Raw genomic sequence first — 144,179 nt, 5'->3', positions numbered from 1 at the left:
ACAACACTTGTAAATCAAAAATAATAGTGCAGTCGATATATTGTAGACCTGTGTAAACTTCAACATCTGCTTCGGGCTGCCTTTAACAGCTTGAACAAATCCTTCCAAGCGCTGGGATGCTGCTATTGCTAAGACATATTTCAACAGCTTTCATACAGGAGGATATTCAGCATTTTTGTAATCTCGACCAAGGAACATGAAAAATAGAGTTGAACTATGAAAGCTCAAGTCTCTTTGCCAGTGAATAAAACTTATTTTGAACATAATGAGGGATCCTGACGAGAACAATAGCCTCAATAGCTGCATTTGATGTTTCTGAAAATTCTCTTTTTCTTTTTTTTTCCTTTTGGGAGATGATGGAAAAAATATGTCGCTCTCTTGGGAACAGACAAAAAGGACCCAGCGAAGCTGTACAGTGATGTTCTTAAAATTGAGTGCTCCGCTTCAAAGTGGCCCCTCGAAGAGCTTTCAGCACGTGTTGCCACATTGTCTGATGTGCTGAAAACAGTGATCACACTGAGCGAAAGTCATTAAGATTTCCTACTGCACTCAAAAACATGCAATAAAGTCGCACGCGGGGCTTCACGTAACCAAACAAAACGGGCGCATTTTTTTTAACTGCAGCGATAGTGTATCAAAGATTTTGCTCCATATGATCACATCTGCAAAGCATCAGCCCATAATGACGTTTATGAAGTCTTATTTTTACTCTTGAAAGAGTTTCAAAGGCAGACGCAGTCGGCTGGTGGTTTCCGTGAGACTTGAACTTTCCAGGACTTGAGTGCAAAATACATTTCAAGTTAAGATTTGAACTTGATTGATACACTGACGTGGGGACGTAATCTCAACATTTTCACTGTTGAGAGCTCTGTTATCTTTTATCATGAGTGAGCTCTAGAGCTATTTATAATGGTTATATGTGGATTTCAAAAGGAATGGAGGAAAAACGTTGATGCAAGGCAACCGGACTGTTCTGGGAGTCACACAGAGTTTATTTAGAATTCATTTGCATGGACACTTTCTTAGCTCTCACCCAGGGCGATTCTAGGATCGGACCTTTATGGGAGCTCAGCTCAGAAAGTCATGCAATTAATGCATTAGTTCAACAACAATACTTAATGAATAACTTTTAATTATGTGAGTTTTACGTGGTATAAAACATCTTGAACCCCTCCTGCTTGGGCTTGACTGTCAGCATGCTGCTCTATCTCTGTCTCTGCATTTGTCTCTCTGCTGTCTCACTTCCCAGCAACTCTTCCTGTATATGTCTTGTTTAAAAAGTCCACTGACATTAGTTTTAAGTATGCCCCTGGAGAGCACACATAGCGTCCATGAAAATCCATGTCATTTTTTAATTATTTTGTGATTTTCTTTATTATTGTTGTTTTCTACTTCACTCTCTGCCCATTTGATCACCTAGTTTCTCCTGCTCATGTATTGTATCCTCTCTGTTTCCTCTCACTCAGCAGCCTCCTAGGTGCCTCTTTGCACGCTTGTCATTGCAAAGACGGACATATTTTGTTCAACTAGGAAATGACAAATAATGTGATGATAAAAAAGGCAAAAATAAGGAGTAATAAGGAGTATCTGTGATGCAGGTTAAGGTTGGGGCACAATCCTGGCACAAACACTGCCTGATTATGTGAAATCATTGCAGAGTCCACAATGCAATGGTAACAGCAGCTCCCTTGGCTTTATAACAGTGAATTTGACTTTGTCTTTGTGTCCCCTGGGATCTATATACTCTCTCTGTCTCTCTCTTTTGCTGTCTTCATCCTTCTTTCTATCCCTTTCTCTCGCTCTCAGTCGTTGCGCTGTCATTCACAAGATAATCAAACAGAATTTACTGCCCAATAAAGTGCATAAACGGTTCCATATAATTTTACAACAATTACACAATTGATCATTGGGCTGCTGATCATCCACATAAGCGGCAACGACACTTTTGACTCTCACCCACATGAATGTGGCTGTTTTTGTGCAAGCCGACACGACAAACTTGACATTTCCAATAAGTCACGGTGCTTAAATGAGTGAACTGTAGGCAAACAATGGAGCCCATTAGCAAATGGTCTTGAACCGACCGCCGCATAAAGTTTTTGACACAATCTCGAGAATAAATCAGCAAAAGCAGACACTTTTATGTAACAGTAATACTCCCAATTGACAACGCTCTGGGGTGGTGAATGCACCATATGCTTTAAATCACCTGTCTGTGAAACACAAACTGAACATTTTCTGGACATTTCTGAATATATATTTTTGTTTTTGCAGCCTTTGTCTCTCATTACGACATTAAACTTAACACGGCTTGGTGTAAAAAAAAAAAAAAAGGTAAACTGTGTCCATGAGCATTAAAGATGCGGCTATTTTTGAGCCATCCAAATTGTGAGGTTGTTTCCCTATGTCGCCAGCACTTGAGCACTTCTACAAATACAACAGCCGAATGTTGCAGTCAAGCCGTTGTCAGACAAGTTCACACAATGTTGACGGTGAATCAGCGCCAGATGAGCCTTACTGTATTTCACAGAACAACAGTTTTAAATATCACTCTCAAGTAAACAGTGATAGATTTAAACAAATGAAGTTCCAAACTGTCAAAAAAAATCATCTTTTCAGATGTCTTGCGAAGGAGAAAATATATTTAATGCTTGCGTCTGACCTCAGTGATACACAAAATACTCAATAGCAATACATTTGAATATAGGGCAACTTTAATATGTGACTTTCAGGGGCTTTCAGCTTTTACACCACCAGAAACTTCATCGCGTGAGCATTTTCTCGGTTGTTTTCAATCCTTGTTTTGCATTCAAAGAATTCATCGCGGCATTTGAGGGTGACACCACGAACAAGAACAAGTCCTGCGTGAGCAGTAATACAAAATACATTCTTTTATTCATTCATCATTGTAAATACACAAGACAAATCAATGCAACGTATTCACACAAAGAATATTTAGTGGGATATAAATCTGGACACCATTTACACACCATTTACACAAAGCATTTTTGGAAATGAATGTTCGCTCCTTCCTGAACCATTCTTTCAATGCGTCCAGTTCACAAAGCTATCTATGCCTTTTCCACCCTTTAGCTATACGCACAGCTTTTATCACTGGCAGTCTATCCACCTGTGCTTCTTTTCCTCAGACATTACTCTCATCACCTACATCATTTCGATGCACCGTTTAGGATCCATATGTTATTATATGTACATGATATACATCCGTTCTTAAATACATTTTCATTGTTTTCAGTCTATTTACAATATAAGAGCTTATTGATATTTTTAAATGGTTATAAAATATGTGTATTCTAAAAAAAAAAAATAAAAAAAAAAAAAGCAATAGACTGTATATTGACTTTGTAGGTAATGAGTGGTTGTTTAAAAGCCTGGCACCGGACCGTAAGCATTGCCTCACATCCAGTACAGAAAATATTTCATGAGAAGAAAGTATGCAGTCGTATTTGAAAAACTGAAAAATAAACAGGGCTGCGTGCCATCAACAAAACCTTGATCCAAACTTCAATTCTCTTTGAAAACATCAGGTCTATGGAGCGTTTTTTTTTTTTTTTTCTCCGAAAGTTTAATCAATCACCATTCCTACTGGCTTTACAAATGGAAAAATAAAAATAAAAATTGCAATTCCGCATTCCGTATCCTTGAGTCCTGTTCGTGTGATTGTAAAAGCAGAACCATTCTCTGGTCTGGTATCAGAACCGCCAAGTCTGCAGCAGAGCTGTACCTCTCTGCAAACTGTTGTAACCCACGCAGTTGTATCACAATAGATTACAGCTGCATGAGACAGATCAAACAAGGGCTCCACAACGAACACAATACTTTATCGTTCCTTCTTGTGGCTAAAGAACGAGGCAAGGGGCCCCCAGATGAATCTCATCATTCCAATCTAAATGTTCTTTCACTCTTTGGTTTACGAGTGTTACATGTAGGCGTCACACGTAAGTGGGTGATGAGTGTATGCAGTTGGTACTTTGTGTAATATGACGTGTATTTATGGCGTCTGGACATTGTTGCTGGTTGTAATTGTTTTTATAGCAAAGGGTGAGTTCTTATTAACTTATTTCAGACTTTGTCAAAGAATGTAGTGTTTAGCAAAGATATGGCGTGTCTGTGAATAATCTCTGTCTTAATATTATAAGTTGCGGCTTGATGAAGAACCACTATGTCTGTTGGTTCTGTCTAGAAAAAGTCCAGCATCTATCATAGCGTGCACTGGCTAACTTTGTGGCTCCCTGATTAACAGAAGAACGCAAAAAGAACAGGCTGTGAGGTGTATGTGTGCATGTTTGAGTGCGGGTGCAGGGACGGACCACTCACAGCAAACACATTAAAGCATTCCCATTTGCTCTCCACTTGCCGAATAGCGAGCTCGAACCCACGCAGTCTGTTCTGTCTCTTGTTAGTCTCTGTCTTTTACTCCTTTTCAATACAGCCACAACCCATCCTTTAAAAAAAAAAAAAAAACTTTCCCTGGCAGATGGAGACGGAGGCCTCTACGCCGACAGCAGCTGCCTCAGCTTCAGATCTTCTGGCACATGTGGAGTCTGGATTTGGACGAGGAGGTGGCGTCTTTCCACACCTTGCAGGAGAGGCCCTTGGCGCAGTCGCAGCGCTGGAAGATTTCCAAGCCGTGAGAGCCTTTCTTCCTCTGCTTGGTGCACACCTCTCCCTGCCTCAGCACCGGTTTGCAGATCTTGGTCCAGAAGTGGCGGGCGCAGCAGTAGCCCTCCGAGCAGTCAGACGAACGCAGGCAGGGGTCACCCTCATGCCCTGAGAAGAAGAAGCGCACGAAAAACGGCAGTGATCAGTGGTGAGCCGGCAAACAACAAACGCATATGTATGTTTGTCAAATGTACACGCAGAAAAACAGAAACAAATGCTTCATCAGCGGCATAAAAGACGAGCATGAAACTGTAAACCACACAGCATCTTCGAGCGACGGAACTGCGCCGTGATTGTTCGTGAAGCTCTCATGTTTTCCACTTGTTCAGTTTATTCAGCCCTCTCTTTACGTTTCACTCCAGACTGCGTCGTATGCGGCCGAGTGGGAGACCAAAGAAACGTACGAAGCTTTGAGCATAAATCAAGCAAACAATTTGATTACTGTGTTTATTAACCGTATCATCCAATCTGTTTCAGTCTCCACATTCTTGGCAGGAGGTTAGCGCCGCTCCAGTGAATGTATAATTATTACAACTCAGACATGCAGGTTCTCTGTGAAACTCTTTTGGATATCGCTCCTTGCCAAAAGTTGCATTGCCACCAAAACAGTCATGCTTGTATCGCTGACAAAACCACACTTTGCCGACTAGTTATTTCAGCATGAAGGTTCAACCATCTTCTTATTCATTAATTGCTTTAACATCATTTTCCAGGTGGATTTCTCTTAAGCACTGACTTGCAGAGGGCCTGTATAAAGTAATGACGTGAGTCGAATACAGATAAAAGCAAATTGTCTCGTTTACTTTACAACAACGTTAAGTAGTGCTGTTATTTTCACATTGATTTTAGCTTTATGGCCTGCTTCTACATCTTGAGGGTGCATTTAGAGTCATTTAAGCACTTCATTAAGCTTATTACTTTATGTATAAGCACTTACATAACTATAAATTGGCTGACATGTACACAAAGCAAAGGGGTCAGTGAGTTATTAAGCTATAACGGTGCCAAACCTGCATTCTGCGGTTTTCACTTGTGTATCACACAATGTGTCAGTGAAAGTCTTTGTAAGGCGTCATGTAGGTGCCGTAACAGCAAAGGCATTGTGGTTTCTTCAAGGCTCCCCGTGCTCCGCTTTGGGCACTGACACACGAGCAGCGGGGCAATTATCAACATACTTTGCGGACTGGCGTTGCCCGTGAACGCTTAGGGATGGGCAGGGAGTGAACAACAGAGAGATTCAGAGTTGGTTCGGAGAGGAAGAGACAGCCGAAATTGTGGGAGAAGAGACAAAGGTGATTGTCATCTTACCTTTGAGAGAAGGCTTTGCGTGAGCTTTCCCAGTCTTCCTCCAGGTGTGGTCTTTGGTGGAGAGTTTGTTGGTTTCGTCCAACGGTGAGATGTGAGGCGAGAGCACACTCTCGGAGATAGGGACGCAAATATCTGCAGACGGACAAAGAAGAGTTAAATATAAAAGTTGGGAAAATACCGACCATGCAGACTGTTAAGTTTGGCTTGTTAATAGTTCACCTCAGTAGCTTATTGGCTGCTAAATGAGGCTTCTCAGGGCATGTACGTGTGAAAGCGGAGGTCTATATGTCAGCTACAGTACAAAGGACAATTTCAGAGAAGCGCACACACACATTTATGCCATTCACACTGTTTGGGCTGAAGCACCATGTGACCATGATTCCTAACGTCTGGGCCTCAGTTTAAAACAGTTCAGACATAGTCCAGGATTGTGCCTGAAAGCATGTGTTCAGCATTATTTAAATGTATTGGCTCTATCGCAGAGACTCTGGGCTAGATACTGTTTGTTCAGTGACCTAGAACAAGTCACTTTTTCCAGAATATCTGCATGAGACAAGAAATCAAATTTCTGCAGGGCACCCTGAAGTCGAGATGAAAGGCGTAATGCGCCGGAGCTGCACGTACAGTTACTGCAGCGGTTCCCAGGGCAGCACATGGCGTCTCGATGGCAACGCTTCTTCTTCCTGCGGCAGGTGAGGCAGCGGGAGGGAGCCTGTTGAGGGCTGTGGCAGTAGCTGCCCACGCTGCACTCCTTGTCATTGCTGCACGGATACACCTGCTGGGAAAATATGTGCATTTACTCAAACTGATTCATGAAAGGAACTACATTGCACAAGCGCACATTTATATTAACAAATGCCTTGTTAAAGTGGATGATCTTAACTATTAAATCAGCACCGCAGACACATCTAACATGTTCTAATACGCCCAGAAGCTGTAGCAGTATGTGGCGCTCGACACATCATGCATTACGAGGGGTGGCATTTTCAATAGACTCAACACAGCTGTTGTTTGTCAGTTAGGTGCAATGTTGGTGCCATTGTGGTCGCAGCTGCTTCACGCTGTTACTCAGATTACGTCAAATGAGCATTCAATCAAGTGCTGTCGAGATCTGCTGAGTTTTTGTGGCATTCTGATTTTGTTTTTTTCTCCACTTGATTACTCTTGACCACCCTCCTTCCATGTGCACGTTTAAGTGCAGCGTAATCCCGAACACATGTGTGGTGTCACTCTGTCATTCACACACATCACACCGCTCGCTGGAGAGACGTCACGGTCGACCGCTCCATGAGCCGTACCGAGCTCGTCCAACTCTGCTCGACATCTAAAGTCATAAAATAGTTCCTTTTTACTGGGCAATGAAACATCTTGACATGGTAAACTAATCTTTTATCTCCTCCCATTTGTTAATTCAACTGGACGTGTGTTTTATTGTGTTGATTTTGTGTCTCTCAGATACCCTTCCACCAAATATTTTCCAAATGATCCAAGTGCCGTGTCCCAGAGGGCACGGCCATTTAAAAGAAAGAGTTTATGTTTTTGGTCACAACGCTTCAATACTCAATAAATGGCTGACTTTTATACACCACAAATCCAACAAATGCAACACAGGCAGTAAAAAATGTAAACTGCAAGCAGTTAACAAGCCAAATAAAATCAGGTTCGACGTCTTTGCAGAACCTCCTGAAATAAACAACCTGACTCTCGCAAATCTGCACCAGGTTTTAAATCACTATGCAAAATTATTACAGTACTAAACTGATACACAAAGTTTTGTTTGGGCCAAGTGCAGACCTCAAGAACGCTTCAGCTAAAGCCCAAGTTTAATGCGTTTATCGAGTTTGTTACTTCAAGAGGTTTGTGTTTTATCAAAGTCAATCTTATCGTTCCAAGTTTTTGAATATGGATCGGGAAAAATTATGAGTAAACAAAGGAGTTACAAGAAATGTTAGACTTCTGTAATGCTAATGGAAACCAGACCATATGAACTTTGAATGATCCAGCTAAGACTTCCTTTGTTGTTAAAAGCTGTTTCCTGACTGTTTATTCAAGTTTAACAACTGCAACGTTTTTGTTCTGCTCCGAGAGAAATTTAATTGTTCTCAGTCAGAACTACTGTACTATTGTTTCTGAAAAGAAATGTCGCTGCAAAAAATGTTCAAAAACAGCTTTTGATGTTTCAGGAGCTATAGCTAAATGCCGTTCGTCTTTCGCTGTATTAAGTTGGTGTCAAAAGTATGAAGCAGATCTAAGGGCTTCAGCCAATTAACCCGAGACTATCTGGTCGGGTTAATTAGTCTGACACAACCGGGGGAAAGTGGAGAAATATGTTGGTGTTTGTTCTGGGTGAAATAACAACAGGCTGTGGTCCTTCTGAGCCCGGTTTTAGTGGACAACATGTTGTAGGGATTAACTTGTCTGTCACTGGTTTGGCCTTTTTTTTTTCCTGGGCCAAACAATAGAGCTATTACAGTTTCCAAAACAGCAAAAACCACTTCAGTTTCTCTCAATTTTCTCAAAGTGTTCAGAGGCTTAATGAGTCCACAGACATAACTGAGGGTAATTTCAGCAGCCAGTCATACTCCTTTATAGTTAATTGCTTTTGCTTTAGTTGTTCATGCTTTTACGCTGAAAGGTTGAGACATATTAAGACGCCCAGAAAAGTACAGACGTTTAGGCCTTCTCCACAAGTGCACCGAAATGACCACACAAAGAAAAACCACCACCGTAACAGACACTGTCGTCTGTAGCAGTGAGAAGCACAATTAAAGCCAAGCTCACTTTTTCCATAACAAGACTGTACACCGATGGGACATTTTACTGGAATCAGTGTCTTGATATAATTCCTTACACATGCAAGTCTTAGGCTTGGAGCAAGAGCAAAGGAGTTTGGCATAAATTATGTCGCAAATCAAATGAACTTTGCAGACAAATTAAATAATGTCACGAATTTGCGCTGAACTCATTGGGAGAGTTGGTCGTTTTTGAGCGTTTGCAGGATACGGCTCGGGTTCACATCGTCTGGGTGAGACACAAGAAGGTCCAGGCCACTGTGTCTCTGCCAGATTTTAAGCCGACGCCTTTATGTATACAGATTAGCAAATAGGAAATGTAACAGCGTAAATTCGGTTCGCTGTAGACTGACATTAGAACAAAATGTTTGGTTGGCACGCCACCGCACCGGCACCGCATTCACGTTAAGCTGGCACAGCAATGACAGATCCGATTTAGTGTGGTTTACCACTGACAAACATGGAACAGTCAACACGTGACCGAACATGAAAGAGGTTTAAATCGGAGCAAAATCATTACAACCACAATAAATATCAAACTCCGCAGAGGTCAGCGGAGAGGGGCCGCCGCAGCCAAAAGAACAGGCCTCACTCCAAACAAAAATGTGCACCACATGTTCAAATGAGCTATCAACAATATCTATATTTCAGCACATTAGAAGTTGTTACTCGTGTCCTTGAGCTTTAGAAAACGAACAAGATTGGACTTGTTGGACGGTTGCCACGCCGACTTTCTCAGGGTGGAAACACATGGAGGCAATGATACAGACGTAGAAAAATGAGCAGAAATATTGAACCGAGTGCTCATCCATCATTATGACAGATTCCCACAACGCAGATGATTAACATGTTGGTGGAAGTAACAAAGTCCTGATGTTTTATGCATTCGTAAAAATGCAGAAAAGTCCTAATTACTGCACAGTTAAGGAACTGTTGTCAGAGCTTATTTTGGCTTAATGACTGGAAGCAGGCGAAAACGGCACGGCCTTGATCTCATCGATTATTAAAAAAAATGAATCTTCTTACCAGCAACCCTACGGCTTATTAATAAACATAATATAAATGTGGAACAAAAAGTTGTCTGAGGAGCTCATAATAATTTTGTGAAGAACTGTCTGTGACCGAGTGGAAAGCCATGCAGAACCACAATCTGACATTTTACATTCCTGTTTGTGAACAGATTAAACAAAGCAGATGCAAAGTGTGAAGTAGCTTCAGAAGTGCTGTAAGGTGTTTGGTGAGAGCAAGGCTAAGCTTCACACTAAGCAAAACGTATCCCTTCAACGCACCCTCCCGCAAGAAAGCAGATAAGACTCAAACTCCTCTTAACAGGTTCTTTGGTTTGGTCAAACTGCAGTTTCCGAGGTCAAGACAGAAGTCAGCTCATCTGGGGTTATCTGCTCCATCTCAGCAGCTCATTCACAGAAACACTTTAACGTGCTAGAAACACTGCCTGAAGAGAAATTCAACAAACTGCAGCAGGAGTTTTTTTTTTTTCTTTCCCCTCCCCGACATGAAAAATGTGCAGTTATCTAAATATGATGACAAATGCGTCCAGCCGCATGCAGTAGTGCTTGATGCTACCTGCTCTGATTCCCATCTGTCTTTCTGGCCGGCAGGTTTGGATCAAATGCAGCGCGTCGCACATATGCAGGAGAGGCCGGGGCAGAAGATGGATCGGGCTCACCTCTTCCATCACGGCTCAAGCTCCGAGACAGCCCTTTGAAACCCAATGATACAGAGCTGACCCCTAAATCACTGCTGATAATCTGGCCTTATCTTGTCGTGTTTTGAAACGCCTCATTTGCAACTCCTGAGGGACAGGGCTTCATTTGGATGCATCTTATTCATCTCATATCTTTTTTCTGTTGCTCCCTTATTTTTCCCCTTCGCACATAAAAGCGTAGCCTTGGATCCTGCACAGGAAGTGGGTTAAGAACAGTGTACTCGGCAGCCTCTCTTGGTATGCTGGTGAGACGATAAAGGAAGAGACAGACAGAGGGCCATAAGGGAAGCCCCCGGCCCTGTCTCGTGTTGCTCTCGTGCTGGTGAAGCAATGCGGCTTTGAAGAGGAACCTTAAATGTGCGGGAGCAACAATCTACAAGGGATTTACTGCAGGATATAAAGGGCTTTGAACCCTCTCCGCTAGATCCCTTATTTACCTTAGCACAGTCATTCCAAAGTGCTGATATAATTCGATGGAAGTGCCCTGAAATGCATTAAAATAGCACCGAGCATGTCTCCTCTACTCTGGTTGAGTCTGAGCGGGGCGCAGCATGACAACTTAAACCACAGAACAAAACTGTAATTTCAGCAAGTACGCAAAATCTTTACATCCAAAAGCCAAAATCCTCTTGTGTGACACAATAATAAGGCTAATAAGGTGACATTATTGTATGTGAGAGATGAGGTCTGGGTGGCTGGATGGGTCAACCAAACCTCAGACTTACTGACTTCTTTACATTTTTGTACCTATGTATTGCTACTGTCAGTACAATTGTTATTCATTATAGTAAGGTTCCTCCAACTTTTATACAGTCATTTACAGTTTTAAATGACGATTTTGCCGAAAAAAGAAACAAAACAATGCAGCTGAAAGACCTCGTCTTACACGTCCCCATTTCTTTTCTGCCCTCCGTGTTGTGATTGCACATGACCTTCAGAGCTAAAGCTCGTAACTTGAAGCCATGAATGGTGTTAATGAGAGACAGGGGCCTTAAAGAGTCAAATAAACGATGTCACTGAATAAACAAACTTCATATGCCCTGAAAGCACAGACAGCCGGTATCAGATAACATAGGGATGACTGCGCACAAGTCACTCGTTCAGACCATGTCTTCAAACGCAGCTTGGCGTCTTTCATCACTCAAAACACATGTGTTTATAGCCGTGTCCCTAGAATCCAGAGTCTCCAAAAACTAAGACCTTCCTTAGGTTAAGTATACATTCTGGGTTGACACCGAGAAAGGCGGACAGCGTCTGCTCTCTTAAAAGACTAACAAGGGAAAAGGAGGAAACGCTCTTGATGGCGGGAGGTGTGTTGCTCTAAAAAGGTGTAATTCTGTGGAATGAGAGGTGCACGGGCCTCCTCTCATTAACACGTCCAATTACAGTAACGGTGGTCTCCACGTGGGGACCCTAATGGTTCCAGTGGAAGGGCCTCACAGCACCCAAGGGACCCGCAGACTGGGAAAAGCCGCAGGACAGAAGACCGAAGCACAAATTGAGCCGAGCGCTAACGAGCAGTCACACCTCTCCCGGCCTTTTCTCTCTCTTTCTCAGCTCATTAGGATCACTGAACAGTCATTTTAGGTTGGACGGAGCCCTGCTTTTATAGACAGAGCCCCCAGAGATGGCTTGTTAAAGTAATCTCCGTGTTGAATGTAAAAAAAAGCAACTAGTTAAGGCTGACTGACCGGCTGCTGATGTTTTACAGACACGTAGCGGCTGAATGCCGCCACACTGTTGGCTCCCTTGTGGGTTCAGAGGTTACAGCGGTGAGCCCTGCCTGCCCATGCTATCCATTTCTGTTGGTTCCCATCCAACAGTGCCACCCACGAGCGCTGGCTGTGAAGGTCTTAGAGGTTTTTGGTTTTGTCGGTTTCACTCCAGTCAGGCTGATGTGAAAAGGGCGAGACAATGGGGAAACGCTCAGCAGTTTGCCCTGTCTGAATTGCCAAACCATACCCTGGTCTGTGTATGATTTACGCTACCCTTATCGCCCAACGCTGTCAGCAGCTACAGGAAATAAAAGCACATTATGTTGTCGAATGCTTCCTATAACCCGAGGCCTTGACCAGCGTTTCTAATCTGATGGATACAACACCAAATTACAGCCTCGTTTCCTGCTGCAGCCGTTTATCTTCCCAGGGTGGCTGGACTGTGGCCCTCAGTAATTTGCCACATTTAAATGAAAGCCAGCGTCGCCTTGTCATTTTCTGAATATGCGAATAAGTGCGAGAGAGTTTCATGCCTCGCACCGTACACAAATGTCAGTCATTTTTTTGTATTTGACTGACAGAAAGTGAGTTTAAAGAATGGCCAGGGTGGTAAATGTTGGAGATTTTCACTCACACAACCGGCAAGCTCAAAATCACACACTGTAAACTCTCCAGAGGTGTGATAATCTGTCAGCTACTCCTCACCGATCGAAGCGAACTCAGCCACATGACAGCCTGACCAAGAATCTGTATGTGCATGGTATCTGCACCAATATTTCCCATAAGGATGATGCCAGAAGAGAAATTTAAGTCCATTCGTGCCCATTTTCCAAATTTTCACCCAAGCTTTAATCTGCAGTAACAGATTTCAGAAATCTGTTTTTGGCTCTGTGCAAACCTTTTCATGGCATTTAATTTTGCAGTTAAAGCGATGAGTAAAAAGTCTCATCAGCGCGGCTGTGTTCGTTCATAAACCCAATCTATGGCACGCCTTTCACAGCCATTAAAGCCTCGTGAAGAGATCAGACTTGTTTTCTTTGATTTACTATGCTCATAAATAGCCAGTGAATGATGAGATGCAGAAAGACAGAGTGCCTTGTTTGCCATCGTCAAGCCGCATATCTGGCCGGGGCTGAACTGCGGCTGTTAATTTACAACTCTGGAAAACCTCTGGGCAGCCAGAACACACACGCACGCACACGTATGCGGCCATAAATGCCATTACCTCTCTTCATTTGGACACTGTGACACTTGCATAACAGTACGGTGGTCTCAGCGCACACTTATTGTTTCCCCCCGGTCCACTCTTCCAAACCACTCAAGATTATTGCAATGGCAAAGATGTAAGCAGGCGTTCAAATTGAGGTCTGGCAGGGTAGCTTGAGGTTGGATCCCCACACTCCACAGAGAAGAGAATGTGGCTTTTCCATAATTCTCCTGTCTGAGCTGTGTGTCTCGGTTATACGTCGCTAACACTACTGCAATCGATATCACGGGCAGTTGAACAGTCCAGAGGCAAATGTACATGGGTGAGGATAGAAACTGGGCAAAAAACAAAATGCTTAGAGTGAGGACAAGAGCAATCAGCTACAGTATCTTAGTGAGATGATGGACAGGCTGTCTGCAGTGGGAGACTGAGATGTGGCAGTGCCATCTGCTGCTCAGAAAGATACTGTGAGCAATCAACAGCAACTGAGATCACCATAATGAGAAAATAAATGTGCCATTAAACTCCAATCTGAGGTGAATCCTCACAGTAAATCAACATTTATTTTTGGGAGAGGGGAGGCATGAACGTGTGGCTTTTGTTCTGAGACTCGCTCACTTATTCATCTGTTATCCAAACTCGTTTTAGAACAGACAAAAAACAAACTAAAGCATCCGCACAGAGACATTATTTGGAGGAGGGTGAATTTTTCCTCACTTGATAATAAGCCTCTTATAATGTTCACAGCTTTTTTGATCCGGCCTTTGCTGTCAAAGTGTAGTAATGTGGCACTTTGTTGAAACAGCAGGAATTGATAACTCTTTGAGTGGGTATTAAGTGGTTGGTAAGAGTATCCCTCAGAGGCCCCGCAGAATCTCATAATCCCAGCAAGCGTCTGGACCGCTTTAATGACACTAAAGAGCCAGACAGAAAATTACCCCAAGTGTTAACTTTTTCTCACATTTCTGCTGGCATTAATGATTTACTGTGGAAGTGCGCTGCACCCGACTGTGGCGTCAGGTTTGAAAGGCAATTAGGATTTATGAGGGGTCCAATCCTCGCAATTTCCAATAACGATCCACACATGAGAGCCCCTTTTAAGACACACATTATATACTATATCACTACATTTTAATTTAACATGCGGAAATGCCCCCTCAGTACTCCTCAGTCACCAATTTTTCTAAACCGTGAATCATTGCTTAAATTCCTCCATTGGCACTCAATGCGCCTGTCGTGCGTAAAAACCTGGCACGAGTCCTAGTTTATATTTTCCCAAACTAGTAAGTAACTGAAATTACCTGCGTAAGGATGTTGTGTTTCTTGGTGACAGCAGCGGAGCGGTTGGTTGCCGGCGTTGGCGCCTCTTCCGACAGAACAGGCTTGATGGAATTCGGCTTGGGGCGCGCCTCCGATACCTGGGATGTCCCTGTCCTCAGTGTAGAGACGAGAAACATCACAACGCAACATCTATTCCAAGTCGAGATGAGCATCCTCAAAAAATAAAAAAAATAAATACAGAAATGTCACAAAAAAGGCAGAACCTCTTGTATAGGTTTGAGTTTGTGTCGCAGGAAGAAAAAAAAATCAGTTTTTCAGTTAGAAGTGTGCGCCCTGGCAGTGTCCATGCGCCACGCTTGCCAGACTGCAGTTCAGGAGAGTCGTGATGAAGCCAAGTTTCTGCTCCTGAAAAATCAGATATTCAGAGGAATGACTGCCATCGACACGGTTATTTGAGTAACACCGAGAGCCCAGAGTGGAGGGGAAACAGTGATGGAGCGGATCTGTTAAAATGCTGATGCTCTGAGGGTCAGAGAGAAACTTGACAAGAGGTTTCCACTGTGTCCCTGTCTGGCTGTGAGTGAGCACTTAGTCCAGCAGCTTGCTGTTTTATGATCTCGGATACTTTCTTTTTATAGGATTCTAATGAGTTTGCTTCCTCCGCCCCTATTCACAACTGACAAAGAATGAAACTGATCTGTGCGCGGCACCGCTGCTTTCGCATTGTCGTCTCGACACCGGCACCAGGAGCCCCGTTGGGAAATAGCTATAAAATTATACACTGTGTATTTTAACTGAGCGCTTGACCCTTTTTACTGCGAGGCGGTTGGGCACATAGGAAATGGGGGGGGGGGGGGGGGAGTTAAAGTTAAAGTTGCTCCTGGCTCCTCTATAGTTTTTTTTTTTTTTTTTTTTTTTTTTTTTTTAAGTGTTAGTGAGGTGGAACATTTTCCATTGTCCCGCGAGTCAGTTTACGTCTCTGGGATATCGTTACCTGTGCTTAAAATAAAATAAAAATAATAATAGTCACTTATCTTCAAACGGGCTGAAACGGGAAAACGCGTTCACGGTTCATTGAGCCATCATTCCGGTATAACTTAGAATTAGAAGGGGAAAAAAAAGAAAATCTGATAAGCATTTTCCTCTATGAGACAGACTGCCCTCATGATGCAGGGATGAAAATAAACGATAAGCACGAATTATAGACGCCTTTGTTTGATTCTCAGTGTCCTTCAAACTTATATCTTGGGTAGATAGAATACAATGAACCCTTTGAGTTTCAGGCAGGTAAAACCCATAAGTCACTCAGTCATGCCAGCAGAGTATCCACTAGTGAGACATATACATTTTTCTGATCGTTTCGTGTCCATGTGTATTTCTGCAACTATTAAAAAGGAAAACTCCACCGTGATCATCTGGCGCAACAACCATGACTCCCTCCCTCCCTCCCTGACAATGGAAAATATGAAGCACAAATAGGAACCACTGCACATGTAAATGGAGCTCAAAAGCCATCTTATCAATATTAAAAAAAAAAAAAAAGGAAATAGGCAGCCAGTCATCAAAACCATCTTTCCCACAACGGCTCTATGACTCTCCCCCTAATAATGCTTTAGTCTTCACACAAGTTGGGACCATCTATTCAAAGCTGGAAGCTCGGCTGGGCTGGGATGAAACCAGTATACCGGTAAAGGCTTCTGACCTCAAAAGCGATCCATCACAGACTCCAATTCAAAGTGTCAAGTTCTTTTGTTGGAGACAATGGGCAACCAACTGAACTGGGGAGTGGGAGGAAGTATTAGACTTGTCTGGCGTAACTGTAGATGCTTGGAGGTGATACTATTTTAGCCGCCGCTGTCACCTGAGTGCACAGAGACTTACCCTGAAAGGCCGCCACAAGACAGTTTGCTTTTAGCAGAAATTCATTTAGCAGGAACTCATCCATTTTCAGAGGAGTCTCCATGCTTGAGACAAAGTTTTGATGTTTAATAACAGAGGAAGTCCCCCCGAGCGAGTGTCTCTATCATAGTGAAGTTTAATGTTCTCTGTGGAAGATTATGCAAAACTTAAAACAATGGCTCAAAGAAAAAAAAAAGATTTATTCCATAAACACTGGGTGGTGCCCAGCTGGATTTTGTCTGCCTTTAATATTGCTGATGAAACTGCTGAAAAAGTCCCTAAAGAGAGAGGGTGAAAGTGGCTCACAGTGAATCAGAGGACCAGGAGGAGGAGGAGGACGGCTTTGGACTGTCTATGGCGTTTCAAACACATTCATCACTTTAATACATGCGAGTAGAAAAGAGGAGACACTTAAAATGACAGACTGCTGAAACTCCAGAGGAACTCCAGTGCATGTTGATGCGCTGGTGCTGATAAGTGCGGAAATGTCTGGAGGAACCACAGCAGATGAGATGTGACAAGCCTGAGTAACTTACCATAAAGTATCTTGATGAAGGGAAGGGAAGCTCCTGCTGCATTAGATAAAGGTCCTGCACGTGGTATCTGTGTGATGACGTTTTTTTTAGGGGAGGATGAGAGCACCCACCTCAGGCTTTGTCACTTCTCTTCACGCTGGAAATTAACAAAGAGCTTTCAGGACGATTAGTGTCAAAAGTGTGAACGCTGAATCGGGCTTCGCTGAAACAAAGAGCACCTGGGCCAAGATCTGTGATTGTTTTCTTGGCTCGCTCACTTGGAAAGAGTTTCTAGCAGGATTATCTTGACGTGCTATCATCACCCCCGCCTCCACACGCTAATCACATTTTGACTACTATTTTGCCGTGTTGGAGAATTCAAGCCATCTGTAGAATAATATCAGAGAAAGTATCAATATCTGGCAGCGGGAGTAAAGCACGGCTGATTTTTGCAATCAGAAATCAGGGCTAAGATTAGTTGGATCAAGGTAGCCTCCTTTGACTGGAGATATTACAGATGATTAAAAGCCCTTTCCAGTGAAATCACAGTCATGTTTGTGATGAGAGAAACAGACACATGATGCGGGTGGTCATGTTTCAGTACAGTACATGGCTACTAGACAGTGTAGTGTTGCACAGACAAGCTGTTTATGTCTTTTATTCTTTAGACTAGACTGATTAAGACAGCCTACAGCACACGCCGATGATTTCGCACTGTGTCATTAAACGTGGCACACTTGTGCCAAGGAATGCACCAGCATAGGCATGGAAGAATGAGAGCGCTTGCAGTAATCTATCAGAAAGACATTAGCATGGCACCTTAAAGACTAACCAAAGTTGAGGTTACACATGAGAAGATGACAGAAGTTGTTGGTCAGGTTGTTTAAGTCATGAGAACACTAGTTGTTGCCAGTAAAGATAAAACCAGATGTTGCCTTTTAGAAAAAATTATTAATAATCCTGTGATTTCTGCATTTTTTGGAAACCCCAACTTGGATTCAATCGGGAGAGACTTCCTTCAGAGTGCACAGTCTGGCCACTTCTCCCAGTCGTGCCACAGTCCTATGTGATGGGGAGAGGGCGAGGCTGCGCTTGGTGTAGAGACCTCCATGGCCTAGACGCTAACGGTGGTGAGTTGAATAGAGAATCTGGACGCTGGGTTTGAAGGCCAGAGGTGAACAGGGTGGAGGGTGGTCGCGACAATTATAAACTGAAATGACAGCTGACAACAGCAGAGGAGAATGTATATTTAACGATTGACAGCAATGACATGATTGGTTGAATGAAACCAAAAATCTGAAAGGTGAAGCTGTGAACTCATATGGTCAGCTGTTTAGAGTAGCAGGAAGAGAGTGCGTTGTGAATGAGTGAAGATGAGGGTAGTCTGAACGTACGATGAGCTTCATATGATAAGTAACTGCAAATTGAATCTTCTTATGAGTTAAGTACAACCAAACTGTAAGAAGAGCATGAGTGGTGAGCACCAGTAAATGAGAGCAGCAGTTTATTGAGACATTTACATATTGTTTTCCATATTGTTTGAAGTCAGGCGTCAGATTAAAATTCTTGGGTTGCTTTCAAGGTCAATTCGGGTTTAGTCCTTCCTGTAACTTGAAGACGGTGTAAAATGCTTTCACTGTGGCACACTCAGTCTGGTTCTTATTAATGGATCACACTCTCCTCCTGGTTGACCACCCGCATCAGTTCAACACGTCAGTCGCTCTGCTCCGAGTCTGGCTTTCATTCAGGGTCAGTCAAAAATCAGGGTGTTTACGCCCCGCGTGGAGTATGGGGTTCCCCGCGGCTGAGACATAGCAACGTGTCGGTCGTGCTTTGACAGTGAGGTGGAGCTGAGTGAGAGGCTGTCGCTGGCTTTGATGTGACTCACACAGAACATGCATGTGGACTACGCCCAGACTAGATGATGAACACATTATTCAAGGCACTGTCTCCCCAGTTTTTAAACGATCCAGGTCTGGCAGATGTGAGCTGGCCGCCCGATGACGCGGGTCATACAGCAGGTGGCTAACCATTAGGAGGAGCGGGCCAAGAGGAAGCAGCTCTGGTTCCAGGAAATTAAGTGTTTGGACGTCACAAGAAAAACACATTTGCTGGCAGTTGTTTTGATTTCAAGTGACTGTTGTGTTCTCGTTTTTATTACCGGATATCCATGATGACATTCATGATGGATTATCTGGACATCTCTTCTCATCAAGAGTATTTTCAGACGAGCACTTTGGTTTGCAAATTCCACGAGTTAATTTGTTGTTGCTTTAAAAAAAAAAAAAAAAAAACTAAATCAAATGTGTGTGTTGAGCTGAACAATTCTTTTCAACTCCGTCCAGATAAATAAAACACGTCCTATGCTTATGTTTGCAATAAAGAGCGGGCTTGGGGACCGATACAAGAATTAGATAGAAATTAAGAAAACGGGATCAAAGTCTCTTCTAACTTGTTTTGGAGTCAAACAAGCTTGGCCTTGATAAACCCATAAAGATAGGAATGATTTATCCCTTTCTTAACATCAATTTGACTTAAAGACTAGGTTCATACTTCTCATCTGTCAGTCAGTTTTAAATCAACACTACTAGCAACAATACTGGCCATGAAAAGATCACTTCCAATAATGTGACTTCAGCAAAGGAAATATGGGACAAAACACAGTCCTCATTAAAATGTAGTCATATTGAGTTTGGCCTCATTAAGAGTTGGGTGAGTATCATATGGGATGCAGTACGTTGAAACAAAGCAAAACTAAAGCACTGTCTCACAGTGCAAACCTGAAGCAGGTGAGTAAATCAAAAGACTTTCCGAAGTGTGAAGACCTAAAAGAAAACTACAAAAATCTGTGAACTGTAAAAACCAAGAAGCCAGATTTTACTGTCCACTAAGCTGCGTAGTGGTAACACGGAGAGGAAACTTCATGATGAAACGGCTGTAACTCTCAGACTCTGAATTACTGCTGCCAGTGCCTGTTTCAGTGTTCATGTGGGAGTAAGAGAACTGTTTTAAGACAGATTAGTCACTTTTTCTTTTTTTTTTTTACCGCAGATGAACCACAACATTAAAACCACCTGCCTGACCAGCTCTGACCTGTTAGGGCATTGACACCAGACCTTCTGCGGTGTCTGGTCCCCAGGTGTTGGCAGTGGATCTTTAGGTCCTGTAATTCGCAGGATGGGCCTCTGTGGATGAGCGCTGTTTGGGAGAATCCCACAGATGCATGATCACATTGAGGTCTGGGGAGTTTGGAAGGCAGGTCTCTTTGTCTTGGGCGTTTTCTCGTGCTTTTTGAGCAATTCTTTAGGCGCGGTACGGTACATTGTCCTCCAGGCCTGGAGGCTGGTGAGGTTGCATCTGCAAGAACTTCCAGAACCTGAGGTTTCCCGGCAGAACATTTAATAGCATCAGTGGTGTAGGAGCTGTAGTCTTAGTTGTAAATTTAATTTGCTAATTATGAGTACATTTATTTGATTAACTTAAGTGTTTGTTTTGTTTAGATTCGATTTTTGATGATACTCTTTGTTAGTTATTTGTTTAGGATATTTGCATAGTTAAATGCATATTTGGGTAACTGTGGGCACCTGAGTTTATTTAAGGAAGTAGGCACCTTGAGGACCAGCATGCACCTGGGTGGGCCTATGGTTTTTTACCAGTGCAAGGAGGAACCAGCAGCCACGATTTTCTTTGTTCTTTTGTTTGTTTTATTATTTTTGAAATAAATCAACACCAAATGCAAGATCTGGTATGGACATTCACCTTCTTTTGCCTGTGTTAAACCACATTCCCATGGTGCATCAGTGGCCCTTTGATTATGTTTGATTTAAAGTTTATTTTGGTTTTTTTTTTCTGGACAAATGACCACTACAAGTGGCTTTAATGTTTTGGCTGATCACTACGTGTCATTAGGAAAAGACTAGAAGTCAAAGCAACACTCAACATGGACTGACGAATGTGAAATATAAATACATCCAAAAGCTAAAATAACAAGAGACGAACGAATGAGAGATTTGCTGAGTTGCAGTTTGTGAGCAGGTCAAAAATGTATTGAGTAGCTAAACCATTAAGTCCCCTAAAGATTATTAGTAGAATTAAATTATACACACGGCACATTGACCATAATGCATGATGTTGTAACCTCAGTGACACAAAACCTATTCAAAGTACTTAATTCCATCAGTGCTGCATTGGCAGACGTAATTATTCTGTCGTTAGTGCAGTATAAATTCTGATTAGGTAATCTCTGCCATATGTGTGTGTCTTTAGCCAATGAATGAAAGTTATTTTTGAGACTAACCCAACTTGCCTGAGACGGCTCTTCATTCTTGTGACTATTGTAGTTTTTAGCCAGCGGAACTAAAGCCGCTCAATAACTTCCTCAGACTTCAAATGATTCATTGTTCTAACCGTGGCCAGTCTACACGCTGTCCGCGTCCTGCGGCTCTGATCTGGATCGTTAGCAACATCACTTTAATCAAAAGTCCAACGCTGCTTTCATAACTTCTTTCAAATGCACATTCCAGGAAGATGGACTGGAGGCTGCGCCGAGCAGCGGGCACAGCTCTGTTTAATAGAGGACATGTTGCCGGCCCGGATAATTGTTCCTATCCTCTCATTTCCCTGGAAGATGGATTAGGCCATTTCCGAAGAGTCGGGCCTTCAGTTGAGAGCATGAATGCACCCTGTTACCGCCTTTAACTGACTCAGATTGTTTAATCGATAACAGTGACCCTTCTCTGGCTGAATGCTGACCACATGAAAGCTTGAAGGGTTCTGGTAATCAAGAGCCCAAAAGGCCATTCCTGCCTCTAAATCAAACGGTGCTCTCTTTGCCTTGGGCTGTGGGATGTGGCATCGCACAGAGGCGCACTGTCACCGCCTCTGCCTCTGCCTCTGCCTCTGCCTCTGCTGTTATTTGAAATCCTCCTTAAAGATATGACCGCCTGTGCTCCTGAACTTTCACTGCACACGAGAGATCTGAGATTAAAAGGAAGCTCTGGCACTGCACGATCTCGTCTTGTGGCCGAACACCGTTTCAAATATATATACGTCGTTTAGAGCAAAGGTATACATAGAGCAATACGTAACGCCAAGGTCGCTGTCATATAACGAGGAGGCGGAGTAAGGATTAAATATAGTTGTCTACGCTGAGGTTGACACATCTGAAAAGAAAATTTCAACCTGTGGTTCAGACGACTATGAACCGTGAATAACAGGCTCCAGGTAAACACTGAGCAGAGCCCTGTGCACTGGGGCCAGAGTTTGGCAGCTTGTGGCCAACTCTCCAAATGAGATTTATGATGTGCTTGACCAATGTAGGCTATAAATACCATGTTCTCATGATAAACTGTGATTTTCCAAATATTCCATTGAATCAATATGGTAAACCAGAAAATTAGATAATACCATCTGTGGGATTTTAATAGCATACTTAGACCTCAGCAGTGCATGGACAGCACAGATAAATGAAAGCTTAATTATTCCCGCTGAAATCCGCATGAGGAGTGTTGATTAGGTTTGACAGTAATAGTGTTTTAATTGAAGCCAGCCTGCGCCACATGCATGTGAGCCTGGTAGTATACATGCTATGTCTGGCTCATGCATGCTATCAGCAGTTTACCATAAGGTGCTGCTTTAAATGTCTGCGGTAATTACAGTTGCGTACCATTTTTTGGCCTGTAAATTGCAGGCCTGTCTGTGTGCGTCCAGTGACCAAGTAGCCAAAAGCTGTTTCAGCACTTTAACTCATTTTATTGCAAGAGTGATGCAATGTGCTGTATAAGTGGAGACGCTCCACACAGGTCTTAGGTTTAAAACTAACTATGCATTAGTTCTCTTTAGGTTGATTACAACAGCTTCTGACCTTCATATGTTCGGGAGTTGTGTCATTCGGTGTCACATGCAGCACAATCCGCCAAAAACGGTTTTAACCAGAAACATAAGAAACAAGCCAAACAAAGAATCCTGAATAGAAATCGATGGGAAAAGTCTGTGACACCACAGATGGTGGTTGTATAACACATTTCCTGCTCCTCCCCACCAAACAAAGATCCAACCTTCTACTTTATGACAACTAAACCAGAAAAATCAGGACAGTTTTATTAACTGTTTTGCTGTTGTTTTTATGTCAGTTTGAAGTTTTAGATGTTTAGTGGTGGAACAAGTGCGGGTGGGTAGTGTATCCATAATATTAGTTAGCTTAGTTTGCATTTCTTGCTCTGGTGGGAGGAGATTGGACTGTTCATGGTCACGCCACAGCACTGAACTCTGGACTGATCCATAAATGAAGCTGGTGTTGTAAAACTTGTGTATGGTTAGTAGAATGTTTATTTTTCTCCCCTCAGATTCATTACATGCAGTTTTTATGTCCAAATAATACCTGCCTCCTTGTTCCATTAGATAGGGATTAGCGGCCTCAAATAACTACCCCAGGGTGTTACCAAGATGGCAAAACCTGCCTGTATGGATGTTTTAACATTGGGTTACATTTCAGATCCAGTTGCATGTGGCTAAAACATCAGGATTAATATAAGATAAACTTTAATTATCTCAGTGAAATATACAGATCTGTGTTTACATGGTAAAAATCTAAGACCAGGGCTTGATTGACTATCAACATGTTACATGTTCTTCCTGTTATCATTGAGAAGCGTCCATCAGTACTACAGGATCTGTTACCGTGGAAACCGTGGTGATTCACGAAGCTTAAAGCCAGTCTTTTATCTGTGGAAAGTTGTTTCCCGGCAACAGCCTTAGTCTGGTGTATTTTGTCCATTTGCTCTCTGTCCACGCCTTCACCCAGGGGCTCACTTCCACAGGCCATTGCTACTCGCCACCTGACTGCCAGATGCCCTCATACTTTACTAGCTACTCACGGATTATCAAGGTCAAAGTTTAGCTCAAGGATTCTTTGCAATTTCTGTTTAGACTGACTGTCTGTCCCTCTAAGTCTTTGTATCCGTACTCCCTTGAAATCACTAAACTGTTCTTGCCTGTCTTGGTCATCTGTGTGTGGGTAATTACTTTGCTTTTTTTTTTTTTTTTTTTAAATCATCTTCCTTCCTTGTTGGACCAAATGTCCCTGTTAATAAAATTTCCAGATGCAAAAGGCAGCAGGCTTTAAACCAATGGTCAACATTTCTTTCAGCCACAAATTCTCATTGTAATGTTAACCACCTCACCACTGTGTTACTGTGGCTCTATATGATCTCTTCCTAAACATAAACAAGTTGTTTTTGTGCCTAAAAACTGACCATAAATAAGTGTATATGGGCCTCATTGAAAGGTTTAGTTTAGTTTGAAACTAAATTCTGCATTATTGGTGTCAACACTATTGAAATAATCGACGAATTAGTTATCCAAAGCTAGAAAACGTGTTATTTTGTGAGCGCATGTTATTCGGGGGCTCTACGAACTCTGAGTTCCCCTCTGGCTTTAATCTAACTTCAGATCTGCCCATCCTAAAAGGTACTTCTTTGTTGTTCTTGCTCAAGCAGCTGCTGCGGTGACATCATTTTTCTGTGATCACTCGCTATCAGTGTTTCTGCGTAGTACTGGATTGAATGACTGCCACACAATGCTCCATTGTCCCCAAACCTGTGATGTTGGTGCACAGGGAAGTCATGGAGGTGGACCTCTTTGTGCATTTCAAGCTCGGGCTTCTCTCAGTCTAATTCCCTCTCAGATCTTTTTATCCCTGCACATTTGTGACCACTCAGCTGGTCTAGTCCTCTGTGCCTTGTTTGTTTTAATAGTGTAGGATTTCATTCACTTAAATTACACTAAAGTACTAAAGTATTAATGTATTTGTTCATTGTTTTTTTGATTTGACAGGTTTTTTTTTTTACACTTGCTTCTGAGTTTTTTTAGTTCTCTATTTCAAAAGTCATGAATTTTGGATGATTGTCCATCAGTTCCACACACCAATTTATTTTATTTTAATTTGCTAAGACTGAAAAACTCAGTATTAACAATTGCATTTGTAACATATCTGAGTGTGGATTAGTTAATAATGCGGGTTTTGTTTTTCAAGAGCACCCTGTCACTCTCAGTTAGACATATTTTCTTTTTATATATATATATATATATATATATATATATATATATACATTGTAATCCATGCAATACACAAAAGGATTAGACCAGATCTGGCATCAGCTCTGATCGCCTGGTCATAATCATCAAAACTAACTAACCTCTGCCGACTCGTCAAGTTACAATTTGCTTCCATGTCTGCCCAGGCTCGTACAATATGCAGTATGTAGTAAAGCTGGAAGAAGTTTAATGAAGTTTCATTATGACAACAAAGCTGCCCGCTGACTTTTTTGATACATAAAAAACACTTCTATCCTTTCTGACTTTTGTGTGAAATTATGCCGCCACTACCACGCGAGTTCTTGGGATGTTTGTGCCATCCGCAAACCCACTGCGAACAAGTCTTTCCAGGTCTCTACTTAGAAGCTGCACACAAACACTGACTCAGAATAAACAGTTGGCCACAGCAATGCTGTAATTTAGTAGTTGAGCATTAAGAAGATGATATTGAAGTAAGGGTGAGCCAACCTAGGTGGACTTGTAGTCAATTGGGCACAAACACAGATATGAGAGCTGGTGAAAGTTCTGTCACAGTCCTTTCATGAGGTGTTGACAATGCAAAGAGGCACAAATTAATTCCAGAGGACCCTCGAGGTGTCTGAATAGAAAAACAGAAGACACTTTCCAAATCAATACTCCCAATACCACAGTCCCCACAATGCCACAAACATCTGTGACTTCTCCTTTTAATTTCAGATGCTTTCCGGTTCAGTCATAGGTCACTGCAATGTGTCGGCCAGTGCGAATATTTCTGGTTTGGATAAGTGAGAGGATATTGTTTGGTCAGAGCCCAAACTCTCAGACCTTAGCACCGCAGAGAGATCACTCATCTCCGGACATCCAGGATCCTTGGTCGCTCATTCAGCACCAACAAGACACTCATTCAGTGAGGTAAATAGTTTAGTTTAGTATCTGGGTGCAGCATCCTGGTTAATGACACGCACTCACTCATGTTCTAGGGACATAAATCACTTACATCCTATAGACCACGAACATTTTGTTCCTCCCACTCAGGGCAGCTAGAAGATGTAACCGTTGGACAGTTTTGTGCCAAACATTGTTTGAGGATAATTCCAGTGTATTATAACTCAGAACTTTATTACAATATCGTTTTTCTCACAATAATTACTGGGATACAAAAACTTGGCATCTGTCCGCCGTGTAAGTGGCCAACTTTGTAAAGTTTGTAAGCAGGCCAACAGATTTTTTTAAAGGCTGTTATATGTTGTGATTTTTGAGTTGACACAAGTTTCTGAAATATATGACCATTAAAATAAAGGATGGTCAAATCCTGGCTGTAGCTATCACCTACTCTGTTGTGAGGATTAAAAGCTGCGTCCACCGTCCGACTCAGTCTCAAAAACTAATCTTCTTTCTTGAACAATTTTCACATTTAACTACATCTTACTGTTCTTCAAACATATAAACTCACAAGACCTGCTGTTTTTTTTTTTTTTTTTAAAACTAGTTTCGCCACGTGCACACCACTTGCAAAACCTCAGGGCATGATGGGAAATGTCTGAAATTTAGAAGCTCTCAGAAATGGGATTTATGGCACTTTGAAGGGAGCCGGATCTTTTGGATCCGCTCCTTTCAAAGAGATGTTCAAAAGGCTCATTTTGATATTTATTCATTTTTAAGATGCCAGCCTGGGGATAACTTATTTTATTCTTGGAATAAGTACTGTGATAGGGTAAGATTTGGATCAAAAGCATTCAGACTTAGACATATTTTGTGGGAAATCTAAGTGTCTATATCTAAAACATAGATTCTTGACAAATTCAGTAAACATCATTGCGCTGACCAGGAATCAAACTCCGGTCCACTGCTATGCTCACCACTCTACCACCTCCGTCACCAACACCGTCTCAAAGAAAACAGCGAGCTTCTGTGTGCATCTATGTGAAACCCAGTGAACGGCTCGCAACTGTGACTCGGTTCCCACCGTTCACTTTAAATAGCCTGTCAATAGATTTGATTCATTCGCAACCGTCACATCTCTAGAAGCTCTACAGGAATGTTTTTGAAGGTCTTCTCTGTCAAAAAACATATAGTCATATCAGTCATGTGCTGAATATACATTCATGAATATGCATTCATATTACAGAGCTGGAGTATTTTGTGTGTGTTTTGTTTTTTGTATTTATGTTTGACTATTAAATTTACTTTTTGTAATTAAGTTTGAATGAATATATACGGTGGCTGTAATGATGCAGCCTTAATGTAGAATAGTGACTGAGACATCACCTGTGCAGCATCTCAATAGGCTTCTCCGTCATAGATTAAAAACCTGAGCGCAATATTTTATTCATTCGGTTTCAGATCTAACAGCATGTTTCTCTGCGACTTCCTGTACAGACGGGCCGCTGGAAACTGTCCGACTCTACTTGAGGTTTTTGTCTCTGCCCCCCTGCTGCTGTCTGCTCTCGTCTGTTTTCCAGGCAAGTTTCAGTTCATCTTGAGCGAGTCTGCTATCATTCCTCACATTAAAGGATCTGCCAAGATCTCGTGTTTCTTTTTGTCTTTGATAGATTTAGAGAAATAAGAAGTCTGGAGATTTATTTGAATCATGTACAGTCATCTAACCTCATGTAATGTAGCTGTTATCGGAGATCATAGGAGATAACTTGGTTACAATGTTGTTCTTAGCAATAGAGATGACATTCAAAACTATGACAGAAGACTCTGGCCTTGTTCCCCTCTGGATGTCAGAAATTAATTTTAAGAAAGCAATATGAAAAGTCAGCACACAGGTGATACAGCAGAAGACAAATTGGTGGTGTCTGGCTTTCTGTGCTCGGTGAGTGTAGCCACATAGAGGACTGTATAGTGGCATAGCTATGAGTTATGGCCCCCCTGAAGGACTATTATCTCCCCACTCTTAATAAAATAATCCTTGTGGAATTTTTCTCCAGCTGTAGACCTCTCAAATTGTCACAACCTTTCATCCCTCCAGCATCAGCAATATCCCAGAGGCACAGGGCTTAACCCCCTTGTACAACCTCTGGACGCCTCCTAAGCTGCAGTGGTGTGTCCAACATCCATAAATCACGGAACAACTGGGGGGAAAAAGTGTTTTTATTACTGTCATCTGTCCTGGTCCTGTTTTAGTGGTTTGATGTGATGGGACCAGATGTATGTAGGTGCTAACACTGACCTGGTGAAACATGTTTTGTCCTTGTCCTGAAAAAAAAAAAAAGGCTGAGAGAAGATGAATTCATGTGGCATGTTTTCAGTTTCTCTCTAGTGAAGTTTAACTAAAGCAACTAGCATGTGTTAACCTGGCAACATATGAAAAAAACTTTCAAGAAAACCGTCTTTTCAAGCATATTTATCGTATACACAATCCAGGACACTTCAGGGACGACAAAAAGAAGACGTTTCTGAGCCACCCATTCACTTAGCTTGTCTTGGCAGCGTATGAGCTCATCACTCAGAAATGATTCTTTACGACCATGTGGGAAGGGGTACCCTCCTCTGCTTACAATACACAATCACTGGCTCCTTTGTGCTTGATCGACCAACGCTTCTGTACATCTCAAGTACAGTTGCTCCTTTTCCTCTGCTCAGTTGCCAGTAATTAGGTGCTGTGCACGCGGTGGATAGCTTAAGATATTGCCTTCATCAGTTGCGAGCCATCCTTGACGAATGACGTACGCATAAATATACTCATCCGCACATGCGTAAAAATGATGGAAGCTGCCGTCTTGTGATTCTGTTGTTTGTATGGACTTTGGGGTTTGCACTTCCATTTGGGATTATTTTCTTCTTATTCTTTCCCTTTTTTCGTCTCTTTAATTGGAAGTGTGTTTTGGGGAACAAACCACAAGTGCTTCAAATTCCTCCGGAAAGGTTTTCCTCCTCAGATGTCTGCACTAACACTAACTTTCTGCTTGAGCCTTGCTTGTTTGCCCTGCTCGCTCTACCTGTTTGTGTGTTCCATTTGAAAATCAAACAGTTTACAAGAGCAAATATATTGCGTGTGTCAATAAAACTTTCAGTGAGAACAATCCTGATCTTGTAATCTTGCTCATAGCAAATTTAGCTTTAATGTAATAACAACTGGGAGAACACATTAGCTCTATATTAAAGTGATTAGGAGGAATCATAAATCATAAACAGAGAAACCAGCCGTTTCACTTTGTCTTCTTAGATGTCTGTCCATCTTTGGTCAGGCTCAGACACAAGCGATTTAAGTGTATTTATTTTTAAAGCTGTACAAGGCCGATGCTGCTAGCTTGGATCATATACACTGTTTGACAACTTGGAGCAGAATTTGTTTTGCGCTTTCTCTACAACGGACGTACGAGAATGCTCCTTTAAGTTTTCGTTTGGACTCTGTGTGTAAACTGTGTGCAACAAGGTTCCTGTTTTCACATGTGAAAGCCAAAGCCGAAGCACTTGTTGCTCCCAGCAAGCCACTGGTTCCAAACAACGTGTCACAAACCGAAAAGGCCGAACGAAAAAATTAAAAGATGAAAAGGGCTCTTGATGCCGCCTTAGCTAACAAGAGCCACGTGCGAGCGGGGAGGGGGACCTATGACAACAATGACTACACAAACTCTGTGTTTATCTCTGTCTTGCAAATGCAGTATGCGCTGTAATAGATGCCAGGTGGTTTTGGACAACTCTCACGTAGAAGAGCAATAAAATGTTACAGTCCTGGTAGTAGACCTGGACCGACGTGACAAGCATGTGGTGGAGATGCTGCACCGATGCAAGTTTGGTTAAAAATGTATCCGCCTGTAACTGCCTGAACTGACACTACAGCATGATGAGTGATGTGAAGCGCAGCCATGTGGGACAAGGATATTTACACAGCAGATGTTTGACTTCGTGGAGGTCTGCTACTTGAAAAGACCATTGATTTACACTGTCTGCCTCCAAAACATTAAAAAGCACAGAGTCAAACCAAATTAAATGATGATGGTTGAGTTGGCAGTGAGTGCCACACAGCCCAGTCAAAGACAATTAATTCAAATTCTCCTTTTCAGAGAGCATGTCATGGGCGCTCTTTAGTCTCCTATGATATTTGGTCAGATCTCAGTTGGCCCTAATTGTGGTTCAGAACCACATTTGTCACGGTGGTTTTCACAACACTCAAATGCTAAAGGGGAAATAAAGAGTTTTGTTGACCCATTGCCTCCACTGGAAGTTGCTGGGGCAGATGTGATGCATATTGGGCATGTTTTGTTCCTCATTCACCGTGCACATGCCATGGAGGTTGACATTCTGCGTCTGTGGTCAGGCACAAAGGCAGGATCCATTCCTCGGGCAACAGCCAGGGACAAAATGTCCCCGCTCTTGCATGAAAATGACACTCAAAACATTTTTTTTTTTTACAACATAATGGCTGGCGGCCATGTGAAACTGGAACACTTCACCTATTACATTAAGCCCTCCAGCAAACATGTGCATTGCCTGTAAGCAGAATAATCACACAAAAGTACATGGGAGAAATTGGAGACTGAAATTCAAATGAGAAACTACTTTCAATCAATACAACTCAATTTAAGCTTGAAAACAGTAAAATATTTGTGAAATACCGTTAAGAAAGGATCCGGTGTCATAGAGACTGATTTTCAAATTAACTGAACACAGCCTTACAGAAGAAGCAGATTACAGATCGGATGAATTACGAGATGAGATGGTGTGTCAGTGTTGTGTTGAGCATGTTGTACAAAGGTCAGTGACAACAGAGGAGTTATGGAAACTTTTTTTCCAAGAAACATTTGTGTTGTGTTCGGCCTAGAACACTGCCACCTGCATGACTAGTTTTAAGTCGGTCAGAACATCAAACAAGACAGAACACAACTCAGCTTGGATTGATTCAAATCATGCAAGACAGATGACGATGACAGATATGGATAGACTAGAATACACCGATCAGGCATAACATTATAACCACCTTCCTAATATTTTGTAGTTCTTCCTTGTGCCTCCAAAACAGTTGGGACTCATCAGAGAACGAACATGGGCCTTCTGAGGGTGTCCTGTGGTATCTGGCAACAGAGTGTTGTTAGTGGGGGCCTTTGGGTCCTATGGGTTGAGGAGAGGAGCCTCTGTGGATCATCCCACAGATACTTGATCAATTCGGGATCTAGTGGATTTGGAGGCCAGGTCAACACCTTGAGCTGATTTTCATGTTTTTTGAGTTGTTCCTAAGCCTTTTTTTTTGTCACAAGATGGTCAATATTATTTTCTTCACCTGTCGGCGAAGTGTTGTGGCTGATCATTGTATTTAGACAGGCACTATCTTCACTCAGGTGTTTGGGGAATAATAATAGTTTTTGCATGTAACAGAGAGGCTTTCTATTTGGTTAGAATCAGTTAACATTGTCAACGGGTCTGTTTTAACACAAATTTTAAAATGTAGTTTTGTTGCCTTAACCCAAGCAAACTCTGACTAAATACGTCAGCACTGACTACTGACATAAGTGTTTGAGCCATTCTTCCACCACTACCACTTTGTACTACTTATCCAAACTTTCTAAAGCCTTTCTGCTAGAGCTGTAGATGCTGCATGACTTTTCTCGCAGGTGCAAACAGATTATCACAGCGGTAGTAAATGCATCTTTTGGGCTCTGCATGGGCTTGGTTGTCTTAGGAAGCCACACCAAAGACGGCGTGAATAAAAGACATAGCCCGGAAAGGCTTGCAAGGTGTTATTACCTTTTATGCTGAAGCTCACCATGGTGTTTATGCTTTTTTATTTCTTAAATTGAAATCAACACTTATGGCTAAGGAACCAAGTCTTAACAAGACACTACTAGTGTGATCTCATTCTTGGTGTTGCTTATGTAATTAACTTAAAACTAGAAAACCAAGTAGTAGCACTTATATATCGTTTAACGTGTTCCGTCGTTTATCGTTTCGTTTATCATCAAAACAAGTACGCACATCGAAAAAGCTTTGTTGCAGGTGATTCATCCATCCAAAAAGGACTGTTTTAGAGTCTCTCAGCTCATTGTTTATGTTTTACAACCTACATTATTCTCATCTGCATTGACTGCCTGGTTAACAAACACAGGATTTACTTTCATTAGGTGTCTGATGTCTGGCGTCAATCAGTGATAGCAAAAGTACAAACTGTAATTCAGCACGCTTTAAGGAATTGTGTAACATTGGTTAGCATTCAGACAAATAACCTCAAAATTACAGTTGCTGATGTCTTTCAGCGCTTTGATACATGTGGAGAGAATGTGTTACGCCTAGAGCGGTGGGAGGCATCAGTAATACCCTTCAGTGGGGGAAAAGTTTTCTGTATCTGCAGACTTGGCACACTATCACGTTTATACGCATGTGGGTAATGGTGCCTCATTGTGTGTGACCCATATTCATTTGCCTGGGGCATCAAACTGTGTTTCTGGGTTGGATCACCTGTAGCATACAGAACAATAATGTAACGTGAGATGTGGAGATTAAAAGTGCCTAAAGATGATCTTGATTGATATGTTGTGCTGCGACAATAATACAAACAATGCAAAATAATCTAAAATGAAGCAACAGTTTGGGGCGCATAAAAAATAATTATACATCCCTCTGGATCAACATAAAAGAGCAGCGTGGGGGGGAATAGCAAGCTCTTTCTTGTGTGCCGTGGCCGTGCTTGTTGCTGAACATAACTCATCATGTTTTCGCATAAATTTCAAGGGTTTTAAATTTTTCTTTGGACCTTTGTACGTTCTTACCCACTTGGTAGACCCAAAGATGGGTTGTCACCAAGTTAAAAACAAGTCTATTTTTATTTTTATTTTTTCATTTATAAGGAGCTGACAGTTTAGACAATTGTAATCACTATATTTCATTAGCAGTGTTTGCTTACTCTGTTCACTGGATGTCATCACTTTGAGTCCTTAATTTATCATTTGAAACGAAAAGGATTAGAAAAACAATAAGTTAAAGTACATGCGCTCATGTTTACGTAGTCAGGCAGTTTAATAAAAAGTTGTAGCTGCTGTAATGGCTGTAATAAAAAAATAAGACCACTTTGGACATATATTTGCACTATTTGCCTAAAAATGATTCTTCTCCTGACCACATGACGGTGGCGGTGTTTTATTTTGCCACATTTCGATCACAGTATTTTTGTTTTTGATTACATTTTTTTGTCAGTTTAGTAGCAATGACAGTGAGTGAATGTCAGTGTTGCCAGATGTGAAATGAAGAAATATCGTACTGTCGCTTTAAAAGTCAGAAGAATCATATTTTGTTCCAAACTATCCTGTGTACCTGAACAACTTGAAAAAAATCACATGCTAGGACAGTGCGTTTAAAATCAGAGCTAATCTATGTGCATCGAACTGCAATAACCTAAGGAATAAACACGGAGGCTTGCCCATTTGAATGAAACAACTGCTTTGTTCATTGTCAGTCAAATAGCAAACTATTACGTATATTTGCCTTTTTATATCATATAGGCCCCGAAACTATTGTATAAATACTATAAATATTGTATGTCTGGCAACACTGGCTGATGTGCACATCTATCTCAAGTTTAGCTCACATAGTGGATATATTGTGCAAAAAACACTCGCTTTCTTTCCTTTCTCCATTGATCCAAAAAGCTGTGTCTGAAGTGCCAGCCATATTGGTTCTCCTGCCGTGTTTACACCTCCGCCAACCCATGGCGTGGTAGGAAAGGCACCATTTAGAAACAGGACTAAAACCAGTGATATATAGATGTGGTAGAAGGAGAAGGAACCTTTAACACCTCTGAAGTGAAAAGGCATTATAAGGGGTGCATGACAGTTACTTGGCCAGCCACAGCCTCCCAGATTGCCAGGTAACTTCACAGTGACCTCTTCATCCACATATACAATAAACTCTCTGTTGCTAAGAGTTGTTCACATGGTTGCTTGGGAAGCCCTCTTATACACTTCCTATCTACATAAAAATATTGCTAGCGTATGGACAAAGCTAGCCCTTCTTATTGTCACCTCTTTCTTTCAGAAGAGGAAATACAGACAACACCACCATTCGAGATGGGTTCACCTGACTTTCCAGGCCCGATATCATTGAAGTTGGTGATAGGAAGCACAGTTGGCACAGTGTGTTTCCCTGCGGTAGCTGTTTGCGTGCTGGACCTGCGTTACGTGTGTCAATCAGCTGTATCAGTTGCTCGGTGTCTGAATCGCATTGTCTAAAAGTTGAGTTTGTTTTAAGTTGATACACACCCACTTTGCTTCCCTAAAGGTTTTCTTTTTTTCTCATCGTCATTACAACTCACTGAAGTTCCCTGAACTTTCCATGGTCTCTCGTTGACACATCTCTGCTAGTTACTTCCCTTGTGTACGTCTCTTTGTTACCCAGATAGAATATCCAGAGGTGGCACCTGTATTTCTTCAATTACATCTGAGACAAGACAGGGCACTACTTTGGCCTAAATCAGGGCTGAATTTCCCACTGGAGTGTAGTGGGGAAAAAACAAGCTTTTTAAATATGCTGTTACAGTTAGAAACACACTCTGTGTGTGTGTGTGCATGTGTGTGTGTATCTGTGGTACATGGTATGTACACGCACAGACAGGCTGAACGCCTACTGGAGGTCCATATCCCTGGGCGAATGAGGAGTAATATTATAATGTTGAGGTTTAGGCTGTGATTCCACCGAAGAAGATCAAACTGAGCCTCAGGGCAGAGGCTGGATAAATGTTTGAAGAGGAGTAAACAAAATTACAGTTGAAAATATTAACATATTCTAAGGTGCTGTACAATTATTTTGAGAGGTGGTTTATTACAAGAGCTTTTTTTTCGATCATCAGAAACCACAGAAGATATGGAAAACATATTTCTTTAGACTGAGCTTGGCTTAGTTTCATGAATGGAAAACTATTAGATGCAGGTTTCTCATGATTGTTGTTTAAACACTCTTTCAGTGTCCAGATTGGATTTACACTGCCTGGCCAAAAAAAAGGTCACACACTCTAATATTTCACCTTTAGCTTTGATTACAGCACGCATTTGCTGTGGCCTTGTTTCAATAAGCTTCTGCAATGTCACAAGATTTAGTTCCATCCAGTGTTGCGTTAATTTTTCACCAAGATCTTGTATTGATGATGGGAGAGTCTGACCCAGAGATTCTCAGTGGGGTTCAGGTCTGGACTCTGTGGTGGCCACACAATTTGAGCCCCATGAATCCTGGCATTGTCATCTTGGAATATGTCGCCCACAGGCTTGTACAGTAGACACTAGGCATGATGGGTGCATCACTTCATCTGCTTCTCTTCTTACCCTGATGCCCCCATCACTCTGGAACAGGGTAAATCTGGACTCATCAGACCACATGACCTTCTTCCATTGCTCCAGAGTCCAATCTTTATGCTCCCTAGCAAATTGAAGCCTTTTTTCTGGTTAGCCTCACTGATTAGTGGTTTTCTTAAGGCTACACAGCTGTTCAGTCCCAATCCCTTGAGTTCCCTTCACATTGTACGGGTGGAAGTGCTCTTACTTTCACTCTTAAACATAGCCCTGAGTTCTAATGTTGTTTTTCTTGGATTTGATTTCACCAAACGTTTAAGTGATCGACGATCAATCAGGATTTTTTTCTGAGCACATTTCTTCCTAGAAGACGATGGTTCCCCACTATCCTTCCAGTTTTTAATAATGCGTTGGACAGTTCTTAACCCAATTTTAGTAGTTTCTACAATCTCCTTAGATGTTTTCTCTGCTTGATGCATCCCAATGATTTGACCCTTCTCAAACAGACTAACATCTTTTCCACAACCACAGGATGTGTCTTTAGACATGGTTGTTTAAGAAATGAGAATCAGTTGGGGTTAAATAACTTGTTACCAGCTGAAAGATAATCACCCATGCAGTAATTATCCAATAGGAGTCTGGTACCTATTTGCTTAGTTAAATCCAGGCGACGACTTTTTTTTTTTTGGCCAGGCAGTGTATAACCCTGATGTAAAGCTGCAGTAAAAAGTAAAATGATAATATGACCTTTATGGCGACAAATCCACAGAGGTACGTCACCACAACTCTGCAGTGTGCATTAACTTACTTCAGCTCATTGTTTTAGTTTTCCTACCAGAATGACGTTTATCTGCACTGACTAGCTGGTGAGCAAACACAAGATTTACTTCTATCAGGTGGCAGGTGATTCAAATGCTTACATTGCTCCATATCTGATGGGCATGTAAACAGAAAGCTGTTAGCTGACACACCTGCCGCAGTCAATTGATATGTCAGTGATGTGCAGAAGCTTGTTCTGCCCCCCCTCAAATGGCCAACTCCTTTAATGAATACAGCTTTAACCATGTCAACAGATTAGTGCTAATGTGACATCTGGCTCGATCAGTATATCACATTACCTTTATTTTTCCGAGAAACTAAATTGAAACAGAGGTGCGTTTAAATGTTTTAAAGAAAACTGCTATGCTCAGGGTTCAGCGATGAAAAGACAACAAGATTTTCTCCCCAGTATTCATGTGGTAACAGGCAACAGCAAAATTGATCTGTGTGAACAATGTTAAATTCTGGCCCAGGAAACGTCAAGAGCATTTATACTGAACAGCAGTGTTCACTTGCAGAAGACAGTGAACAAACCATCCTGAGGTGGATCATTACACGTTGGCATCTGAACATACCACATCATAGAGTAATGAGCTCCCTCAGGACACACATTTGATACTGTTGGTGGGCGCATAGTTCCCTCTCTCTGTTTTGAAGATGTTTTCCAATAAGAAATCAAGTGTTGCGCAATTCACTGCAAGGCTGGGGCTTATTCCTGAATCTCACATTCGGTTTTGTTCTGAGTCAAAGTAAAGCTTTTAAAGGTACTGGCGAAGATTTTCTCTGTCAACAGTCGTTTTATTTTGAAGCCTTGCTTTTGGCCAGTGTTTGGCTTTCCAGAGAACTTTATTAGATACTTTATTAGATAGGCCAAAAAAGCGCTGTTCAGTTCTGAACTCACACTGAACATTTTATCTCAAACTAATGTGTTTGGAATTTAGGTTTTAAGGTTTTGGAAGTATGACATTCCCTAGATTACCATTCCTGACTTTTGGCTGTAATCCCAGGAACAGTGGTCCGGTTCTAGTCATATTTTTTACATTAGGTCAGCGCACGTCCCAGTTTGTGGCTCTGTAGTAAGTGAATGGGAAATGTGTGGGAAATAATTTCACATGCAGTTCGCAGCATAAAGCAGCCACTGTCCCTCTCTGGGTCCACTTTTTTTATCAGATTGTCATCACCTGTTAAAACAAGCAATGAAGCGACACACCAGTGTACATTGCAATTTTACACTCAAGAGAAACGATGGAGGAGCTGCTTTTACATCTAAGTCCACTGAGGTGTGTATCTGGGAGCCAGACAGATAGCTGGAGCATGAGTGAACAATGTGACCTCCAGCAGATAAGAAATATAAAACAGATCTACACTGTGTATTGTTTGCTCATTTGCCACTCTCATTGCTTTTTGTTTGAGCTCTGGGCCCATCTGCAGATGTTGAATTAAACACAGAAACACCAGAGTGTTCTAATTTCTTATTTTCCAACAGAAATTTCCACTACAATTTTGGCGTTGTCTGCAAAATTTATTAACTAGTCCAGTTGCACAGAGGTCGAGCATGGAGTGAAAAGAGAGCTTACTGATGACCAGCTGAGGCCTGAGGACAGCTGTTGCCAGACAGCGGTTCTGACTACTGCTAGAAAGAAAACAGTTGCTAAATCTGTCTCCAACTTCCCCCGTGGAGTTGATACAGCTGTTTCAGAAGCATTTCGTTCAGGGCTTATCGTTATATAACAGACATGATAGAGTAATCTATAGACTGCAATTTATCTTTACTGATGAACCAGAAAAAAAGGAATCAACCTGGGAGAACGACAAATCCAACCAGAAGAAAAGGGACTGTTTGTTTCACCCCACAGTTATATACACTTATACACCGAAAGGGCATGGACAACCATTCAGTACTATTGTCCTCTAGGGATGATTTGGTGCTTGCTACCATGCTAAAGTGTTGCCTTCATTTTGTCAGTGTTGTCTAACCTTGCGTATTATCACTAACTATGCTCATTATTAGTGTGCCTCACAGGGTAAAGTGCTCCAATGACTGGAGAGTGTCAGTAGGGGAGATATTCACTGGGGATTTCACACAGATTGATGCGACTGTCATAGAACAGCATGTCGTCTCTCATCTGAATGGTCTGCTGCATGAAGACAAAAGCAGAGGAACTTCTAAAGGATGGGGCTGGCGGTTTAAGTGCTGATTAAAGTTCCGGTAATCAAAACACACAAATCCAAAAGAGACTGGTAAAGACCAAAAACCAAAGATAAACCACAGGGAAAAAATTCAAAGAGGTAACGGCACGGAGAAAATATAACAGACGGCTTGACAGGTTTAACAGAACAGAGGCAGCTAAACAGGGGTAACGTCACAGATGACTTGACCGGGAACAAAGGGAAAGGCACGGCTATATATACACATGGAGACAGAGGGGTTAAGGAGACACAGGTGAAACTCGTGGGGGCGGAGCGCACAAGGAGAAACCAATCCAGCAATCAAAGGGGGGGAAACACAAGAAGTGCAGCAAGACAACACACATCAAGGATGAAGCTTACAAAATAAAAACAGGAAACACAAAGAAAAAAAACAGAAAAACATCAAAAGACCATACCATGACAGAAAAGGATTTTACCGCTTCAATGTGACATGTAGTCCGTATGCTCGTTCATATTTTGTTCAGACATTTCTACGGTTTTACATTTACCTTTTCATTCTTACATTTTATGATTAAATTGGTTGTGATAGAAACTTTTCACACGATCAGTACACAGGGTTCAGAAGATGCTTTAACATGCTTTAAGTCTATTGAGGTACACGGGTCAACCACAACATTATGACCACTGACAGGAGACGTAAATCACCATCTTCTGATAATTCAATGTTCTGCTGGGAAACTTTTGGAACTGGCATTCATGTGGATGTTACTTAGATATGTACCACCCACCTAGACAAGACCAGAAACCCCCACCCCATAGCAATGACACTCCTTGATGGCAGAAGCCATCCCCAGCAGGATGCAGCCTGACACAGACACACAAACGGTTTAGGAACAATTCAACTGGCCTCCAAGTTCACTAGCTCCCAAACTGATCAAGTGTCTGTGGGACGATCCACAGAGGCCCCTCCCCTCAACCCATAGGTCCCAAAGGCCCCCACTAACAACATTATGTTACCAGACACCACAGGACACCCTCAGAAGGACCATGTCCATTCTCTGATGAGTCACAACTCTTGGAGGCACAAGGGAGACCTACACAATATTAGGAAGGTGGTCATAATGTTGTGCCTGATTGGTGTATATGTCATATGTTCTTTAGTATCCTTGGGTTCTTTCAGGGTTCTGCGTCTGGCAGTCAGACAGATAGCTGAAAGGAGTGAACAATGTGACCTCCAGCAGATAAGAATTATAAAACAGATCTACACTGTGTATTCTTTGCTCCTGGCCCACTATGCGTGAGTCAATTTTTAGTTGATAACAGAACATGTTTACTTTCTTGTGACATTTATAGGCTAAATAAACTTGGTCCCATTTGGTGTAACAGTGTCTCGAACATTTAATTCTTTTCAGTTTTGGTGGTTAGTCTTAAATATAATAGATGCTCACTATCTACAGTATAAACGTCTCTTCCTGCTCTGTCTTTTTCTTCTGTGATACCACTTGGGCAAAAGTCCTTTATTTTTATCTATCTAAACATTGGAGATAAAACAATGGCATATCAGTACCCAGTTACAAATACATAAAAAACATTCAATCAGCTACAGTTTTGGTTATTTTTGTTGGCACATGCTGGAAATCATGTTGAGGATCAGAAAATTAAAGGTCTCTTGAAACCTCGTTTCCTCAAAAAGCATGGCCTAACACCACTGGGAGGGTTAGATCTCACATCATTAAAGGTTTTATGGTTATAAATAGAGAATTTTTGGAATTTCTGTCACCATATTTATGGATAACCACACTGAGGTTCCACTGCGGGAGGTTTAATTGCCAGAGACAGGGGTTCAACATCTTCCAGGAAGTTACAGTGGAGGAATCCTAATTACAAAATGTTGTCATGGCATGCACGCAGCACTTGGAATTCAAACATGTTTGTTTCCCGTTGAGGGGAAGCTACAAAAGACATTTTTTCTTGGTCTTGTGGCAAGTTTGGGGTTAATTTTGTGGCCCTTGTGCTATTCAGGGACTGAAATAAGTCACGCAGCCTGTTTTTAGTCCTGATTGCTGCTGCTGTTTTCCAGAGTCCATAATGAACAGTTCCCTGCAGTCACAACTCAGGTCCTGCTCATTTATTTGTTTCTGCTTAGACACATAAGGCTAAAACCTAAAGGAAGGCAGAGGAGGAAACAGAGAGGGATCTGTTTCAAGTAAAGAACACCCTTTTTTCATTGAGCATCCGGACTGAAGTGATCCACTGCTAAGTGCCTGAGCACTGGTAGCCGAGCAGCAAAGCTCACTGTGGATGAAAAACATGAAGGCTGCATTTAATCAGCCCATTTATCCTCTCACCGGTGCTCCCACACACTGTAGGCCTCTGTGTTGATGCTTGTGTACACGCCGGCTTCTCCTGTTCCACGCATTGTTTCCAGAGGGAGGGATAAGGCCCAGAGTAATTACTGCAATTTGTGATCAAAGCAAGAACAATGTCCAAGACAAATACAACCGTGGCATCGGGTAGCAGTACATCTGATGATACGAGGGAACTTGAGATTGCCTGAGTGAGCCGTGCCAAGGAGAGGCTGAAACCGCATCGCCACACTTGTTTGTGAGCACAAGCGTCTGGAAGTCAATCACAGGTACTCATTATGTCTTCACGTACGAGTCGACCTCATGAACTCAGAGTGAACTGCAGCGCATACTGTAATTCATCACTCACCGAACATGATAGGGGTCAACAGCACATGTGCTGGGTTGTGCAAACCTGCTGATAGGAGAATAGTAAATGTGAGTATATGGAGATGGTATAAAACATACCATGCAAAACACTGCATCATACTTTTTCCATCAGTTGTTTTAAGAGATAACAGTTTTGTTTCACAAAATCATTAAATGGTCTCAAAGCATTTTGAGGAAATTTTACTGCCCTACATATTACAGAGTCTGCAGTAAAGAGGTGACAGTAAATTAAAAGAGAAACATGGGGAACAATATGCGGTAAAGGTACCCAGCTAAAACCTGGAGACCAGTAAATCTAGATTCTGTACATTGGTACACATCTGTCTAGTTAGCAGTGGCCCGTGTTGTGTTTTTCAGCACAACATTCAATATATATCAGTCGTGACACATCAAACACAAATGTAAATGTGTGGAAAAAGCAGGGAAAACCATCTCTATGAGAGAAAACATTAGCATTCTAGGTATGCTGACAATACAGAGGGGGAAAATAATAAAATCCCTTTTCCCAGACCGCACAGTTGAAGTAATCACAGGTCTACTAGCTTAGCAAATCAAATCATATGTTGAGAATTAGTTGGCTGCCCTTTAAATCTACAGTATAAATGTTTATAGCCGATAACTTTTTGCTCCACGTTTACTCTGATCCAAGTATAAAACTAATGATTTTGTTGAGAAATAAGATCATCCAGTCATTTGCAGTGGTGTTTACCCTTACAGTTTATGGTAAATGAATAAAGACACGGGCGAGTTCATTTCCATGCTAAAACGGGGAAAATATAATGACACCCTGATGACAGTATACGGTAAATATATTTCCAGAATTAGAGTAGGCTGTATGTTTTGGCTTGGCAGGAAGCGTCTGTCCTCAGGGATGCTTCCTTTTGTGACAAAATAGGATAAAAACATTGCACACACAACAGCGCTGTAAACAACACGCAGGGAGAATGTAAATGTGGAAATAAACACGGTCTAAGGTTTGTGCAGCTGAGGAAAACAAAAGCATTTGGGGTCTGGGCTGCGAGATAGTCTACCGGTGCAGAGCGTGAAGGCCTCTAATCGGCTGACATATCACATGGTATGGTGGGTGTGGTGGGCAGGCTCACTCAGCACAGCGTGATGCCGTCTTGTCTTGCCAAGGCTAATTTATTTAGTTCTGATTTCCTCAGGCTCATAAAGTGTTGCCAAAATAAATGGTTCGTTATGTGGTACACAGTTGAGCCTTTTATTAAGGACAGGTCACCATTCATTTAAGGAGTGGTGTGACTTCCTGTAGTCTCTCAGCCTTTACCTACATTCTGTCCTCCATTTACTAATATGGACTTAACATAACAGTACAGAAACTTATTTTTTTGGCTTGATTTTAAACAATTATTGCAGATTGGTAAGCTTTTGGAAGTAGAAGTTAAAGGAAAGTTAACACCACACCATGCTCTGGAAGTCCTGCTGCCATAGACTGTAGAAAAATATGGATGACACGTCCCCACTTCCCTCCATTGGTCGAACTAACGCTACTATCCTGGGGATATGGGCAGTGCCATCTTGCGAGTTTGGAGCCAGAGTCTGAGCAGGACTGTTGGAGAGTGTAGCCACGTTATCGGTGACCCGCCCATAGTTCTGCAAGACTCACTGGCATTTAAGTTTCGTTAATACTGCACTGAAATGTTTATGTGTATACACTGTACTTATGTATTTATACATTTTTTTGATACTCTCACTGTCCCAGGGACCGCTTCATAGTGTGGTTGTTGTGGCAAATGTTAGTCATCATGATGTCACATCCTATTTCTATAGCGTCAAATATCTAAGTAAACTTATCAGAAAAATGGACACTTAACATATATCATCATTATATTAACTACCTAAAATGACAGAAACCATCATTAAAAAACGTATTTGACGTGTGCTTTAGTGTTTTAGTTTGGCCCAAGTCCCATCCACTAACATTGAGGAGGTGGAGCTTATGACCCATACTGCAGCCAGTCACCAGGGGGAGCTCTACTTGCTTTGGCTTCACTTTTGAGGAGCTGTCATGACGTCCATCTTTTATACAGTCTATGGATGGTGCAGCGACCCCTGCTGTCTCTGTAATCACATACTGATTTCCATATCCAGATGCTGCAGTGCACTAGACAACTCAGCCATAGCGAAGTGCATTTAAATATCATTTTGATCTGTGATTCATCTGCTCAGCAGCTCCTTCTCTTTTGATCTCTTCTTGTCTCACTTATTTTCCGGACAAACAACTTTTGCAAAAGTTATTTTAAGTCATCCTTCTACCACATGAATCGGATAAAGCAGTTTTCTCAGCACTGTAATTAAATGCTCTTTATAGCATGGACACTATTTGTGCATGTGCTATGTGTTGGATTTTAGAGCTCAGCTTTTTTCACTGCATTCACAGCATAACCAATTGTGCAGGAAGTAGAGAGACAGCAGATAAACCTGAGGGCCGTGAATGATTCATCTGAGAGAAAAGAAGACACAAAGCCCCGATACACAAATCTGTTTTCAGATTTTGGACTTTTTCACTAATATTAGATTTTTGGTGAAGCATTGGATCATTTGAGCATTTAATGAAATGAAACCATGTGAGAAGGTTATAAGGGGAAACACACTATTTGGTGAAGCTGCTAACTGTTCGTAATCCGAAATGTGACCCTGTCCGCACGCTGCCTTTTTGTAATGTATCACAAGACAAAAAATTTGGAAAGCACTGGTTTAACCTTTTTCCAACCTATTTTCCAAAGTGTAAAATCTTCAAAACTTCAGCTAAGTACAATCGGGGAAACTATCGGGTCCTATGAGTTGAGGGGAGGGGCCTCTGTGGATCATCCCACAGATACTTGATCAGTTTGGGATCTAGTGAACTTGGAGGCCAGGTCAATACTTTGTGCCGTTTTTCATGTTTTTTCAATTGTTCCTTAACCATTTTTGTGTGTGTGTACTTGTGTCAGGCTGCATCCTGCTGGGGATGGCTGCTGCCATCAAGGAGTGTCATTGCCTGGTCTGGGTGGTACATGTCTAAGTAACATCCACATGAATGCCAAGTCCAAAAGTTTCCCAGAAAAACATTGTATCGTCACAAGATGAACAATGTGATTTACTTTTCGTGTCAGTGGTTTTAATGTTGTGGCTTATTGGTCTATATACATACAGGGATATGCTATATATATGTGAATAGTCATATTGTAGTGGAGGAAAAATGTTTTGGTGTACAGCAAAAACCTGCTGAATGTTACAAGCTGACATTAAACCACTGGCGTCCAAATATGAATTGGCATGGATAATTAAATGAAAATGTTATATTGAAAGGGTTTGACAGAGTTAAGTGAGTTTAAAACGCATCCAAAAACCACCTAAAAGGCGAAACATTTCTCCAACCTTCAATCCAGTCAAAACTTAGCCAATGTTTGTTAAAATTTAAACACTCAACACCCAAAGACAGAAACCAGAGTAACTGAGATGACAGTCTGTGGCAGAGCCAAGAGACAAAACCTTGAACTGCTTCATGGGACACAGGCTGAAACGAGACAGAAATATAGAAATGTGTCCCTTCAGTAAACTATCTCAAGTCAATCTGTTAAGTATCAACCACGTAACAGTGTGTGGCTGAGTGCCAATGTATATCCAAGCACATGAAATCCTGGGTTAAAAATAACATTAATGCCAGTATATTACCAGAAATGTTTATTAAGTTAGTCAAATATAAATACATGCTTTTATATATTTCAGTGGCTGTTTTCATGCACTGTAAAAGTTAGCGCCAATAAACCTGACAAAAAAGTTTCCATGACCTCAACTGTAGTGGTTCACTTCAGTCGTTAAACCCAAGTCACACAACCCTAAAACCAGTTAACTAACTCCGAGTCACTGTACATGTGTTGCCTGTGTATTAATGTGTCATATTTGATTCATGCATTTCTGAGACCTCTACACCACACAAATAATCAATACTTACTTGAAAAACCTGCTATATATAATTTGAGAGCATTCATCTATGTTCTGCTGGTAATTGCTTTTGGCAGCCATTTCCAATTTTTTGCTGAAAAAAAAAAATATTCTGAAATACATATTAAACTATATTTCTTCATTGAATCAACCCACCATGACTTCATACATTATACTAAAATCATGTTGTGGATCAAATGTGATAAAGCAGGTACACGTGGTCACTTACCTCAGTCGTCACTGTGTTTTATTTAATGACGCAATCCGCATTATGTCTTTCTTTGGCCGTTTTTTCTAATTTAATCAAAATGACCGTTAAAAATATTAAAATGACGTCTTTAAATATGAGTTCATTTGTTGAGTGGATGTTTTAGATATTTATATGTGATTTTTATTGCTATGTAACCTAATGTTGCAGAGGTTCGCTTGCTAATTATTGTGTTTTGTCATCCACGGAGTTCACCAACACAACTGAATGACTATTTAAACCTATGTAACATGTAAAAGAAGAAATTCAGAGTGCCTAAAGAAATGTTTCAAACTGACTTTTGTCATCGGGCAAGAAGCGGTGTACACCCTGGACATGTTGTCAGTCCATCGCAGGGCTAACACAGAGACACAGACAACCATTTACACTCACATTTAGAATCGGCCAATTTAGAATCACCAGTGAACCTAATGAGCATGTCTTTGGATGGTGGGAGGAAGCTGGAGTACCCGGAGAAAACCCACGCATACACAGGGAGAACATGCAAACTCCACACAGAAAGGAACATTCGGCCCATGGATTCAAACCAGGAACCTTCTCGCTGTGAGGCATCAGTGCTAACCACCACGCCACTGTGCCACTTGCCATAAATACTCAACTCTATATATATATATATGTATATATATATACATATATATATATATAAATTCTGACAAATATTTCATGTCTCAGGCTTCACAGGGTTAAGCAAATCCATGGCCGTGTCAACTCCTTCGTACAAAAGTTCAGAGTTTCCTTAAGTTGCATGCTTCCACTGAAGCAACGTTCAGTTGAATGTAGAGCGTTGCTGTAGATGGAAAAGGGACATTACAACCGAAAAGGCAAGAAGGAGAAAACAACTGAAACAAAACTTGAAAGCCCTCAACGCAAAATATGTAAGATGCATTTTGCATTCAGGGAATTACGTGGTGCAGGCTAGAAGTACAGACACATGAAGACAGACCTACAAACACCCACAGTGTGGCATCATTATGTGTTTTATTTGTGCACGCTGCTGGTTTCCATTTATATGAGATAAAATAGTGCTGACAATGACATGGATTTTTTTTTCATTCATTCATTCATCTTCTGTAACCACTTATTCCTGTTAAGGGTCGCGGGGTCTGCTGGAGCCTATCCCAGCTGTCATCGGGCAAGAAGCGGGGTACACCCTGGACAGGTTGCCAGTCTATCGCAGGGCTAACACAGAGAGACAGACAACTATTCACACTCACATTCACACCTACGGCCAATTTAGAATCACCAATTAACCTAATGAGCATGTCTTTGGATGGTGGGAGGAAGCTGGAGTACCCGGAGAGAATCCACGCAGACACAGGGAGAACATACAAACTCCACACAGAAAGGCCCAGTCGGCCCATGGATTCGAACCCGGGACCTTCTCGCTGTGAGGCATCAGTGCTAACCACCACACCACTGTGCCGCCCGGATTTTTTATTTCTTTATTTCTTTTCATATTTTTCATATTTCCTATAATTTGGGAAACAAAAATCAGATCTCGATCTTTGTTTGCATACTTATATCTGGCCATGTAATTTACTCGTGTGTGTCTGTCATTTCGGCAAACAGATCTGAGTCTTCGGTTAACTTCCAGTTGATTGTTGGTCAATCAAACCGTTTAGCCACAGTGCATTCAAATGACGCTTCTGTTTTTCTTTGTCACCCCAGTCCTGAAACCTCAGCCACATGTTGTTCAAATGTATTGCTTTTAGTGTTTACTTATCACTTCCTTGTGCTCCTCTGAAATCATCTTCACTCATGTCTTCTCTTGCTCTCAGTAATTTATATCTATATATATCTTTATCCTCTCTGGCGGTGACAGGTACAGATATACTATTTCCTCTTTATCTGCTGCAGCTTGTAGGTGGGGGGCCCTGCTGGGATGGGTCATAAAGACTGTTGAGGATGCAGTGGGCACACGCACAGCCCACCCTTTGTGCCTGACAGTGTACGTGTTTTGCGAGGCCTGGAATCCTTCTTCTCCAGGGTCCTCCAAGGTTGCAAAACAGATGCTTTTTCTTTGATGTGCTCACGAATCATCATCTGATGCATGATCTGCCTCCGTCTGCACGATCTCTTCATGCTGAGCTCTGGCTCCGGGGGTAACGTTCCCCAGGCAGTCCGGCCTCAATCTGACATTGACGTGAGGCTCATAAAGCGGGAGGATTTATCAGGCTCTGGTAATCGTGTAGTAATGAGTGTCTCCTGATTCCTCTGTCACTGACATGTGTGAGGTAGTACAGCGTTATTTGATGGTAGCGTGACTAATGATTTGTGGGTATTCACTGGCTGCTGTCATGTGCTGTTCATAAACTTCAAAGAACTGATAGAGAGCTCGACAAACATTTATTCGTCTGTACCTCTGGGACAGTTATATGAATAGATTGACAAAGTGAAGTTATGACCTTGACAGTATCTTAAGAATCATTTGCATGAACTAAACTATGTAGAACAAAATGTAGTGATCCTTTGGACGGGTGTGTTGTGGACTCCATGGCTCTCTGGAACCACCCTTCCTAATATTGTGTAGGTCTCCCTTGTGCCTCCAAAACAGTTCTAACACATCAGAGAATGGACATGGGTCTTCTGAGGGTGTCCTGTGGTGTCTGGACACTAGCATGTTGTTAGTGGGGGCCTTTGGGTCCTATGGGTTGAGGGGAGGGGCCTCTGTGGATCACCCCACAGATACTTGATCAGTTTGGGATCTAGTGAATCTGGAGGCCAGGTCAACAGTTGTTTTTTGAGTTGTTCCTAAACCATTTTTGTACTGCCATCAAGGAGTGTCATTGTTATGGGGTGAGGGTGCCTGGTCTGGTCTAGGTGGGTGGTACATGTCTAAGTAACATCCACACGAATCCCAGGTCCGAAAGTTTCCCAGCAGAACATTGAATTGTCCCGAGATGATCAATGATTCTCCTGTCAGTGGTTTTAGTGTTGTGGCTGATTGGTGTACATGACTGTCATCGAGAATTGTTACACAGCAAATAAAACGGCACACCAAGAGCCTAGTGTGTGTGTGTGAACTGGGTATCATAAAGTGAATCTGCCTGATTTGAATCGAGCAGATGTTGCGTTACTCTTCAAAACTAATTCAATAACTTCTAAGATAACAGACAACGGATTCATTTATTCCAACAAAAACTTTATAGAGTCAGTGTATTCCAGAAACAAATTGCTTCTTAACATCATAACAATTCACGTACAGTATGTCAACCATGTGTGTGTGTGTGTGTGTGATGTGTGTGAGACAGCTCTTTCCGCCGGCATCGTCACAAAATCATTACTTGTGATGAGCGCCGACTCACTCGGAGCCATCTCCGAGGAACATGGCTCTCCTTGAATTTTAACCATGTCCCGTATAACCGTATTGCGCTTTTCAAAGTAAAGCCTGTTTTTATCACGAGTGGCTTTGAATGGAACTCAAACCAGATGGAAGGAAATTGGAGATAAATGCAGCTGGAGTCCATGTAAAAGCAGAACCGTTTGGTGGTACGGGATGAGACGGAGGTGATGTCACGATGCATACGTATAACATATAGAGGAAGAAGACCTATACTGGTCACATTTGCATACTTTACAGCATCCCTTGCACTTGATGCAGCTTCTTGTTTGGATTTCAGATCTCTGAATACATAAGAGGTAAAACCGTTAAGTACCATCTCATTTATCTGGATAAGCAGTGATAACTACACCTGGCTACCGTATCACTTCTTGGTTCAATCTGAAAAGCTCAAAGAGCTTTTTAGTGGGGCTGCTGGAGCATATCCCAGATGACACTTGGCAAGATGTGGAGTACACCAAACCATCATTCCCACACACCCAGTGCACACCTACGGCTAATTTAGCATGACCAGTTAACCTAACAAGCATGGGTGTGGAATGTGAGAGGAAACCGGAGCACCTGGAGAAAACCCAAGCAGGCACAAAGAGAGCATGAAAACTCCAGACCAAAAGGCTCCAGCCGGACGGCAAGTTCAAAAGGACCTTCGAGTAGTGCTACCCACTGCACCACCGTAACCAACCCCAATTACTACAGAGTTAAAGCATCAATGACCTTCAAAACGGACAGACAATTAAATACTGGAGAAATTATTCTGCAATAGAGTAAGACATGTTTAACCGAGCGGCTCTGCTTATAGACTGTGTAACTTATATTATTTACTGTCTGCATATCTATGAACGTGTTAAAATTACATATTATATAACATACACCGATCAGGCATAACATTATGACCATCTTCTTAATATTGTGTAGGTCTGCTTTGTGCCTCCAAAACAGTTGTGACTCATCATAGAATGGGCATGGGCCTTCTGAGGGTGTCCTGTGGTGTCTGGTAACGGGATGTTGTTAGTGGGGGCGTTTGGGTCCTATGGGTTGAGGGGAGGGGCCTCTGTGGACCAGGCTTGTTCCAGTGCATCCCACAGATACTTGATCAGTTTGGGATCTAGTGAACTTGGAGGCCAGGTCAACACCTTGTGCTGTTTTTCATGTTTTTTGAGTCGTTCCTAAATCCTTTCTGAGTGTGTGTCTGTGTCAGGCTGCATCCTGCTGAGGATCGCTGCTGCCATCAAGGAGTGTCATTGCTATGGGGTGGGGGTGCCTGGTCTGGTCTAGGTGGGAGGTACATGTCTAAGTAACATCCACATAATGCTTTCCCAGCAGAAGACTGAATTGTGACAAGATGATCAATGTTGCTCTCGTCACCTGTCAGTGGTTTTAACGCTGTGGTTGATCGGTGTATATAAATGATCTCTATAGCGTGTGCCCAATAATGTTTGCATGACTTCTAGACACTAGTAGTGAATTCTAGTAGCAATCTGTAAAAGCTGCTGTAAGGCATAAAAAATGCCTCTGATGAAAGTTTTTTTTTGTAACTATGTCTAAATGCACGATAGCTATTCAAGTTGAATCGGTGAGCGGAGGCATAAGTCGTGTAAACAGTAGTCAGGGCCGGACAAATTCTCCTGACACCTTTCGCCTCTCTCTCTGGCAGTGTGCCACACAGCAACATGCCCCAAGAGGGATGAAAAGTTTCAAAGCAAGATCTGATTATAGGGCAAACGAGCTGAGAACGCACCCAGGACTGACATTCACCGTGCACGCTACAACTAAGATAACATCAAGAGGTTACGGATACGAGTAGTAACTGACACCTACGTTACACGGAGAGCACTGATCTCGCCTTCAGTTAAAAGGACAAAAGAAATCATGAGGCAAACCTCTCCGAAATCATTTAATCATTCCGCGCGTGTGAATAAAAACTGCTCTTCTTTTGAAGTTAGACACTGGGGTCCCAGCTTGATTGAGACTGAACAAGATCTGGCGAAAGGTACAAAAAAAAAAAATTTGCTGCTGGCAGGCCTCTTCATTACATCTTGGAGTTGGATTAAATGAAGTATCCAGGGTATTTCTGACAGAGCTACTCTTCTCGATCGGGAGTTAACCCTGCGAGTGCCACTTTCACTACATCTGTGAGCCAGCTGCGTCTCTTTGTATACAGTGTATATAGTGTGCTTAAGTCTGATTGGGGTCACTAGAGGGTCTGTCGCATTCAATATACAGCTGATTGACCAACTGGGAGGTCACAAAAGTTCCAACAGGCGGTGCAGCGAAATTGAAGAAATTTAATTTTGAAGAGTGCATTGTTCCTTTTAGATGAAACAAGTTTGTCACAAAGACAGGAATCTACAGTAAGATCACAGGCGGCTAAAAGACGACATCTCATCAGCGCAACTTTGTAAAGCACAGTCAGTTCAGAGTGGAATTCTTAGAGGATATGTTATGAATTTAAAACTCTTTGGTGTGCTTCAAAAGAAAAAATAACACACATACCGTGCAGTGTGTGTGTGTGTGTGTGTGTGACAAAGATTAGAGAAAAGCAAAGTAAACAAATCGTTTTTTTTTTTTTTGATAAAAATGGTTTATTGGACAAGGGAGATTACAAATCTGATTCCTCAGTAACCTTCAACTATTTGATTATACAGGCCGACTCTTTAAAACAAATTACCACATGGAAAATATTAGCAGATCATAAGAAGGAAGGAAAAAAAAAATAATACAAATGATGAAAAAGTAACAAACTACCAAGAGGTTGAAGCACAGAAGCTACATGCACAACACAGTTAAAAAAAAAGAGACAATGTTAGGAGAGAATAAATATAAAAGGCTGTTTGAAATGTTTATGAGGGTTGCATATCTCAATAAAAACATCTTACATGCTGATCTGTTTTGCAGAAATTTCTTGACCGTTTCAGTGCAATAATACGTCAGGTGGGACAAAAAGCAGGTTGGTGTGTGTCCTAATGCAAACAAGACATCGTGTGAGTTGATTTCTCTGAAGACCAAGGCACTCAGCTTTCACTCCAAATACTTCGGTACCACGGCCACTTGCACAAACACGGCATAAAGCAACTTGTGTTGGGGTTCAGACACGGCCGTTTCAATCTGGATTTCACTTAAACTCAACGTTCATTCCTGAATATTAAAGCGCTGCTCAACAGTACTTTCCATACAGGTCACCATGAGTCGTCTTGAACTTTATATTTTTAAATAATTTTGTAACCAGTCATCTGAATACACTGTCATAATGTTAGTGAGAACATCTACGTTGGAAAACTTTACCCTACAGTTCACCTTTGCTATTATATTTCACAGAGTAGAGTTAAATGAAGCACGTACAGCTAAAACAGAACCATTAAAAACAACTGAGATCAGTCCAGTGACTGACAGTTCAGCGTAAAAGTGACACAGACACAAGCCAGAGCGAGGGTTTTTGACAGAGGTGAGTGAGTGGTCCCCACATTCATCATTTTAAACATCAGTAGAAACCACTGTGTTCCCATGTTTTTTTTTCTTTCATCTTGGACTCAACCTTTAGGCCTTCTCCAGTGACTTATAGTATTCTTTCAACACAGCCCAGGCCTTCGGCGCCATGAAGCCATCAGGAGGGTTCTCCCCCTCGCGAGCCATCTTGCGCATGCGCGTCCCTGAGATGAAATCATAATCTTGATGGCTGAAATCAAAAGAGAGGGATGAAGAGTGAGAGAGGAAGAGGGGTTTTTGGAGACAGACATATTTCGGTCAATGAGCAGATGTTTATCAGCAGCACAGCCGACCAGAGCCAAGAATCAGCTGGATCAAGGAGCAGGCCAGTTAACATTTCTGCAAACCAAAATGAAGCTCTTACACACTATCTTATGACACACTCCACCCTGAGAAATGGGACACGATGATTGTTTGCGTGTGAGAATATGTTACTCAACAACATTTCATATGCTGACCACCATTTCTCACGATTAAACACTTCTCCGAAATCACTCGAAGGCAAGAGAGTCAGCGTCATAATTCAGCATGCCACGGCAGATGTGCGTGGAAAGTGAGGCCAGTACAACCGACTGGTAACTCAAACATCTACATGTTGACAATCAGCCACAACATTAAAACCATCTGTCTATAGCTGTGTAGGTCTCCCGTTTGCCTCCAAAACAGTCCTGACTCATCAGAGAATGGACACAATGGACCATTCTGTCCAATGGTGTCTGGCACAAGGACGTTGGTAGTGGACCTTTAGGTCCTGTTGGTTAAGGGGAGGAGTCTCTGTGGATCAGGCTTGTTTCAGCGCATCCCACAGATACATGATCAGTTTGGGATCTTTTTGTTTGGAGGTCAGGTCAGGTGCTATTTGTCATGTTTTTGAGTTGATCCTCAGCAGTCTCCGTGGTGTGGCAGGCCACATTGTCCTGCTGGGTTAGGCCACTGTGTGCTCTTGCTATAGGGTGAGGGTGCCTGTTCAACACCTCTTAGGTACTTGTCCAAAAATACAAAGTTCATAATGATGATTTCCTTAGTGGGACATCAGCTGTAAGAAATTAAGCATTTTTCATCGTTTAAATGAGTCCTTCATATCCCAAGTGGAGGCAGTGGAAGCAATTTGTACAAACAACATTTGAACAAACACTAGCATGCCACGTTTTCAGCTAACGTCCAGGCAGCTTACTTACGTATTCAGCAGCAAATGAGAAATGTAATTTATTTGTTTACTTCACTCTATTCACCAGCTGGGCAATAATGTCATCTATCATTTAGTGCAGAGTTGCTAGTCATGCCTGCCGAGGCCAAAACCAACGATATGAGAGCAGCCAGAGTCAACAACTGAAATTCACTATAAAGCTCCGTAAAGAGGATTTTGGTGATAAGATAATAAAAATATTCATTACTGCTGCTTTAAGTCAGAACATGTACTTGTCAGTGGACATGTACTTTGTACATTTAAGAAATCCAAGACAGATTTAAGCTTACATGATTCATTTGTTTTGGATATTTAAACCAGTTCTTTAAGGTGATGCACATAACTCCACACATATATCTGAATTAATTGGTATTGGAATCCAAGTACGGTGTTTTTAATGACACTTTACACTCACTGGAAGACAACAGAAGCCATTTTAAAAAAGAAAAACGAGGACTTAATCTATAGGCAGAAAATGGTTTGGGGCCTTTGTGTATTAATGTCTGTGACATCCTAACCTTTGTTGTTAAATGCAACCTTGTCTGATTCTAATAGATTTTTAGACTAATACATGATAAACGCACATTAAAACTACTTTATGAACTGACACGTTGCTACTTCAAACAGGTTTAAAACACTAAACTAAAAAGCTGCCTGCATATAGGTGTCCGGATACTTATGATCTATTTCAGCTATTCTGACATCTTCCTCCTCCTCTTTTCATGACAGACTGCTTTTCACTGAGTTCACCTGGTTCAGAAAAGGTATGAACACATTAAAGTGAAGCAAGCAGCCAAGGACAATCACCATCTGAGACCAAGCTGAGCGGAGCTCTGGCTCAAGTTCATCACGTCTTCACCATCCTTATTTTGCCCTCGTTTATAAATTACTGTAAGGGATAATCAAGACCATTTTAAACATCTTGTTAGCAGACATATACACGTCTCTGCCCTGAGCTCACATCCACAGTGTCAGAATCATGCTATTGAAGGAGTAAAATGTCTAATTGTTATCACATGAAAGAGCTCATCTCGTGGCTTTGAAACGTTAAGAATCTGTGAGGAAGAAGATCTCAAAGTTCCCTTGGCGCAAGGTGAAGCAGCTCCAGGCAAATTCTTCCGAGGACAGTTTTATACAGTGTCAAATTAGAAACAGCCTGCTGTGATCGGAGCCATCGTGCTTCAGAGAGAGACTGAGGGTTATCGTGATTAAGCTGAGCATCCATATTCCTCCTGAAATCTGGCAAGGCCGGCCTGACTGAGAGAATGGAATGCAATAGATCTAACTGAGTGACGACTACAGACTGAAATCCAGTGCTGTTGAATTTGCTCCTTAAAAATAGCCTTCAAATAATAAATGAAATGAGATTAAATATAAAAAAGGTGTGGTGCATTCTGCTGGAGGGAGTGACTTAGTGACTATGTAATACAACAGAGATTTTCCTCTTAAAAACCGATAATGTGTTTAAAACACAAAGTAAACAGTTTGCTATGTCACTTCAAAGCCAAGGAAAGCTAAACAAATGCTATTTCTAGCAGCACTTCTAGCAGTTTTCTCACAGCAGAACGAGATGTCCCTGATCAACAGTTCACTTTGGGCTTAACAGCGTATGCATCATGGAAAACAAAGCAAATTTTTTCATTAGTTTGGCCATATTTAGTTTTAGCATTGCTGGCTCAACATAGCTACAGTTGCATAAGCTGATGGAGGAGGCTGCATCAAACCTCCAGGAAACTGCATGATTTTTGTTAGTCGTCATGTGCAGTGTCCACACACAGACTTTAATTAATAGCAGGTTTCTGTAATTCTGAGCAACATCAAAGCTCACACTAATCCACAAAACCTTTTAACTGAGCAAGAAAGAAAAACAATTGCTGCTATTCTTGGCATGGCATTTTCTGCAGATAGAAGAGAAGAAAGAAAGAAAATAACTGATGAAAGGGAATTTCTTTGTAAATAAGACAAGCCTAATGAGTAATTAATTTAGAGAATATACCATAACTTCTGTTTAGACTGCTCGTGTAATTGGGCTAAATGTGAGGTATTACTCTGGACTGAGTATACGAATAAGCCTTTTAATTAAGTGTGACTGAGCATAATAAATAAACTTAAAAAGTATGGGAAACCAAATGGGGGCAAGGTTTATATAACATAAACATGTACTTACTTTTTGGGCTCATAAAAGTCCATTGCTCTTTTGACCTTGTTGTAAGCAGCGACCTTAAAGGGTACAATCTCAAGTGTGATGAGGCCTGGCGCCATGGTGAGGACTTTGGCTCCATGAGTGGGCTCGTACAGGTCCTTTCCAGTGTCGGGGTGGGGCATGCCCGCAGGGTCACGGCCCACAATATAGAAGTTGGCCCCAGCCACCATTCGTGCTCTGCAATGCCACTGGACCTGTGGACAAGGAGTACAAAGAAAAAAATGTTTATTAAGCAGAAATTAAGGGAAGATATTAAGTTATGCTGCAACGGTTAATAATAATGTCAACATGCTAATGTTAACATTGATAACATGGTGACAGCTGTGGCTGGAACTCCCAGTTGTATGTGTGTGTACTTGTGTGAGCGAATGGGTCGACGTGTCGCTGTAACTGTAAAGTGCTTTCAGTACCAATAGGTAGAAAATGGCTTTATAAATACAAGGCAGTTTACCACCTCAAAGGAGCCCCGAATAAAATTTAGCATGCTACCTATGAGCCATAACTTTACTATTTTAACTTTTTAGCCGACCTAAACTACCTCCACATAAGTTCAGCCGGCCAGCCTTGAACAATTGCTCTCTTTAGGGACCATAAGCACTGAGGCTCTTTTTCTGTTCCTCATTATCAATAATTGTTTAATCCACACATCAATCCTTGACAATTACTAATACTACTGCCATTAGGTCTGTGCCCATGTAGCCTGCACACTTCAGCATCTGTGATTTTTAGATTAGACTTACAAAAGTGGTTTCAGCTCAAGGCAGACCTCGCTAAAGAACATTCTGTAAACATTAACGCTGGAGAGGAAGTTCTATTATTTGAGTGGCATGCAGACCAAGGGTGTATGTTGTATTTAATGGGGGAACAAGGGCTGAGCTATGATACTAACGCTGGGAGTGCGCCTAGCTCTCAAAACCTCCCATTCAGTTACAAACTGAATAAATTCACTGCCTGACATCCACCAGCCTACAATCTGCTCTCAATAATTTGCACCATAGCTTTCCCATTATCATAAGTGAATGATTAAAAGATTCCCAGCTACACAGCTACGCTCAGTCACACAGAGAGGTTTGTGTATGGCATGGAAACACTGAACAGAGTGTCTCAAGACAATTGTAAATCCCCTTTCCTGACATTTTTTACTCTCAGAAATTTGCAGACAAAGTGTGTGACAATCCTCTTCCCTGTGTGCCTGTCGTCGTTATTCAGTGCTTCAGCCACACTGTTCTCTGTCACTTTTGAAGAAAACACAATGCCTTTGTTTCAAGAAACCTCAAACATGCAACTGCAAATACAACATTCTTGATAATCATTACCTCAGTTGGCCCTGCATACATCATGGGTGAGGGAAAAATAGCAACAATAGTGGTGTCTGGATTCAGGACGCCCTCTTCCAGCACAGCAGCGTGTTGCTTCATTCTCCAAGGCAGCGGCACGTCATCGTCTTTGGTCCAACCGCCCAGTGGATGGAGCAGCAGAACGGGCCGGCGATAGCCTCGCTCGATGAGGCGCTTGTGGGTGTCCTGCATCAGAAGAGCGTGGCCGTTGTGGACTGGGTTGCGGAGCTGGAAGGCAAATACGGCATCTAAATGGAGAGAAATGAGAAGAAAGGTTTGTTGAACTGCAACCAAGCACATCTGCATACATTTGTACAAGACAAACAAAGTGCCACAAAGTACCCAGAGATAATCAAACTGCTAAGTGCCTAACCTCTGGAACCACATACAATCTGTCTCATTGGTAAAGAGCTGAATCAAGCCTCCCTATCACAACTTGCAAATGTTTTCTTAACAAAGAAGAGAAGAACTGAAGTGAGGGTACTACCATAGTTCTCCTGTCCTTACAAAGGGTAAATGTTGGAAGTTTAAAATTACATTGGTGTCTCGGTTTTTGGATCAAGATTTTAATTTTGGCTTTACAATAAACTACAGTAAACTTGTTGTTATAGATACCTGCATTCATTTCTTTAAACTTCTGTTTGAGCTCAGTGGGTGTCAGTCGGTACTGGTCGAGTCCATCATTCCAGTAGATCCTGTCCAGAACCTGCAGGTCTCCACCAACCAGCCAGTCCCCACTTTCCATCACCATCTGAAATAGGAGGGGAAAAATGAACATGACATTGAACACAACTCAGACCTAATCCAGACTTAAGACAGTATGGTCCTTTAAAAATTCACCGTGCTGGAACCAGGCCAGCGTGAATTCTAATAAAACCCCAGAGTTATTACCCGGTTGAAACAGGGACACAGCAGCATAAATCAACGTCTCAGTGTGTCGTTAAACAGCCAACAAAACCCTGGTATGCCTTCCCTTCTGCATTTGGTCACAACTGCTACCTTAATTTCAATAACAGCGCACAGACAAAATCAGATTGTATTCCACAATAAAAACCTGGTGATGAGCTCATGACCACATTGGAGAGAAATTTTCCCCTCATGAGATTCATCCAACAATGTCACCAGAGTGCTCAAGATCCAGGCAAAGGCTGCTATTGTTTCAGGCAGTATCTTTTGCCTGCCTCCTGTGGCACTTACGAGACTGTAGCTAGAGTTACTGAAAACACTGGCCTGTGCGATGTTAACGTGATACAAAGTGACAAATTACTACAGGGTAGGTCGTAAAAGAAGAGGCTCAGCTCCAGCACTGAAACTGAGAGAACTTAAAAAGCCAGTAAATGAAATCAAAAGGATAGTCGGGGAGTACACAAAAAAGAAAAATACTAATTTATGTCACTTATGTTGTTGACATGTAATTTATCAAATGAATACCATTGGATAGCCATACTTTACAAACGGATTGATTTCTGTTTGATCTGGCAAACTATACATAAAAATCTGAGTGTTGTCAGGAGCGGAGGTGTCTATGAGATGCGATCAACAACCATTTGGCTGCGGCTGTTATGAGAAAATTCTTTTAGGGTCATGTTGTGCTTCGTTTTCCACACTCTACTTCATCCAACCACTCCACTGCGGGTCTGATAGCAGTTATGAAAGATGCTTGAGACTGTTATTCTTTATAAACATCAACAGCATAGACAAGTCGCCACAGATTTTCCCAACGTAAGTGAATGGAAAATATACAAATTAACCAAAGGAACAGGCCTACGCCTACATATGCGCTCCACTGAATCAAGTGTCCCACGACTTCACATGTGGAAAGGGGCCTAGCCAAATAAACAGCCACTACACCATAGCTTCCGATGAAGGGGGCTCCTGTCTGACTGACAGACAGGTAAACAGGAAAAAGTGGATTAACTACATGTTATGTGGGGCAGGTCATTTCTAGCCGAAAAGAGACGGGATAATAATGTTGTAGCTATCAGTGCAGCGACGTGTTGACAGACTGGCTCCGGTGCAGGGAGTTAAACATACACTTATCTATACATACACACACTTTAATGAGTGAGACACTAATCAGAACAGCCTGAACACACACGCAAAGTTCAAGCTTATATACAGTCTATGGGTTGATGTGGATAAAGACGAACAATAGTAAAAATAAAGAGCAAGCGGCATGTTTAAAGCCAGAATTGAGACATCAGGTGTTGACAATGAAGAAAATGGTAGAATTCATAAAACAAGTACAATGCCTGGCCAAAGAAAAAAGGCCACACACCACATTTTGCTGGGCCGCCTTGAGCTTTGATTACAGCACGCATTAACTGCGGCCTTGTTTTGATAAGCTTCTGCAATGTCACAAGATTTATTTCCATCCAGATTTATTTCCATTCGTTTTTCACCAAGATCTTGTATTGATGATGGGAGAGTCAGACCACTGCCAAAGCCTTCTCCAGCACATCCCAAAGATTCTCAATGGGGTTAACATCTGGACTCTGTGGTGGCCAATCCATGTGTGAAAATGATGTCTCATGCTAGCCGAACCGCTCTTTCACAATTTGAGCCAGACGAATCCTGGCATTGCCATCTTGGAATATGTCCGTGCCATCAGGGAAGAAAAAAATTCACTGATGGAATAACCTGGTCGTTCAGTATATTCAGGTAGTCAGCTGACCTCTTTCTTTGGACACATAATGTTGCTGAACCTAGACCTGAGCAACTGCAGCAACCCCAGATCATAGCACTGCCCCCACAGGCTTGTACAGTAGACACTGTCCTTCCAGTTTTTAATAATGCGTTGGACAGTTCTTAACCTAGTTTTAGTAGTTTCTGCTATCTCCTTAGATATTTTCTCTAAGCTTTTGGCTAGACAGTGTAGTTTCTAATGTAACTGGAAACACATTACCACATTTGACCAAAAAATGATTTCCACTAAAATAAAAAAAAAAAGACTGCCAACTTTGCTGAAATGCTGAGACAGCTGTTATCTTGTGCTCAAGTGATTTAACCAGATTTTCAGCAGCAAAAAGTTTTAACATGACTCTGCAAGTCTGACACTAGAGAGTGATAATCATCATTTATCACAAAGGTTACTTTTAGGGTTGTGGCAAAACGTTTTCCAATATATCAACTGCACTAATCCAGAAAACAAGGAGAATATAAAATGAGTCAGACATGCAACTTTTCACAGCCACTTTGCACTATTAGTTCACACAGATGAAATATAAAAAGGCAATCTCACATCTATCTTTGTCAGCGACGCCAGACAGTTCCGTTCTATTCCAACAACAATCCAATGCCACTTTCCGCAGGGTGTGCAGTATCATTTCAGGACATTATCTCTCCGCAGTCTACCTGAACCCCACAGCGGTCGATAGCAGACAGATGGAAACAATTCAAGGGTATATTTGGAAAAGGGCTGGGTGAGCGGAAAGGTGGAAGCTGGCAGTTGAGAAGTACAATCTCAAACACATTATGGTGGAGGCTGAGCAAGAGACTCCCAATCCAAATATAACACCTGCAAAACGAGGTTGGACCAGGAAGATCAAGTGATTACACTGGGCATCCTGACAGACTGTGAGAAAAGCTCCACTCCTTCACCTATTCAGTCTTTCCATAAGCAATGTGAAAGGCCAGCTGGGATCTGTGTTCTATCAGCACCGAATCCTGGGAGGCAGTTTGCTTTCACATGCTACGAGTGTTTATCACATAGCACTCCGAGACAGACAGTCTGGAGCTCTGCAGATGCTGTTCAGGATTTTGCCAAGACGGAGTTCTATACAACTACATATTTAAACAACCTGAGAGTTGTGTCTGTGCTAAATGTTATGCGAGTTACTCAATATGGTTAATCACCTTAATAGGGTTCAGTTAAAAACATAGACGTACACTAATAAGTCACAACATTAAAACCACTAACAGGAGAAGTAAATAACATTGACCATCCTGTCACAATTCAATGTTCTGCTGGTAAACTTTTGGACCTGCCATTCGTGTAGATGTTACTTAGACATGTACCACCTACCTAAACCAGACCAGACACCCCCACCCCATAGCAATGAGACTCCTTGATAGCAGCAGCCATCCCCAGCAGGATGCAGCCTGACACAGGAACATATACAAAACTGGTTTAGGAACAACTCAAAAAAAAACATGAAAAACAGGTCAAGGTGTTGACCTGGCCTCCAAATTCACTAGATCCCAAACTGATCTGTGGGACGCACTGGAACAAGCCTGATCCACAGAGGCTCCTCCCCTCAACCCAAAGACCCCCACTAACAACATAGGACACCCTCAGAAGGTCCATGTCCATTCTCTGATGAGTCACACCTGTTCTGGAGGCACAAGGGAGACCTACACAATATTAGGAAGGTGGTCATAATGTTATGCCTGATCAGTGTATATCAGCTGTTTTGAGTTACAACAGTCCCAAACCTACGACTCTTCCCACTGATGGGGGCTCTGTTGGTGTTTGTTGATGAGATATTATTTGTGGCTGTGGGATATTCAGCCTGTCACTGCTAATGCTAGCAGGACAGCTGTTGGTAAATGTAAGGCTGATCTCTTGTCAACACAAGAAGAAAGAATTAGAGGGAACACTTTAGTCCATGTGACGTCAGTACCAGCTGTAAGAGACAGTGTTTATTTTTTTAAATATGCATTTAAGAGGAGTCCAGGTAGAGCCCTTTTTTCATTTTCCCATTAAAGAACAGTAGCAGTAGTCTGGAAATGGAAACTGGAAATGTGTTTAAAATTTACCCTACTGTGCACTTTCCACATTTTACATTTCATAAATTAAATAACAATGTTGCTAGCTTGTTGACTGTGGAAGAAATCGAGTTTAATCCAATCAATTCTGGCCGCTCTTGTCCCAGGCCTTTCACCTGCCTCCTGTGGCATTCATGACAGGTAGTTACTGGAAACACTGGTCTGTGTGATGTTAATGTGACACAAAGTGACAATTCTGTAGAAGAATAGGCGAAGAAAGAGAAGCACAGCTCCAGCACTGAAACTGGGAGGACTCAAAAAAAGGCCACGGATGAAACTGATAAAAAAGACAAATCCATTCATGTTACTTATATTGATGACATGTAATGTATCATGTGAAAACTCTTTGATATCCATACTTTACAAATATACTCATTTTTAGTTTGATCTGGAAAACTCTTCATGAAAATAAGATTTATGTCAGTAGCAGAGGTGTCTCAGCAATATGATCAATAAACACATAGCTACGATGAAAGAAATGTTCAGGACCACGTTGTGATTTGTTTTCCACGCTGTAATTAATCCAATCTGTCTACTGCTGGCCTATGAGGAGTCATGACAGATGCTTAACGGTCTTATTCTTTGGACAGATCAACAGCACAGACAAGTCACAACTGATATTTGTACTACAAGTGAATGGAAAATACAACATCTATGTGGATATATCCAAAAAGGAGGCATACACACACAATATGTGTTCTGATTTAATAGTTTGTAACGAAAGTGCCCCAGCCACCCCAGCTATAGAGTATTTACACTCCTACCATCTGACCCACACACGAACCAGCAGGTTCAGGGACAGTTTTTACCCACAAGCCATCAGGCTACTGAACAGCTAAATTGATAAAAGTTAACACACATGCACATTTTCACTTTATTCTGTTTCTATATACTTACTTTATTTAGCCAAATATCTTCTTTTATTATCTCTTTCATGTTTTTTTATTTATTGTATTTTGCTTCTACCCTTACCAGGACTAAACGGGTATAGAAGATGAATGAATGAATGAATGAATGAATGAATGAATGTATTTTGCTTCAGTGAAGTTGAGTAGGCTTAATGCACCAAGAATGTCATTACTGGTAATGATGTTACATTGTATTTAACAATAAAGAATCTTGAATCTCACATCAATTTCACATATGAAAGAATCAACCCAGGGTTGGGAAGGAAATCATTGTTATTAGCCCGCCCTTCTATGGCGAGTAAAATTGCGAGCACATCTCTCTTCGGCACTGACCTTGATGTAAGGGTGGTCCTTGCAGGTGGTGCCCCACTGCCGAGCACAGCGCTCTTCTTTTCGGTGCTCATAAAACTCAGGGTTACGAAGGATGGCCACTCGTCTGCCTTCGTAAACAAGAGCCACAGCGGTCACGCCATCCAAACGCTCTTTATCGGCTGTTGACAACGGCAGCACCACAGGCACTGACAGGTTGATTACACCACCTATAGAGCGAGAAGGTGCATTTATGCAGAAAGAAATTACATCTACTCAATATTATTGATATTTTTTGCTGAACATTTGCCAAAAATCTCAAACACTGAGCACACATTACGATGTACCAAAACCCAACGTGACATCCAGCAGAGTCCAAAATGCATTAAAATCTCTAACCTTTCTGACAAATATCAGCACTGTGAAGCACTGGGTGCCTTTTTATTTATATCATGCTCATACAAGGGCATGCAATACAAAGTGACAATTCTGTAGAAGAATAGGCAGTAAGAGAAGCACTGAAACTGGGAGGACTCAGAAAAGGCCACAAATGAAACTGATAAAAAAAGACAAATCCATCCATGTCACTTATACTGATGACATGTAATGTATCATGTCAAAACTCTTTCATATCCATACTTTATGAATTGACTATTTGTGAAGTGTCCTGTGCTATTCCACTCATGGTCAGTTGGTGGCAATAAGATACCAATGAATGAACCAATGTACCAACAAAGGCAGTGAAGAACATGACTGCCATTTTTTTTTATCAGTTCTTTAAATAATTAGGAAACAAAAATTCTATTTTAGGCATACATTTGATGTGTTCTGGTCAGCAGCAATGTATGTAGAGTAGTGGGACCCCTAACACAAAAAAATACTCAGAGCTCCAATTGCCAACAAAAGTATTGAATTATAGGTCTGAATACCTTTGAACTTTGAAACTGTAAATTACACAGCAAATTAAAAATAATTTTACTAAAAAATGTGCAATGGAGAGACACTAAGATGAGACATCAAACAAAAGACACGAAAGATTAAAATGTCCAAAGGTCTGGTATACGCAACAACACAACATAACCATTCCTGTAACATATCATGTGGTAAGCCTTCAGGCTAAATGTGGAATATATGGCTAAACCTCAGGCTACAGTGAATCTTCACAGCTGCAATTTAAGAAGCTCCAGAAGGAAAATGCCCTTACACTACAATGAAGTTTGACCCTTTCTCATTTCTCCACATAACCTGTGCGGTGACGGCGTTCTTGTGGCGCGCTCGTTTTGCCATCCAGGTTGATGAAAACGTCGTGACCAGCACGCTTTTCACATCACATCAAATCAAATCCTGTGGAGACAGGAGGGGGCGCTGGCTGCCGCTGCACCCACCTCCCACTGGACCCTTCTCTGGTCCCCTCTGTCACAGCACAGAGCTTACAGCTGGTTCCAATAAAAACCTCACACAAGAATGCCAAATGTCCGAACAAGGCAGACAGATTCTTGAATTTGGATTCCTGCAAATTCTGCCGAACTATGTGATCAGTGAAACCTTCAGTTTTATGCTTCCCTAACAGTTTCAGCATTATAGTGTCGCTATCAATCCTTTTACTGTCAAATCTCCTGGAGGGAAGTGAAAGTGGAGAAATGGTGGTGTGTGGTGTCAATCCATAAAGTAGCTTCTTTCTCTACGTCCAGATTTATTTGTCATATTTTGTTCTACACTGTTCAAACAGCTGTTACACACACAAAATGTATAAACTGAATACATGTTATGTTAATGGTCATTCATTTTATGCATATTCCATTGTAGTGTTTGTGTTTCCAACTAAATATTTTATATCACAACGCAGAATTGAGGTTTAAGTAGTCACATCTTTCATTATTTCAAACTGCATGAGAAATTGCTGTACTCACGCCGAGAGACTCTACACCAAGTGCGTATTAATTTTCAGACGCTGCCATAAAAAGAAGGAATTCCTTAGTAGCAAATGAAACCCTTCATTCTTCAAAGCCTGCATGTTGATCAAACTTCCTCCATGTTTTATCGATGCCATTCTGCCACCACAGTTAAATCATATGTCATGGTATTGCAGCTTGCAGGGACACATGCAGGAAGTACTTGTTCATCTAATTTAATGCTCAATTTAATCCAAGTTGTGTTCTGGGGTATAATGAAAAAAGAAATACAAGGAGTAGCGGCTAAGAGAGGGTTCAGCAGAGAAAATTAAAACAGCACTGAAAATGTTGACACAACATTTTTGAGTTAACTATTTTGATAGTCTAATAAAGAAGGCTGATCTTACTCAGTTTATTGTATATTTGCAGGATGGTTGCTCCAGAAATTGTTGTAAAAATGCAATAATAAGTGCAACTCAGTACTGACAATGTCCCAATAGAAGGACATTTTTCTCAGAATCCATTTTGTGATCACTTAACTCCCCCTAGTGCCGAATGAACTGAAATGTTAGGATTATTTTCTATCTGTTAAAACAACTGATTTCATACAAAATCTTACCATCCAGCAGACAGTCAAAATGAAGACACTGCAAATACTCTCTCTCCCTCATAAAGCCATTCAGCGGAGTGGCCCAGCCTTCAGCCAGCACCTGCACCCACTGCATGTCCACCTGAGCATTAGATAGTCACATACAACAGGTTACATTTTGACCAGTAACTTAACATATATACGGTTCAAAACAGTGATTCTATCAGTGACTAGATAAATGACTACCAAGTAGTTCATATACAGCACAATCAAAGATTATCAATAGTTACCTTGCTTCATTTATCATTAAAATCTAGATTAACATCAAGATACTACAGTCACCTTCCCAATCTGCAAAGCAGGAAGAGTCTCTGCATCAGCCTTAGCCAGGTCCAGCTTATTCTCCTGAACGTAGAGCTCTTTCACTTCATATGAAGCATCAACAGGAACTATATCCTGTGGAAACATCAGAAAGTCAAATTAATATTTACAAATCATTAAAAACATCCTGCATCATGAAGGGGTCAGCAAAGGTTTACAAATCTCTAAAGGAACCTTAATTTATATGATAAAGGTACAGATGCGGTGGCATCAACATTCATACAAGTATGATGCTTACCTGCCCCCTAGTGGTCATTGGAAAACTTACAGCAGTGTGTTATGTATCAAGTCTGAACTTCAACACTGTGGCTTAATCTATGATTGTGGTGTTAAAGAGGACTGCTCTAATAACAAAAAGGAAATAAATGAAATAAAACAATATAACACCCCTCACCCTCTCCTGAAGCAGGTCAATAAGCTGTTGTATGCACTCATTCACACTGCAGGAGTCAGTCTTCAGCACCAGCTCTGGAGCCTCTGGCTTCTCATACTCAGAGTCAATGCCAGTGAAACCTGACAAGGAGAAAATTTAATGCAGCTCTGTTTACTATTCAAAATATTCTACTCCTGCCGATAACCAGTCTGCACTCAATTCCATTATATTCGCCAACCATGTCAACTATCTAATCGAGATGTAACCACATATAAATTTGGACGTCAACAGAAAATAAATAGAAATTATTATGTGACACAGTGTTGTAGAAAACAGCTTGGCATAAAAGGAACACACAAGGGCCAAGACTCTCCTCCAGAAATTACACAAAACACAGGTTACTTAGTGAAGACATAGAAAACTAAGCGCTGAACCACAATGTGATAAGAAGCACTTCCTCTAGCAGTGACGTGTCACTTTGTTACTATCATTTCTGTGTGATTGCAAGTGAGAATGAGTAACAACTGAACAAGGAGGAAATGATGGTGCTTTTATGTGACGAGAGTATGCTAGTAGCTGGTTTTATGGAGGCACTGCCGTTTGTTCATTCACGAGCTCCAACGTGCAACAGGATGTCGTTTATTATCTAATATAAAAGTTTTATATTAGATAAGTCAACACAGAGTTTAAATATGCAGTTCAGATAAATAAATCACAATCCACCTCTTATCTCCCCTGCTCTGGCTCTTTTGTACAGCCCCTTTACGTCCCTCCGCTCACATACGTCCAGTGGGGCATCCACAAAAACCTCAAAGAAAGGCAGCCCAGCAGCCTCATGGATCTTCCTGGCATTAAGGCGATCCTGAAGGACAATAATACGAAGAGAATTACAGCCCAATATTTAAGAAAAGATGGTACATTATTATGGCTGATTACGTTTGGGTTTTTTCTGCAGCTCGAGGATGTCACAGTGTGCAGCAAGTTAGGTTGCAATTCAGCAAGCTCTAATACAAAGTACAGACAGAAACAAAAAGAAACAACCCTAACCCAGCAATTTCAAAATGTATTGTTGGGGCTTGCACTATCAATGACATGAAATTTACAATACTGTAGATTACTAGGCTGTAAATCCTTCCAGTCAAGAAGAAAACTCTTCACAAAGGACCAGACTATATTTAAATATGTTTCAGTAAAGATCGTAAAAAAAAAAAAACAGAACAAGAGCCAAATATACGTCATTTGTTTCTCTCATTCAAACACTGATGCTCTCTTTGAAGAATCACTCACCCTGCTGTAGGGAGAGATGAAACTGGCTATGCAGACAAGCCCAGCATCAGCAAAAAGCCGGGCCACCTCAGCAATGCGCCTAATGTTCTCTTCACGGTCCTCTGGGCTGAAACCGAGGTTTTTGTTCAGTCCCTGACGGATGTTGTCTCCGTCCAGGGTGTAGCAGGGGATACCATGACAGACAAGGTACTCCTCCAGAGCCATGCTCACTGTGGTCTTCCCTGCACCGGACAAACCTTTACACCGAGAAAAACACGGTTGAGATGGAAAACATGCGATCACATGACTTTGTGTTCTTACTAACGTCTCGTAACTTACCACTCAGCCAAACGGTACATCCTCTGAATCCTCCTCTTGTGCCCACAACCTGCCCACGCTTGTTTCGGCTTACGTGATGAGCTTGATAGGTGACATTAGTTGCGCGTTGCATTCCCTGAAATGATTCATCATCAATAACCATTTTACCACAGCGCAGACTAGAGTGATATATTCAAAGTTCTTGTTTTTTTTTTCCCCCAACCAACAACCAAACCCATAAGGCACTTAGTTTGCCATTACACATGCCAAAGAGAGGCTTTTAATCATAACACTGGGGAACAATGGTTGAAAAACTAATAAAATTGTTATTATAATTTACATGAACCGGGTGTATGTTTGTGGTTACTGTGTTGATTGCTGTACTCAATATGAATACGTTGGCTGAGAAGAGCAATTTAACCATGACAACAGCATGTACCATGACAACAACTCTTGGCATATGTAAGCTGAATGAAAAGCACAAACCGTATTTTGATGACAATGATCCTGGAACAATGTTATCACGGCAGCAAGAGCATTAACGACATACTGCGTTGACTAAATTAACGTTAGCGGCTAACTCATTAGCCAATTTTCAGTCGAGGCGTTGCTAGGCTTTAAATGAGCTAACTGTGTGGAGTATAGCAGTGTATGCTAACAGTAACTATGCTAATTTAGCAGCTGGCCTGGCCTCGGCTAGCCCGGTTGCTCATTGGCATGTGGATAGGCGATGTATACGGAAATACTGAAACGTTGTGTTGAATAACATAACTTGGCCAAAACCGAAAACTCACCCAGTTCTCGGCTGCGTTACCTATCTTCTGTTTCTTATGCGAGTTGCCATGCGACTCCATTGCCTGCAGCAGTCAACGGTTGATTCAACCGGCTACCTCTTTTTAAAAAAAAAAAAATAACAGTAACACAAAACAACCACAAGCCTGTGGGCTCTTTGTTTACGAGCACAGGTAGTGCTTGATTTTTGAGCACAGGTATGGCCGGTGAATGGAGGTGTCCGGAGCCCAGGAGCCTGGCACAACACCCGGGAAGAGCCTTTCCGAGGAGCCACGTCACCGGCGACAGAGTGACGCATTTCCTCCGCCTGTGGTCGGTCGGCTAGAAACTGATCTGAAGTCAGTTTAGCTTCATATTTGACGACAAGCACTGTAAGATACTCGATGACTCAACCGATCTGAAACCTGTAGTTTGAAGGAAAAATCTAGTCTTCGAGAGGTATTAAAATATTATTTTTTCTTTTAATAAAACACGTTTTATTATTAAAAATATTTTATTATTATTACTGGCATGACATGAAATGTAACATTATGGCGTATTTATCATTTGTTAGTGATTAATAAAATTGCAAAAAAAAAAAAAAAAAAAAAAAAAGAATATTTCTTCCCATTATAAATGCGTAGTTGCTGGCCTAAAATTAAAGCACCGCAACTCCAACTCCAAATAACCCCGTTAAAGATGGGAGGAGCGCAGAGCACCGCTTTTAAATGAGCACATAAAGCGTGTGCTGATTAGAGGGATCTGGATTAAAGGGGATGCGAGGAGGCAGGAGGCTGGATACAGTGTGAGAGGCACCAGGGAGGAGCGCTCCCTCAAAAGCGAGCGGCACAGTCGTGCGTTGTAGCAGTCGAGCCTGAGAGGAGCAGCGGCCAGACAGGGCGCAGCATCGCTGATTTGAGGAGCTGCAACTACAGTGAGAGCTGCTAGGAGGCCCGAGCGAGGCAGGTAGGATGCTACAAACAGTGCAACATGTGAATTTGACTGCAGTGTCTTCTCATCGACATGCTGGGCTGCAGGTTTTAATGATGGCACTGATATGTGATGTTTCATGGCAGGGTTTAGACATTCAACTTTTCATCAGTTTTTCTTACAGGTGCATAAATATGCCTGCTATGGATACGAATGTTTGCATAAATAATTGAGGATGTTTATGCGTGAGCGTAAAAGACCACGTGTTGATGGTATGATGAGAAAAAAAAAAAAAAAAGCATCAGGTGACACAGATAATACACAAGTTGTCACATTGCGATTTAAAAACAGCAGCCTCTACCTGGAATATTAGTGGGCTACATAGTCTGTGCATGACCGTGACTCATATGTATCCTGCTTTAATTCAATTTTAATAATTCAGTTCCCAGCAGCAATAGCTTTGACTGAAACTAGAGGGCTTAATTACAGGACATCCAATGACCTGTTGCCCCACCCAGGAGCCACATGGGAAACCTAGTGTTTAACGCTGTGTGTGGGGCCACTGTGCTACACCCCAAAAGTAAACTTCAAAACCTTCTGTGCCACACATCACATGTGACAGGCCTGTAATATACGAGAGGCGAGGGAGACACCCAATTCCTGAACCTGACATTACCGCCGGCATCCACCCCACATGTGGTTACAGAGTCCAGAAAAGTAGGGCTGGGTCTGTTCACAGCGAGGCTATTTTTGCTCTCACTCTGTGGAATAGCTTGTCCTTTTGGATACACAACGAGTGTCACTTGTTTTGTCAGTGAATAATGTACATTTCCATGTTTTGGTGAGCAGCACTGGATGTTGGTGTTGAACAGCAGCTGTGGGATCCAGCATGGAGGACATGAACATAGTGTTAAAACCCAATATTTGCTCTCTCATGACATGTTTAGTAAGTGAATGACCGATTACACTGCTGCTGCTAACATCATTGTCAGCTAATGTTTTCATTACCACTACTGCTATTGCTGCTACTACAAACCACTGAACAAAAGTAACACGTAGGCCTATACTAGACTATCTCAGGCCCTATCCTGAAGTAGAGGTGATGTAAAATAAATGAATCGTTCTTAAGTACATTTCTAAGGTACTTATATTTCACTTGAGGGTTTGTATTCTACTCTACTTTCTACTTCATCTCCACAGAATTTTAGAGGGAAAATATAGTACTTTTAACTCCACTACATTAATGTGACAGCTGTTATTACCAAAAGGAGTGAAATCAGCTACAAGATATAAATGCTGCTTTCATGTCAATGCATCAGTACCATAACATATCAAACATTAAACACTGACAAGAGGCTTGTTTTATGGTGTGTAATTTTATATTTCCCTATAATATTTACTTTATTTTTTAAGTGAGGTTATATATAGGAATGTAGGACTTTTTATTTATTTATTTTTTTTTTTCAAAATAGCCACCCTGCAAACTTGTGCTTAAGGAAAAGGTCTGTGTAACTCTTTTCCCGCTGGTTCTTATGACTGCACTTTACTTACTTATTTGCTAATTTATGCTGTTTATGTTCTAAGATATTTCAGAGGACAGCACTGTTTTCTTTTCGCCCTGTTATAGTTAGACATGATCAGATATGAAACGGCTAAATAATTAGACATTTGTATGTAGTTTGTTACTTTGCGCATTGCAGTTTTACAGACACCACACACAATGTGCTCCTATAAAGCATTGCATTGATTTCAGTTGAACTTTTTTGCGATGAAAAGCTGAGGAAGCCGGAGCACCCGGAGAGAACCCACGCAGACACAGGGAAAACATGCAGACTCCACACAGAGAGGCCCCAGTCGGCCTGGATTTGAACACGTGGTGGTTAGCACTGATGCCTCATAGCAAGAACGTTACGGGTTTGAATCCTGCATGGGTTCTCTCCAGGTACTCCGGTTTCCTCCCACTGTCCAAAGACATGCTTGTTCTGGTGATTCTAAATTGGCGGTAGGTGTGCATGTGAGTGTGAGTGTTTGTCTGTCTCTCTGTGTTGGCCCTGCGATAGGTACGACCTGTCCAGGGTGTACCCCGCCTCTCGCCTGATGGCAGCTGGGATAGGCTCCGGCCCCCCTGCGACCCTTCACAGGACGATCGGTTACAGAAGATGAATGAATGAATGACTGCATCAGTATCAACATTCCAATTAGACAATAATAAACCTTCAGCATTTTTCTGCAGGAATACTACTATATTTACTTATAACATTTATCTGCTTCTCAGTCAGCTTCTGGTATTTCTTACTTGCAATGAAGTATTTTTTCTCAGAGTCTGTAGTATCGCAAATTCTGCTTTTACCTCTGTCACTGCTGATACACAAAGTAAAAATGATAATGACTAGTCCTTCTAACAGCACATTGAAGGCAGTCTTTTATCATGTAGATATTATATTTTGTCACAATGTAGTGTAAGCTTGTGTCAGGTATTTCAGTGATTTTGTATAACATTTTGATCATCTGCTATAATGTTAAACTGTTACCAAAATATCCTGTTCTGCTGAACATGGAGATCCTTGGCTTGTGTTAGAGCACGTACATAAAGTCAGCTCATATTTTGTTTTGTGGTCTCATCAGTTCCTAGAGGGCAGGGCCACCTCTGGTTGGACTTATTTTTAACCCTCCCTTTGATGGAGACAATCCACATGATGCAAAGAGGAAAATGACTGGACAGCAGCAGCAGCATGTTATTATGAAGGCCCCAAAATGGAGTCAAACCCCTGGTTCCCCTTGGAGTAAAATACAGGCTTCAAGGCAACTGGTTGGGTCCTCTGGAAATAGCCTGGGTGAGCGGAGGCAGCCAAGTTATCCAGCAGTGCCTGTGACTGTGAGGAATAGTTCTTTTCTGCCAGTTTTCCATCACCGCCCCTGTAGAGGGTTTGGTGCTCTGGTTGGTGGGAAAATATTGTGTAGTGTACACTGGGGAGGGGGGGACTGGAAAATGAGTTTAATGGAGACACTCTGCTCACCTCCCATGTGCAGTACATATAGTGAAAGCCCATATTGAACTCTGTAAAAAGAATGCCACACTAATGCACCACAGAGTATGCGCAAACACATCAAGACAGGATTAGTGTTGTGCTTTTTCAACAGTTCAGGACAGCAAACTGTAAGATGAAATTCAGCTCATAGAGACATAGTAAGAACAATATCTTTATGTTTATTCCTTATAAAAGCATACTGACTAACTATGCCAGTGTTTACCTTCTAGTTGTCGGCTGAATAGTAGTTGGTGAACGTAAAGGAACTGTTTCATTTTGACACCAGAGACTGATTTATTTACAGAGTTGATGTAAAGTCTATGGTCGACCAGTCGGCTACTTAAGTGTCCCTGACATATAAGATCTTGACTTGCAGTGAAACTAACCACAGAGATGTAACATAATCTCACTAATAACATAAGGAAGACAACGTTGTAATTGGCTTATACTGTTTGTTTGCTCATGTTGATTGTATTTGCCCTCTTGGTCAGTATTAACATACCTTACGGAGCTATAAATCTTGTCAAACTTTATGCTCTGTTGCCATCTATCTTTTGCCTGACAGAGACCGAATCTATTATGGGTTAGTCGGAGGGCATTCTACTCTAATCTTGTCTCCGCTGTAATAATATTTTCCCAAAAATTGATTTTGAAGAAACTGATCCTTTCAGCAGCTCTCTTGTATCTAGCCATATGCGCTGCCTCTTTCCCATCGTTCACCCTGCTCCTATAGTACGGTTTCTGCCTCCAAGTAAACACTGCATTCTGTATGCATCCCAGGCGGCATTTACTGTGATGCATTTCAGGGCTTATGGCAACTTCCTCTGATCCATTAAGGGGGCCGTTAAACTGACTGTACGCCTTTTAGACGTGAAACTGAAAGAAAATGGTCATGGCTACGGCGCGCTCTCAAGTCATTAACAGAAGACTGCTCGGCAACAAATATTTCCCCGAGCTCGTCTGCAGTTATGTTAGACTTCAGGGTGTCGTTAAGAACTCTAGTTACAAACAACGGTTTGACAGATACAGGACATGTATTTAAAGGTGATGTTTCAGCAGCTACTGAGGTCGGCTAAAGTGATTTGACTAGCAGCCTGTTGAGGACGGTGCTTTTAAAAACAAAGCAGTGTTACGGAAAGGCTTTGGAACTCCTAAAATAAGAGTCTCTGGACGTACAAACAGAAAACTGTCTGAGTGGTTCTGGTAGATTTCTAAAGAAAGGAAACTCACAGCATCTAGAATAGCTGAGTACTATAAAGATAAAAATAGCTTTTCAGTCTAAAATGGGTATTTGTGACAATGGAATCAATAAGACCTCCATCTTTCACCAGGCGTATCCCTGAAATAAGGAAGTGTCAAGCCAAGCTTTTCTCCTCTCTATTTCTCATCGTGGTGATTTAACATTCTCAAAGCAGCCGGTCGTGTTTTTCCACCAAGTGCCAAAAAAAAAAAAAAACAGTTGTGTGCATGTTCTTTCCAAACCAAAGAGTTTCAGCTTTTTGTTTTCTTCTCTAGCAGCTAGAAAAGCCTCCACCCAGAGGAGCAGAGCCTGTGGATGGACATTGCTGGCACCCATGGCATCACAGGAGCTTGTGGATGCGAGAGACTCTTCCGCCGAAAACCTGAAGCCAGTAATGGAGGGCGGTGTTGTGCCCAGCGGCGGTAAAACGTGCCCTGTCCACGCGGCTGGCGGCGGAGAGGATACCAAGAGGGGCTTTCGGAAAGGCATAAGCAGGCATAATGACTACGTGAAGATCTCTGTGCTGGAGTCCAAGGTCAACCGTCTGCCCATGGAGTGGTGGAAGACGGCCATTGCTTTCTTTTACGCTGTTTTCAACCTGGTCCTGACAACGGTCGTCATCACAATCGTCCACGAGCGGGTCCCACCCAAAGAAACCAGCCCGCCCCTGCCGGATAAGTTTTTTGACTATATTGACAGGGTGAAGTGGGCATTCACAGTAACAGAGATCAATGGCATGGTGCTGCTAGCCATTTGGTTGATCCAGCTGTTCTTCTTTAGATACAAGTAAGAACCTTTTGTACTCGATATTGCGTATGGATTTATCTCTGTTTGAAGGATAGGTGTTGTGACATTCCTTATTTTTGACTTTGCGCCAGTAAGAGAAATACAGAAAAGGGAAATTTGAAGGAGAAAAAGTTGCTGAAGCTATTTGACGACATGTTGTTCACATTGAGCACGATCATCACCAGTGCCTCAGCAGTCTCTTTATCACAGACGTTGTTAAAGGCAGTGAATTGGCATGATTGTACTCCTGAGGTATAGGAGAAGAATTACATAATCAAAAGACGATAAGGTCACCACTGTTACATCATCTAATAGCAGGGTTCTGCCTCATCATCAGCACCCTCTTTGTTGACTCTGAAATACAGAATTTAAAAAATGAATGTGGAACGATGGGAGAAAAATGAAGTTCACCGCAGAGTAACTCGATGAAGCTACTATATTTGCAGAACTTACTGTTGTGTGTGTTTGTAGCTGAAGCATCTTCAGTGGTCTGCATGTCCTTACCGATTACCCAGGAAGTCCATTATGCAAGAGGCCGCCGTCTGTGATGAAATTAAGTTCCCCTTCTGTTCAACGTGCAGTTTAAAAATAAGTTGTTGCTGTTTGCAGCGAAACAAGTTTTCCACATTGAGCCGTGTGCATGCATGAATTAAGATCATGTAACTCTTTGTGAATTGAAACATTAAAATCACAAGTTACACCGTTAAAACTGTTGCATAATATAAAAGGAGATTGTCATTGTGTAATCTGGTTAACTAACTCTACTGAATTTAACTTTCAGAGGAAGAACCTTTAAATTGGACAATTTGTTGACCAGTCCCACTGAACAAAAGTTTCACCATTCACCGGCATTTATTAGGAATTAAGCCTTTTTATATCTGAAGTATGTTAATAACAACAATAAACTGACATTGTTTAAGTCATTTAAGATGAACTGCATTGTCAAAAGACTGAAAGACAAATCCCTCCATGGTTACATGCACATTTACATTTTCCTTTTGCAGGTCAATCGCATGCAGACGGTTCTTCTTCCTCATCGGCACCCTGTACTTGTACCGCTGTGTCACCATGTACATCACCACCTTGCCTGTACCTGGCATGCACATGACCTGCGCTCCTAAGGTGAGTGGCATGCCAACATCAGAGAGAGCATTTTACTCTCAGCCGTACACTCCGGCGCCATTTCTGGGACTTGTTTTGCACAGCTGCGCACAAGAAAGAAAAAAAAAAAGACATTTTAGCTTTTACTGCCTCAGGACACCAACTATATTGAGGTGCATCAGTGTCTGATCAAAAACATGGGCTCCTAGCAATTGTTTGCTGAGATTGGATAGTTTAGTAGGTGTTTTTCCCCCAAAATTTAAACTAAAAATTTTAGTTGCATCACTTGAAAATGAAAATAATTCACTTTTGAACTGTTGGACCGTCAAAACAATTTCAAGTGATTATGTTTGATGTGATTGCACAAAGTTATTAGAAAAATTAATGTATAAAAAAAAAATAGTCTGCAGCCTTCAGGCTCCTTCTGATCCGGTGTTTATCTCATTCGCCAGCTTCACGAAGACTCCCAGGCAAAGATTCAGCGAATTCTACGGCTCATTTCAGGCGGAGGGCTCTCCATCACAAACTCCCATCTCTTGTGTGGAGACTTCCTCTACAGCGGACACACTGTAATGCTCACCCTCACCTATCTGTTCATTAAGGAGTGTGAGTACTCGAAGCAGTGTTTGCTTGTTTACTTGAGCGGGAGTAATTTATGGAATTTGTCACAAACAATGTATGAATTATATTGTGTGTTTCCATTCTAGGCGATAGTGGGATACAAACAGACATGTGCCGCTTTACGACCACTTTTCTATTTACATTCAAACATTCACTACCACTAAGATTTCGTGTTTCATTTCAGTGAAATCCCACACAGATGAAGAAGAACGAACAGCAAATCTTTCATAAATGTTGACTCTCTCGTCTTTCCTTCCCTCCCCCTCAAGACTCGCCGCGGTCGTTTTGGTGGTACCACCTCATGTGCTGGCTGCTGAGCGCCGTGGGTGTGGTGTGCATCTTGGTGGCACACGAGCACTACAGTGTGGACGTGGTCGTGGCCTACTTCATCACCTCCCGCCTGTTCTGGTGGTACCACACCATGGCCAACTTACAGGTCTGAACACCCGAGCCGAACGCTGGCTGGATGTTGTGCGTAGCGTGTGTGCTGGCGAATGAGAGCGTGCAGAGCTGAAGGCTGGCCTCTCATTGAACCTTGTTATATATGAGTTACTATGCATGGATGTCTGTACTGTCTGCCTGGTGATCTGTGTTCTGGGAGTTTACCTCAAGTGTAACAGTTTCGGGCCAAGACAAGAATTTATTACCATTTACGTTTAAAAGAAATGGTTTATATATTACATATTATTACACACTTAGGATGTATATTTTCAGACTGTGTTATAAATACTTGGATGTAATTCACCGTCATCAAAATGGTGAATGACCCCCTCTACTGGGCAGTTTTTAAACAGACAGTTTGCTTGTCATTGCGCCAGTGCTCGGTTATCTCTTGGGAAATTAAAACAATAATGACATGCTTGACATAATATTTTAACAAAGAAGAGCATTGCAGGGTTTTTCTACCTCTTAACAGTCTATTTAAAATAATTTAACTCTCAGATCTTAATAATAATACACAGTAGATCTTACATAGTTTGACTGTCAACAGTCATTTCCAGCTATTATGAGGCATTTTGAGAAATCAAACGGTTTCTTTTTCAAAGTTAGTGTTTCAAAACGCTTCTTAATAATACTACAGCTCAGACTATGACCCTAACTGTTGATTTGTTAAAAACTATTTGAGGTGCTTATCTGGTGTAAATTTTAAATGCTTACCCAACCCAAAAAAGCATCGCAGTAGTTACACACCTACAGCATGTGTATGTATATCCGCCTCTGTTCTGTTATAAACACACACACTTTCTCTAAAGGACAACTATTCTTCTCTTGACAGACTCTGAAATGCTCGCCCAATAACTACCTCACCAACACCTGGTGGAACCCACTGTTCAACTTCTTGGAGAGGAATGTGCAAACTGCGGTGCCGTGCTCGTACAGTTGGCCCATCACCTGGCCCCCGGCCTGCCTTAAGAACCCCTGCAAGAAGTACTCCATGGTACAGAGCACACGAGAGGAGTGATTTGACCCCGACGCCGCAGCAGTGTTGCTTGATAATCCGCCCATGTGTTCATTCTTGTCTTCGAGGCAGGAACGTTGATACCAAATGCATAGAAAAAGGATCCTCATATTGTCTCTGTTTTATTGCCACTGTGATTTATTTATGAAATAAAGTCCTGCAAGTTGTCTTTTTTTTATTTTTTTTTTTCGTAAACGATACTCGTATCTGCTCCTGAATTTCACACTTGAACGGACAATTTGTTGCGACACGCTCGCAGGTCTGTTGCAGTGTGCAGAAAAACTTTTTAGTTGTTGTACTTGCCTTCGCAGCTCTTCCATACAGTACGTTCTGATAGGGGTTTTCTTTGTATGTCGGTGTGCTGAAGTCACAAGGTGCCTTAGTGTGTTAAATGTCCGTAGGTGTACCAAAGCTGCCATTATGACTCTTATTGTATTTGTTTATTCTATGAGTTTTATTATTATTATTATTATTATTATTATTATTAATTTTGTATTCATTTTAGAAGCCTTGAGTGTCTATATCCCAGCTGTATCTCAACATTGTACTATCGTATTAAAATTTAACCATGCAGAGGTTCCACTGAGTTGCATTTATTACTTTAAATAATTCATAAAGGTATACCCCCCAAAAAGTAAATATGCTATAAACAGAAGTTATAATGAAAATATAATCAAAATTACTGTAGAATTTTAGTGCCAAGTACAACTTTATATTATATACTGTGCTCAAATTTGAAATTAAATCTGCTGTATCTGGATCTAATAATTAACATGGAAAAATTCTAGTGTGTCTAGTTCAAACAATATGCATATTTTAATGTTCATAGTCACTTATATATTAGCAAATAAAATAAAAAAGAATAATAATAAAATAAAAGAAGGAAGCATAAGGGATTCATTTGTAGATATGCATGAAAATCATAAAATACAGTCTTGCATATGAAGAGAAAACACTGCAGTAAACAATAGAGCCCGCATTCTGTTATTAGAATAAAGACTTTCTTGTACCAGTGCCTGGTTTACATAAAATGGACTGTTTATTTCCAGGAGGACTGCAGTTATAAATGTTAGTATGGGAATTTAAAAAAAAAAAGGGGGATCTTCAGCAGATATAAATGTATATCATAAACCATCGGTCCTGTAATCCATGAGGACAATTTTTATTATTATTATTATGTATGTTATGTGCAAATTCAGAGGCAAAAGAAGGCAAACTTTATGGAAAAGTGTGTAGCCTTGTTGTAGTGTGTAGCCTTGTTGTAAGACCATCTGGTGGTGGATCATGCATTAAAGATTACTGTTGCGTACCACTGTAAATCATTAGCGTATTTTGCATTGGCAATTAAATCTATTTCAACCGGATGTTCAACCGGAAAGACATTCCCAATGTAATTTCGCCTAAAATGTACATTGTAGCAAATAGCAAACCGTGGTGCAGCCTGTAAAACTAATCTAAGGGCTAAAAAAATCTCTTTACGCAACAGTGTCTGAGCCAACCAATCACAGCAGACCGCAGCTCTGTCAGCCAATAGGGAAGCCAGTAACGGTACAACGTTGACTTTCACGTTTGCCAGTCACAACAACACAGGAAGAGCCAGAGCTGGTGGCATAAATAAGGTTAAATAGCAGCGGCGTCGCGTTAGCGTGTTACAATGTAGACCTAGAAATGTACCGCCAGTGTTGTCAGCTCGCTCGGTTCAGTTTCTTTTAACTCTGACGCCATGGTTCTGCTGTCATGGCTGGGACACCTGAGCAGCTCCTTACTATCACATGCAAACGTCGTAACTGTAGCAGTTTTCTTTCTCGTGTACTATTTACTTGTTTTTTACCAGAAACAGCGGGACCTACGGTATAAAAATATCCCCCCAGGTCCGAAGCCATGGCCGGTGGTCGGAAACTTCGGCGGCTTTCTCGTCCCCTCTTTCCTGCAGAGGAGGTTTGGACAGCGGACAGACCGGAGGGAGGTAAACGCCATGGATGTCTTGGCAGAACTGGCAAAGGTCTACGGTAACGTGTTCAGCCTCTTTGTAGGGAGTCAGCTGATCGTCGTGCTGGATGGCTTTGAGGCGGTTAAGGACGCCCTGTCCAACCACCCTGAGGTGTTCTCCGACAGACCGGATGTCCCCTCGATCACCATACTGACCAAGCGCAAAGGTAAGGACGCTGCGCACTGTTAAAGGTTCAGGAGGTTCATAACTAAAAGTCTGATCTGAATCCTTGCTCTTAACAAAATGCTAGGGGAAAAAAAAAAATGCTAAAAACCACACAAACTTTTTATTTCAATCAATCAATCAATAATTTTATTGCCATATCAACACAGTTGATTGGAATTTGTCTTGGTGCCATTCCAGTTAAAAAGGCAATACATACATACACAGAACATACAGTACATAAAAACAATCACATAGACAATCATTCAAACCAATAAAAAGCTGTAAAATTTAAAACTTGTGCTATTTCAACTTCCCAATAAAGTGTCTTGTGCAGTTCAGTATAAAGTGCATTTAAAAGAGGTCATTTAGGAGCATTAAGGAGCCTAATAGTGGCAGGGTAGGTACTATTACAGAAACGGGATGTTTTACCCCTAAGGCTTTGGACTCTCCTACCAGAGGGCAGTAGTTTGAAGAGGTACCTGGCAGGGCGGGAGGGGTCATCCAGTACTTTCCGGGCTTTATGGCTGGCCCGAGTGGCGTAGATAGAAGCTACAGATGGGACTGCATGTCCAATGATTTTGGATGCAGAACGCACCACCTTCTCCAACTGCTTCTGATAATTTAGTTAATTTATATGTAATTATTCAGTTATTCAAATATTTATTTAATTTATTCAAACAATATAGAAGTTTGAGTCAGAAATAAAAAAAAGTCAGAATTCTAGGATTAAATTAAGAATTCAAGGGGAAAAAAATGTCAGAATAAAATAATAAGCCACAGCCTAATTTATTTATTTTTTTTTTAACATCAGCCCTAATCCTCTTTCATACATTTACAAGTTAACCTGTGAAACCTCAAATTGTGCACCGTCTGTGCTGTTTCTTCCACGCGCCCATCAAATTCAGTGGATGTCATTCAGTATTACTTTCCTTAGTAATAGTTTATATAGTCTATGATAATGTAGTTTTAACTTTCAAATGGGGACATTTTTAGTAGGAATCTGATGTTATGAAGTAGTCTCTCTTTGAATTTGTGGAAGTGTACCCTATGGTTGTCATGTGATTATTCTGGTGGTTGCTTCTCATATGTACTGGCGCCTACTGAGTAATCTAACCCAGTGCGGTGGAACGTTCTCATGTTTTCATAACTCTGTTCGTTTTACAGATGCGCCTGCCAACTGATGATAACCTGTAGCTCCCTGACAAACAAAATCCTGCAGCCAAGCTACACAGTTAACAGCGTGATCGATAGAAAAAACAAATACATTCAGTACTGCAGAAACTCCCCTTGTTATACTTTGCAAAGATAAAGTTGAGTGGGTTCAAGGACAAAATATGTATTTTTTTGCATTGTGAGGAGTAATATTACACAATAATGGAACTACACAAGTGGGTCACTGACAAGTCAAAGTGTGTGTCTATGCTCATGTTACAGTTTAACAAGTTAAACGGAGACAAGGTCGAGGGGGGGAAAAAAAACTAAGCACACCTCGTTGAGGTTAATGATCTGAGCCGTAAACTGTTCCTTTTCTTGCTTCACTGAACTTCAGGGATAGTCTTTGCACCTTACGGGCCAGTATGGAGACAGCAACGCAAGTTCTGCCACACCACGCTGCGAAGCTTTGGCCTGGGGAAGCTGAGTCTGGAGCCGTGCATCCAGCAAGGCCTGGCTACCGTCAAGGCGGAGCTGCGGCGGCTGAACCGAGAGCGCGGTGGCGCCGGCGTGGATCTGAGCCCGCTCATCAGCAACGCCGTGTCGAACGTCATCTGCTCCATGATCCTGGGCCAGCGCTTCCATCACGAGGACCGCGAGTTCCGCGCCATGCTGGACCTGATGACCCGCGGACTGGAGATCTGTGTCAACAGCCCCGCGGTGCTCATCAACATCTTTCCCCTGCTCTACTATTTGCCCTGCGGCGTTTTCAAGGAGCTGCGGCAGGTGGAAAGAGACATCACAGTGTTTCTGAAGAGGATCATTCAGAAGCACCGTGAAACATTAGATCCGGAAAACCCAAGGGATCTTTTAGACATGTACTTGATGGAGATGCTGGCCCAGCAAGCTGCTGGGGAAGAGGACAGCACCTTTACAGAAGATTATCTCTTTTATATCATAGGAGATCTCTTCATTGCCGGCACTGACACCACCGCTAATTCAGTGTTATGGACTATGCTCTATATGGCCTTACATCCTGATGTCCAAGGTAACACTAGCAACGGTCCAGTCAGTGTATCATTTGCAGACTGCTTACATTCACTTTAGAAATCTAATCACTTCTGGAGATAACCTTTGAAAATTGACCTCCAGTGGAGTGGTGTGGACTTCAGGGAGCATCGGCTATGGTAACTGATATCTGCTGATATGATTCATGATAAAATGATTAGCAGTTACCTCTTTTTATTGGGCAATAACGAGAGCTCCCATGGCAGGTTTCCAATGATAACCGAAAGAAACACTGTAGAGAAATTCAGTTTTTTAAATCCTCAAGGTTTACATAAATGCATCTTTTTACCAGGAAAGGAGGAATTGAAAATATGCAGCTCAAACACTTCCTGCTTTTACAAACAACACGTCTTCCTCGGTCATCCATTTAACCACTTCTCCATCTGTTTTCAAACCACATCGTTTCGATTATCAAAATTGTTTTCATTGGCTTAAATTGCACTTAACCTTTGCCGATGTGGTGAGATGAGAACTCCATTGATCACTGCTTTTGCTTCTCTCCCGCTGTTTGGTTTTAAGACAAGGTCCAGGCAGAGATCGACGAAGTGGTGGGCAGACAGCGGGTCCCGTCTCTGACTGACAAAGGAAGCTTGCCTTTTACCGAGGCCACCATCATGGAGGTGCAGCGGCTGACCGTGGTGGTGCCACTGAGCATTCCTCACATGGCCTCAGAGACGACAGGTAAATGAAAAACAAGGTCTGAACGTGTGAATGGCAGGGTCGTAGCTGAAGTGGACAAAGACGTGAGGCAAGCAATGACTTGACGTTCCACAGACCCACGTGGAGAAGTCGCCCTTTGAGACTGTTCATTTTCAGAACCATTGTTTAGCAGCTGATGAACCGTCTGATGTTTGTTATGCATCTGTCGCAGCATAACAAATCATGTAGTAGTAGTGCGCCAAAGAGGAAGCACAGCAATGGGCAATGTGAGCGGTTTTGAAAGCTAGCAGCTGGCTACGTAATTAGCATGTAGGCAGGCTTTTTAAGTAACATCTGTGCATATGAAGGCAAACCTGCAGCTGTGGGCGCTACTTCATCACAGGACCCTGATTGTTCCCCACCTCTGTGGAGCAGTGGCAAATGCGTAGCTTGAAGGCTGGCGAGGTGAATGTTTGCATGCATCTCATAAATGTTGCAAAAATCCATCTACTTTTGCAGGTTCCTCAAACTGAGGAGCTCCTGATGTTTGGTGAAACCCTTGTTTTCATTAAAGATTTGTTATCATTTCCCAAGCAGGTCATTTGCTAATGTGATGGTCTTATAAAATGATCTTTCACATCTTTTTATTATTTTTTTTTTTTTCAGAGTTTAGGGGCTACACTATTCCTAAGGGAACTGTTATTTTCCCCAACCTGTGGTCTGTTCATCGAGATCCCACTGTGTGGGACGATGCAGACAGTTTCAACCCGTTGCGCTTCTTGGATGATGAGGGAAAGTTGCTCAGGAAGGAACACTTCATACCATTTGGGATAGGTACGGCTTTACTTTACTCATGTGTCTGTAAAGGTTCCCAGTCATCAAGGTCATGGTATATACTTGATCAAACACTAATCTATAAATTTATTTAATATTATGCACCAAGATCTAACAGTTTCCCCCCCTCGGTGTCCCTCAGGTCGCAGGGTGTGCATGGGTGAACAGCTGGCAAAGATGGAGCTGTTCCTGACCGTCACCGGCTTACTGCAGGCCTTCAGATTCAGGCTCCCAGAGGGAAAGCCTCCTCCTTCCCTGCGAGGACGCTTCGGCCTGACACTAGCACCCTGCCCGTACACTGTGTGCGTGAGCGCTCGCGGTTATAACTTTGAGACAGATGATCTGTGCCTGGATGAGAAGGGACTCTAAAATTGCTGGCCGAGGTCTCCCGGAGAGACTCAGCATTATCTGGTCAGCATTTAGATGTATTTTTTTGACCAGAGTTGCTCTTTTAATGACTGAAATCTTCTGGGATATTTTGCTATTTTATAAATTATTTTCTTAATTATTCAAGAAACTGAATCAAGAATTTGAAACTCATGTCAGTAATGTCTGTGAAGGTTCTCAGTCATCCTGGTCATGGTGTATCCAGTTAGCTGCACCAGTTTCTGGTCAAGCAAGTCAAGCAAGTTTCTGATGAATTACCCACAGAGTTTCCTATTTTAACCACAAACTTCCCACCAGTCCCCTAGAATTGAAGAAGTTACTCGGATGAGTGGTGAAAACTCTGCAAGTCCTGTTGCCTTTTTTTAAATGCTTTTTGGATATATCATGTCAGTAATATATGGCAGTGTGTGTAGATTGTCTTGAATGTTTGGATTGACTGTATAGCAGTACATATTAGTACACATTAGCAGATGTAATTATGTAATGAAAGATTCTATTTTTATGCTCAAGAGTTTAAAAACATAATGCCTTACAGACTTGATGTAATGAGTTTTTAACCTATTAATACAAACTAATAAATACATATTCTTATCTTGAGTTGTCAATGTATATTTTTGTACTGTTCTTCAAGTTTTTGCTTGAAATAATTAACTTTTTTTAGGATTGGATTATTGCAGCTTTGTGGAGAAATCTGTGTCTCAATGCATTAAACCTCATTACGGACACAAATGTACTGTATCAGTATCTAAGAAATATGTCTGTCACTGATAAAGAATGGTTGTTGTGCTTTCAGAACAAATGTGGTGAGAAACTGAAGCCTTAAATATCGCAGTTAAAATCATACTGTCAAGAAAAACACACACCTCAGAGTGCAGTATTGTGGTCTACCAGCAGGGGCAGTGTACACTGCTTTTTGAAAAACAAATGATTGTGTTGACAAAGAGTAATTTAAATGTTAACAGGATGACACATTCAAAAATAAACTTAGTTTGCTATATGGTTATATGTTCATTTTTGGCGTGAAGCTATCAAAAGTAAGCAATGTCACAGTCGGTCAGTGTCTCAAACATATTAGATGAGGGATAGATGAACCTTTCTGGAGTTTTTTTTTTTTTCTCCATTTATTGTTTAATCAAATGTCAGTAAATAAATTTATATGCCTTGGAAATGCAGCCAAATAATATTAAAATAATTGTAAAAATTACATAAGTAGCAATTAATAAATAAAAAAGACATCTGAAAGTAAATAAATGCAGAAGTACATAGAAGCAGTTTGTCACATTTTATTAATTAACACCTACATTCATTTTTGTTTTTATTTTTGGTTCATTAATGGGATGTAAATTATGTTTTTTATTAGACTGTAGAAGAAAAGATGAGCGACATGTCTCGACTTCCTCCCATTGGTCAAGAGAGGCTAGCACAGTTTGCAGGACGACGACTCGTTCTGTAGGTTTTATACAGAAGTTTGCAAACAAGCCTGAGGTGAGACATGGTAGATCAACAGACTAAACCAGAACAGTGAGAGTGTCTACATCAGGTGATCCCACCCACCCATCACACAGCTTCCTCAGTCTGCTGCCATCAGGGGGGAGACTGCAGAGTGTCCGGGCCAGGATCAGCAGCTTCATCCGCCAGGCTGTCAAGAAGCTCAACTCTCTCCCTCTGCTCCGCTCCCTCCACACACCAACTCTGGACTCTGATCTCCTTGCTTCCCCTTCAGGAGGGGCCTCTGTGGATCAGGCTTGTTCCAGTGCATCCCACAGATACTTAATCAGTCTGGGATCTAGTGAATTAGGAGGTCAGGTCAACACCTTGTGCTGTTTTTCATGTTTTTTTAGTTGTTCCTAAAGCGTTTTTGTGTGTGTCTGTGTCAGGCTGCATCCTGCTGGGGATGGCTGCTGCCATCAAGGAGTATCATTGCTATGGGGTCTGGTCTAGGTGGGTGCTACATGTCTAAGTAACATCCACACGAAACCCAGGTCCAAATTTGCCAGCAGAATATTGCACTGTCAGAAAATGGTCAGTGGTCAAGATGTTGTGGCCGATCACTGTATACCACTTCAATCAGTTGTGTGGCTTAGTTTTTATATTTATATTTATCGACTTCTTTTTTTTTTTAAATCTCAGATGTTTATATTTATAGTTTAAAATAAGCTGCACACATGGCAGAATTGACAATAAAGCATACTTGGACTTGACTGATGACTTCCTAGGGGGTGGGATTTTTGACCTATACTGCAGTCAGCCACCAGGGGGAGCTCCACATGCTTTGGCTTCACTTTTGAGGAGCTGTCATGGCGTCCACATTTGTCTGTGTGTGTCTGCCGTACAGACGGCACAGCAGACACTAATATCTATTTACAGACCGTGCAGCCTATGGACCGTACGGTCAGTCTGCCTGTACCTGCACTACCTCCTCCGACGCGGCAGGTGGCGGTAATGAGGCGCAACGCGGGTGCCGCTCGCCATTAAATCGAAGAAGAAGAAGAAGAGTTGCGATTTCCTCCTCTCCTGCTTGTCTGCGTGGTCACGTGATCGCCAGTGCTCTGTGTGTCCTTGCGTCCCCGTGTCCACTTTGCTCTACTCATGGCTTTCCTTAGTCACCAAGTGCTCCGAGGTTTCTCCTCTTCGGCCGCCAGGAATGTCGTTATTAAACAAGTCACCATCATTGGAGGCGGACAGATGGGGGCTGGGATTGCACAAGTAAGCGACCAAGTGTAGCTGTGTTTGGCTAATGTGTGTGTTATGAAGGGCTGCCGTAAATGGACTCAGTGACAGATCGTCTTCTGTGTGATTTATTTTCCATGTACACGACGTCCTAACATGCTTACACTGACATATGTTGTGGTATAGACTTGTGTCACAGCTGCATTTATAGTTTTCTCTTTCTCAGACATTGTGCAGTCCTTTGCATTGTTATTATTTCTACTGTACACAGGAACAGCAATAAAAATTAAGTGATTTCTGTGCTCTTTTTAAAAAAAAAAATAATCTTGAACTGATGTCTCTCCTGAAGGTCGCTGCTTCGACCGGCCACACTGTGACACTGGTGGACACATCGGACGACATCCTGAAAAAGGCCGTCAAGACTATTGAAGGGAGCCTGAAGAGAGTGGTCAAGAAGAAGTTTGCAGACAAGCCTGAGGTGAGACGTGTTAGATCAACAGAGTAAACCAGAGCAGTGAGAGTGTCCAATTTCACCGTTTCTCTCTGTGCGTTGTCTTCAAGGCAGGTGAGGAGTTCATCCAGAAAGTCCTGAAGAATGTGTCGACCTCGACCGACGCCGGTTCGTCTGTTCAGAGCTCCGATCTGGTGTTGGAGGCCATTGTGGAGAATCTGAAGATCAAGCAGGATCTCTTCGGCCGGCTTGACAAGCTGGCTCCAGCGTGAGCACTGCCCCTTTTTCTGTTTTTGATTAGAAGTGGACGTTACAGTGTAACAAAGGTTTGATGCCAACCAGACGCTCTGTGCCATGTATTGTCGTTAAAAGCATGCCTCTGGTCATTTTAATTTATTGAGTGGTTTCATGAGTTCACCTCCAAATCTACTTCATTCTCATGCTCTCATTTGTCACTCACTGTCTCTCTCCCTCTTGTTTTTCTGCACTTCCTGTTTTAGTCACACCATCTTTGCCAGCAACACGTCCTCATTGCCCATCTCTGACATCGCCAGCTCCACCAACAGGCTGGACAGGTTCGGGGGCCTTCACTTCTTCAACCCCGTCCCTATGATGAAGCTTGTAGAGGTTGGGCCTTGAAGAAATCACCTATGATTCCTTTATTTGTTTGTTTGTTTCACATCTTTACATACCAGGAAGTAAAGCAGTACGTGTAATATATATGGAGCGAAAGAATGTGCATTTTTCCAAGTGTGTAGATATTATACATGGCTGTGTGCAGCGACATATAGGTGCAGTTTATATAATTTCGTATACGACTCAGAGTATTATAACGTAGAGAATTTAGAACGTGTGAGCAGCCAGTAGCTTAGTGCAAAGTCTACCTGATGCAGACAGTTAAAGTGGAGGTCTTTTTAAAAGTCTGCTTCGGTCGCAGAAACCTGACCATTACACTGTTAATGTGCTGAAATATTCATTTCCCGCAGGTCATCGGAACCTCAGCAACAAGCCAAGAGACTTTCGACTCCCTCCTGAACTTCAGCAAAGTGCTTGGAAAAACACCCGTGTCCTGCAAGGTAAGATTTAGATTTTAGATGAACCAAAGCATTATGACCACTCACGGGTGAAGCGTGTGGATTAAGTAACGCATGACGAGGTGCGCTGCCGAGACAGATTCCCACCTCTGTGTCATCCATTAACTCTTGATAATGGAGACTTTGAACGGCATTATCCAGCTTATACCGTGGTTGCTTACCAGATGATAAGAAATAAATAAATAAGACCATAAATCCATATTTTAATGCACTTGAAGGTTTGATTAATACCTGGAATGATCTCTACTGTCCCAAAAGGTCTCAATGCAATATAAACATACACTACTACAATAAACAGGACAAACCTTAGATGCAGTTTGACATCGGGAGATTTTTATAGTCCTCCCAGCTCATGGAACCCTTTGACTTTGGCTATAATTCAGAACACCGTCATGTAATCAAGACTCAAAGCCAGTCAAACTGTTCATGGTGCACAAACACTTAGTTTGTAAGTGCAACAACAACAAGACAGCTGGTGTGCAACAGTCGCCATCTTGTGGTCACCTAAGGATTAGACGATAGCTCGTTGATGTGTTGAAATAAATTGGCTGTTGCCATAGTTATCCACCACAGAACACAATATAGATTTTTGTACAGATGTGCTTCATTAGGGATTGTCATCATGCAGCCAATCAGAGTCGAGTACCGTGGTATAACTGGTGATAATGACACAGTCTGGAAAGTCTGGGGATCTGACAGATAGTGGGTGAACAGATGTTTGAGGGTGGGATGCAGAGCAGGTGTGCAGGTGTGACAACAGTGATCTGGTGTTGGTACCAGATACCACAGGGCTGTATCAGAGTTTGGAGCTGTTTTTAGTCGCACATGAAGAATGATGTGCCAGTGTGTATCCAGCTTTCTGTCATCAATGTATATATCTGACTAGTGTCTAATGAGCAGTATGCAACATGTCTTCATTCAGGATACGCCCGGATTCATCGTAAACCGCCTACTTGTGCCTTACACATTCGAGGCCATCCGCTTGCATGAGAGAGGTGTGTATAGCTGCTGTTTCAGTGCAGCATCCTTCAGTATTCTTGTTTCGTGCAGATTCTTTACTATAGTTTTGCGTGGTTACCACATTGTCCCTGTCTTGTCTTCCTAAGGTCATGGATCCAAAGAAGACATTGATATTGCGATGAAACTCGGGGCTGGTTATCCCATGGGGCCGTTTGAGCTCTCTGACTATGTAGGACTAGACACACTAAAGTTCATTATGGAGGGTGAGTAAAACTACAATCTAGGTGTGGGTATGAAAGTGGATGGAGAAAGAAATCTAACCTATACCATATTTCTGTAAACGTTCAGGGTGGCGTGAAATGGATCCCGAAAACCCACTCTTTGCTCCGAGTGAACTGCTGAACAAGTTGGTCGCGGAGGGCAAACACGGCAAAAAGACGGGAGAAGGCTTCTACAAGTACAAGTGATTCACTGAGGATGTGTTCAGGCGTCACTGTCTGACCCTGAGAAACTAAGCTATCCAACTAATACAGATGAGAAACTGAAATAGAGAAGTGCCTGCATTAAAACCATTTTCCTCTGCCAGTCTGTGTTTTTACAGACATCCACTGAATGACGTCCATGTGTGTACATGTTAATTAAATCCGATTGAATAGATTTTGCACAAACGTTGTCTGTTCTCATTCTTGGAGTGAAAGGTGTTGACTACTTTGTGAGTGGCTTTTATACACTGCCTGGCCAAAAAAAAGGTCACACACTCATTGGAACGCATTTGTTGTGGCATGGTTACCAGATTTATTTCCATCCAGTGTTGCATTCATTTTTTACAAAGATCTTGTATTGATGATGGGAGAGTCTGACCACTGCAAAAGCCTTCTCCAGCACATCCCAAAGATTCTCAATGGGGTTAAGGTCTGGACTCTGTGGTGGCCAATCCATGTGTGAAAATGATGTCTTATGCTCTCTGAACCACTCTTTCAGCCCAATGAATCCTGGCATTGTCATCTTGGAATATGCCTGTGCCATCAGGGAAGAAAAAAAATCCATTGATAGAATAACCTGGTCATTCAGTATATTCAGGTAGTCAGCTGACCTCATTCTTTGGACACATAGTGTTGCTGAACCTAGACCTGAGCAACTGCAGCAACCCCAGATCATAGCACTGCCCCCACAGGCTTGTACAGTAGACACTAGGCATGATGGGTACATCACTTCATCTGCCTCTCTTCTTACCCTGATGCCCCCATCACTCTGGAACAGGGTAAATCTGGACTCACCAGACCACATGACCTTCTTCCATTGCTCCAGAGTCCAATCTTTATGCTCCCTAGCAAGTTGAAGCCTTTTTTTCCGCTTAGTCTCACTGATTAGTGGTTTTCTTAAGGCTACACAGCTGTTCAGTCCCAATCCCTTGAGTTCCCTTCACATTGTAAATGTTACTTTCACTATTAAACATAGCCCTGAGTTCTACTGTTGTTTTGCCTCGATTAGGTTTCACCAAACATTTAAGTGATCACTGATCATGAGCACTCTGGATTTTTTTTCTGCGATTTCTCTGCTTGATGCATGCCAATGGTTTGACCCTTCTCAAACAGACTAACTTCTTTTCCACGACCACAGGATGTGTCTTTCAACATGGTTGTTTAAGCAGTTGGGGTTAAATAACTTGTTGCCAGCTGAAAGATAATCACCCATGCAGTAATTATCCAATAGGAGGCTCGTACCTATTTGCTTAATTAAATCCAGGTGGCAACTATTTGTTTTGGCCAGGCAGTTTATATTCTTATAGCTGAAACTGTTTAACTTAAAATTAGAAGATAAAACATTCATGATCTCAGGAAAGTTTGCTCACTGTAAATTAGATTAAATCAAAAGCTTTGATATAGAATGTCAAATTTAGACTCTACCCAAACCTGGAATATTTTTTTTTTATGATGCTCTTTAACTGAAGACAATGTGCATTTAGTCAAGAATTGAGATGAACCCACAGAGGGTAAGTACCTGTGGAGCTTTACAGAGTTTGTCTGGTTCCAAACAGCAGCTCGCCAAAGATCGTTCATCAGTTGGCAGTATCAGTATAAAACGTTGGTGGCAAAACGTTCTGCTGAGCTCTGGTAGGCTTTAGTTCTCTTATAGACATTAAATTCAGCTAAAAGCACTATGCTTTTAGGATCATTTGATAATATCAAAGTCATTTTAGGGGCAATTTAACGCTGCACAATTATATCATTATTGAGTAAGTTTAATCTAAACTGAATCCAAAGATAGACGTTCACACATTCCATGAGATATTTAAATGCTTTCACACAAACCTGTGATTTAAAAATATTGGATCAAATTAGTAAAGCATCATAGTTTTCATTTCTTCAAAATGTCCCAACTTGAACACAAGGTGGCGCTGTTTTACTTGAAATAGGACCAGATGAGACATTAAATAAACTATTTAAACCAGCTATAAATAGAATCTTCGCTCTTTCATCTAAACTTTTATTTCAGAAATGTAATTGCTACCTTACAGTTGTTGTAATTTCTTAATTACCAGACCCTTTAAATCAACTTCTTACCCATTTAAAAATATTTTTACACTCAAATGCTGCAAGAAGAGTATGAATGAGCACTCAGGAGATGTAATTGCTTGTCAGTTTGTTTAACATTTCTGAAGTTTTCGCAAAGAACCTGCTGTACATGCCTTCCACCACCGTGTGTCACTGCTGCCTGCGTTTACTTCCCCCCAACAATCTCCAAGGATGACAGCCAGACTGTTAAATGTGGCACATCGAGCTCTGGTCTTCCCACCACACGAGTGATCAAATGAGCCAACGGTGCCTTTTTATTTTTCTTTAAAAAAACAAAACATGTCGAAACCGTTCAAATATGACCACTTGGGAAGCAAAGTGCCACACCAAGATGACAGTGACCCAAAACATGAGAATAAAAAAAAACAAACAAAAAACAAAAAGGAAGTCATCAAGTAATACTAAAATAGAGCATTAAAATCAAAATGTTACAGGGATGTTTGCATGGAATAAACAACATGGCTAAAGACCACACTATTAGCTACCAGAGAGAAAAGACAAAGGTCCATTGCAGTAAAAGAAAGACTGTCAAGTGCTGGGGTAAATATATATATCTGCTTCATTTGTCATGTTTTAGAACAATAAAATATAGGCCTCTGAGCCGTCACTCTCGCCTTTGTCCTAATGTTGCCTGCAAAAATACCAAGAAAATTGACATATCCTGACAGTTTTAAAAAGTACACATACTGAGCATTATTTTACATCTGAGCAAGACTCGAGGTCACTATTTGTTACAAATAGTTATCAAAAGAAGCCTTAAGTTTCAATTTTCTGCAAGACGCTTCAACAAGAAAAATGGCTTTCCTGTGTCCAAAGCTTATTTTCATATATACCACTATATAAAAAAAACAATATTTAAAAAAAACGTCACTAAAATATACACCGAGAAATCGAAACGAGGGTTCAAGATACAAAAAAAAAAAAAAGCATTCAAAATAAAATTCAGTCGAAAATAAAAAGCAAATCAAAATGTTGATCCTTTTTTTGCACCAACTGGTCAGCAACGAACTAAAATGGCGTCTTGAGGACGTTTCTTAGACGAGATGAGATCCCTCCATCTTCCTTAGTGCAGTCTTATAAAGAGGTGTTTGGTCGGTCGGGTGAAACCCCAAATGGTCTCAAAAATCCAGTGAGAGAGAGAGAGAGAGACGGAGATAAAAGGGGGAAGGTGTTGAGGGAGTTAATGTCGGCCTAATGAGCTATACAAAGGAAGAGGTGACAAATAACTTAGAATAACTTAGTAACAGGTGTTGGGAGTGTGTGGGCGGTGCAGGGGAGACGTTTGTGCGCACATCACAATTGCTGCTGTTTTTCAGTGCAGTGCCTCAGTTTGCAGTAAAGCTGATTATTTAAAAAAAAAAGGACAAAACACGGACGTCAAATTGCTGTTTTCTGGGCTTTCGGTGAGAGGAAGTGATAGCGTGAGGGTGCTCCTACTAATCTTGATTGTCTTGTTCAGTGTCTCTACAGCAGGCGCCTTCAGGAAAGGGAGTAAAGTCAAACAGTGAAGTGTTATCGGTGACGGTGGTGACATGTGTCGAAGGGAAAGGGGAGTGGGGTTAGGTAGGGGTAGGACGGGGCGGTGAGGAGTAGGGTCCTCTGAGAACTGGAGGCTTCAGTTTGGAGATTTAAGGGTCTTCATGGAATCTAACAGGCCTCCATCTCAAGCAGAGGGCCCGTAGCTGCTGCCTTTGCTTTGCATGTGGAGAAACTGTTCCGTTTTCCTCCTGCAAGAAAGAGAAAAGGCGGCTCAACCAACAACACCAGGGATCCACGTACACAGACGGGGAAAACTGCTGCAGTTTCACCAACAAGAGTTTGGTAACATTCTCATCACATAAACCAAAACCAGACGAACAATGACTCAAGAGTGACTCCAGAGTGACTCACCATGCAAGCATGCGTTCCTAGTTCAGGGAGGGACAAATAATCTGTCATTACCAATCACACAATCAATCATTCGTCTTTGTGCTCTTAGTGCTACAGCTGATCGAAAGAAAGCCTCTGCAGCAGGGCTTGAAGCAAAGCATTGAACTATAGAGGGGTTATTGGTCAGCGACAGGATGTGGGCCGGCCTTGCTTTGATCTCGTCCAACATGGGGGTTGCCGTGACCCAGCTGGCAGTGCTGCGCTCGCCTTTGCTGATTCCTCCTCTCGCTCTCTCACCCGATTGTGTTGCGCTTGACATTTAAACTACCGCCGCAGGTGGGCGATGGGAAAACAAGAAAAGGAAATTCTAGGTCTGCCCGAACACCCACATTTACAGTCTTGAACATTTAAAGGTTCAACGTGTAGGATTTAAAGGGATCTATTGGAAGAAATGGAATATAAAAGCCATAATTATGTTTTCATCGCAATAGAATTGGGGTCTCTGTAGGTGGAGTGGGTGGTCCACCAACCAGAGGGTTAGTGGTTCGATCCCTGGTTCATGGACCACACGCCAATGCATCCTTGAGCAAGACAGTGGACTCTGAGTTGCTCCCAGTGCATCACATCAATAATTAACCTGGTGCTGATACATTATTTAATGACAGAATCACACTGATGAACTCATATTAAATACTTTCTTTTGTTAAAAATAAATTAATCCAAACAAGGACACAGTATCTTAATTTTAATATAATATTCACTCATTGCGAATGAACATACAAGTGCGATCACATTCCCCAGAACTGATCTTAATGCAAGGCCCTCTTTGACTGTTTAGCACTTTGAGTACCAATAGGTAGAATATAAGGCGCTAGACAAATACAAGACCATTTACCATAACGGCCTGACAACAAGAAGCGTATATTAGCTTTGAATGAGCTCATGTTGTGACATCATGTTTCTACAAAAGACTAAAATGGACAAACACTCATTCTGCATTTTTAGCAGGCACCAGAGTATCTCCTACATTCCTTCAAAAGGTAGGGCATTCATTTGGTTGCAATCTGCAACCTCACCACTAGGTGCCACTAAGCCCTACACACTGGTCCTTTAAGTGTGCATTCATGGGAAAGACGATGTTAGTCATATCTAGTAAGCAGTATTCTGATATCCCACAATTCACCACACCACTGTAGTTGTTGGCAGCGGCGGACAGACAAGCTGGTTTTACAACATAAAAATCAGCTGAAAAAAAGATGCTGAAGTTTATAATGGCTCTGATACAGCATGAATATTAATGTATCTCTATTAACTGTATGTCTCTCAACTGAGTGTTTTTATTTTTTTACTATTTATACTGGTTGATATTCCAGCAACTCATTTGAGCTCCAATATGCCATGAGCCGTTTTGTCATTTTAAGAGGGACAACATGTCCTTATTAACTCAAGTGTGTCCCAGTGAGCTCAGACAAAACTTCACAGCCTTGTGGGACCAACGGGCTCTTCAGTCATCGAAAATACGTCACACAAACACGCACTTGACAACACGTGAACCCACTCTATCGCCGCATTGATCCAGTTGGGTAAAACTAGCAGTGTTTGCTGGGCTATGCTGGTAATTATCTGAGCCAGAGCCAGGTTCAGGTACAGGTTGACACAGAGGTGTGAAAATGTTACGTGTATCCACTTCAGAGGACGTTTTTGAAATTGGCCCCGTTCCCTGACAGGGAAATTGTTTGTCAAGCTGCAAAAGTGTTCTTATCCCTCTTGTGATCCAGGCCTGAGCTAACATAACAGAGTTAGCTTCAGTTATTGACAAGCCAAGGAGAGTTATTTTAGACCTACGCAGCATCAAATAGAATCTGTGATCAAAGTGGAGAGGCAGAGACAGAGGTGGATGGATGCCTCCTGCGACTAAAAAGATGGATGTTTTGCGAAGGCGAAAAAAGGAAAAGAAACGGTATTAGTTTGCTTCTCTCTTGTGGCAAAGCCATGTGTGTTTTTGTAGGAGAGAAGTCAGTTGAGTCCTGCTGCTCGCCGCGTCTTAACACTGAAAAGTCTCGGCGCACACACACGGACACACACACCACCCTGCAGACGGCTTTACCACATGTGGATAAAAGGGAACAGGACAGAGGCCACCTTTCCCGAGGAGAGCTGACCCTGAGCTGCTCGGGGTAGAAACTGAAAGGAACACAGCGCTCGGGAGAAAAAGAGAGAGCCCCTGTCGCTTTTATTTACCTCCGCCGCCCTCCCTCTTTTCATCCCAGGATCTCAAAGCGGGCCCGCACGCCCGGCCCTGCACCCAGTTTCCTGGGGAGCATTTTTCCTTCCCCCACCACAGACATGAAAAGCGCTGGCCTTCCTGCCTGGGGAAGAGTCCTGAGGGGCTGCGGGCGAGAAGTGTGTGACTGTGTGTGTGTGTAAGTTTTAAAAAGGGTTGGTGGTAGCAGCAGGGGTGTGTGCTTGCGTGGTGGCTGCTTGTAGGGGGCACCAGGCCAGTGCTTCACAAGGTCCAGCCGACACAAGCACTGGGATTCAGGAGCAACTTGACCCCTCCGCTCCGCTCCGCTCCCCTCACCTCCCTCCATCTCCTCCTCCGCCTCCTTCAACATTAGCGCTCAGGAATGCTGGCTGGACTTTTTTGCAGGAAATGAAACGCTCCTCTGTTCAGAGGGCGAGCGAAGGTTTAGTCTCCCCCTTCTTTTCTCTCTCCCCCAATTCCTTTGCCTCTATGTGACGGAGGGAGAGAGGAAGGAGTCGGAGGAGCTCTCACCCGGCTTTTGAAGTGTGGGAGGTTAAGATAACTGGCACAGCCTCTCGCCTCAATCGCCGCTTTCACCTCCCGGGCCAAATCAAAGCGGCCGCAGCTGGGGCCCGAACGCCTCCGAGCCCCCTAACCTCCATCCCACCCACAGTTCCCCTCACTCCCTACATGCAACTCTGGGGATTCTTTTGGTGCCATTAAAAGGGAAAAATTACTGCAGACAAATTACTCTAAAAATAAGCTGAGTGGAGAGAGGTGTCTCCAGCACAAGCTGAGGTGCAGACTTTACCATGGCAGAGAGGAGAGGGCAGAAACGAGAGGAAAAAATGAAGGGCTGGGAAACGGAGAGCAATGCTAGAGGAGCAGTATGGGTCTTAAATCCTCTTCATTACAACTTGGGATTTATTTTTATAACACTCATAGAAGTTAATTAAGATCTAGAAATGTAGTGGGCACTTAATCGAACTTGGACAGGGTAAGAAACATGTGTAGTCAGATGATTACAGGTTGTAAACTAGCTTTTAAGTGATTATTCCTTGTTTGTGTTCTCTAAACTGTGATAAATGAGAAAGTTTGGACACAGTTTTGTCTCCTTTCTTCTTCTTGGGATGCAAACCCTCAGGTGATGATGTCTGTTTATCAGACTTCACATAGTTCTTGCTGGACTTCTTTTGAGCAATGCATTACACATCTCAGCAATTAACATAGTGATTCACAGGTTGGGATTCAATCCATCAACTTTTTTCCACCCAAATGTTGCTAGAATACAAAAAGTTTCCATCACTATTTCCAAAAGCCCGAGGTACAAAGAGTCAAATATCGAAACATGTTTGGTTTGCTTAATATAAAATTGAAAAGCAGCTGAAGCCACATGTTATTTGGCATTTTGTTTTTAAAGTAATTAATCAAATATTGTTTGCAAATTGTGATGACCTGTGCAGAGAGAAACAGAACCAACATTTCTGTCAGCGTCACATCCACTCTCTTAAGTCTGGCTCACACTAACTGAACTGACAAGGTCTCGTGAGGAAAACGTCCACACATTCAGATTCCTGGTGCCAAGGCGTGTCTTGGTGGTGACCTTGGCCTGGACGGCGCAGCTGCTTTTGGTGACACCTTTTCAAAGGGGCCTCCGCTCTATAAAACGGTGGCAGTGTCGCTCTTAAAAGACAAAAGGGAAAGAAAAAGGAAGAAAGAAAGAAAAACGGACAGCCAGTTAAAAAAAGAAAAAGAAAAAAGAAAAAGGTACCTGGAAGAGACGCTGACGTTTTAAACAAAATGCTCTGCGTCGTCAGCACTTTCCTCAGCTTTGAGACATTCAACATAAAAGAAACCGGCCCTCAAGAAAATGCTTTCAAATGTTTAGCTTCCGATCAAAAAGACCGACTCGGGGGATGTCGAATCTTTTCAACAGGGGGCAATCAGAAACTAACGAGCGCGTCGGGGGCAAACTAAAGCGTTAAAAGACAAAGAAGAGGAAAGACGGTGTCTGGCTTAAAATATTGGAGGGGAAGGGTGGGGTCTGGTTGTGGTCAAAAAGGGAATGGGGAGGGGGGAGTCACCACAACCCCAAACCTCAGGTATGCGTGGGTGAGACTAGGGGAGCGCAGGAGAGTGTGGGAGTAGGGGGAGGTAGTGGGAGGGGTTGCCCACATCTGAGGCGGCATCGCTGGGGGCCCTGGCAGCTGAAGTCTGGCCATGTGCCCCCGCACGGCTCAGCCTGAGCCACTGCAGGCCGGGGGATGTCAGGGAGGGAGGGGAGGGGAGGGGAGGGGAGGCGTGCGGCACATTCAAAGAGTCGGCACAATGACTGTTCCCTCTGCTGTGGTCTCGCTTCAAAGGGCCTCCACCGCCACTCGCATTCACCATCGGGGCAGAGGAGTGGAGCAGGAAAAGGAGGAGCAAAGAAAAAGGGGAGTAAAGAGGCAGAAAATGAGTGGAAGAAGAGCCGGGGTTGAGGTTTTTAACTCTTAACAATGGCCAGACTGACTAGAGCAGAATAAAAATAAACACAGCCCCACTGTACTCCTTCCTGCCCGTGCCGCGTTACCTGGGGGCCTTTTATTCAGAGATAAGCATCTCACGAGGGGGGGGGAGCGTTTTATAAGGTCACATAACTCTGCCTCTTCCGAGAGGCTGGTGCTGTGCCTCGAGGGTGAGGTGAGGGGGAGACGGAGTGTGAGAAAGACAGGAAGTGGAGAAGACATCACAAAATGCCTTGAGACTGGACCCTCATACTGTTACTGCAGCTGGCCAAACCACAACACAATAGGCCCGTGACTCAATCAAAACAGATTTCAGGCCCCAGTCTAAACAACCGCACCACCAGAGCTGCATTTATTCCCGGGTAAACACTGAACGTTGAAGAGGGTTATGCCCCCGTCTTTTCCCCTCAAAAGTGTCAAATGAGGTTGGCGGGCCAGGTTACGACGACCGCGTGAGTGTGAAAGACTTGTACGTCTAAGCTAACGTTAATTACAGGTCCGTATTTTAAGTGCTGAGGCGCTCGGTTTTCTTCACAGAGCAGGCTTTGTGAAGGTCAGAGGGGGGTGAACATTTCCGACTCCATTTCCTACCTAGAGTAACATTAGCCGGGGCGTCGCTCTCATTTAAGCCCAAATTTCCCTCCTCCACCTCCTACCCCCTTAACGACTTTCACCCCCCTTTTTTTTTTTTTTAAAGTAGTACAGTTTTAAAAACATCTTCTCATCTCCTGCGCTTTGCTCAGAGCGAGACCCAGAGTCCGTTTTTTGCGATCCGGATTCCATCCCCAATTATCCCGTGTCGCTAATAAGGCAGGGTGTGGAGGCACTGGGCTGTGCCGCAGTGGCCTGGGGGCTCAGTGCCAAATTGAAACGGCTCGGGAAAATGGAGGCAGACGCCGAATCTTGCCTAATTGCAGCCGGGGTGTGTGGCACGCTGCTCGGATGTGTGTGTGTGTGTGTGTGTGCGCGCGTGAGAGAGAGAGAGAGAGTCAGAAATGTGTTGGGCAAGATGAGGCTCTGAGGAAAGAGACAAGATGAGAGGCAACAAATAAAAGGCGGAGGAGAAAGGGAGAGAAACGAGGGATGGAGGCTGAAGGATGAGTGGCAGTTGAGCGAGACTGGGTAAACTCAGAACCCTTGGGAATGTGGGATTTTCTTCTGGCCCTTTTCTCACCCTCCCTTTCCACCTAACGCACTCCCTCTCCCTCTCTCTCTCTCCTCTTCTTCCCTCCTCACTCATCAAAGCCTTCTGACAGCTGACTTCTGGCTGCACACATCAGAGGGAGCAGAGCCGGGGCATGACTGAGACAGAGAGAGGAGGAGAGGAGAGTGGCCACCAAAGCTCCTGCTTGATCAACACTTTCTTTGATGTTTCAGAGCCAGGACGTGATGCACTTACACCTGACGTTCATAATATATATATAAATATATATATATATATATATATATCCCTTCTCACGTGCTTAAAAACACAAGAAATCGTTTGCATGTCAGCAAAAGAGCACCTTCGTTAAAAAAGGTGGAGTGACATGACTCACAGTGTTATGGCGCAAGTTCCAAAGCTGACCAGATTAAGAAGCCACCTTTCTCGGGAGTGTCTTCCTCTCTATGGTAAAAAAAATAAAAATAAAATGTGCAGCGTCTAAAAATAAAAAATAAAAAAACGGGAGAAAGCCTCGAGGGCATGTAAGCGTCTCGGACAGATAACTATCTCAAAGGCTATGAATCAGCGGGCTTAGTCAGACAAAAGGCCGACAGCACGGGAGGAAGCAAGACGGAGAGAAGCAAAGTAAAGAAGGGCGCGGAAACCGTGAAGAGAGGAGGAAGACGAGTGGACACTGGGAGTCAGTTTGAAAAAGGGAAAAAAAAAAAAAAAAAGGATCTGGCGGCACAGAGCGGCTGGGGGAAAGAGACGGAAACTCTAATTTCACAATGTCAGAGTAATGACTTCTCAGAGAGAGCTGTTCTACTGTGGTGGGAGCCAGCTGTGTGGTGGGCCCACTGTTTGACATGCTAAAGATAACAAAGGGAACCAACATTGAGCCATAAAAAGCTGCTCTGCAACTCAACCCCTGGTTTGCCTCACAGGCCGAAAAACACAGCAGAAGCCATAAAATATGTCGATATGAGAACGCATCAAGTCATTTTTTTTTCCTCATAAAATCCATCGCTTAGTTATTTAGAATATTTTTCGTGGGCTAGATGATCATCGGGACCGAACAAAAAAAAAAAAAAAAAAAAAGGTGTTCACTTTGCGTCTTCCAGATAAACTCATTAAGAAATCTTTTTGGATTTTTCACACAGGGGGGGAGACAGATGGGGCAGAGGCTGGGACACATGAAAAGAAACAGACAAATGAGTTCATTTAAAGATGTTTTTTTGGCGTCTACAGCAAGCTAACCTCAATCCAGCTCTTTGGGATCTGCATAAATTGAGGGCTTGGGGAGTTGTGGCAGTATCCTTGGTATTATGCATATTAGTTTAAGGCTGTCACTGAGAATCAGCAAGGGTGTCCATCCCGCTGCGGCTAGGCACTGCTAATTATTGGATCAGAGATAAAGTGCTTTTTAGCGCTTGCGCTCTCCGAGCTTTGAAAACTGGCCGATGGGAGAGAAAGAAAAAAAAAAAAAGACAGAAGAAAAGCAGCCCCAATTTCGGGTTCAGATAGAGCCACTGGGTCAGGAATCGATCAAGTGGAAAACCTTTGTCTCGTTGGGGCGATTTCGACGTAAGACCAGATTTGTCACATCTGCCCGGCTTTTCCTGCTGCCAAAAGGGAGCGGAATAACAGGATGCTACCAGACTCGCAGGGAGGGAGAGAGAAGGGAAGCGGAGAGAGATGGAAAGCAAGAGGGATCCTGAGAGAGTAAGGAAGATTGAGAGAAAAAATAGAGTTGCCTTTACCACATGCTGTGAATATGTTAATCCTTCTTTCAGGGAAGAAACGGGGGGACAGGTGACAGTTCGGCGAGGGTTTGACATTTGATCTGAATCAATCTCTCCCTCTACACATCTTTCACATGTTAAAAAATAAAAGGAGACCACAGAGGCCCTTTGTTATGAGAGCATTATAGGCACCCTGAAACCCCAGATACCATGAAATCTTATTAAGGTATAGCATCTCATTAAGTTCCTGCCAAACAAGCTGCTGGATCCTGCTCTGCCTCACAAAGACGCAGAGAAAAGACAACACGTGTAGTCCATATGGGGCTGAGCCGTCATCCTAGCCTCCACCGGCAGTTGGGGGGGAAAAAAAATAAAAAATAAAAAATATTCTGGGCAAGACAAACTGTTTTCACATTTATTATTTAGACCATGTTTAGAAAACACTGAGCGGATGCCTGATTTATCGAGCAATAGCTTTCACATTTTTCAAACAGTGGTAAGAAGAAAAATAAGCCGTAAACTGCTGATAGAACATCTGACTCTTCATCCAGCCAAGCAAAAACAGCGACATGCACACACACACACACACACACACACACAGAGACACACACAAGCAGAAAATCCAATGCATATTGTGCTAAGGCCATTGAGCAAACTCTACACACAAAGCACAATCCCTCTTCAGGCCTTAACACCGCCGACACAATGACTATGGTGAGGTTAGGGTGGACCTCTTTAGGATTAGTCTGTGAGCACATACTCTCAAGTCAGTGTTTAGCAGTTTAAAGAGAAAGCTTGACACGTATTGAACTGGACCAGACAGGGAGGGCATAGAGGGGGTTGTCTTACCATATTCTCAGATGTACGCCGTTTTCATTCTCTGGCCTGTACCTGCAGAAAATTGCATCTTTTTTAAAATAATTTTGAGATATCTGGACGGCATGGATCAAAGCCGCCCATCTGGCCTACACAGTGTATAGACCATGAGGAGAAAAAAAAAAGAAAAAGAAACACTGACATTTTACTTAAAGCGTAATTCTCAGTGGATTACAGTTGCAGTGCTAAGAGGAGGCTTGAAAGCGCAGATAAACAAGGTCAGCAGAAAGACACACTGTAGTGCAGCAGGCAAACAAATAGTGCAAAGCCCCGAGTCTGTAAGTAGTCGTATAGAATGGACAGACTAATCCCAAAGTAGGTGTAATATGTGAAGACTGGGATGAGAGGCATGGATGAAGGGATGCACACGGAGAAAGTCTGCTGAGACCAGACTGAGGGCAGCAGGTGACATTGGTTTGGTTAGTGTTTGGTCAGTTTTATGTCTTTCCTGGGAGATTAGGGGTTTGTTTTACAACGTGTGATGAAATGCAGCAAAAACTGTGAAAGACGATGTGTGTTCTGTGGAAAGATGGCGTAACTCCCAACTTCAATATGCATCAGACAAATAATAATAATAATAATAAAGACGAAAAGCTGCATGGATCACTGCTTACCTGGGGCCGTTTCCTGCATCTTCTCCCTCTTCCGCTTCTTCTTCTTTCCCTAAAAAATATACAGAGGAACGCATAAAGTGTGGCTCCAGCACTCACGCTCACTAGACCACTCTGATATCCTGCTGCTGACTGCCATGTTCACTCATCCCCTGCTGGGCATCCAACCAGCATCCCCCAGACTCCGAACTCCACCGCTAACTGCGACACTGAGAGGGGCTGACCAGTCTTATCTCGTGTAAGTGTGCTCCACCTGCACTTAGCCATTTCTATTTTGAGCCGTGGCCATCCCAGTCGGGTACAGGTAGCTATAACCACTCCATGTCCACATGTGAAGTCCCTCTAATGACAAACATTAACATGAAGTGCAATTAAAACTGATAGAATTGGTCTAGTCTAGCTGCATGGGTGTGAAGAGCACCACTTTTTCCAGTGATGTGGTGGGAGCGTGTAAGGATTTATAGCTTATGCTAAATCCCCAGGGGGGAGACTATAGGTATAGATAGCAGCGTAGAGTCGTTCTAGTCAAATATGAGCAGCACTTTGGTTTCCTGCTGCAAAGTCTGCTAATCCACTTATTCATGAGCTAATCTGCCTTCTACTGCTGCGGCAGACAGGAAAGAAGAGAGACTAAGTGAGTGTGGGTGAGAGAAAGGATGAGAGAGGGGGTACGCAGCGAAACTATGAATGCTACATGTGCCCCATGCCAGTGCGTTACCCATTTTGGGTGTTTCCAGGCATGATGCGCCGCCTGTGCACAGCTGAGGATGTTGACTATGGGAGCGGCCACAGAAAAGATCTCCCAGGGACACATTTGCTGCATCTTTACCCAGTAGAAAGCCATTCCTCTACATTTTCTTCCCCCCCTACCTGTCAAATCTACTTGTACTAACAAAGCTGGAAATTAAATGGGATCTGGGCTAACCGTCACTAGCTGATGTTGTGTGCCTTTAGCTGGGAGCAGAGCTGTGAAAGCGTCTCCCCCCTCAGCGAGGCATTTTGGCAGCGGAGCAGCGGAGCCAGAACGAGGAGGGATGCTGTCAGTGTCCGAGGGGAGGCAGATAAACACCACAAAGCACTTTGGTGGTGGAGTGAATGTGAGTGCCGGAGCCACACTTTTAATAAAAGCTGGTGCTCTCTTTCTCTCTCACAAAGTCATACACACCGCACACCGAGAGGAGTCGAACGCACACAGACACATGTGATGTAGACTAAAAACAGACTGCGTCCTAAATCCAGCTGAATGTGTGAACGCTCCCACATCTGCAAACAAAATGGGCAGATACGGGGGTGGATGGGGTGGTGGGGGGGGCAAAGGTTGCTGCTGCTGAATGCTGTATGTATAATCCGGCCTCCTCAACTCGTTCCAACAGTCGCTTTTTACATCCATGCTGATGTGGAACATCAAAGACTAGCATAACCATTACCAGGCAATTTTCACTCGCAGTGGCAATAATAGTGTCCGTGATACTACAATCCATTTTAGCGGGGATGATACAGTGTTATGAATTACACATTAGGCTGAAACAAAGGGGCTACAAATGGACCTCATTAGCATGGAGAATGCCGGTGTGAATTAGCGTGTGTGTGTCATTCTTCTGTGCGGTTTTAAAAAAAAAAAAAAAAAAAAAGTCATGCAGCACAGACGTAAACAAACAACCCAAACAAACGCACGCACGCGCACCTCTTGCCAGTCTGTTCTGTTGATACTTACATAGTTGTCTCGAGCGGACCAGCCGGGGTAGAGTTGCATGTGGAGCTGCCGTTCCTTGCGGGCTAACTCATAATACTTAGCTTGCTCTTCCCGAGATAAAGCATGCCACTGTTTCAGTACAAAGGAAAAATAGTTTACAGTCAATTACCGGTATGCGCTTACATGTTCCCTGCATAGAGATGTGTGCAGTAGTGATTTGGTAAAGAAAGAAAAAAGAAAACCCTTTTTCAACTTCCAAACTTTTGGTGCAGGATAAAAGACGGAAAGAAGATGAGGGGAAACATGATGAAGAGATTAACATGCGCAAGAGTCGGAGAGGGAAAGAAGAGAAGAGGGGGGAAAAAAAACTTTGATTTCATATCAAAACACTGCTTCCAATTTAGCAGTGCTTTTTATTCAAACTATGTCAGCGAGCAATTACCCTGTGCAGGCCACAAACTAGGCTTTGCTGTGGCTGGCTGCTTCAACCGCCAGGCCTATTCGTTAAGGCTTTTAACATGGCTCTGTGGTTCCACTCTTTTCCCAATCCTCAAAAGGAACAAATTTTGTCATTTCCAACCGTGCCATTATCCAGGCATATTTTATTAAAGCCAATTTGATTAAATGTCAGTTAGACAGGCAGCCTGTATCTGTGCTTCTGAGAGGGAAATAATTGGCTTGGGCAATCATGACAATAATCACAACTAGTTCATAAAAGGCTCCATGTTAATAAGGAGAGGAATCTTTGTACTTTTTCTGCTAATTGGGCCTGGGAAGTCGGTACATGCAGCGCCTTCAGAGCTGCAGCTTGAACTGTGATCTGTCTGTGATTTAAGTCAATCAGCGAAGATTCAAACTAAAGCGAGGAGGAAAATGAGGCCGCCGCATGACCTACCCTTCGTCCCAGGATTTGATTGATGGCAGCGCTCTCCTTCAGCGTGCACTCGGCGACCACATTCGCACGCATCTCTTTCATGTAGAGCATGAAGGCGTTTAGCGGCTTCTTGATGTGCGGTCTTTTGGGCTCCTGCTCCTTTCTCTGTTCGTGCTGAGGCTTCCTGCAGGAAAAAAAAACAACAACAACACAGACGGAGGTAAGAAGAGGAAGAAGCTAAATCGCTAGAAAATGAGAGAACAAAAGAGCAAAGCGGCAAAAGACGGAAATTGCGGTGCCGCGATGGCGACAAAAGCAGCGAGGGTCTGGCTGCTATCAGCCAATGGTGAGGCAGCGTGAGAGGGGCTGCCACGCCATGGGCCCCTGCCTCTTTAATCATGTGCAGTTGTACAGTCGAAGCCCTTCATGCGGAGAGATTACTTCACCAGTAATGACAACCAAACCCTCTTGTCCACAGCACATTGGCAATAGCTTAAAACCAAATGCTCAAACTCAAAGACACTCTGCTCCCACTCCCGACTTACTTTCTAACAACCGTTTTGATAATAGTACAGTCTTGGTATGAGGATGGCCATGAATAATGGAAATATCAGTGATAAACCTCTTCAGGGCGCTCACAGCACTTCCCACTGCACACACTTGGGATGAGTATTCGGTTCATCCCAGCACTAATCTAGGACCGGTATCTGTTGCCGGCTAAGGCTGTTGTGATCCCTGAGGACAAATGAAGCGCAGGCCCGTTATCAGCAGAGCACGGGCTACTTATCTGCTCACATCAAGAGAATGAGAACAAGGCTCTGACAGAGGGTTTGTTCAGCAACAGCCTACTGTAGAGTACAAATACCTGGAAGTACCTCAAATAACTGCTGATAGAGCGGGCGATGGTATGAGCTTCGAAACGTGCGCGTGCGAGAGAGTGTGTGTGCTGCACTACGGTATTTTCTGCTCGCGGGACTCACATGTGCATGATGTCAGTTTCATGCGGAGGCTCGTGTTTGACCTGTGGGTTGACGATGGCCGGGTGGGGGATCCCTGTGGCGTGGGGACCCGGGGGACCGGGAACCATGTGGTGCGAAAACCTGCAATAACAGCAGACTTTGATTAATTACGGAGGATGTACAGGATCAGTAGCATTGAAAGGACCCCATGTGATTGGTGCACAGTTGCTATGGTGTTTATATATACGCTTGCCAGTTCATTAGGCACACAAGTAGAAACAAATGTATACTAATGTCACTATAAAATAACTGTTGATTCAGCTTTTCATTTTGGAGGCTGTGGTTTGTAGTACTACTGGATCATATCGTGCTGTACTGACACACGTTTCAAACATTTTAACAACCTCATTCAACAGAAACACCTCTGAGTTTAATTCAGTACAGTATAACAGCACCACAAACTACATCCTTACAAAATGATCATGGACTTTCTCTTAGTCACTGGTTTGAATGCTGCTCTGCGTCCATGGCTGAGGAACCCTGGTCAAGCCCTCCTCATCATAAACCCTCCAAACAGCTCCCCCAGTGCCGTGCACGACTGCCTGCTGCTCCAAGTGAGCTCACTGCTCTCTGAATGTCCAGATGGACGCTTACATGCAGAGAACTTCCAAAAATCATTTGAATGAAACAATCTGCGAGGAGAACATCTCCACAGAACTGCTCTGAACTTGCTGTAAAACAAGCGATGAAATATCTCATGCCGCCGGCGCCACTTTAAAGGATTACAGAGTAGAGGAAACACCATGTTTGTTCCACACAGTGTACTACAATGACCAATGAATGACAAAACAATCGGGTAAAATACGACAAACCGATAAAAGAACATATTTTGTCTCTTTATTTCTTTTAAAAGTCCGTTTCAATTTTATTTGTGTTTCTTTCAGATATGCTTCATATATATACGGATCAGCCACACATGAGGAAATCTTCAGATATGCTTTTCATCCCTTGTCACATCTTAAAATTCCCTCAGATTCCTCCTCAGACATAGTAAATAGCGAAGACTGTGTCCTGTCATCAGATCATCACTGCGTCCAAAAACAGTTCATTTTCCATTTTGTTTCTTTTTTCTTTAATTTATTTGTTTTAACGCTCACTTCTGAGGTTATTCGTACTGAAACAGCATTGCTGACTATTTCAATCAAGATCAGAATCAGTAATCTAGAATATAATGTTAAAAACAAAGCCACAAAACATGGGTTAAGATCCTAAACCAAAAAAAATGGGCTAATATACTGTAGATATTCCAATTGAAGGGGGTCTAAGAAGGAAAAGGGAAAACCGTCTGGTCCATTGCCTGATCCTGTCCGGTCCATTGATATTACATCTGTCTTCACTCAGCGTACGCCTGAAGCCGTCACACCAGCAGAGAAAGAGATAGTAAATAAAAAGAAGAAAGAGAGAAGAGAGATGTGTTGGGGGAAAGAAAAAAAAAAACTGGGGAAATGAAATGGAAGTGACAACGAAGCAGTAAAATAGGCAGAAAAAGAAGAGGTAGGAGATACTTTAAAAAGCACTCCACAAACATGAAGTGCTTCCAGAGAGCTTTGATGGGGGTTAAGCAGCCATATGGGTATGCAGAGGCACGTATGTGCTGATGTGTTTGACATGTGCTGGGCACACAGAGGAGCGGTGAGGCTGAAGCCGCAGCCGCACAGCACAAAGAGCCAGAAGCAGACCTCCCCACGGAGCTCGCTGCTGCAGGCCTGCACTTCTCCGTTCAGTACACAGAGCTGGTACAGTGTCCACATGATGTGAAGAGACAGGATAGTAATTGCTTTTTGTTTGCATGAATCAACTGTGTATGCTTTCTGTCTGTGACTCACCATCCCAGTGGTGGCGTGATCTGCCCGACTCCTCCAGGAGACAGGGAGTAGAAGTTGGGCATGTCTGGTCCGGGGTGATGCCTTGGCATTCCTAGAAAAACAGCAGTGATACACAACTATTAGATACACACAACACTGATAGAAGTATATGGTACTTTTAAAACTTTTTGAGTAAAGATCAAATGCTCAGGTCAGGTTCTTTGGTCAGACTATAAACTACACATAAAAGACTGATGTAGCCACAGTGACGTCATCCACTGGTTTGAGGACTCTTGTTTTGAAACCTAGAGTTCAACTTTTGACTGCCGTAATTTTGTGACCATATTTGGACAAGAGGGAGGATGCTGGGGAGGAGCTATGCAGTCCACGCTTCATGTCCTGGCTTGACTTGAATTTTTTGAATGGGAGTCAATAGGACCCAAAGATTTTTTTTTGGAGGTACAACCAAGCAATCATCAGTGGTACCTTTAACCGCTTCCACGTTGGGATTGGGTTACCTATTTTATATTCTACCTTTAGTAACTTCACTTTTTGTGCAGTCGCTTTGACAACGTTTTACATTTTTATGCAGAAGAAGCACTGAGGTGAGGTACTTCTATCTGTACTGAGGAGAAAACGATTGGGATCTCTGTGCAGCAATTTGTGAAATCTTGACCTTTTCACCTCTGCTCTCTACGAGGTTTTTAAGTGAACCTTAACCCTACACAAGGACAGCGCACGTCGGTGTATGAAAGTGGCTCTTGACCTCACATTATCCACCAGTAGAAAAGGATAACATTTTCTTGGCATCTTTAAGCTGGATAATTGAGGCTTCCTCTTTATGGCAGAGGCCTCAGCTCTCCCTGTAGACACAGGATCGACTTAGACTAACTGTCGGTGGATCTTCAGGGCTAAGCCACTGCATCTCCAGCTCGCCTGCTCCTACCGGGCTCCAAGGTCAAGAAGAATTATTGAGAACAGGGCCGCTGGATGACAAACTCTTAACATCTGTCACGTCTCATCCATTTTTTGTTTTAAACTTTAAAAGTATGACAAGTAATAAAAAGATATTATGAAATACTGCTCATGTGGAATGCGCCTACATGTGTGCTCAAACGCACACACGCACAAAGAAAAAGAGGGCAAATGCCTCCAGATTAGCACCATCTTCTAATCCCTGCTGGAGCCAGCCCTTTCTCCCTGCCTCTATCTTTTCTCTCCCTCCGTCTCTCTCTAGGCCGTGGTCGAAAGGGGCCTCCCTCCTCGGAGAGACTGGCCGAGCGGGAGGCTTATATCTCCAAAGCCAATGTTGCAACGCCGGATTCATAGCAAGGATAGCGCTGCTCCCTGCCCACTAATCCACCTCCTAACACTCCTCAGGGCCCTCCTCAGGGCAGAAGGGAAGGAGGCAAGGGTGGAAGCAGCAGGGGAGGAAGAGAGAGGCCAGGCGTGTTAACCTTGTCACTCACATCCCTAAGGTGCCTAATTACTCACTCCCCCCCTTTCACACGTTCCTTCCCGTTTACACCCAACAAAGCTTCACACTCGCATTTCCTCTCAAAGCAACATTAACAGGACTCTGACGTTATGTTTCTGTTCTCCGTTGTTAATTTTACATTTTGTTTTGGAACTAATAACACAATACAAAGGTTTAAACGTAAAATGTTGAAGACCCCCTTGCCAACAGCCCCCTCCCCCTCGCTCGACCTTCCATCCCTGGTTGCGGCCCTGCGCATATTAGAGCTCATAATGAGAAAATCCATGATTGTTTTTCATAATTAACGAGCAGATCAAAGTCTGAGCCCACTAAGGAAAGCGGAGCAGCAGTTGGTCGATATGAGGGAGAGAGAGGAAGAGCAAGAGGGACAGCAAAAAAGAGAATAAGAGAGATTTCGTTTTAAGCATCTCCGGCTTAGCCCTACTCATATATACACACACACATGAATATGTCGAGGGAAATCATTCTGAGCCTAGTCTGCTTCAGCGTTTCTTGGACATGGATTTCTTTTGGGCTACGAGTGCTATCACATACTTAGAAAGAGATCTGCAGGCATCTTTTCGGCTCTTCATTGTCCTAAACTCTTTGGATCTGGTGGACTAGCACGACCAGCATGGATGGTAAAACGGAGAACACTTCCTCACAATCTGTACTACCTACACGATATCAGAAATCCAGCGGTTTAATTCTGTTACCTGATTTTTCTTTCCTGATTCCACGAGAAGAAACAGCGTCAGACGTGTGTGATTCTTCTGACATATGTGGAGCACAGTTCCTTTATATGTCCCACTCCCTTCATCTCTGATGCTCAGTTCTACATTGTTATTTATAGCTGGTCCCTCAGAACCTCCTAGCCTCATCATGAGCATCACCTACATCCTGTCTGATCCCTTCCCTCCTTTTCAACTGGCAGCCGCAGGAGAAGCAAAGCGGGGAAAAGAGAAAAAAGGTGCGGGACAAAACTACGGCGGGCCCACGTCTTTTTCTGCATTAGTTTGAGCTGCCAAGGTCTCCAGCTGCGCGGGGCTGCGGAGCTGGTCCAATCGGCTGAGGAGCTCCTGTGCAGCTGTCAGAGCTGCAGCCTGATGTTATTACTGAGAGGCAACGAGTGCAGAAGGAGGGGGCAGCAGGGCTCATCCCACAGGCTGCTTCAAATGAGCACATACTCAAGAGATGATAGGAAGGATGACTTTCCTGCAACACATTCTGGTTTGTGCGTCTCCAAGATAGGAATGTCAAATGTTGGCGACCTTTTTCCCTTTTTATGGTTTTCAGTTGAGCTGCTAACCAAATCAAGCCGACACCCTGGTGTTCAAATGATGTAGAAATTGTTTCACACTTCAAATTCGTGTTATGCTGGAATAAATACTAGAGAGGAAAGCATTCCAGCACAGAGAGAATGGCTCATTAAGACGACTGGCACTGGCTGTTGTTGGTTATTGTGAATGATCGACAATAATGATGTTTTTTTTCCCACTATGTCCTTATAAAAATGTTTGTGTAGACTTTTTAATTCAGTACTAACACACTGGCAACAAAGTATTCAGTCCCAGAGCAACTTCTTTGTGTTACCTTGAATTATCAATACTGCTATGCAGAAAAGTGTGGACAGGTACATCCCCAATTATTACCCCAATTATTAGTCCTAATCTCAGTTTAAAATGTTATCACAGTTCTGATAGACTACACCGATCAGGCATAACATTACGACCACCTACCTAATACGGTGTAGGTCTCCCTTGTGCCTCCAAAACAGTTCTGATTCATCATAGCATGGACATGGGCCTTCTGAGGGTGTCCTGTGGTGTCTGGCAACAGAATGTTATTAGTGGGGGCCTTTGGGTCCTCTGTGTTGAGGGGAGGGGCCTCTGTGGATCATCCCACAGATACTTGATCATTTTGGGATCTAGTGAATTTGGAGGCCAGGTCAACGCTTTGTGCTGTTTTTCATGTTTTTTTGAGTTGTTCCTAAACCGTTTTTTTGTATATGTGCCTGTGTCAGGCTGCATCCTGCTGGGAATGGCTGCAGCCATCAAGGAGTGTCATTGATATGGGGTGGGGGTGCCTGGTCTGGTCTAGGTGGGTGGTACATGTCTAAGTAACATCTACTCGAATGATGTGGGTCCTAAAGTTTCCCAGCAGAACAATGTATTGTCACAAGATGATCAATGTTATTTACTTCACCTGTCAGTGGTCATAATGTTGTGGCTGATCGGTGTATGTTGAATACATTATGCAACATTTACAATGTTTTACTACACCACTAAAACTGCCACCAAATACTTGATGTACTCATACCTTGTTTGTTGTTGGCATCCTGAGGGTGGTGGCCAGAATGGGACCCTGGAGCAAAGTGCTCGTCACTGTACGTGATCAGCGGGGTGAGAGGGTGGACTGCGTGAGACGGCTGCACCACCGGTACTTTGTTGGACTGTGGAGGAAAACAATAAGTAGATTTTAAAACCATGTGAAAGAGTGGCTGCATTATACATGAGCTTTCACTGCATTTTTCCCGTGAGCCACATGATCCAGGTACTTGTTTAATGGTGTGGTCAGGAAGTAACTAAACAACATTTCTTTAATTACTTGTCTTTTAGTGCTCCTGAGCACAGTAGCTCAAAACTTTATTTAGCCTAGGTCAGCAAGACTGGAACCCCCGCTCCCTGGAGAAAGGAGGGAAAAACAAGTCAAAGGGGTGCATGAGCAGGTCTGAGACAGAAAAAGGAGAGAAAGATGCAAACAGAGGTGGAGCGAATAGGGGCGAGCAAGCGATAGAGCAAAGAAAAGGGAGAGAAAAGAGAGACTTGCAGGGTAGAGTTAGAGCAGAGGTCTTAGGCGGGAGATCAAAGGCAGTCATTAGCTGGTGAATAAGGGGAGTTCATTACAGAGCAAGAGCTGGGGGAAGGAGAGATGAGGGATGGAGGAGGAGGAGGAGGAGGAGGAGGAGGAAGGGGGGTTGACTATAGAGAGAGAGCTCGAGTGAGACAGATGTCTGCAGTGGTACTTAATGCAGGGGTAATCACGTCAACAGCGGCCCTGGCCACAGACCCCTCATCCCCAGCTGACTCATAGAGACCTACCGCCTGACAACTAAAATAGACCGAACCAGGCCCGAAAAACTCCGGCCCCAACCCCCAGCCAACGGCGCTTACATGCTTCAGCTGCACTGTGAACACATGGTAATGCTTAACCATGCTAAATCTACTATTCACAATTTGAGCCCAGAGCTGAGCCGGAGTCAAAATATCACCTCCACAGGATATATGGCTAATCAGAGAGACGTCGGTTAGCTGTTGGGTGAGACACCAAGCGGCTCCCACGAGCTTTGAATCAAAGAGTTTGAAGAAATTGTTATCGGATTCCTTCAAGGAAACAGTCACCTGATTAACAATGTGGCAGAAGATCTAAATTTAGCACGAAAATAAAATTAGGATGAGATGATATAACAAATGGACTGTTCTTTATTAGCTCTGACTTTGCGGGCTGGTGTGTGCCAAGGTGACATTCCTGCAGTGCTAAGTGGTGACTGGTGCCCTCCCCCACCCCACCCCACCGGCCCACTCCCACCACTCACACATACATGAACACACACGTACACAAAGACCCTTGGACACATGGGTTGCTGGAATGCCTTGAGTTGCCCCGAACCTCTCACAGACTGGCACTGGCTTCAACTTAAGACGCCCGCCTTAACTCTCCCCAACCTTCTGGGAATGTCCTAACCAGGAACACAAAGGGCGGTATGTGTGGCGTCCGTGTGTGTGTGTGTGTGTGTGTGTGTGTGTGTGTGTGTGTGTTCACCATCACATGGACCATCTGTGACATCAGACCCTTAATGGGACTAAGATCACGTAGAGTCAATTTTCCCAGTTCTAGTTTGGAGAGTCTCAATAAGAGTCGCAATAAGCACAAGTTGCACTGTACACTTTACAAGCTCAAACTCTGCTTGAAAATGAACTAAACTAGAATGCACATGCTTCATTTTTCCACACTTGCACAGGTGAGTTGGGTCCTTTGACCCCAGTCGCCAAGAGTCAAAAGGTGACGGGATAATCTGTGAATGTGGGAGTGTCCAACCTCATCCTCACAGAGGGCAGGGCTTATTAGTAAGGCTGCTAAACCTTAAAGAGGGCCTAACCAGGACTGATTCGGCTGGGACATGCCTACACCAGGGGCTAAATGATAGCATTCTCGCCCATATTATTTTACGCCTCTCCACTCCCATTTGTTATCCTGTGGGAAAGAGATAAGAACCTAGAAGATTAGCATTTCAGCTGGAAGTCATCTCCAACTTGCAGCGGAGAGACCAGAAAGAAGAGCCGGTGGAAACAAAAAAGTTGTCCTCGATAGAAAGTACAGCAGTGCAAAAAGGGTGATTGACTCTTTAGCACCAAAGAAAGCTAAGGGTCTCACGTCATAGCAGCGAAGCCCTCTTTTGTGCTTTTTCCAGTTACAGCTGTCAAATCCCATTTTTCTCAACTTCTTAATAAACTGCCCCCATTGTGGAAAATCCACCGGGAAAATCCTGCAGGCCTCTGTGACCAATAGGGAGTGTATGGCTATTAGGAGGCATATTTACACAAACTGCATGCCCTAACTAAACATAGTTTACTTTCAGAATAAAGGAAGGGCAATAAATTGCCATTGAGGCCTTTAACGGCTTCATATCGCTCTAGGTGTTCATAAAATACAATTGTGCTAACTGTACAGGGGTTAAGCAATATTGTAATTACATATTCCCACTGGTTCAATTTAAAGATGAGCACCAGGTGGACGCCTTTACGGCTCGCTGTGGCCACTTTGCATTCCTGTAAAGTGTACATACACCTTTTTAACCAATTTCCTGGCTGAAGTAGTTAGAGACACTCAGCTGACCACGATCATGAGGGTCATACTGCGGCAATTCTTCCGCTCTCATCCCCGCACAGAGTCCAAAAGCAGCAGCAGCACTGTAGCAATGGAGGACAGCCATAGTGGAGGTCCCCTTTATTGTATAGGAGAAATAATAGGCTTAGGATCTTTCTATTCATATTTTTCAGGGAGAGCGAAAGAAGAGAGGCGGCGAGGATTGAAAAGAAAACGTTCCATTTGGAATTTCATATCCAGGCTTGGCCAGCCCTTTTAAAGAGCCCCTCAGATGTGGTTTTAAGAGAAATTCATTGTGCGGAACTGGAGCTGGCAGGGAGCCCTCAATGGAGGAGACACTCCAGTGTGTTTCAGCACGGGGAGCCAGTGACTTGGCACGCCGTCTGAAATTGGGGGTGGGGATGAGAAATGGGACGTTTCATTTTTGTTTTTTTGTTTTTTTTTCTTCTTCCCTCGGTCAGATTTTTCTGACGACACACCGGTGTCTGTGAGCTTGTGTCATATTCCACCGACATCCTGCCATGGTTGCTAAGCAGGGGTACGCCTGTTTGTGTGTGTCCGTGTGAAATATGGAGCAAGTATTTCTGCAATATTGCCTTTTTAGCATCACTCTCCCCTCTCTCCCCTAACAGCACAGCTTTTGTACTCCACTCAATTATACCACTTCTGCAGAGTGGAGTGGAAAAAAGGGAAAGCAGGAATTTTATAATAATCACTTCCCACTTCTGTAATTTATATGCAATGAGGACTCTTCGCGCCTGCAGCTACAATCAAGTGTGTAGAACCATGTGAGGTGTTTCGCAAACAGCTGGGGAGATGGCAGCTCAAGTGGTGGATATGGATTCCCGCGCTGCTAAATCTATTCACTAAGAAGCCCTTCTCACCCCAAAACACAACCTCACCTACTCACAGGATTTTCTTCACTCGGGAGGAAAAGGATGCACAAAGGAAGATGAAAAAAGACAAAAGGGATGAGGCAAAGACATTTTCCGTGATTATAGACAACGTCAACAAAAGTTGGTTTTCAATTTTCAATTAATAAGGATATGATTACCACTTATTACCACAAGCAAATCTTTTAAAATTACAGAAAATCCTTTCATTATTTAAATAACTTTTTTCCCCATTGACAAAGCGCTCATAGAAAAAGGCAAGATTACAGAGACAAAGCCTCAGTAAATGCCAATAGTTGGGAGCATGAAGCACGGGTGTGTCCACTGCTGAAATGCAACAGAGTCACCCACAGACCAGGTGTTCACTCTCAGGTGTGCTTGCGTGCAAGTTGTCCAACCTTTTCCCAACAAAAGTGAGCAAACAGTCTGCCGCGGTAGCTTTACAGCGCAGGAAAGAAAAGGCGCTGTTCCGCCCTCCTACCCACTCCCACCCCTCCTTTACCCAACCCAGTGGAGACCAACCTGAGGAAGCTTAAATAAATAACCAATTACCATTCGCAGCTCAGGTTGAACCCCACCAGCTTTGAGTGGAGTGCTAAAAATGGAATGTTTTATTGGCAGGGTGGCCCCTTGGCCAGGGGGCTTAATGTAACGAAACCCAATTAATGGAGAAGAAAGCTGGGCCGCCAGCAAGCGAAGGAGCGCCACGCGCCCAGGGTAATGAGACGAACGAGCGAAACCAACCACAGGGACAGTAGCGGAGGAGGCTGTGAATAACAGGAAAAGCCTGCCCCGGAGAGAAATATACATCTGTGACGCCCCCCAATCTCTACTTCTCTCCCCTCCTTCCATTTAAATCAAAAATCTCTTCGTGCTACTAAGAGTCCAATAGCTGAATGGAGGCGGTGACACTGAAGGCAGCGGCCAGTTAGTTACAATAGGTAAAAAAATATATAAATATCACAAGTTTGGTGAATTACCCACGTAGCAATAAATGGCATGTACCATTTATTCAGTGTTACGGGTTTCATCATGCGACGAACTTGTCACGCTGTCCTCTAAGTATCCGTGTTGCACCCACACAAGGCATATGTCAAATTGACTCAACTAGAACATGCCACTCTATGAACACAAGCAGAAACAGAAACAGGTACATACACTTGCTTTAAAATATGTTCATGGTTCAGAGACTCCCAACAACCACGCACTTAATGAATTTAACACATACATGGCTGCATCCGATCACAAAGGAGCTATTAATAGTCAAGTGTCTTCTTTTCCAACCACCACCAAGCGCAAGTGAATGGGACGAGATGGATTACCCATCATCCTTCAGTTGGCACGGAGAGCGTGTGCTTCGAGCAAACCCCATCATGGTAGCTCTCACACTGACATTCTGAACGTGCAAAGGAGATAATTTGTGTGAAATGCGCCTGCCCCAGATGAAAAGACTTTATCCGCTTCACAAAGTGTTCGACTCCTAATTTCTATATGTCGCGGTGCTATTAAAAAAAACATAGGGAAAACGAACGTTGGAAACATTAGGATTGATCCAGTTGCTGTTTATCTATTGCGTTAAGGTACAGAAAGCATAAAGAGTAGAGTAATACGACGACAGTCTGCTTGTAAAAAGGCTGACGCTGCGCGTGTTCTGTTTGATAAATAAAACTACAACATAATTAATGGATGAGGCAAAAAAGTATTCCATATTATTAATCAATAAATACTAAGAAAACTAAAGGTGTAACTCATTTTATATTCTTCTCTATTTATAAAATAAATGATTTGCTAGACCTGTGTTTGGACAGTTTAGGTTGGATGAACTCAAAATGAACAACCATGATAGAAATACAAGAATATTTCACCAAGTGCAAAAGCATTTATCACTGATATGTTGAAACCAGTTTCTCTATATTTTTGGATCGGCACACTTGAGCCATATTTTGGGCTTGAAATGTCCCCGTGCCACAGCAAGGACTGCCATTGTGTTCACACTTTCTCAGCAGTGTGTAGAACTTGATCAGCTCTGAGTAGAGGTCGGCTCCTCCGCTCTTCTGTTTGCAGAGAGAGAGAGAAAGTGTGTGGGTGTGTGTGTGTGTGTGGGTGGGTGGGGGCTGGGCCACTGCTCTGGCAGAGCCCTGGGCGAACTGCAGGATGTTCACCTTGCGGCGGGGCACAGGGCTCATTATCACAGCAGGACCTGGTCACATCAAAGGACTAAGGAAAGGGCAAACATTCTGCTGAAGTGCCACTGTCAGCAGGCCTGCGAGCGCACACGCAAACACATACACAAAAGAGCAGACCGCACACACTCTTAAGCACCCACTAGGCATCTGTGCCCCCTCAAAGAACATGGCTGCTCTCTGTAACGCCATCACTCACGTCACAGCTTTTGAGACCAACACAAAATCCGAGAGGAGGAAATAACAACGCAATTGTGTCGTATATTGATAGTGGCACAAAGGAGGAGATAGCTTCCTGGAGTCTGTCACTGTGTCTAACGAAAACTGACTCATCATTGCCTCATTCACCTGATCAGCTGTGTGCTCCAAACCAGGAGGAATGTTAATCTCGTTTGAACTCATCCTTTAAAGCTGACCACGAGCGGAAAATGTTTAGAGTACACTTTTTCTTCCTGAATCAATCGGCAACACTCTCCATCTACTATTTATAGCAGCCCCGCTGCTGCATTAACACGCTGCACGATTTATCATTAGAAGCCAGCTCTGGTCTGCTGAGTAGCTACATTCATGCCAGGCAGCGCAGTGGTGCCAACATCCACATTCAACAACAACACTCTAAGGCCCTGGGAGATGTACACAAATAAAATCGCAGCACAAGCTAACACTGCGCGGCCAGTGCGCTAAAAACCTTAGCCTACATACAATAGCACAGATGCAGAGAAAGGGGAAGAGAAAATACAGTGCAAAATGGAAGCAAAAGTGCTGATGAGTTGTCTTATGTAGGAGCTTCAGAGATCCGTCGAACAAGAGCGGATTTGCCTGCTACACCTAGATAGTGTTTCCCCCCCTCAGCTTGCGCCCAGGTATTCTGGGCATGAATGGCTGTCAGTTTGGATTTGGGAGCTCAGTGTTGAGGGGGAAAATAGAGTCTGGTGGGGGTCTTTGTGAGCGCATACTTGTGGAGATGAGCGCTAGAGACAGTACTCTTCTCACTAAGCCGCGGCCAGCCCCGATGCAAAATTTCACATTACGGCTACGGGAACGGACGGGGTAAATATTAGCATTGCAAGCTAGCCAACTAGAAATGGCAGGCGGCAGCCGGCTGTAGAGGCGCTGTTGGGTTTTGAGGGGGAAGGTTTTTCAATGACACACACGCACACACACACACACACACACACACCAGGAAAATGTGGATGGGGAGGTGTTTTGTATGAGAGCTGCTTCTGCCTGAGCCGAAGAGAGTATTGACCTAGTTTTCCTTCTGTATTTCACTCAGACAGATGCACACCCACCCACATAATGTGTAAGAATAGACAGGATAAGAATATTGACAGGTTCATGAGCCTTTACCATTGATAATTTAATGGAATAAATAAATAAAACTCACACACAAACGTGTGTGGATTTTGTTAACAGATTCGTGTGATAGGGTTCAGTGTTATTATGTAATGGTTAAAATTTAGGTTGAGATTATGTAATATTTTCACGTAAGGAGACCTCAAGAAGACCTTTTGCCTCAGGTGCCAGGACACCTGTGCCCCGGCCTCTTCTGAACTTTGACCCTGGTGATCATTACTCCTTTCACCTCAATGCACATTTGCCCTTTGTTCCATCGATTTCACTTCCAAAATTATCTCTTGCAAAGGCAGCCAGACAAAGACGTGTTTTCATTATGCTACAAAGGATGTGACTATTTCAGTAACAGGCCATAATGAGGTATGGTTCGTGCCACGGTGCTAAGAAGCATTCATGGGTGCGGATCACATTGCAAACCTTTCACATTATGGGCCATACAACAATACCAGCAGCCCACTGTTTGGGTGTGATTCCACGTTTTAAGGGATTAACTGGTAAAGACTACCAACAACTGCCTTTCAGTGTGGAATTAGTCATTAATCAAACCACACATTTTAGGTTTTTTTTTTCCTTTCTTTCTTACCGAGGCGCACACGCCCCTGCTAAGATCTGAATGGCGAGCACAAAGCTATTCAAATCTGATCCCCTACGAACAAATGGCTTTTCTCCATCCCCACAGAAGCAGGGAACACTTACAGAACCTCTCCAAGGATCGGAACGGTCACAAGAAATCTCCGCCCCGTCAATTAGCTTTGTGGCAGGGTTTAGTTGGGCTTTAACACAAACAAAACAATGACCATGTACAACATGGCAACGGACAACGTCTGCTTATCCCTTGATACGTCTAAAGAAATGGTAATTGGGAATTTCTGCAACATAAAAGGGACTCCTTGGACCCAGGGCATATGGTTACAGCAACATTATAGGGCGCACTTATGCACCTGATGCCACAGTTCTCAATAATTAGATATATAATGAAGACAACCAGGCTGGATTTTATTCATAGTGAAACGCAGCCTTCAGACGGAGTTACCTGAATTAACAAAACATTCAATGTCTCCTTCTTCTATTATCTTTTCATTCATTTTTCAAGCAGCAAGCTTTTGTATTTCCATCATTATGGGCCTTTTCAGCAATAAACTGATAATGAAACATCTCAAACCTCCTACCGTCCAAGCTCCAGAAAATGCAACCAACACAACGGATCAGCAGATCATGACTACAGCGGTTAGGAGATACAGTTTGCAATCCCAGACCTACAATAACATGTTCTCGCCTCTGTTTAACTAGTCAAACAATTCTTCACTGTATATTGGGTTCAGTATGGAAATAGCACTGCTACCAGGAGGATTGGACCCCCATCTTTCATCTCAAAAGATGGGGGTACTGTGGGGGTGGATTGATTTGATGTTTTGATGCATTGTTTGATGACGGGCAGCTCAAAGTGGAGGATGCCTCTGTGATGTCTCTCCGCTGGCGGACATGAAAAGCGTCACCTGGCCCCTGAGCAGAGGGTTATGGCTGATAGTGGATTTAAGGGCGCCTGCTGAGCTGGACGGTGGCTCCATTCATGCCACATAATCCATTCGGCGTGACCTTTATATTTTTAGAGTCAGTTCCACTTCCCCGTCGGGCCTGCCTTGTTAAAACTATCGCAGGCGTTGGGGTCCTGATGAACTACTTTCTTTAACCATATATCTCGTTTATTTTATGCGTACGTCCCGCGAGGAGAGGAGGCGCCTTCAATCACCTACCGAGCTGTCTGTTGATCAAAAGAAACATGGAGCACAAGGCGAGCTCGTCAGTTGAACAAACACATTCTTGCTGGATATCTTTGCGGGTTTCATCATCCTGCATCAAGTGACTGCTGGGAGAAAAAAAAAAACAAAGCCTTGTTCTCATCCCTGTGACATCAGCGCTTACAGACAGACTGCAGGGGAGAAATCAAAGCACGGGCGACCATATATTTTCAATTAGCCGGTCCAAAAATGTGAATGCAATTTTCCATGTGGCCTCCACCCATCCTCCAATTAATTGTTCCTAAAGTCTGGCGTAAAAAAAAAAAATATATATATATATATTAGGATAAAAGAAATAAATAATCTCCTAAAGTATGCTAGGCAGCCATTAGTCATGAGCCTCAAACTCCTACCACGTTCTAGATTTGCCTAAACTAGGAGCAAACATAATTGGTATAAATCTCCTCAGTAAGCCACATAAAAAAGCAGAAGGGTGTAAACTGCTACACTGCTGCGTGTTAAGACACTGAAACAGTTGCACGGATCAGACGAACTGCAGTGGCGGGGAAAGAGGAGCATTCAGCTCTGCTGTTTTCCTCTGTGACTTGGGGCCACTGAGTTTTTCTCCAGCCATAGTAAATTGGGCGCCTGGGGCAGGAGCCTTGGCCAAGCTTGCATTTCGGTGCCGGCTGCGGAGGGCATGAGGGATAGAGATATGGCACTGGAGGGGGGGACAGGGCGTAGATGTGGGGGAGGACTGGCAGCACAGTGGAGGTGACAGTACGCACATGTTTTAACACAAAAGGGACGAGGCTCGTTAGCACGCTAACTAGCAAGCTCCATGGCAATCAGCGCTCCTCATTCTTTCTGGTCTCTCTATCCACCTCCGCATAAATATGGCTACATCTGCAAGTGTAATCACTCCATTGTGCTCCGATTTTCTGCTCTGCTGGGCAGCAGCATGGCAGCCTGCTTTTCAGCACCTCTCCCTCTCCCCTCAGTCCCCTCCTTTCCCTCAAGTGCCCTCGCCTGTTCCTGGCTACTCCTTCACCGGTGAGGCCGGTGTGTCTCACAGATTACAGAGCTCTGGTCGCTCAGGTAACAAGAGTCACTAATCTGGCTGGGGTTGAATTACACATAATTGCCTCGACACCGTGATTGATTTCAGCCCTGGAAAGGAAAAGACGATGCCCCCCCCCCCCTTCCAAACACCCCTCCGCCCCCCCTCCCTGCCTCTCTCCAGCGCTCACGAGCGGCAGCCAAGACTCTCCATCTAGTAGGAGGCAGGAGGCTTTGAAGAGATCAAAGCCAAGGCCGGGAGCAGTTGCGCGCCCTGGGAATACGGGAGAGAGGCTTTCTGCTCCTCAGCCCTATTTTCTAGCGTCATGTTGGATTGCAGCTGTATTGCATTTTGCCAGTTTTCTTAATGCTCTTGGTTTTGACTTTGACATCAGTGATCCCCCTCGGTTTCTTCAAAAAAAACAAGAGGGTAAAAGCAAAAAAAAAATAAAAAAAGGGAACGAGGAGGAAAGAGAGAAAGAAGTGGGGAGAAGAGAAGAGAGGAAAGAAAAGAGAGGGGGTAAAGAGATCTACAGACTGATTTTTATTTTCACAACTCCATAATTGGCCAGTTCAAAGGAGAGGAGGGGAGAATGTAGCATTTGTTTTCAATTCCGCAGCCGATATGAAAGGAGCGACAAAGTTTTATGGGTTTCCCAAAAATTAAAGACAGGCTTTTTTTTTTTTTTTCCTCACTCAAAGAACAGGGTGTTTTTTTATGGCCAAGACCACACAAAATGAACTGATAGCAAATCCCTCCTCTTTGTCCTCCCACAGAAAACTCAACAGGGTGGTGAAGCTCTTACATACGGCCATGTACGTATGCCTCCGTGTGTGTGTGTGTGTTTGTGTGTGCCCACACACGAGACTGCGCCCGATGCCCGTTTAATGTACGCATTGGAAATTGTTAGACGAAAAGAAAAGCGGTTTGATGTTTGGTGCAAAAGCACAAAAGGGGGCATGGGGAAAGAGCGCAAGCTATAACCATCTATTCATTTAATAGCTTGGCTAATAAAGCCTGGTGGCGAGAAGGCACCCTTTGTACTGAAACTATGCCGGCCCTACACCAACCTCCTACACTGGGGACCATTAATATTTCAGCGCTGTCAGATACACATTGCATGTGTGAGCCTCTTTAGCACTCACACCCACAGCAGAAAGAAATAATGAGCTTCTAAAAAATATGAAACAGCAAAAAGGAGGAGGGGAGGGCGAGAGCACGCCCAAGACTGACCAACTTCATACAACAGAGCAGCTATTGATCATAGCTCTATTCCTTAGCCGGACAAAGTGAGGGCTGTTTGAGCTTTTCTGAAGTCTGGACACAGCCGACGGGATTTGTAGCCATGTTTCCCTCCTGTGATCCCATTGTTCCCCTCGTTGCAGTTTACTAGTTGGAACACTGCTCGCCTCTATACAGACCTACGAGCTGTCAGGAAGAGGTCAATAAAGCCATTCATGTTTTTACTCATTTCATGTCTATATCAGGGAACTGTGAGGTGCTGTGTTCCGCCTTTAGGGGTTACCGTCAAGCCGAAGTCAGATTTATGTAGAGTCATACAGTGTATACTCAGATTAACAACAATGATCATTTATCTAACAATTAAGGAGATGTTCCTATACTCAAAAATAAAAAAAATAAAATCAGCTTTCTTTGCCAAGAGACTTCTACCAATATCCCTTTCAACTATAAAACCACCAACAGTGGCACACAACAACAAACTGACAAAAAAAAAAAGAAAAGAACACAAGCAGACGCCGCCCCCTAGTCTACATTTCTGATCCACCCTGACAGGAAGTCCACACCCAGGCCTTTCAAACAGAACTGGGCATGAGGGACAACCTTGGCGAGGCCCTCCACTGACCCCTGGAGATCGGTGGCAGACTGCTGGTGAAGAGTGAAGCCCTCTGAGCAGGTGCTGTGGGCTGCTCGAGCAGCAGTCTGTCCATTGGAAGCCTGACCGGCTGACTCCAGGCAGCACCGCTTGATTAGTTAAGCTCCATACAATTCGGTGGAGGGATTGGGGGGCGAAGACAGTGTCATCATCTGTGAGTGCTTCTTGCTCCGAGCGGTAGCACATACCCAAAATAAACAACAGGGTGTGTCAAGTGATGCTCATGACCATGACGCTCCAAAATGCTTTTCTCAAACACGTATAGAAAAACACATTTCTTTGAACTGTTAATGAATGCAACTTTGTGTGCCACTGTTTTTTTTCCTACATGGGAACCAACACAAAGAAGTCACGAGTGATTACATGAGCTGCTCTCTCAGTTGTTGTTATTTAGACGTACCAACACTGCCCTAATTGTCTTCTTTTTGGTCCTCATCTTAAATAACAATAATGCACATCGCTCGGTCCTAGTGTACAATCGCTCTGCTGAGCTCCATTTAACAAGATGCAAACACAGATAAGGTGATTGCAGCCACATGGCGTCATTAGCGCTGTACATATGGAGTAAATGTGTCAACCAGCATCACCGTACAGTGGAAGAAACCTTGGCGTTAATGGCGCCGTTTATGAAACCCCCACGACCCAGCGGCACTACAAAAAGCCCGGGACGCCAAGTGTTGTGTGAGGTCCCTGGTGCACTCCTTCATGCGTACACTCATATTTCACTGAGTGATAGATCTGCAAAGCAGATGACATCAATGTCAGCGAGACTACGATGCTGCCAGACTGAAGAAAACTACTGATTTGATATGTATGGCATAAAATAAGTATTTATACTTCTTTCTTTTTGACAGTTGCTATATTTTCTTGACAGCTCTTGATATATTTTTAGGCACAGGACAGTGTTAAAATTGTACCAACAACACTTATAGAAACCGAAATAAGCCAATAGAGAGGCCCTGCTCCTTAAATGCAAAATTCCACTAGTACATTTAACATACATTTCCAGCCTGTAGTGAGACTTAAGGAAACTACTTAAGGTGCCATAAGCTGCCATCTAGAACATTATGTGTGGACATAGGCGGCTGCTGGTAAATGTAGTGTTCTCTTTAACAGGGATCTTCCACGGTAGTGCTGGGGGCATGGGCTCAGGACACACATGGCACTGAGGGACACCAGAGCGGTCCGACCAAATCCCGTTAGGTAAGCCTGGGTTAGTGATTCCACGCTGCGAGACACTGGCTACCAGATCCGTCACGTTCCCGCTACATCAAAGGAAAGTGCAGCGCTGCACCCCCACCGCCCCCTCTTTCTCGCCATGAGGATCGGCAATTGAGGGTCCAAAGGGAAAAAGAGTGCACAGCAATGGAGAGGGAGCGCTCCACACACCACACCCCCACCCCACCACCACCACCGCAACAAAACCTAGCTTTGAAAAAAAAGAAAAAAAAAAAGAAATGCATTTCTCTCCATTCCTCTCTTCGAGCCGGTGCCCAAGACTCGCAAGTCTGTTCTTACACAGCTGGAGATCACAAACACATCTTCGCAGTCAGGTGAAACACCTTGTACTGTATCTCTCACTATCAACATTTCACAACTACGAACGCGTACCCATGTTTCTATCTTGTCAACCATGCACGTATGAGTTTATTCAGGGGATGCGGTAGGATTACACTGGCTCACGGATTCTAAAGGTCTGTTTAAACCTATAGAGTGGGGTGTGAAAGGGGAGTTTTAACTAATCGGCACTCGAAGCTTGGATTTTGGGTCATTTAAAAACACGTACTGGCCCTCACATGCATGGCGAGCTTTATTTAGAAGCTGTCGTTTCCAAAAATCTGGAAATCCTAGCTTTGGGACACTGGAGAAGCACTGATGCAGTGATAAGGCTCAAGCAAACACACACACGTCACACATGGCGCAATGACACCCTGTTTGATTTAAAGATCATACTTTGCAAACATTATGAGGGGATGTTATGGTCATTTAATTTAAGATGTTTAATTTGTCGGTACAGTCACACATATACATACGTCAGTGTAAACACAGTTCTTACTGGTTGTGCACAGCAAAGGTCAGAATAACAATTATTCCTTACAGACGAGGCCCTCTGTCACTTTATCTGACGCATCTGAATATAATCATGTAGGCTCTCTGTGAGAAAGAAAAACCCTGATAAAAACAGAAGAGACTGAGCGCTTCAATCTCATAATCATTGTTGTTTTCTGGTGTACCTTTAGTATCATTTAAACAAGCAAACCTCTTCAATTAAACTGTGGTAAAATTATGGCAAAATCCAAGTGTATTGGAAGTCGATTTTTAACTTACACATGTCGACATGTTCGTTTCTGAGACTGGCAAAACATTTTTGTTGGGAAATAACAGTGCAGTGCCTAAATACAGCTGAAATAAACAAGTTAATATCTACGGCTAAACACATTATCAGTCAAATGCTGGCAAGAAAAAACACACTAATACTAGATTTTGGGCATTAGCCTGATTTTTCTACGATAGACTGTTTTCTTGTATGCATCAAAACATATACAACTAATATTGATCCCTAAAGGACAAGCATGAGAAACGACTACATATTTGGGGCAGAAGTTCCAAGCATCCTGTAAAGTACACACAATGGTCCTGGCTCTATCAATAGAGGGATCCACATCACTTAATGCTTAAGACTCAACATCCTGAACAGGTCTAGGATGACTTCATAACACACAAGTGACTCTCTTGATGTGGTTAGAAATGCTTTAAATCCACATATAAATGCAACCGGTGATCTTTAGACACCATCGCACCAAAATCTGAGCTCTAGTGGCGCGGCGTGCTTATCAAGCTCGAAGTCCTAAAATCTGCTGACAATCAGCAACTCCCCACAGCTCCATCGTGACTGGACGGCATGTGCAGGAATGTCATGGTCAATGGAAATCAATCTAAACTACTGGGATCGGGGGCGGTGGTGGGGCTGGGGATGGAAGAGAATGAAAGAGAGAATGTGCCTTTGATCTCAGTGAAAACCGATCCCAGGCCTGCAGATACTGTGGCTGCGGTGGCCAGCAGCAGAGGCAGCGAGCTGACATCAGTGAGAAAGCCAGAGGACTCATGTTTCGCGATCCTTCCACCAAGCCCGGGCTCTTTTTATTGGATAAGTGAGAAAAACGTATATAAAATGACTACCGTTTTATTGAAGACAGGGCGAGGGGTGGGGGGGGGTTGTGGGGAGGCGAGGGTAGGGTAGTGGGGGCTGAAATGAAAGCGGGGCTTTAGAAGTTTTGGCAGCAAGTCCGCCGCCTAACTGCCTGGCCTAATTCATCTGCAGTGAGGGGTAATTTCCTCTCACACAGTCAGCTGGTCTCCATACAGACCTCTGTGACGTTTTTTTTTTTTTTTTGGAATACGATGGAATAATTGATAAAATAAGACCAGAAAACAAGACATAAAAAAAGAGTATTTGGAGAGCATCCTACACCACATTTCACGTTCTATTTGTAAACTGAACTAAGCACCTCATGAGGTAATCGGGATCACGTTTTCTCCATAATGTCAGATGCTTCCACCCTTCTTTGGCAGGGAGGAAGAAATGCAATTTTAACATCACTCCGTGATAGAGTTGCGTGTGAATGAGGATCCTTTACACGCAGCATGTGGCATCTGCCCCCGACAATCACATCTGCCTCCAAAAACCAACTCTTATAACAACACAGAGCTCACGTTTCACAACTTCACCCTGATGAGACCCGCTCACATGCACACCAAAAGCACAACAAGCGAGGGCTTTGGGGTTGTTCCGCACCATGTGTGAGCGTTTCCTGTGTGGAAGCACCAAACCGTAGACAGACTGAAGCTGGTTGTCTTTCCCCAAGTGTGATACAGAGACGAGGACAAAACAGGATTAGAGTGGACAGCTGCTGGTGTGCCCTGAATTTTACGTCTGCCTTGAGAGGAGAAATTTGCAAACGGGACAGACACAGGAAGCCGCCAGTGAGAGACCTGCAGCTGGGCTGAAATTAATACCATTGCAGGGACGAGATCTGCAACACACGCCACCCCTGGACGTTTCTATAAACTCCTCTGCAGAGCAACGTCAGAGACGCGACGCTGCCGTTAGGCCTCCTCAGACATGCTGGACTAATTAGAGGGTCTTCTTGGGTCATGTAGACATGACTCGCTTAAGGTTTTAACAAGATGAGGAAAAAGTGGTGTATCGCACATTAATCTCCTTTTCTGTTTCCACGGGTCACATAGAGTTGCAAACAATGCTGGTAAACCAGAGGAAATAATGCACACATGCTACACAACAGCAACACAAACAACATCCTTTGTGTCTATTTATTGTTTGAGTGATTATTTTGTGACAAGAGAGTGAAGAAATGTGATTTTATCTTAAATTCTACGAACTGATCCTTGGATTATTCCTATTCAGTCATTTGAGACTACTTTGTTGGCACATTTCTTTTTTGTTGTTGACATTTTTTTCAATTAAATCTGTTGGTCAGAGCAACTGATTAAGGGATTTTGTTAAATTATTTATCTGACAATATCTTACACTATTTTAATCTGAGAGAGGCCATGAAAACATTCCTGACTATAATCTATGTGATGATCTTTTCATTTTATTTTTTTACCCACACAGATCTGCAAATAAAGCAGAATCTTTTAATCAATATGATTCGTTTATTTTGATAAGCTGATTAATTGTCTGGTTACTGAAAAACACCCATCGCAAGAGATCGGCGGTCAGAGCAATCAAGCGCATTTGTATGATCCTAATTTGGCGCCGCCTCATAATTTCTTAAGGAACCAGTTGAGACCGTGTTTCATAACAGTAATGTTTTCAGCATTTGTGGGTAGACAAAGCAACAAGTTGCTTCCCTCCTCCCTCCTCGCTCTGTCTGCTCTGCGTTTCATTAACGGACTGTGCACTAGTGATGCGACGAGGGAACGTCCAAACAAGTCTGCCATCTAAAAACAGCCTGGACCTTCTGAATCATAATCATCCTTTAGGTTTGGTTTTGCTTTCCATCCCACAAGCGCGTCCTGATAGACGAACGCTACCGACCGCCGCTCTCAGCATCAGCACCACCTTTTAAAAAGGGTAAAAAACTTCACTCTTGAAACACCAAACCAAATAAACGTCATTTCTGAATCACTGGGGATGAAGTAACAGCGGTTCATATTCTGTTTTTTCACTCTAATACTGTGAGTAGTTTCCTTTCTGACAACTGAAATTTGATATGCTCACCATGCAAAATTAGGAAGCCCCATATTATTTTAATTATTATTATTTTCATATTTTTTTTTAACTATGACTGCGTTGTTTATTTATTATGTTTAGTCTTACTGGCAAATCCTCTTATTGTCGGCCTTCAGGCCCAAGTTCATTGTGGTCCCAGCAGCATTTCTTTATATCATTTGAGTTAAACTGTTTAAACTTGTTTGTGAGGGAGTGGAAAGAAGAAAAAAAAAAAAAGATTTGGTACTGACCGTTCTGGGCATGGGCGGCGAGAGGGAGCCGTTGTTCATGTAGGAGTCGTTCATGTTGCTCATCATGATGTAGCCCGGGTAGCTCGGGTACGGGTGGCCTTTACTGTACATGTCTTGATGCTTTCCTAATGTAGGGCAGAATAAACACAAGTCAGTCGCTGTGAGTTTGCATGGGAGCATAAAGAACTAGAAAAACAAAAGGCATAATTTAATCAGCCGGCATCAATGCTTTCAAAGCACGTTAAAAGGAATAAATTCCAAATGTGTTTTGGCCCACAAACCAGGCAACAGAGCCGGGCACCAAGTTCTCCTGCCCGTTTTCATGCGGTAATGATATCGCTGTCGATCGCTTTGACCTGCGCTCTATTTTGCCTCGGCCTTTTGTTTGTGCCCTTTCTTCCCGTCTAAGAGAGGAGGGTCGTATTATACGGAGGGACAATGGAGCCCCTCTGTGCCAATTAGCACCAATTAGAAGAACATACAGACTGTGTCAAAACAGGAGACGCCCCAACTGCTCCTCTATGCCTTTGACCCGAGTGGGGGAGCTTTACACAAGAGGCCTCAATACAGCGCCACTCGCCACTCAGCTACGCACTGCGTAACAAGGCCGGGGGGGTGTGGGGGGGTGGGGCTGGGAGGGTGTCTGGTATACAGCCTGATGGCAACATGGAGCTTGTTGTGAAGAAAGCCAGTGTTTGGTTTGAGGGGAACCTATTTAGGAGTGAAAGGGGAACAAAGAGGAGACACACTCCTCTTCAGAGCCCTAATGATGACCTGGAGCAGCGGGGTCAGACTACAATAGCCAGAGAGCAATAAGCCCCGAGCAGCAGCAGCAACATGTTGCATGTGACGGTGCAACTGGAGAGTCTGTGTATGCAGGGAAATAGATTTTGGTGCGTTATTGCATTATATATAAAAAAAAAAGAAGTTAAAAAAAAAAAAGAAATAAATCACGAGTTGGACAGAAATATTTCCAATTGTGGGCAGTACTGATAAATTAAAAGATGAGAAATATGAGAATATTTATCCTCCCTTCAGCTCAAGTGCACATTTCTGCAGGCACCCTCATCTCTAGGTAACAGGTAGCTGTGTTTATGAAGGTTTAGCATGTCCTGACTAGACTCAGATGAGCAGAAAGCAGGGGCTCTGATAAGAAAAGGACCAACAGTGTGATCACTCCTGAGAGGGGAAAACCATGAGGCACACTTTCACCCCTTTCGCCGCCACTTCTAAAAGCTCCAGCAAATTATTTGTGGTTTTATTACAGCTAAATGTTGTGAAGTTCAAGCGGACTGCCCCGTAAAGCACACGGATTTAACGAGCTCCTGCTCAAGGCTGTGTCACTTACCATCTTCCGAATGGTCTCTGTGTTTTTCATGATATGAATCTTGCGGTATTTGGGACTGTCTAGCTGCCTGTAAAAAGACACAAGAATGAAATGATGGTGAATCAATTAGGAGGGCCTTCAGACGCAGTTACACACAGAGACACAGGCCGGCCACAGTCAGACGCCCGAGAACACCGATGGGACATATGTTGTCCCTTTTGCACGGCACCAGAGTAGAACAAGTTCACACAAACACATATACACACACACACACACACACCGCTATCTATAGAGGAGTGATGGAGCAGCCTGCATCAAAGCTTCAGAAGAACCACTTAATTAAGCCGCATGTCCTTAAGGAGCTTACAAATTAACTTGTTCTCAATACCATAGGTCCACTCTCATTTTCATCTCTCAGTTTAAGCCTCCTCGTAAATTCAAATAAATGGAGTGTGTTTGTGTTAGAAATTAAAACTGTCGGTGCAACGTGAAATAAAAGAGCATCCTGTAAAAATGGTGCAGACAGTTTTTGCTTATAAAATAAAAAAAATAATTTTTTAAAAATCCTCTGCACTTTAGAGACATCCATTTCCTCTCTCTTGCAGAATACGAATTGGAAAGAGGACCCTCTTTTTTTTTTTTTTTTTTTTTGGAGTTCTCACCCCTCAGGATGGCTTCAAGCTGAGCGAGGGAACTTCACTGTATTCCTAATTAACATTCAGCCTCAGTCCCAAGCGTCCCTAGGACATTCGGTGGTGAACGTGCTTCGTTCAGGACGTGGGCAAAATTTCATTAACGCCGCAGCTGATGACAAAACAGTCAGCTAACTTTGGGATGCGGGAAGCTGCAGCCTGCATCCTGAGGACAGCGAATGTGTGGATGGATGCAGGAATAAAAAAAAATAATAAAAAAAATTCGTGCTGTCACTCATGAGCGTGTGCGCTAATAAAACTGCACCTTTCAAGAACAGAACATAAAGCACGACAGTAATAATTTCAGAAACAGTAAAAATGAATCACTCATCATACCTCCGTATAAACTGTGAATGCATTTACAAGGAACTAAAGGAATTATTCCTTCTCATGAACCCACCTTGCCTCTTAATATTTTTATCAGTAAGAAAACAGGGGGGGGAGAAAAAAATATTATCTCATGCCCAAAGCATGCAAACTAAATTTACAGACGCCATTAAAAGGGACACGGTAAAAATATTCAGCAACATTTGAGGGAACATTAAAGGATCGAGTCTTGGCAGCAAAATAATTTGATTGTATTTCACACACACAGCGACCGCTAAAGTGAATTAATAATAATGTTTGCCAGTTTTATAAGCCACGTGTGCTAAATGGATTCATGTGCTGGTGTTTATATCTGCTGAGGGTTGCAGTGTAACAAAGAAAACATGTCTATTAGCCTGCCTGTCACAGGCTGCTCACAAGGCCCCAATTCTCCCATCAGAAATGTCTGTTGTGTATTATTTTATTTTTTAATTCAGATTTCACCGTGAATACGTAAACTTGCAGAGGAAGGCTGAGTGAGCGTTTACACCTATACTGTTTGCAATCAGGAGATCATTTAAGTGCTTGGGTGGAGTATTTTCGGGGAGCATCTTTAAAGTTTCTGGAAGTGGATGAGAGGTTTGCAGACTGTCAGTGGCATCACTAAAAAGCGACACGTTTAATTAAATTAAAATACACACACACATACAGTGACATGATTTGGCAGGAGATAAATCCTAAAGGTAAAAAAAAAGCCAGAATAAAACTGAACAAACATGAGTCATAAATTAAAGAGGAAATATTATTTGTTTGGGCCTAATTTGACTGTGGTGAGCGTGCTTTGATTCAAGCAAACCCAAGGCGTTGAAAGCTAATTAAAACCGGTTTTGAGATTATTAAAGTGATAAAAAAAAAAAAAAAAGAAGAAGCGTGTTGTCGGGCTGCTGCAGGCTGTTTCCCCTCTCTGATAGAGTTCAGAGTTGATACCCACCTTCCTCGCCAGTCACCACATCAGCGCACACACACTACTCACATCGTGGCTGTTGCTGTTGGGGCTGCTCTCCGACTCGTTGACCAGAGACGACTTGATGTCGGCCAGGTCTCCCTCTTCCTCCGAGTGGCTCAGCTCGGCGAAGATCTGCTCCTTGTGCGGGTCTCCTTCGTCTTTGAACGGGATCATCTCGTCCGTGGCGCAAAGCTCCGGGTCGCCACCGCCGCCGCCCGATAACTGTGGCATTTTGTTAATGTTTGTTTGTTTGTTTGTTCGTCTCGCCGCGGAAGCTAAAGACGACACAGGCGCCACCACTGTCCGGTAACTAGAGAAGGGGAAGGGGGGGGGAAACTCCCACTGAAATCCCCCGAAACCGTGTGGGAGAAGCGTCTCCCTGTTGCACCGGAGCGTCGACCGTGAGTCACTCGGAGAGGAAGCGGCGTGCGAACACGCTGCCGGTGTGTTTTTACTGAAGCAACAGGAGGAGTGAGGCGGCTGGTGTCGGCTGGTGTCGGCGTCCCTTCTTCTTCTTCTTCTTCTCACCACTTCAACACGAACACCTGAAAACTCAGACCCCCCAAAAACTGCGACGCACAGGGTCGGAGTTAAAGTCCGGAGCACGCCTCAATGTCATGAGGAGAAAATAAAAAAGGCAGACGAACCACGAGTTAAAACCTCATCACTAGTTTGTTTTTATCAGTCACAACCGACGTCGTTTATGGTCCTCGAGAATAAAAACAAAAAAACAAATGACTCGACGTGGGAAAAGTGCATTTATACAAGCGAGAGAAAATATTTCCTCGGTGGTCCAGTGAAGAAGCTGCTGCAGACGTCCTTCAATAATGTGGTGGAGGGAAAAAAAAGTAGGTTAACAAAATCAAAACACCGTCTGGAGGTGAAAAGGTAACCGGTGGACGTGTAACTGGGAAATAATAAAAAAATAAACACAGTTTAACACTTAGACGAGGCAACAAGCGACGAGTCGAGCCGATGTGATGCTTAAAAATACATCCTCGAGCCGGCTCGGACGGGGAGGGATAAAAGCAAAAGTCATAAAACAATCAAAAAAAGGAAGATAGAGTGGAAAAACGCTGTGGACCGACTTCTCCACTGCTCCCGCACTGCTTCCACAGTGTAATGTAACCAGTGTGTGTATGTGTGTTTGGTAATGTAGCCGCGCTCCCTCCTCCTCCTGCCTTTGCTCTCTCCTCAGTCACTGGGAGGAAGGAGAGATGAAAGGGAAGCCGAGGCTCTGATTGACACCGCACCGATTGACACTCCTCCTGAGAGAGAGATTTATACACAGGCTCACAACAAATGGGCAGACAGGAGGAGAAGGAGAAGAAGAAGAAGAAGGAGGCGGAGGAGGAGAAGAAGAAGAAGAAGTGGTGATGAGGCTGACGCACAGCGTGTGTGTGAAAACAATTAGGATAAATAAAAATGATAATGGAAACAGAGGAAAAGGACGAGACAAGCTTAGGCTTGTTCGGTCGAGACACGAAGAGGAGGAATTTAATCTGAACGGAAGAAATAGAAACAGACGTAAAAGCAGCAAAATAAATAAATAAAAATAAAATAAAAACTGTTTTATGTCTTGCTATACATTTGACCAACGTATAAATGATAAATGATATTTAATTATGTCGCTTTACTTTTCCAACAACATTTAGTAGTAGGGTGGTTTTGTTTATTTAATTGTAATCTCCTTTTTAAATTGCTTTCTTTCTGGCACCACCGAGGATATTTTTGGTTTTCTAATCCTTTAGAAGTTTTAGAAACATGCGCAAATATTTGAGTACGCTGAGGCTGTTCAGCAAAAGATAAACATGGCAAAATGTGATATATAATCTTGTAGAGAAATAGCCAACATAATAAAATTCATTAGCATTATTTGTACATATACAGAAGACACAGAAAAGGGTTATTCTCGCCCAATAATACAGTGTTGTTATTGTACAGAGATAAAAACACAAAGAAATAAATTCGTAAAACATGTAATAAAAACTCAAGTTATTTAGTGTCGAATATTTCATGAGAAAATAAGAAACAACAACAACAACAAAAAAAGGCAGTGGAAGTGGCGTGCTTTCTGTGTCTGCCCGGGCACTGAGAGATTGCGTGAGAATCAAAGTTGGGATGGGGAGGCAGATCTTTATAAAGCGCGGAGGTGGGGTTAGCGGGGCGGAGCCGCGGCTCCCTTTGATCTTGCGGCGGCTGGCTCTTTCATCCCCGACTCCCCCCGCCCGGTTCCCCCACCACCACCACCGCCGCCGCCGCCTTTCCTCCCTCCTTTCCTCCCGCTTCCACCCCTTCCACCCGCCTCGCTCTCCCTCGCCTTTGTATGACTAAATTTGGTCCGAGTGTGGAGCCGGGCCAACATTTCCACGTGTGCGTTCATCCCAGCTGAGAGACAGAGAGAGAGGGAGAGAGAGAGAGAGAGAGGAGAGAGACGGAGAGAGAAAAAAGAGAGGGAGAGAGGGAGAAGGGGTTCTCTTCCGGGTAAGGAGACAGCGAGGAAAAAAAAAAAGATCAAAGGCTTTTGGGTTTTGGAAGCCGAGTGTGGATTCAAAAGAGCCGAGACTGGCTGCATTCCAGAGTATAGCGGAAAGCGCGCGGCTTCTACACGCGCCCCCCTCACACACACACACACACACGCGTTGTACCCACGAGCCCACATGCACGCGGGATACATTCACCCAACACACGCTCCAAAAAAAATAAAAGAAAAAAGAAAGAAAGAAAAACAGCAGTGAAAGAGAGAGAGCTAATTAGAAAGATTTCACACAGGCAGACAAGAACAAGCAAACCTTTCATTTAAAAGACCCTTTAACGTTATATTTCTTGTTTCCAGCCAAAAAAACTGTGATAGGAGGTATGAAAAAAAAAAAAAAAAAAAAAAGATGTCTGTTTTCCCTTCCCACTCTGTAGAATGTGTCGTTTCTACTTCATTACACTTTAATTTAATTATCCGGCACTTCTTTCTGGCACCTTCTGAAATGATGCTACCTACATCCTGCATCGCCCTACAACCACGCTGACAGGAGCAACCTCATTTCCTTTACATGTGTGTGTGAGCGTGTGTTTTTTTTTTTTTACCCCGTGTGTTCTCCAGCATTCACCTTGGATATGGTTTTAAGTCATAAAATTAGGAGGAAAAGTGGGGGAAACTGAGGGTATAAAAACGATTTTGGTAGCATTAAGGCCTATTAAGATACTAAAAAAGAGACGGTACGGGCCTGCAGGGCCTGAGGTAGAGGTGAAGAGATCCAAACTGTGAAAAATAAAACAGATTATATAAATTGCAGTTCTAAATGATTCATGTTCTTTTTTTCCTCCGGTTTAAGGTTTATTGGCATTCAAATATATTATAATGTATAAGATGCCAACCATAATTTTAATGTTATGTTCAGGATCATTCTGACCTAAGGCCTCAAACGCCGCTACAAAGACATACTCGACACATTGAGACTAATAGAGTTCACAAGTATTATTATGAGCACGTTCATGGGCTCAGCTATAAAACACAAATAAATAGATTATCATTACAGTTCTGATTATCAGTGCTTTTTACGCCACACTACAACACTATGACATGAGTCTATTTAAAATGACTGTGCATTTCTTTCTTTGTCATTGACTTTATGGCATAAATTGAATATATTTTATTCATGCACACCATGTAAAATATTAAATATTTTGTGCCGTAACAATACTTTATGCCCCCGCGACCCTTCACAGGACAAATCGATTACAGATGATGAATGAATGAATGAATGAGCAATACTTTCTGGATGATTCAACAAAGAAAGTGGTCACCGCAGTGACTCAATTAACAATAATAATCAAGAATCAAATCAAAATTTGATTTAAAAGAGACAGATTTAACAATCCCTCATCAATGACAATCAGAAATAATATCATATTCGAAATGTAGACATCAATTTAACATCTTGCTATAGAAATATCTAACTAATAACTAAATAACTGAATTGAATCATAGAGAAGAAGCAAATAAGGCAGACTGTAACACCTACATAATGCCATTTTATAGCCTCTAACTGAACATGAAAAAAGACAGTCTGAGTATCCGTTAAATTGGTTTCCTGCATGAAAATCTTCCCTAAGTTTATTGTAATGAAATATTCTGGACGTGTGAAAGAAGATGCAGTTTTGTGGAAGTCATGAGTGAGTGAGAGATTCATTATTTAATGACCTCTGCTGTGTGATACGAGAGCACAGCAGAGGAGTCCATCTTCCTGATTAGAAGGCCTGAGAGTAGAGGTCATTTGTCCTGCAGGATAACACACCGATGAACATATTTCACCGGCCCGATATAGATTTTCTTTTTTCATTTATTTAATGACTGTTGTTTGCGGCAGCAGAATAAGCGCGTCGGTAATAAGCCAGCGCAGATTAAGATACGAGGTTTGTTCGTCCGTGCAATAATTCCAGTTTAGCGACTTGATGACAAGGCAAACAAACGATAGCCTCCTCTAAATGAAGCTGCCGTCACAACCCGCCAAACACACTTTCCCCTTGACATCAAACTACATTATATTCTCCAGCGTGGCTCTCTGTGCTTTGCGGCCCCGGTTGTTAAAATAACCAGGAAAGTTGAAGTGGAGAGAAAAAGAGAGGGAGAAGGAAGGTGGGGAGGAGAAAAAAAAAACAGAGCTACATTAGCATTTCTCTCCTAATGAGTTCATAAGAGTGACCCCTCTGGATCTCACATGAAAAGGAAGATTTCCTACTGTGCTGTGACCTGAATTCAGTTGTCTCTCACTTTAGATACTCCATTTTGCATGTTATATAAAGGAAGAAATACATCTATACACACAGCATAATTCATCAACACCAGATTTTGATTTTCTATCACGTCCTTCTCTCTCTCTCTCTCCTTTCAGACCGGCAGTCAGTCTCAAGTAGGAAGTAAAAAAACCTGATCTGCAAATTGTGGTGACGTCTAAAGTGTTGAATATAATAACACATATTCAGAATATTTTGTTTTATATGATGATATCCCGCCTCTTATAAAGTTGGGGAGTGATATCAGTTTAGCATGGCCTACAATGTGAATTGTGTGTCAAACAAAATGCTTTTTGTAGGAATAACATTCAGTCAAGGTCCTCCTTAGATCTATTATTGTCTCATCTTTTATCTGTTCTATTTTCATTGCAATGCATAATACTTCAAACAGATATTACCCTAATTATCTCCCGTTTGTTCACTGCGCTGTGCATGTGTGTTTCTCCGTCTGCGCGCGTGATACGAGCCTATTAATTGTGATGATTCGTCAATATCGCCTCCTAAAATCACTCGCCAGGTGATTTCAACAGTGAAATTGTCACTCTGCCGCCCGTTCCACCTGCTAGTCATTCATAACAACTTCCTTGATGTAGAAATTACAGCCCTCGCGCTCGCAGCCATCCTCAAGAAAACGACAGGAAACAAACATTAAATTATGATGAAAAGAGTGTGCAATTAAAGCCGAGAAAAGACGGCATTTATCAAACGTGCAAATCAAAACCTCTGGGGGAGGTCCGAGGTGAGTGATTATCGGTGCCGCTCTTTGATTGGTAGGGGATGAGTCACCTTCTCGAAGGGGGAGGAAAGTGTCTTGGGGGTAAGGTGAAGGAAGAGAGAGGCAGACCTGTGATCTGTTGATTTATGGCCATGCTGTCAGGAGGCTGTCTCAGACAAACTGTCATTAAAATGAAATTATCTCCTTGATGGAAAAGAAGGGGAATTTGTTGGGATGTGCGCTGCAAATGGTTTGCATGTATCCGGATTTAGAAGGCAACACTGTTTAGGATACGCTAAATCCAAGAATGCAGGCAAGGTGACAAAATCAGGATCCTTCTGTAGTGGCAGCGTCAGCATGCTAATAAACAATAATGCTAACAGGGCGATGTTAAACAGGTGTAACTTTGAGCATATTTGGAACACGGTCACTACCTTTCTTTAGCACAGTGTTAGCATGCTAAGATTAGTCACTACGCACTAAACACAATTATGAAAGTCATTAAGATATAACTTCTGAGCAACATTAATGTAGCTGCACAGACAATCCATCCATTAGTTGCTAAGGCTTTTCACTAAAAAGACACATGATGTTACTGCAGGTTGCATCCTCTGGGGAATATCGCATTTGTTGAGGTATTTAACCCTTGACCAAAACGGTGCAGCGAGTGTGGTTAAAATGACACAATGCAGCATTTTCTACGTTTCAAACAATGCTCTAGAAAAAACAAGCTTACTCAGGAGGATCCATTCCTCCACCCACTGTATATATTACCAAATCCAACCCGCAGACTCCCCTATTGTCTTACTGACGGAGATAGAGCGTGATTCATGCCAAGTGGCACCTGACTCTACTTCTCTATCCTCACCAGGCAGGGATGCCGACAGAAAAGAGAGGAGCGCTGATTTCACCTCTCACTCAAAGAAAAAGAGGGCGAGTTAGAGATCACCTTTCCTCTGAGACTTGGCTCCCTCTCACAGGTTAGATGGTATTAGCTTACAATCTCCAAACTTCAAAAAAGAGAGCAACCGCGTGCCGCCATCACCGCCAGACAACACTGGGCAAGCACGCACACAGACACAATCTTTATTTCTTCTCCGGCTTTCCTGAGTGTCTCAACACACCGCACATCCACGTAAGGCAAATATTCAAAGGTGCTACCTCACTGCAGCCAAAAAAAAAGAATCCTCCGGGGCATATAATATCATGACAGTCTTTTCTCTCCCCTGTGTGTACATGCATCCCTGTCCCGCTTTCGCTCCTGAAGACTAATGGGCAGATTAACACTTGGCTGACCCAGGAGCCTTGAGGGAAACTGTTGGCGAGGGTGTTTACCTACAAACTTGGTCCAGCTGGGACAGCCACCTTCTCTGTGGTGGGCTCTCAGTTTGCAGGAATTCATGAAAACCAAACCTGCTGAGCTTGCTTATTAGCACCATGTTCCTGTTGTCGACAGTTGTTGTGTGTCTGCTGTACAAAGGATTTTAAATGGCCTCACGACACAAAATCAGAAAAAAGCACTTCTGCAAAATCACTTTCTCCTCTTCCAAAGTTTTCAGGCATTTCACTTAGACTGTGGGAAAGGGCAAGGTCTCAACTGGTGCAATTGATCAGGTTGAAGGGGCATGACAAGGCTCCCATTTTATTGCACAGGGCCTACATATGTCCAGAGGCTGGCCAAGCCTCACCACCAGCTGTCCTGCACTGTGCGCTGCTGTGTTGTGCTGCATTCTTCGGGTCCAAAGGGGAAGTGGTCCAGTCCTTCGCGGCGCACACAGCTACCCCTTTCATCCCACTGTGTTATTGGAGAAAGCACTGAGCACTGCGTCAGGGCCCGCTGTGTCGGGGTCAGGGGTCAGAGCCGACCTGCTAAGAGGTCGCGGGGCCCCCATCCAGCCTGTAATCAAGCACACAGCACACCTCGCTGACCCCGCTCCTCCGTCTGAGCCCATCGCCCTGCCTGAGCCCGCCTCAGCTGCCTGAGATCAAACACCGAGCGGCAGTACCTCTGGCCTTGTGTTATCAGCCTGGGTGTCTCATCACATCAACACGCAGGGCTAAACAGTAAACACAGACAGCCTGGTTTGGCTCAATGCGTGTTTGTGTGCGTGTGTGTGTGTGTGTGTGTGCAAGCCTGTGTACATGTCAGTGTAGAAGCCCTTTGCGTGACTGCACGTGAAGGGCAGGGTTGGATATGGTCAAGATTTCTATCAAGTCTGACTCATACAGATAACTGTTTTTTTTTTTTTTTCAATTTAATTTTACTGAGTCATGCACCAAAATATGTAGGAAAAAAATAACTAAATCAAACTCATGTGTTTTTGGACACACGTGGCAGTACAACAAACACTAATAAACACTAAAAATCACATATCATCCACTTATTGGATATGGAAAATTGGCTCACACGTCCAGAAGAACATTTAAGCACCGTGACAACTGAAAGTCTAATATTCGTACACTTCCATGCAAAATGTTCTCCAGCTGACAGTCTTTTCTGACTGCCCTTTTTGGCGCTGAGCATGGCTGGCCACAGACTCGGGTTTTTACTGCTTTCTTCAGTGCTCCCCGCTGTGGCTGAAAATGGCTACAATGACCACGATCGGACTGATTTATAACAAAGTCACGGGCCGTAAAATTAAAACAGTGAGCTTAAAAATAAAAAAAAGAAGCTGAAACGCACTGCAGAGTCAAGTGTAGGCTGTGACCCTGACGTTGCCTACATAAACCCTCGTTTGTTTCTTTCTGTTATGAAATTGTTTCTGAATGAATAATGTTTTGTTCATGTGTTTAATGCCTGATTTTGCCTCAAGGTGCCCTTACTAGTATTAGTTATGTATTTTCTGGACAATGTCAATTAATCGATCGATTATTTTCTCGTTGTTGAGTAAATTAATACTTTTGGTTAGCTTATAAATAACCACAGCGTCTATTGCTTTCAAACTTGAATTCAGTCATTTCACACTTTTTCTCATCGTGACATATTTTAACATAAAACTATGAATGAAGGAAGCATTTCAAACACTTCCTTCAGCTTTTACCTGTTGATACTACTCATCACAAAAGCTAATATTCATTCAGTGTCGACCTAATTATTGTTGTTTACCGCCATTAATTAGTGTAGATAGTGTGTAGAGTGAGATTTAACTTGAGTGGCATTAATGGAAATTTACTTAAAGGGGAATTACTGTTTTTTACAACCTGGACCTTATTTCTGGCATAAAATACGATTATTTACTCACCCATATAACTTTGGTGTTATTTGTAGTCGGACGAGGGAATAGCACTAGTGTATCATAACAAAATATTGGTGAAACAAACGAGTTTCGCGGCAGATAATGTGTTATTTAGAGGCTGTGTTTCGGTGCCCCAATCACTCCCACTATATGGATATACGCGGCGCTCCACTGCATCTAAATATCGTCCGAACGACTCCAAATGATACCAAAGTTATATGGGTGAGTGAACGATCGTATTTTATGCCAGAAATAAGGTCCAGGTTGTAAAAAACGGCAATTCCCTTTTAAACCACCCGCAAAGAAACAAGACAACACTCACGGTAATAGTGAAAATACTGCTGTGTCATTATTTTGAGGTCATAAGGTTGAGACGCTTGAGATGAGGACGTCTGATTTTAATAACGCATTTAAAGAATTCTGACACTTTCGGGATGTTCGGGTTCAGGCTATTTTTTTTTTTTTTTTTAGGATAAAGTCTCACTGTCAGCGCGCCTGCCAGCTAAAATATCCCAAATCGACAAAATCAAAGACATCGACATGTCACTCCAGCCCTAGTTTCATGTTACATTAAACTATTTGTCATCTTACGTGTAATATTTTAGCACAGAGTGGGTCACTAGGGTCACGGCTTTATTTCAGGAACTGATAAGTGATTTTTCTTTTTACATGAATCTGGAACAGCTCCAACTTTGAGTCAGTTTTTCTGTTGCTCAAAGTGAACTTTACCTGATTCACTGTATGTTTGCTGCCAACTGAGTATCTGAGTTAATTATCAAGAATATTCACATCAATAACAATATGCTGTCTCTGTGGGATTGTTGTGGCTGGGCATTCGAATCAAATCAATTTTACTGTCTCTAGATGCTTAACAGTACCCTAAGCTCGAGACCAACAGAGCAAGCAACAAGGCAATCTCCCTTTCAACTGGAAGAAACCAGCTCATATTGGGGGACGCTTTTGCGTAAAGTTGGCCAGATGTAGATACACAAATTGGCATCAGCGTCATGACCATCGCGATGCTCTCTAAGGGCCCACAGCTAAAAAGAAGTCTGAGTAAAGAGCCTAAACATGCAATATTTAACCAGAGCCGTAGCCGATTTCCTCCGCGCACCAGCCGACGCCATCAGTCTGTAAACTGTTAAAAACCACTGGAGTGTGATACTTACTCGTGCTGATTGATTTTTGTATTCTCACAGAAGAAGAGTCTGCAATTCCCAGGAGTTGTTACTGGAGAGGAAAGCATTTCCAGACACAGGCACATGTTGCCAATTTGACAGGTTTAGCTGGGCACCTTGGCTCCGCTCCTTTGTTGCATCTAAAAAAAGCATTAGATGAGTTTTGTGTTTTTCTTTTTTTTCTTTTCAGCATGTAGTCTTTCAGATTTTTCTTTGTCTAAGGACTTTTTTTACCCCCACGTCTCCCAACACGAAGATATTATTGCAAATGAGTCATTTCTTGTTGGCAGACCTCAGGCAAGGGGGAGGAGGGGAGGGAATAGCCATAATCTTGAGTAGACAAACGTGATTTACTTAGCCTGTCACCACTTTTAATTACTTCAGATTGAAGCGGTGATTACTAATTTTGGGATCATTTTTTTTTTAAAGTACATTTTGAAAATCGGATTGCCTTTTGCACACATTTTTTGTGTCTCTAATGTGTGTTGAGGTTATTGTTTGTGTGAGTTCACGTGTTGGTAAATGAGTGTGTTATTGTTCTCGTCGGCCGGTGAGGGAAGATAAAAGGCAGGCCTCGCCTCTCAGTAACTGGCCTCCATTTCTGGGCTGACTCTAAACTCGACCTGTCATATTTTCCCCTCCCAGAGTTCTTTTGAGCTCCGACGTGTGGTTACAGGTAATATTTCCGAAGCGCAGAACACACAGTACGGGGGGCCCCGAGACGAAGAGATTACTGTAAATCTCCGGCTTGTTTTGTCTTGTTGCTAATTTTATTACAGCTGAAATGTGCGGTCAGGAGAACGTTTGAACTCTTGGCTTCAGTCTCACCCAAACTGTGGCCGAAATTGAGCCAGATTTGAAACAGTGAAATCCCAGAGGACGTATAGTTAAGTGGCTGTGCCAAACACCCTTCTTGCCCTGCCATCTGCTTCATAAAGTCTAGTCACGAAAAGGCCTGCGAGGGTGCGATTTTCTGCCACCGCACCTCAAGACACTTGGCAAAGTAAAGCCTGAACAAATGTTCTGTAAACACCCATACCATGTTTCCAGAATTCCTTGTGTATAATTAAAATGTATCAGGAAGGCTTTTCATTCAGTGCTGACCTACTGCCCCTGATTATTTTTCCATTTCCACCACTGCTAATGTCATCTTCCTTCGTCTAAATTCGCCGCTCCTCTTCACTCATCTTGGCCTCGGCATAAAGTCACAAACAGCCCTCCCTGGCACGTTTCTGTTTTCCTCCTGCGCTACCTCCTGCCTGAATGTCTGATACGTCTGAAAACGCCGGCGCTGCTCAGTTCGCCCTTTTCTGGCAGCGCAACGCCGGGACTGCGACACAGACAGAGGTGAGAGAGAGAGAGTTCACATAACGATTTGAAGGAGGCCAATCCTCCGGAGATGAGAGTCAAAATGTTCACACGTTTCCGCGGACAGAAATCCCTCCCACATCACATAAAATATGTGAACGTTTCCTCCCTTTGTAGAGCGCCACTGGTCCAGGTTCAGACTTAAAAGACATTCCCAACCTCTTATTCGAGCCCTTGAGCCTCATTTTTTATTTCGTTCCTTCCAACACATTTAAAGACTGTTCCCGTGTTATGAGAAATTCCCCAGGCCGATGATAAAACAATTGATATGGAAAAGAGTAGTTCCTCGAGGAGACTAAAAGGGAAATGTGCTGTGGATTTTTAACAGCCAACATCTTAGAATCTGTTATTAAAGGTTATAGGATTATCAGTTATGGCAATGAAAGTCAATATAGCCTCCATAGTCTGTGTGGCTGTAAATGTCTCCACTTTGCTTCAATTATAACTACTTAAAAATCTAATAGTGTTTATTATTTCTATTTAATCATTTCAGTAGATGGTCAATATTACTCTAATGTCTCACACTCACTTGCCAGTTCATTAGCGACAATAGTGATGATGAATCTATTGAAACGTAACAGTCT

General features: G+C 42.8%; 6 protein-coding genes across 17 annotated transcripts; 3 read left to right on the top strand and 3 right to left on the bottom strand.

Moving 5' to 3' along the window:
• Positions 1-1,682: 1,682 nt before the first annotated feature.
• dkk2 (dickkopf WNT signaling pathway inhibitor 2) lies at positions 1,683-15,540 on the bottom strand. Of its 2 annotated transcripts, none has more exons than XM_084554771.1 (4): positions 14,733-15,540; positions 6,616-6,769; positions 5,992-6,123; positions 1,683-4,791 (listed from the first exon to the last, which is right to left on the bottom strand). In XM_084554771.1, the coding sequence occupies exons 1-4, from the start codon at positions 14,922-14,924 to the stop codon at positions 4,541-4,543; spliced, it is 729 nt and encodes a 242-aa protein (XP_084410897.1). In that variant the 5' UTR covers positions 14,925-15,540; the 3' UTR covers positions 1,683-4,540. The 2 variants fall into 2 exon arrangements, with proteins under 2 accessions (XP_084410897.1, XP_084410898.1); XM_084554772.1 differs by having other exon boundaries at positions 6,616-6,766.
• Positions 15,541-51,252: 35,712 nt separating this feature from the next.
• papss1 (3'-phosphoadenosine 5'-phosphosulfate synthase 1) lies at positions 51,253-68,834 on the bottom strand. The gene is made up of 12 exons (XM_084561086.1): positions 68,487-68,834; positions 67,714-67,828; positions 67,396-67,631; positions 66,832-66,970; positions 66,130-66,248; positions 65,697-65,810; positions 65,385-65,496; positions 62,898-63,103; positions 57,505-57,640; positions 56,869-57,137; positions 55,517-55,746; positions 51,253-52,353 (listed from the first exon to the last, which is right to left on the bottom strand). The coding sequence occupies exons 1-12, from the start codon at positions 68,544-68,546 to the stop codon at positions 52,215-52,217; spliced, it is 1,875 nt and encodes a 624-aa protein (XP_084417212.1). The 5' UTR covers positions 68,547-68,834; the 3' UTR covers positions 51,253-52,214.
• A 286-nt stretch (positions 68,835-69,120) lies between these two features.
• On the top strand, positions 69,121-78,202 carry sgms2a (sphingomyelin synthase 2a). Of its 2 annotated transcripts, none has more exons than XM_084564959.1 (6): positions 69,121-69,429; positions 73,941-74,448; positions 75,453-75,570; positions 76,002-76,155; positions 76,440-76,606; positions 77,447-78,202. In XM_084564959.1, the coding sequence occupies exons 2-6, from the start codon at positions 73,997-73,999 to the stop codon at positions 77,630-77,632; spliced, it is 1,077 nt and encodes a 358-aa protein (XP_084421085.1). In that variant the 5' UTR covers positions 69,121-69,429; positions 73,941-73,996; the 3' UTR covers positions 77,633-78,202. The 2 variants fall into 2 exon arrangements, with proteins under 2 accessions (XP_084421085.1, XP_084421084.1); XM_084564958.1 differs by having other exon boundaries at positions 73,938-74,448.
• A 924-nt stretch (positions 78,203-79,126) lies between these two features.
• On the top strand, positions 79,127-84,768 carry cyp2u1 (cytochrome P450, family 2, subfamily U, polypeptide 1). Its single transcript, XM_084564826.1, has 5 exons — positions 79,127-79,785; positions 81,334-81,984; positions 82,524-82,685; positions 83,310-83,477; positions 83,620-84,768. The coding sequence occupies exons 1-5, from the start codon at positions 79,353-79,355 to the stop codon at positions 83,844-83,846; spliced, it is 1,641 nt and encodes a 546-aa protein (XP_084420952.1). The 5' UTR covers positions 79,127-79,352; the 3' UTR covers positions 83,847-84,768.
• A 1,491-nt stretch (positions 84,769-86,259) lies between these two features.
• On the top strand, positions 86,260-89,720 carry hadh (hydroxyacyl-CoA dehydrogenase). Its single transcript, XM_084565000.1, has 8 exons — positions 86,260-86,570; positions 86,884-87,012; positions 87,096-87,253; positions 87,486-87,612; positions 87,972-88,061; positions 89,002-89,074; positions 89,186-89,302; positions 89,388-89,720. The coding sequence occupies exons 1-8, from the start codon at positions 86,454-86,456 to the stop codon at positions 89,504-89,506; spliced, it is 930 nt and encodes a 309-aa protein (XP_084421126.1). The 5' UTR covers positions 86,260-86,453; the 3' UTR covers positions 89,507-89,720.
• Positions 89,721-91,799: 2,079 nt separating this feature from the next.
• lef1 (lymphoid enhancer-binding factor 1) lies at positions 91,800-133,789 on the bottom strand. 10 transcript variants are annotated; one of them, XM_084564861.1, is made up of 12 exons: positions 132,335-133,789; positions 130,325-130,391; positions 128,977-129,101; positions 111,797-111,929; positions 111,217-111,306; positions 108,022-108,112; positions 106,157-106,276; positions 105,198-105,360; positions 104,324-104,431; positions 102,613-102,661; positions 101,972-102,029; positions 91,800-93,342 (listed from the first exon to the last, which is right to left on the bottom strand). In XM_084564861.1, exons 1-12 carry the CDS (start codon positions 132,536-132,538, stop codon positions 93,279-93,281), a joined length of 1,272 nt encoding a protein of 423 aa, XP_084420987.1. In that variant the 5' UTR covers positions 132,539-133,789; the 3' UTR covers positions 91,800-93,278. The 10 variants fall into 10 exon arrangements, with proteins under 10 accessions (XP_084420987.1, XP_084420991.1, XP_084420989.1 ...); XM_084564865.1 differs by having other exon boundaries at positions 101,972-102,013; XM_084564863.1 differs by having other exon boundaries at positions 102,613-102,655.
• Between the last annotated feature and the right edge of the window lie 10,390 nt (positions 133,790-144,179).

Source organism: Chelon labrosus (assembly GCF_963514085.1).
Source record: "Chelon labrosus genome assembly, chromosome: 2".
NCBI lineage: Eukaryota > Metazoa > Chordata > Actinopteri > Mugiliformes > Mugilidae > Chelon > Chelon labrosus.
Note: the sequence above shows the minus strand (reverse complement) of the source record. Positions and strands in the feature narration are given on the sequence as shown.

Bases quoted from the DNA above. Each gene is read 5' to 3' on its own strand.
- dkk2 (XM_084554771.1), bottom strand. From the start codon at position 14,924: ATGCTCATCTCGACTTGGAATAGATGTTGCGTTGTGATGTTTCTCGTC. The intron at 6,124-6,615 runs GTACGTGCAGCT...GTCCGTCTGCAG, and splicing joins TGGGAACCGCTGCAGTAACT to ATATTTGCGTCCCTATCTCC. The intron at 4,792-5,991 runs GTAAGATGACAA...TCTTCTTCTCAG, and splicing joins CGCAAAGCCTTCTCTCAAAG to GGCATGAGGGTGACCCCTGC.
- papss1 (XM_084561086.1), bottom strand. From the start codon at position 68,546: ATGGAGTCGCATGGCAACTCGCATAAGAAACAGAAGATAGGTAACGCA. The intron at 67,632-67,713 runs GTAAGTTACGAG...CTCGGTGTAAAG, and splicing joins ATGTACCGTTTGGCTGAGTG to GTTTGTCCGGTGCAGGGAAG. The intron at 55,747-56,868 runs GTAATGATTATC...CCTTGTCCACAG, and splicing joins TGTATGCAGGGCCAACTGAG to GTCCAGTGGCATTGCAGAGC.
- sgms2a (XM_084564959.1), top strand. From the start codon at position 73,997: ATGGCATCACAGGAGCTTGTGGATGCGAGAGACTCTTCCGCCGAAAAC. The intron at 74,449-75,452 runs GTAAGAACCTTT...TTCCTTTTGCAG, and splicing joins CTGTTCTTCTTTAGATACAA to GTCAATCGCATGCAGACGGT. The intron at 76,607-77,446 runs GTCTGAACACCC...TTCTCTTGACAG, and splicing joins ACACCATGGCCAACTTACAG to ACTCTGAAATGCTCGCCCAA.
- cyp2u1 (XM_084564826.1), top strand. From the start codon at position 79,353: ATGGTTCTGCTGTCATGGCTGGGACACCTGAGCAGCTCCTTACTATCA. The intron at 79,786-81,333 runs GTAAGGACGCTG...ACTGAACTTCAG, and splicing joins CATACTGACCAAGCGCAAAG to GGATAGTCTTTGCACCTTAC. The intron at 81,985-82,523 runs GTAACACTAGCA...TTTGGTTTTAAG, and splicing joins CTTACATCCTGATGTCCAAG to ACAAGGTCCAGGCAGAGATC.
- hadh (XM_084565000.1), top strand. From the start codon at position 86,454: ATGGCTTTCCTTAGTCACCAAGTGCTCCGAGGTTTCTCCTCTTCGGCC. The intron at 87,254-87,485 runs GTGAGCACTGCC...TTCCTGTTTTAG, and splicing joins CTTGACAAGCTGGCTCCAGC to TCACACCATCTTTGCCAGCA. The intron at 89,075-89,185 runs GTGTGTATAGCT...TGTCTTCCTAAG, and splicing joins CATCCGCTTGCATGAGAGAG to GTCATGGATCCAAAGAAGAC.
- lef1 (XM_084564861.1), bottom strand. From the start codon at position 132,538: ATGCCACAGTTATCGGGCGGCGGCGGTGGCGACCCGGAGCTTTGCGCC. The intron at 108,113-111,216 runs GTAGGTGGTCGT...CTGTTTTTCTAG, and splicing joins GGAGACCTACACCGTATTAG to GAATGCCAAGGCATCACCCC. The intron at 105,361-106,156 runs GTGAGTCCCGCG...TTTTTCCTGCAG, and splicing joins GAAACTGACATCATGCACAT to GAAGCCTCAGCACGAACAGA.